The sequence below is a fragment of the Acanthopagrus latus genome, chromosome 4 (assembly GCF_904848185.1).
Source record: "Acanthopagrus latus isolate v.2019 chromosome 4, fAcaLat1.1, whole genome shotgun sequence".
Taxonomy (NCBI): domain Eukaryota; kingdom Metazoa; phylum Chordata; class Actinopteri; order Spariformes; family Sparidae; genus Acanthopagrus; species Acanthopagrus latus.
The window spans coordinates 34,085,487-34,210,319 of record NC_051042.1 but is presented as its reverse complement, the minus strand read 5'-3'; the positions used below and the strand labels follow the sequence as shown (position 1 = coordinate 34,210,319).

Sequence of the window (124,833 nt, the reverse complement as noted above, 5' to 3'; positions counted from 1 at the left end):
CCATCAGTCTGGTGTGTCAAGACCCAAAAGTACCGCACAAGTCCACTTTCCCAGCCACGGGAAGAAGTTCTTTAAATGAACGCCATAATCTTTCCTAAACCTACCCAAGTAGTTTTGGCGCTTTTATTTTGAAAGTTGCATGTTTGTAGTTGGTAGCTGGAGCGTGGATTGAGACTCTGTGACAGTTTGTTGTGATATCAGGTTGTTAATTAGAATCAGTAATGATCTGTCTGAGACTCGTACTGCTTCTCTTTGTGTTGTTTATGTGCACACTGACTTTAATGTGTGTTTGATGAAGCCGTCTCATTGACACACATCACAAAAGGTCCCTGTAATGTGTGAGTGCAGCCGTGTGCATTGTGTCTAACACAACAGGATCAATCCCACGTCGATCTCGATTGCTGTATTCGATACGATGGATTCAGGCACCGAACGCTCGCAGTATATCTTCATGCCTTCATCTTGTATCTGAGTTAAAGATATAAACATGGCCGTGTGGGAACAGAAGGTGTCGGATCACAGATGCAGATCTCTGCAGCCGTGATCGTCGACAGTTTACTGCAAGTGCTTATTGAATCTGTGCTGCAGGCAGCTCAGCCTGCAGGGAGACTTTTTCAAATCAAACAGTCAGATTTTGTTTTCCATCAACAGAAGGTGCAAGAAATAATCTGTCTGTCACATGTGACGGGACAGCGTGTGAGAATATTAGATTTCAGTGACAGCCACAGTGTTGATACCTGATGGACGCAGGTTAAACACGCCGACGAGCTGCGGAGATGTTATGAGACTTGGAAGTGCAGATGATTATTCTAACTTCACTTCCAGCTGCTTGAACACAGAGAATTCAGTTCTGCCTTCATTTCACGCTCAGAGACAAAGTCGGACAAAACTGTGAAACAGGACACAATGTGACCGGTGAAGGAGAAAGGAAGGCTTCTCAAAGGGCGGCCATATATGTAGCCTGACGTAGGTGTGTGTGTGTGTGTGTGTGTGTGTGTGTGTGTGTGACCTATATACTGCAGTTTATAGGCTCATTAAAGGGCTGCGCATGGACAAAAAATAGGGCAAAATGCTGAAGATGAGGATTGTTCTACTGCAGAACAGTTAATGTCACTATCATCATTATTACTGTTATTATCATTATTATTACTGGCAGCAAGTCAACTTACTCACGCTGGGTGTTTGAGGTTAATATCTTTTTTTTTCCAAGTCATTTTTTCCGAGTAGTTTGCGTCGATTGAATCCAGTTTCTACTACTTTATTTTCCGCCCTCGTCTGGCACAAAGATGTGCTTCAACAGATACGTTACATTTTTCATTTAACACTGTTGTTGCTGCCTCTGACCCTGAGAAACTAATCAATGCCACGACTCCCACTTTGATTACTGCAGCTCTTTCTGTTTTGGCATCACTCGTCTTCTCTGTGCAGAACTTTGTAACCAGGGTCCCGATGAAACTCCACAGTCTTCTGTCCGTCTCTGAACCCAGAGCCGATTGTTCTGTGACTCATACCGTCCCAAAACCTTTCCAAACCAAAAGTAATGTCTCAACTAATATTGGATGATTTTGCTGTAAAGTTTGGTACAAAAAGATATTTAATCACAGCCCATCAGAGATAAACATGATATCGGCCTGCTGTGAGCGTGCTTCTCTCTCAATAAGGCCTCAAAGAGCCGCAAATGTGGGTGTAGAGTTACTTTTTATTTTTGCTTTTCCTTTTCTTGTCCTCTCCATCTTTTTTTTTCTTGTCCTCTTTGCACTGTGAAGCACTTGGATCAATTCTGTTACTATAAATTAATATATACTGCATTCCTGCAGGTACATATACTGTTCATGCCAAAGATGATACAGTATATTTGTAATAAGCCAATGATGCCTGCGTGTGTATCAGTCATGATCTAAGAACATTAAACTAACACTTTGTGATCATTTTCTACTCAGACTTGTGCAGATTGAACTTTTTTTATCCACAAAACATTTCTGGAGCTTCACAGCAAAACAGATTTGTAGATTTCTCCTGACAGACCTGAAGAAGCTGAGGAGTAAAAATATAATGTAAAATAGCTCCGAACAGCTCGTCCAGTTCCAAGTCCTCAGCAGCCCCAAAGTGATTTGACAACAAGTATTAACATCCCTCGACAGAGTTGAGCAGCTGCGGTGACGACTCTGGCTCAAAAAAAAGGCAAATTAATGTCAATATGTTTGGGAGGACTCATCCTCTGAGACCGACAGGTGGCAGGTTAAAGAAAAAACATTAAATCAATGTGTAAAAATCTTGTGAATCAGATGTTAAGACCTTCACAGTCACCAGTTTCCTCACGTCATCGAAACATTCGGAAAGATGTTCCTTCCTTCCCTCTTTCACTTGTTACCAACCTGTAAAGGATATTTCTCATTATAACGGTCTGATGTAATATTTATTTAATAGATCATAAACACAGTTTTACACCGTAACAGATATCTGTAAATAAATAGTGCTGTTAACTGTCAATATACACACAATAATACATTTACACATCCACAGAAGTCTGTCCATCTTTCCCATTAATTCCAAACACATTTCTGTTTTTAGAAACAGATTTTTATTAGCAGCAGTGAAGACGAGTCGCAGCAGAGACGAACAACAAGAACGACAATAACGGAAAAAACATTTAACTACTAATACAGCAGGGAGCTAATTCTGAAATATGCTTCTGCAGAAGTAGTTTCATTACAACTGACACACCCACACACACACCCACACACACACACACACCACAACACACACACACACACACACAGTAAAATGGACGAGGATGTCTGCAGGAGATATGTCTTGTGTTTGTCCTCTCCATACAGCAGTAAGCCTGTGTAAGAATGATTGACAGATGGGCGTATTAGCCCGCGCCCGCTGCTGGAGTGTGATAATCCGACAGGGAGGATGTATTGAACAAACACACACTTTCATACTTACACACACACAAGCATACAATGTCTCACATGCCACGTGACACATTCACACATTCACACACACATTAACCACTTTCACACTCCTCTGTTCCCCAGTTCTTTCTGCAGGATTACAGTTTAGACAGTTTCTATATTTTTCCTTAAAGCTGGAGTCGGTTCTGGAACTGCACCTGAACACGAGCGGATCCCTGCAGGAGCCTCGAGAAATTGACTTTCAAAATCCTTCCAAAAAAAGAAAATAAAAATCCAGAGCTGCTGACACGCAGCGGGATCTGCTGCAGGAGAACAGACATCTACCTGTCAGCCGGTGAAAAGCCATGCAGGGCAGGAGGACGCCATGTTTATGCATCAGGGTTTATTTTTACACTTGCTCAGTGTGAGGTGGTGGTTAAAGGCGGCGAACCCCCAATTTGAGTCTTTTCATTTGATCCCTGTAATCTTTATTAAAACGTCTGCTGTAATAACTCTCCGACGGCTTCATGTGCTTCAACTCCAAACTAGTTTTCACAAACTGTTTGTTTCTCTGTCACGTCCTCAAGTCCATTATAATCTCATTACGCCCAAAACTCTTTACTTTACAAACAAGACTGTTGTTGATCTTTAATCTAACCCAATTATTCTTTAAAATATCACAAGTGACGGGTGATGTCAGGAACAACACAGTTTAATTCCTCTGATGTGACCAGTTTGCAGCAACATGTTTGTTGGCTCGGCGGTCTTTATCTTTAAACTGTCACGCCGTAGGTTTGATTGCACGACCCGCCCTTCCCTTCTTCTGATTGGTAGTGTTTCCTATGCTTGAGCCCAAAGTGAAGCTCTGGTTCTGTCTGTTGGTCCTTCGGTTCTGATGCAGCGTGAAATTAGCGTTTAGTTTCCCCAGTAAACACACCGACCTCCTCGTCCTTTAATTTGAGACATTTCAATCCGTTTCTGTATCTTCAGAGTTTTAAATCTCAATAAGTTGCAGTAAAAAGATTTTTTTTCTTTGCGTCTTGTTTTTCTTTTGGTCTCCTGTAATGTAGTACTATTAAAACGTGTGCAGACGCTCATTGTTCTGTCTGAAGGTGACTGTTAATGGCCGTTATTATTGCACCCCGGTCAGACTCTGTGTGACTCAGCTGTGGTGGACGTGTCACCTCTGCCTGCAGGACGCCATCTCTCTGCAGGAAAGCGTTTGGCGGCGGGTGGGCGGTTGGCATTTATGTCCACGTACATCCACAGAGTCGCCCTCTCCATCTCTTCTTCTCTTGTTTGACTCGCTAATAGTTAAAATGTGTTGGCTCATTTTCCCTCCACCTGCTGAACTCTGAAGCTTTGACTGGTTTTGGCAGAAGCTGCTGTAGCTGAGGTCTGTCCAAGTGTTTCTAACTATACGTGGCACCAGTCTGCAGCTCTGTCAGCGTGTAACACATTCCACTGGCAGAGAGTAGAACTGGAAATACAAAAAAAAAAATCCATATATAACCTTTATTTAATCAGGTAACATATTTTAATCACAGCATTTGCTTTTTATGAAAGGATGATGAATGAAGATTTATTTAACAAAATTCAGAGAATCAGATCTTCACTTAATAGGAACATTTGTCAGGCAAAAAACATGGATATGGAGATCTTCTAAGTTTTGGATGATATCTTTAGATAATTTGAAGATGTCACCTTGATTTTGAAAAATAACATAAACTCAGTGAAGAGGTCCAGAATCGTCTCTCTCCCACAGAAAGAACAAGTTTTTATGTCTTTAAATATGAATAAGTGACGGCCTCACGTTCATTTATTCATCACTATTAAATGTTCTCTCTCCTCAAACGAGCTCCTCCCGTGTCTTATATCCACACACTCTGAAATCTGTGCTATATTTGGCTGATTGTGCCAGCAGTGTCCTCAGGAAGGAGGACAAATTGACTCGCACAATCTCAACATCCTGTCAGCGACGATGAGGAACTTAATTCACACCGATGCTGATTTATTTATTCCACACGATGTGCCACATTCTTGTGTTTTGTTTTGTTTTTTTCACATCTTAAGCTGCTGCAACAAGTCTTGTATACAAAGTGTTCTTGTCCTCATGAAAAGGTAAATTTATTCTGAGAACAGGAGCTGGGAATTAGCACAGAGCCCTGAGGGGAGCGCTCGTTCTGTGGGTGACAATCAGCTAAACTGCTCATTAGTATTGATTGGTGTTATAATTAGATTTGACTATATGATGTAGGTGTGAGCTGCATTTACTGATAAACATGGTTCAGTAGCAACAGAAAATTACCTGTTATCTGTGTGTGTGTGTGTGTGTGTGTGTGTGTCTTCACAGACAGGTGCCTCATGTATCATGACCACATTATAATCACTGATTGCTCTACAGAACAATCGCAGGTACCAAATGTTGGTCTGCGTTGTGTATTTTTAGACAAAGATTCAGAACACAGAAGGTCCAAAGTTCTCCAGAAAACACCGTCCACCTAATTCTGTTTGGCCAAAAGTATGTGGACATGCTGTGCACAGAACCCGGTCCATAACGAATTTGTATTCCTTTGTTTTCCTGTATTGACGACACCTCCATCGACTCACCAAAATAACTGTGAGCTAAGTGCTTTTCTACAAACCACAGATTAAAACATTAAAACTGAACGTATCATTATGTTGCAGCTTTATTTTCTATAGGATTAATTTTCTATTTCTCTCTTGTCACAATGCTGTGCTTGTGCCCTGGTCAGGTTTTGGCACAAACAACACTTTGGGATCAGAAAACATCATGCTTTTGTTTTAAACACCTGCTTGTGTCGTCACAAAAATGTCTGAAAATGTTCCCAGCTGTCCTTAAAAAATATCCCGCGGTGTGACTTGAACTGCAGTCAGCTGTTGAGCCTTGTTGGCTGTAATAACACCACCTCCCTCCCCTCCACCTCCCAATGTGAAAACTGGTTCATGAGCATATTCTGGAGTGTGAACGTGATACGACACGTTCGGTACAGATGTCAAACTTGGATGGATCTGTGGTTTACAGAAACGTCACATGCAAACATGATATCCTGGTGACCGGGCTGCAGCAGAGAACAATCTGCTGCTCAACCTCAGCAGAACCAAGTGGCTGATGGTTGATTTTAGGAAAAAGGAGGCAACACAAACCCCAGTCTGCATCAGTGCAGCAGGTGAACACATCTGGGTTCCTGGAAATCAGCGTCAAAGACAACCTGTCTCCACACATCCTGATACCACCCTGATACAAAAAGAGCACAGAAATGGATCTACTTCTCTCTGAAACCTCAGAAGGTTCAATTCTGGATTCTTTGTTTTTGTGTGCGGCCCAAGACAGGGAGGCTCTGAACCAGCCAGAACATCACTGGTACCGTCTACAGAGACAACAGCACCCAGCCACAGTGTGTTCACCCTGCTGCCTCCTGACAACAGATACAGAAGTTTCTGCTGTCGTAGCACCAGGCGACAGAGCAGCTTCACGTTCCAGGCTACAATCTTTTATTACATAGCGACAATTCAATTCATCTTGAATCTTGAATCTGACTCCTTTGAGAATCAGTTGACTGAAATATCGACCTGTGGGGAAAACCTTGGACTATCGAATAAGAGAAATACGTCTTTTTTTCCTCCATATTTCATAGTTCAGCTTGTTTGTTTGAAGTCTCAGCACTCGGCGCCCGTGAAGGAAATCTGCTCTCATCACTACATTACTGCATACTTTATGACAGCATATGCTTTGCACGAGCCATCTGGTGCGTTTCTCCACAGTGGGGGTCAGCTCCTGGTGAATTTGTATCAGTGTGTCACCGTGTTTGAGGCGGCGGTGGGAAGAAAGCGAGCGGGGAAATAGAGACGCCGAGTGCTAACAAGCCTTCATTAGGCAGGACGGCGTGTAACCAGATGGCTTCACACCGCGGCAGCACACGGCATTACAGTGGAAGCAGAGCAAGTACAGAGAGAAGGAGTCACATTCACGTACGTTACATCATACAACAGGCAGGTGTGCAGGTTGTGGAGCTGTAATGATGTATGGACCCCCCCCCCCCCCCCCCCCCCACGAGTTGCTTAGCAACAACACAGATTTGTTTCTTGGAGAAGCTGCTCACCCGTCCACCATCGCTGAAATCCCGTTTTTACCCCCCTCATCCTCTGTTCCCAACAACTGGCTGACATCAAAGCTTGGAGGGTTAATTTGAGATGATGTCATGAAAGTGATGTAGAGAATAAAATATCCACCAGCTTCAGAGGAAACTGTGGTTCATTATCAGAGCAGCTGAAGATCTTCACGTCGACCAAACCTAAAGAAATATTAATCGTCTAAACTAAGATAAGAAATGCAGTTACTGGTTAATCTCACACTTCATAGTTAAAAACATGATATAAACTGCATCATCACATTATAATACTCAACACGTGTTACGCTGGCAGTCAAACACGACCTGACCAGCGTGTCTGAAACTGTCGGATTTTAGCTCAACTTGGACTCTTAATGTGTTTAATTTCACTTTAAAATGTAGCTGATCATCTTCCTCTCACAGCTGAGCTCCTCAAACTCTCAATCACATTATCTTTGATTAGATGATAATGATTCTGATTCTGCAATATCAGAGTGAATTATAATATATAAAATAAGGTCTAAATGTCGTTTAAAAGAGTGAAGCGTGAAGCTCTCACAGCAAACAGAAAACTGAAATCTTCCTCCTGAAGATGTCAGTTTGTCCTGTTAAAGAATTTTCTGAATCATTTTGAATTTAATATTTCATATGTATCAGCTAAACACAATGAGAAATCATCCTGGAGAATAATGTGTTATAATAATTTGTGACTTCAGGTATGATTATTCGTTCGTCTCTGCACCTTTTTGATTGATCCGTATGTTCGTGTCTTTAAACACACGTGGTTGAAAGGTTGAATAATTAAATCTGTTGTATAATATCGACAGATTTTCCTCTTACATGAACTTCATGTAACTTTGAGCTTCATGAAACCGGTTTTGATCTTTTACACAGATCCGTTTTTATCTCGCTGTCGTCAAGCGAACGCACTGACGTACTTTCCATTTTTACATTTGGTGTAATGGAATTTATATTTACACTTGGTTTACATCACATCTCCATCTCTGTAGTGTGTGTGTGTGTGTGTGTGTGTGTGTGTGTGTGTCTTGGGGTTTCCAGTCTGCACAGTCAGTTGTTATTTTGCTCTGTTCTGTTCATGTTTAATTCATCTGATATGTGCAAATGAATCGACTGTAAACACCTGAGGCTGCGGCTGTAAATGAGAATCACACTCAGTTGTGTGATTTTATCTTTTAATCTTGTCAAATATGACAAAGTCTGATGTCAGTCTGTAGAAGGAGAAGCTTTAAATTGTATTAAAACAGTTCAAGATGTTTTTTTAGTTCTTCCCCATTGCATTTTTTAAGAAATTAGTTTGATTTTGTCTCCAGAATACTTTTTTTTAGACAAACAGCCTCATTCAAACCTCTGTGGGATATTTAATAAAAAGGCCGTCATGTTCTTCTTCTTTTCTTCTTTTGTACATCTTGTTTTCAGTCGCATGATTTTTTACCATATTTCAAGTATTTATAATTCTACATGTACTAAATCCAAAGTCCACCTGGAGCCTCCAGATGAGCTCACCTGGTGAAGATTCTCCAGGCGTCAGTTTTGAAGTTATTTGTGTGAACGTGTTGATTCTTTACCTATGGATCATTTTTATAGTGTCAATTTTATCGAGCAAATATCACACAGAACCATCAAGATGTGAGATGTGCACGTCAACATCGATTAAAGTAAAAAACCCTGACGAGTGTCTCAGGGAGGCGTCGCTGCTTCTTCTGAAGTCTGTAAACTCGTTCGTGCTACACAAACATGCAGCTGTCGTCTGTCAATGTAGAGGCTTGAACCCAGGATGCTGTGGTGGAGACGGGTCTCTGTAAAGATGTGGAGACATCAGACACTGATTCTTCTTTCTCTGAGTCCCTCTGAGGCCAGGCGTCATCCAGGAGAAGCCTAAAGTTCAAACTTTACATAGGAAGCCTCTCTCTCTTTCAGGAACGCCCCGACCACATTCACACCTGCTGCCTCAGTCTGATCCGTCTCCAGGGAGCGATGGAGGCTCACGGCCTCTCAGTGGAGGTGATGAGGGACAGTGCTGCTCTTTAACTCGCCTCACCCAGACTTATCCTGCAGGTCTGGGAATTAATTGGGTGACCTTCCAGTCACAAGCTTGCTTCTCTGACCTTTACGACACCACTGGCCAGTTTGCAAGTTGAGCAGTGTTTGGGTGCATTTCTGCAGAGTTTCCTCTCCAGAGTTTGTTCTACAAGTTTTATTCTACCTCCTCACAGGTGACAGCGACAGTCAGAGACGGCAGGTTGTCAGGTTGGACGTACGTTCAGTTCTTGTGAATGTAATATCTCAGGAACAAAGGGGATTTCACAAACATCCACTTGGACTCGAGAATGAACATAATGTTCTTCAGAAACACTCGTCGGGCCATTATTGAACACCTTCACTCAGGAACAGAAGGGAGATTGTGGTTTCACATTTGATCGGATCCTGGATCAGTGGCGCTGCTGCTGTCGAGATCTTCAGTGCTGCTGGACTGAACTTCACGCTGACAGACACACAGCAGCAGCACAGGCTGATGGTTCTGGCTGATCTTTATCTTCAGATGATTGTTCGTGCACCAGGTGACGAAGCTCTCCATCAGTCCTCTGTCTCTGAGTGGAGACAGGATGTCAGCGATGACTTGGATTCACCAACAGCTACTCATAAGACTCTGTACAAGTCTTCACTGCATGTTCTATGAGTCGGGACAGACGTTCCACTTCAGCTGTGACTCACTGCGCATCTCTTCTGCCTGCTGCTCTGTAAACAGTCTGTAGGTGAGCGGAAACCACACCTTCTGCTCCACCTTTCTTCTCCATCCACATCTGCTCCTGCTGGGATCACAGTGATACTCCACAGTAACTCCACCGTGCAGTTGTGCAGCGCGGTCTCCTCCTGGGAGAGAGAGAGAGGGAGAGGGGGGAGGTGTGTGAGGGGCGGGCTGAAGGAAGCCGTGTGTGTGTGTGTGTGTGTGTGTGTGTGTGTGTGTGTGTGTGTGTGTGTGTCAGCGGAGGGGCTCGCGCTGGCTCCGGGAGGCGGTGGTAGTGGAAGGCGTGTGCGGGATCATGTGCGCTGCGCGCGGCGCGGCTCGTCTTCGCTGAGTCGCTGTCCGCGGTGCTGAGAGGCTGAAGAGTCCTGTGAGATGCACCAACTGTGACGGAGTAACACAGGAGCGAAAATGAAGTCGATCATCAATGCCTTAAAAAAGGAAGGTAAGCAGGCTGCTCCGTCTTTTCACACTTTAAAATCTGGCGCGTCGGTTTTTCGGACGTTTCGTGCGCGTAAAAGCTCCAAGCGTCAACTTCACATGAATGTGGAGCGATTCTGCCCAAGAAAAGTAGTCGGGCATCCTTTTCTGCGTGTTTAAAAGTGCTTAGCATCACTTGAGGTATTTTTACCGTCGCTATCAGGCTGTAGGTAGGTCGGCGCGTATTTAGGTTACAAGAATAATCTTTTTTTTTTTTTTTTGTTCGGACGAGAGAAAAAGGAGGCAGCACCAGTTTTTAGGTCACAGAGACAGAAGTGGGACTCCGAGGTGGAGAAAACACCCACAGACGTGACTATGTGCCGGTTCCCTCACCCAAACAGAACCGAAACAGCGCGTCCATCTGTCTGCGTGTGAACCATGTTGGCGGCTTGACGCGTTGACTGTTTTCTCAATGAAGACGGAGACCGGAGCGTCCAGCGCGGCGGGCTGCAGCCTGTATGCGGGGAGAGGTGCCACAAACCCGGATTCTGTTGGGATGAAGTGACGCTCAGCGTGTTTCATGCACTTTTACATCCGGAGCTATTTTAATTAGCGCTGCTTCCTCAACACTCATTAGCACGAGTAAGTGGGATGTTTGGGCTGAATACTGCTGTGTTGGTTTGCATTGGTTGTAACTGATTGTAGTGTGTGTGTGTGTGTGTGTGTGTGTGTGTGTGTGTGTGTGTGTGTGTGTGTGTGTTAAGGCTGCAGGTTTGATGGAAGCTGCAGCAGCCAGATAACATATTGATGATGCCACTGAAGCCTCCAGTGGTAGAAAGTAAAATCGAGTTTGTAAAGACAGTTTTGTTGCATGAAGGTTTGATGTCCATCTTTTTATCTTGGAGAAGAAACTCAGACTCTCTGGTGTTTCAGGCAGCAGAGATGTTGAATCATTTGATTCGTACCTGTAACACCTGCAGTGGAGAACTTGTGCTTCAGGCTCTCTGAGCTGCTGCTGTCAGATCTGATCTCTCCAGTGCTGCATGTTGGACTTTCTTGCAGCTTTTTGATGGCAGAAAGATTCAAACCAGCGACTGGAAGAGAAAAAAAACCTGAAGGTGACATTAACCGTGCGCGCTGATGAAAGAATGTAATGATTGTTAACTTCAGAGAAATGAGTGACCGACCTGCCAGATTCAATGACAGTGTCACTATAAAAATGTAAATGTGAATCCTCCCGTCGTTCCCTCTGTTCCTGTGTGAAAACACCATCTTATAGACTATAAATACTCTGTAGTGAGCCGTAAATTGAGGTTGCGGGAACTTATGAATCATCACCATTTTGCGTCACAGCTGACAGCGTAATTTCACATGACTGTAATTTACCCATCTGTCATGTCATAAGCACAGGCAGAGCCGTGCATTGTGGGATTTTTTTCTAACACGTAAGGAGCTCACAGTGGCCGATTTCTGCTCCACTGAAGAAATTCTAATGTGGACTGAATGCAGGAATATATTAAATGTTAGCAATCCAGGAAGTGCAATGAAATGTTTCAAACTGGGACTCAGGTCGCAGGAACACAAACTGTCTCAGCGGCTGGAAAATGTAGAATAAATGTGAAGTCGTCGACATGGTGTAAAGACACAAACACAAGCTTTTCTGACAACAACAGGGGCTTTAAATCTCTTTTTAATCTGAGTCCAAACACACTTCAGTCTGCAAACTTTGTGCTTCAAATTACACCCAGATATCAAAGTGCACTCGATGGATGGATTCATCTTCCTCCCTTCACTTAAACTGAAGAGAGCCATCTGATGGAAATGTCAAATATTACATCTTCTTACTAAATGTGACAGAAAGTTCTGCAGCCTGAACCAGAAAACAAGTCTGTGATGATCCGTTCTGTTGAATCAGACCAGCAGGATGTGTCAGAATCTTCTAACTGATCAATTCAAACTAAAATGTGAAAATCTAAATCACATCATGAGTGTGTTGTAATTTGCTGCCTCTGAGGTTAAAGGTCATATATGTAAGAAAATAGATTTTTGAGTCTCATTGCAAACTGACGCACACTCGCCCTCCATTGTGTTTTTATTAAGTCAGCAGCAGCATCTGAACACTGAAGGCTCCTCAGAGTTACTGAAGCAGCAGCAAATTAATGTTAGACATTTTTTCAAGAGTGTAACAAATTAACAAACAAAACATTAACACACATCCAACGACTTATCAGAAAATATTGATCATTGAAAAAACATTTAATTTCACAGCGTTGATGACAGATTACCCATGATTCCTTGTGTAATCGTGTGAGCACGCTAAGGTAACCTAACATCTAAATCCACATATCAGCCAGTTATCTGTATGATTCTGGAGCCCAAATGGATCATTTTCAGAACCTCCACCTCAACCCATCCGAGGCCAACATGGCTAACGTTAGCCGTGCTGAAACTGCTGCTGGCGTATTTAACCGTGGTGCTATCAGCTGGTCTGCACGTCACTGTAGGTCCAGTTCAATACGTAACAGAATTCATACAACACGGTTCGGACAGTTGGAAAGTCTCTGTTCTGTTCTGGGCTGATTGTTGTTCAGCGTCAGAAGAAGGAAATCAATCACGTTTGGTGTTTAAACGATCCAAATAATTGTCCTGATGACTCAGTCGCTCGCCGTAGTTTTCCTCCTGATGATCTGAAAAATGTTTGTTATTTACAGTTAGAATCTGAACAGCTGACTTCACATCGTTGTAAAACTATGATTGTGTGACAACCAGAAGAGAAAAGCTGTGATCTGACACTTCATCCGGCCTCAGCTCGGAGCTGCAGCTCAGCTGAAGTTAACCTGACTTTGATGAAGTTTCTCTCTCCTGCAGCGCTCCCTGCAGAGTTTGTCCTCCATTCACATCTCGGCCAAATTTAGAGATTTTTGCTCCGTTTTCTCGACGTATTACAGCTTCAATTAGCCAGCGAGGGGACGCCCTGGTGGCCTAGAGGTTAAGGCGCCAACCGCATCATCCTCAGTTCACGTCTTTAGTAACTCCTCTACCAATCTCTCCTGTCAAATGTCTCAGGACAAAATAGCAAGGCAGCCTCCCAGTATCCTTATTTTGCAGCCAGGAGCTCGTGTGTGTCGCAGTGTGTGCTCCTCTCTGGCTTCAGGGACTCGTTTGTGGGGTCTTTGAAGGTTTCCAGTAATAATATTTAATTTCCCAACCATAGAAAATAGGCAATTTTAGATTTAAGTTGTTTTTTCTGGTTTGGACAACCTCTAGAGAAATGAAGGATAACTGCTTCTTCTTTCTCCCACAGGCTGGTTTGAGTGTGAACTGACCTGCAGACTGAAGTCAACTGAATGTCTGTGAGAAGTTGTCTGATAAATGAAAATCACGGTTCTTATCACCTGATTTTAGCCCAAATTTGACCTCATACAAACACGTCACAGTGACACAGACTGGACTGCAGAAAGACAAACAGCATTTGATCTCTGTGTATTAGCATAATGTCGACATCATCATTTATCTCAGCTGAGTGCCTCCTGACTCGCTGACCTCTGACACGCGCTCCGCGTTTCAAGAGCATTTAATTATATAGATCCCACTGATTGCTTTTCCAACTCTTGCATAAGACGCTCGGCTTGTTTTGACTCCCTGCCGCTCTTTCACTTGATAATTAATTTGTGTGAGCGATTATCTGCAGGAGATTCAGAGGAAGGAAGCGAGCGGGTCGATGCATCAGCCCGAGTTTGAAAACTCGTCCTGCCAGCTTGGAGGGCCTCACGCACCTCAGGGACTCACGCAGATAGCCTGGTCGCTCCTAAATGTGCTAGCTCATTAGATGTTAGCACCTCTTCTCTTCATCAACACGTCGGCTGTAGACACACACACACAGAAAGGTCTGAGATATAGTCTGGGAATGTGATAATGACTCAGTGAATCCCCTTTCAGATGTTCAGGGCGAACAGCAGGAAGCTGCACCACAGCTAGCGGGCGACCGTGATTAGCACGGTACCATTGTACTAATCAGCTCACAATCAAGAGATGCTTATTGGAACGGGCCCTGGTTCTGTTCTGCTCTCAGTGCACTGTTGTAATTGCGAGGAGGAGAGTCGGCGATGGCTGTTGTAGGCTCGTCATCTCACAGTGTAATGGAGAATCGTATCCGTGGGGAAATCAAGGCCAACCTCCATTACTGGTTCAGTCCGACGGTGCAGTGCCGGCAGCGAGGGCCCGAGGAGCTCAGCTCGGCTCCTGTAATCCTGATAATCATGCTAATGATGGTCAGAGAGAGAGCAGTGTGGAGCCACGGCCAATCAGCAACCTCAGTTCAATATTCGCGTGTGTGTGTGTGTGATAGTTGTATCCTTCCTTTATTGATTTTCGCTGTCCTGTGTTGGACTGAGACTCAGTCAGAGCGAGAGAGAGATTCGATTTTGATGGATTGAGAAAGAAATGACAGGACATGTGCAATAACACCAGTGAACGAGTGGATGGATGGATGGATGGGTGTGTGTGTGTGTGTGTGTGTGTGTGTGTGTGTGTGTGTGTGTGTGTGTGTGTGTGTGTGTGTGTGTGTGTGTGTGTGTGTGTGTGTGTGGTGTGTGTGTGCAGTCTTCTGGTGAGTCTGACGTCACCGAGAGAAAAAAATAGCACATGAGAAGGAAGAGTTGAGCTATTTATAGGTGGTCTGATCTCCTCCCCTGTGGTTTACAAATGCTGATATGAGCTTTGTTTCCACTTTGTTTCCACTCAGCACATGAAGGGTTAACTGCAGGCCCATGTTACATTTCTCCGGTGTCGGTTTGATTTTAATTCATTGTTGAATTTCACCAAACGGATGTATTGTGTGTGATGTGATGTGCGGCTGTGTGGACAGTACAGGCAGGGACGGTATGTTTTTGCCGGCTGACCTGCGATTAAAAAGTCTGTTGGATTTTTGATTTGCATCATCAGCACGAGCCTTCAGTCATCACAAAATCCACAGCAGTTTTAACAGCGACCTTGAAGTCTTGGCAGGGTCAGAGGTTCTGCTCGTCTTTTCAGCCGGATCTCTGCAGGAATACTTCCAGGATGTTTTTACACGTACCGTGTGTTCGTGTCGGTCCACGCTGGGATTTGAAGATCAATAACAGAGTCTGAAAAATGGATTCCCTTCAACAGGTTTGAAACAGATGCTGTGTTCGCTCCACTTGTTTGGATCAGAGCGCTGCTGCAGATGTATGAAGGACGTCTCGGGCTCAAGAGACGCAGCTGTACAGCAACACTCTGAGTGATTTCTGATGTTCCTGATCGCTTTGATTTCTTCTCGCTTCAGCACTCAAGACTCAACACTTACTGTTTTAATGGTTTGGCAGCAGCCGTCTAGCGGGCAGCACCACACTGCAGTTACAGCAGCGGTGCTGTACGGATCAGAACGACTGGTTCTCCATCCCGTGAGCGCAGCTGCTCCACGGTTACACCTTTCCTCTCCGGGCCCGGTCAATGACAAATAGTGTGGCTGAGGTTAGAAACAAATCATTCCAGGACTTTGATCCAAGGTCAGTGTGACATTTTCTCTAATAGTGGCTCAGAGTTCAGGGGAGTTAGCAGCTCTTCATCATCACTGAAGGGCCGCCTCGCACACAGGGGAGCTCTGTGCTGCTGCTTCAGGGAGAGAGGAGGGAAGGAAGTGTCTCCCACTGACAGACTGCGGACGGCTCGCTGGTTCTGGTACCAAGATAGTATTTGTAGATGTTTGTAGAATCTGAATAGCTGTAGAAAGACAGTTTGTTTCTGATATAGTGTCTGATGACTGAAGGTCCGACTGTTAACGCCTCAGACGACCGCGATGAACGAGAACAGAGAGTCCGAAGAGAGACAGATATGATATCTCAGTGTTCAGTGAGAAACCTCTGCATCAAACAGACATTTTAATCTGTTGGACTTTCAGGCAGGTGCGTCTGTAGTGTTGCAGTGTTGAGGAAGGTGCTCAGTTCGGACCTCGCAGGATGTTTGCACCTTTTTTTTTCTGTATACTGAATCTTTCTCAATATGCTGGTGCATATCATTCATTTTTAGTTTAAAAGTAAAAGTATGGTTTCTGTGGACTTTGCGAGTGATGGTGTTGTAGCTGGACTTTCTTCTGGGCTCTGACTGGACTTCTGTTTGTCACCGTGCTTGCCAGTCCGGGCCCGCGACCATAAACTCCTCAGACTTTAGCACATTTAAAGTTGATTTTGTAATGCAATGTTGCCATGTTTAGTCTGGAAGCCTCTCTGTCAAATTTTCAGAAACTGTCCCTTCAAACATTTAAAGTTAGCACTTTAGTTAAATGTAAGTATCAGAACGAAGAAACACGCGAATGTTCTCTTGCTGGAACAACTGAACACTCTCTCTCTCCTCCTGGTTCCTCCTCAGTGCCTTTCCGCGAGGCTCCAGCCTACTCCAAACGCCGCCGCGGTCAGTCTTCTGGCAACGGCAGTGGAAACGACCAGTCCCTCTCCTCGCTATCAGCGCCAAGGGTCCTCCTGCGCTCCAACAGCGACAACAACCTAACGGTCAGTCAGTACCAGCAGCACGGTTCTCCCGGCAACTGGGCTCCTCATCCGCAGCAGCACCAACACGCCCAGGCCCACCTGCACAGGGCCCCCCAGCAGGGTCACCCGCAGCCTGGCTCCTCAGCATTACACCGCAGCCTGTCACCCCAGCTGCTCCAGCAGATGCCCAGCGGCAGCCCCAATGGCAACGTGGTGGTCCGGACCATGGGGAGGGGGGCGAGGAGCCGGTCTCCCTCCCTCAGCCGGCTGGGGGAGAGGCCCGTCGGTCTCAGCGCCAGCCCTGGTGAGTCTCTGCAACACTCTTGTGAGGTGAGTAGTGTGTGTGTGTGTGTGTGTGTGTGTGTGTGTGAGCTTTGTTCCTGCAGGTCAGAGGTGTTCTTGTGACTCAGCTCTTTACCGTCAGTAGTCTGTACTGTCAGTACTGTCATGTTTCAGCAGAACGAAGCTTTGAGTCGTCACATGTAAGATGCTGTCATCATTACTTGTATACTTGTGCACGTCAAGAGTGAAACTAAACAAGAACTACCAAGAAGTTTTCCTTCAGATTTTGGCATGTTTGGCAGATTTGGGGTTTAGGGTTATGCCTCCACACTGGAAACATTTCTTATGTTATCGTGTTTTCCGTCCCTTTCTCGTGCGGATGTGTCTCCGCGCGCCGACTAGATTCTGGTGGTCAAAGATCCCTGTGACCCTCGCTCGTGATTATGGCACACATGTCTAACACAAACAAATGTCTGAAGGAGTAAAATGATGAAGGAACATTAAAAGTCAAAGATCGAGTTAAACGTCGTAATGTTCTGCAGTAGAGATCTTTGTAGACTCACAGGACACAAACAACGAAGCTTAAGTGGAGTCAGATCAGTTTTGTGTCCTGAGTGTCTTCAGAGGAACATTCTGTTCTGTCGCTCTCCTGAACAAGGTACTTGTATGTGTCGACCCGCTTCACTTCAGTTTATTATCCCAGATGGAAACTTGATTTGCAGTCGGGTACAGGATGACAAACACGCAAGAGCATAAACAAACAGCACAACCATGAATACACACACAGTAAGACGACAACACAGCCTCTGTAACACTGTCCTTACATGTGCAGATTAAACTGTGTTATTGCAAAGGGAGCGAAGGAGTATTTTACTCCTGCTGCACTTGAGCCGGGATGTAAATCTGCGACCTGAGGGACGAGTTTCAGATACTAAATGAAGTGGAGGGTTTGTGCAGTCTGACATGGATCTGGACTTGTGGAGAAGCTGCTGGTTGGTCTCAGGTCACCTTCACTATACAGCTCAGCCTTCATAGAAACATGAGACCAGATTCAGTTCCATGACTCGTGAAACAAAGGCATCATTTCACCTCAGAACTGACATTAAAGTCCTGTTCTGGATGACAAACAGAGCAGCGTGGAGCTCGACCACCTTCAGGTGATTGTTGTAGCACCGTGTGATGGAGCTGTCTATCGTCTGAACTCTGCTGTAACAACAAAACTTCTGTGCTCCAACAAAATACTCTTAATTAATTTGATTATATCCCTAAAACTCCTCATTACATATATTATGAGTCTAGACAGATGGACGTAGACATGCAGCTTGACTGGTTGACACGTGTCTTGACTTGAGGAATACGGACCGAGATGTAGTAATTCTGCTTCGTCCTGGTTTTGAGCGACCCGTCTTTGAAGATATTGCTAAAAGCTCTGACCTTTTTCAGAAATCTGATTACCATCCTGCTGCATGCACACAGACTCACAGTAACCAGGTTACTGCAGCTTTCTCCTCATTCCAAACTCAACCTGATGACTCTGATGAACCTGATTGTTTTAAAGGAAAATGCAGAATTTTAGAATCCTCATATATAAAGACTAGAACAGGTTCATTTGCACACGACTCCGAAGTGTGTTGAGGTTAAGGAAGAGATCGGTTGTTGAAGTTGAAGTCCAGTGTTGACTCATCCATCCACCCTGACCACCTCTCTATGGGAACTCAGCTGCTCCTACGTCACCTGAATTCCTCCTTTGCTCCCATCATTGTATCTACACCACTAGAGGTCCACGTCCGATCAAGAAATATGAATGTAGGTCATGAAAAGCATCTCGCACAGATGACAGCCTGCATCTTGGTTGGAGGCAAAAAAATCCAGATAAGTCAAGATCCTGGACACATAAAACCTGAGAGTCTCTGTGTGATGGAGAAAATGTTTTTTTGTGATTTTGGGTGAACTTACCCTTTTAAACACGGCCTTCCTGCTTGGTTCAGAGCTCTCAGTGTGTCTCTGAACGAACAGTGCAGTATACATGTACTGTACGTACCGTATACATCCTGTCCCACCATCCCCCATCCGAGATGATGTATGACGGGTTCCTCTGGGAAACGTGCCATCAAACGGACTCTGGCTTCCTACAGTAGCTACGGCAACCGTTGCTATGGGCTGCATACAGACACTTTGCAAATGCATCCAAGTTTTGTACGTATGTATGTATGTATGTATGTATGTATGTATGTATGTGCACTACGTACTCCTGCTGTACGTGCACCTGTGTGTGTACGCGTGTGTTCATTCAGAGATGACGCTGTGTGTGTGTGTGTGTGTGTGTGTTGTGTGTGTGTGTGTGTGAGAGAGAGAGAGAGAGAGAGAGCGCGAGCGAGCGAGCATGTGATCTGGTAGAGGATTAAAGCGTGACTGCCGTTTATCTTTAAGCGATGTAACTGTCAATCCCGATTAAGACACATGCTCTCTGGCCTCTTCCTCCTCCACCACCTCCTCTTTCCTCCTCCTCCTCCTACACCACCACCTCCTCCTCCTCCTCCTCCTGCTTGGCAGATGGACACATTTGGAACTCTCTGCTGCACCAACACTACCCACACTCTGTGGCTCTGCCTCTGTCCAACACTGAGGAGAGGAAGAGAGTGGAGAGGAGAGGAGCTGTAAAGACGAAGCAGCAGAGTTGAGACAGGAGAGAAAGGAGGAGGAGGAGGTGAAGGGGGATGAGGAGGAGGCAGATTGAGGGGTTGAGAGTGAGGGTGGAGAGGACGGAGGGAGGACAAGTGGAGGAGGAGATGAAAGAAGGGCCAGAGAATCAGGGGAGGACAGCTGGAGTTGCTTCGCAGTAACATGAACGTCACAATCATGTCTCGACATACTTCAGTGTTAAACTCGGGGGAGCTTGTAGAGAGAAAGTCAGTTTGATCATCGACAGCAGGGATGTTTCTGCGAGCTGACAGCAGCTAGAGAGAAACGTGCCTCTGCTTTCACCCCAGTTCCATCTGAGGAGCTTCAGTGTCGTCACATCAGTGGGGTCTACATGTGAAACTGTCGACCCCAGCTTTGTGTCAGTATCTCTGATTTAACGACCAGCGGAGTCGTACGTCACATGCACGTCTGTGTTGAATGTCAGATATGGTCGCCACGATCACGGATGCTGGCGGTCTGACTGACTGAGCCAGTTTTGGTCGACATGCTGAAAATGTCTCCTGTTGTCCTTAAAAATATGCAACTCCAACTCTTGTCACCCATCAGCCTTGTGGTTAATAAGCATATAATGTAAAAGTGATGTGCCACGTTTGGTACAAATATGAACCTCGGATGTTACTGTGGTTTGCAGAAACGTTAACTGCTTACATTAACGCCTGGTGACTCCTGTGAGAGGTCAGGTGACTCCTCTTTGGCCAATAGGAAAGAAGAACTGAAGACTGCAAAATTCAAAGATGAATAATAATGTCGGTCTGTAACCTAATCACCATTTTGTCTCTCGTCGGGGACGTTCGTAGCTCTGCTCAGCCCCTCGTGGCTCAGTCACAGAAACCAGCTAATTAATGACTTCTAATCAAAGATCAAAGTTGATTTTTTTATACTTACTTTTTTAAATTCAAATTACATTCATGTTTTAAAGGCTATATTTCTCATTGTCAACAAATTCCTTAAAAATGGAATAAATCCACCTCCTCTGAGCCACAGACGAATGATGTTCGCCTTCATTACCATGAACACACTCTAGTTTATTCTGAGACCACAAATACTCACTAGAGCACCAAATGTAGATTAATCCGCCGCTGAAAATAGTCCCCAACAAACGCACTGTTTCCTAGATCCTCATGACTGACTGAAATGTCATACCAGAGAGTTAGCATCCTGTCACCATGGAAAACACTGGTTCCTGTTAAGTGACAGGACGTATCGTGTTTCACGCCCTTAATTTGTGCAAGGTATCGTGATATGGAACCAATCAGTCATTTGCTGTGTCTCAGTTCAGGTCTGCGTCCGTCAGAGGAGCATTTGAAGGCCAATTACGTCACAACACCGCATGAAGTCTGTCCCAGTCTGAAGGCTCCTCCAGATGCTGCTTCTGCTCCATGTTTTTGGAGGCTACAATCCTTCGTGGCTTCACATATCCCAAGATTCTTTGCGCGCCCGAAAAAGAAGAAAGAAAGAGGGAAAATGGCGACATCGTGTGGCGTAGAATGTCACTGGTCATCTGGTGATGCAACCAGGAAATGCTCCAAAGGCTAGACCGTCCCATTTAACAACGGCTGACGATGTTAACGAGGTCTCTGAAGGACTCGCCGTCGAAGACCACAAAGACCGAGTCCTTCAGAGGACGCAGACCCTGAAGTGGGATACTTTAATTGTTCTGCAGCCATACACAATCAGTATCTACCTCAGAATAAACAGAAACATGCTCTTGTTAACATTTATTTTTTAGTAAGCTGACGACACACGTTGGCAGACTTGACCTCGCTGTAAAACAGCTGAAACGTCTCTAACGGTCTGATAAGTGTGAACTGCAGCTCTTCCCGGCGTTCCCACCCAGCTGCCCCTTAAAGCCCCTAATGCCGGAGCTTTCCCTCTTCGCTCCAGCTTCCACTCCTCCTCTTCCTCTCCAACCAATAATCCCATCCCCCCCCTCCGTCATCCAGCCTCCGCCCACACACACACAACAGCGTCTCCGTGGCTTCCCCTTGCTCCCACTTGACATGACATTTGTTGGAATGCAACACACACACACACACACACACACACACACACACACACGTGAGCCCACACTCACACACACAGCGATACACACAAACAAGCGCACGGTGACAGCTGTCAGTCAGCCCCGGGGTGTCATGGCAACAGCTTCCCAGTGAGATGTGGTGAGAAATGAGATGTGTCCAGTGTCAGGACACACAGCTCTGCAGATGATTGAAGACTGGCAGTAATTTGACTTTTCACAGCGAGAAATCTGTTGACGAACACTCGACACTGAAACACTGTCGTCGTGAGTTCGAACAGATGAGACGCTCACAGAGAACGACTCTTCACGAGGTCCAGGCGGGCGATCCCGGAGGTCGGAGGTTTCCATATGATTCATAAATATTTTACTGTTAATATTTACAGCTGAGATCTGGCATCATCATCATATCTCTGTAGGTCTGAAGCATCACAGGCGTCTCATATTACAAACAAAATAGGATTACATCACAGAGAAGATTTCCTCTGTGTGTTTGACCCGATTATAAAATTCCCCTGATTGATTTCACTCATAAAGTCATAAAGCAATAAACCCACAACCAAGACAAAGACACCAGTTCAGCAGAGTCTGTGGCACGGACGAATAAAAGGACATTAAATTACATACAAATCAATAGAACTTTAAATTACATGTGACACAGTCTGTGACTTAATGTGTGTAATCAAATGTAATTTTCTATTTCATTGTATTATATTAGTTTTATAAAAGTTTTTCTATCATGTTGAACGGAAACTTGTGAAGAAACATAACGCGTTTTTCAAATAGTAAACATAAAAAATAACAGATTTTCAATCAGTTATCCTGTACACACTCACTCGACATGATCCAAACTTTACATTACATGTGACACTAGACTTGTTGCATGTAATTAAAATAATTAAAGTCTGTTTTAGGCAGATTGAAACAAGACTGTGAGGATGTTTGACGTGTTGGCATTCGGGTGAATAAGGTGATTATATGCCAGTTTTGACTCCACAGCTTTTTAAAGCAGACCTGTAAAACTTTTTTGTTTTATATCAGTTCTCCGTGCAGGCGGAGCTCCTGTTTCCCACAGAAAACACTGGCCTTCAAACGCCTCGTCAGTAGTCCCGCCTTTAATCCCGTCACTTCTTGACATCACAGTACGTCACCATCATTCACGCCTGTAGGTGGAAGTGAAGCTAACTGGAAGCTGAAAACACGACAGAGCCAAGCGGTGACACTTTGAGCGGTGCTGGCTCAGGCGCGTGTTAGCTGACCAATCAGAGCAGACTGTTTATTGTGGAGGGGGAGGGGCTTAAAGAGGCAGTGCATCAGATAGAGCTGCTGTGTGAGTAAATCAGTTTTATGAGCACTAAAGCATCAAAACTATTCCAGCACTAACACAAAATAGAAATGATAAACCTGAACATGAGCAGAATACGTTATTATCTTTATACGTGGCTGAGATCCAGTCCCAGTGTGAGCCAGACCAGCTCCAGATGTGGTCTAGACTTGTGAACCACCATGTGTTGTTCCTTAATGAGATGTCCACATGCATGTTAGCAGCTCACCTGTGTGTGCACCTGTGACACAAACTGCACAATATAAAGAATGGAAATGTTGATATCGGGCAATATTTGTGTCTGCACTGAGATGTTCTCTCTCTCTCTCTGTCTCTCTCTCTCTCTGTCTCTCTCTCTCTCTCTGTCTCTCTCTCTCTCTCTGTCTCTCTCTCTCTCTCTCTGTCTCTCTCTCTCTCTCTCTGTCTCTGTCTCTGTCTCTCTCTCTCTCTCTGTCTCTCTCTCTGTCTCTCTGTCTCTCTCTCTCTCTCTCTGTCTCTCTCTCTGTCTCTCTCTCTCTCTCTCTGTCTCTCTCTCTCCCTCTGTCTCTCTCTCTCTCTCTCTCTCTGTCTCTGTCTCTGTCTCTCTCTCTCTCTGTCTCTCTCTCTCTCTCTCTCTCTCTCTCTCTCTCTCTGTCTCTCTCTCTCTGTCTCTGTCTCTCTCTCTCTCTCTCTCTGTCTCTCTCTCTCTGTCTCTCTCTCTCTGTCTCTCTCTGTCTCTCTCTCTCTCTCTCTCTGTCTCTCTCTCTCTGTCTCTCTCTCTCTGTCTCTCTCTCTCTCTCTCTCTCTCTCTCTAGTCTAGGGTGATCAAACAGTAAAAGCACAAATTATGCACAGCTGGTATTAATCAACACTGTCTAATTAGCACCTCAAAGCCACCTGGGTAATTGCCAAAGGGAAAAAAAAAAGCATGAGGGAAAATATGGCTGACGGTTTCTTCTTCTTCTGCGTCTCAGCCGGCACCAGCTGATCCTGTAGGCCGGATTCAGTTTCATCTGAATGTGAAGTGGCTTCGTGGGAAATGTTTCTCCCACATCATTATACCCACGAGTACAGATTTAGATCCAGTCCCACAGCAGCCGGGGATGATGACTTGTTTCTGTATGTGACAAGAACACTTGGTGAGAATTCCTTTTATTTAACATTTTCACAATAAAAGCACATTTTCTAAGACAGAAGTTACAGTTGTTGGACCGATGTAAAGGATTTAAGTGCTGTCAGGTGTGAGGTGATTCTATCACTACCTGAGTGAAGAAGTAGTGAGACGAGCTTCTGTTAAGTCTTTCCACCTGTTCTACACATAAAGCTCAGTCTCCTGGTCACGTTGAGCACACCTGCAGAGACAGGTGTGTGACGAGGCTGTTGTTACAATCCTGCAGCAGAGTGTTCATCCAAGTGGGAATATCGGAGAGATCCATGCAGCTCGACAGAACAGCTGCACAATTAGTTTTTAATGTTTTAAAGTTTTTTTTTTTACTTCATGTAGTGTTTGTTTTTGTGAAACGTGGAGATTTTATCTGTTATTTTCACTTTGAGAGTGATGGTCAGGAGCGACTCATCCTGTCTTTTTGCTGTGAAGTTCGCCCGTTTGCAGTGACTCAGAAATTCAAATTTCAAATCAGGTTGCATTGTGGGAATTGTAGGCTATAGTGTGTAAATATTATCCTGACAGATACTATGGACTGAATGTCCAGATACTTTTATCTCTGCTGCTTCATTTTTGATTATTCATTTAATAATCTGCCTCCCAACATGTAAGGGCAGTAATTCACTGAGTTCAACTTGAATAAAAAATTTTTTTTATTTTGGTAACACTTTATAATAAGAGTACAGGTCATTTACATAAGTGATGATCAACTAATACATGAATTAATGCAGGATGTAGCGTCAACTCATCATCAAGTTACTGTAACTTTAATTATGTAGCTGGATTTGTATGCAAAGGTTTGCATCTTACGATCAGTTTGATATTTCTATGAGGAGAGAGACTGACCAAATAATAATTAAATTAAAGGTGTAAGTTAATATAAGAAGTAACTGTGAATTAATGTTCCCTAACTGATGATCAAGTGTTGATAATCACATAAAGTCAAAGTAACGTCATCATGTGTTCACGGTTTGCACCAGGAATTCATGATACCTCCTGAATTAATGAATGAATTAAATCCTCTTGAGTCATTTAAACTCTTAGAATAATTACTAAACATTTAGAAATGAGAAAAGTTTCTGTTATCAGCCTTTTGTAATATAATGTACTTCAGCTCAGTGCAGCAGCCTGTGAGGCATCAGGAGCAGAGCAGCTGCATGACGGTTATATAATGTGCACATCTGTAAAAAATAGGTTTGGTTTGTGCCTGTTTGGGTTCCTGTTGTTAGACAGCCGTCTTAATGAGACTCTGGTGTCTTTCACAGTGCTTCATAATGTGCTGATTGAATTACTGTAAATCTATAATGTGCAGCAGCAGTTTGATGAGGCTGATATCGTCCACAGCGTCTGAGTTACTGAGTCTCACCTCGTACGTGTCTTTCTGTAAAAGATGCAGATGTCAGGTATTAAATATACATAATGACAGTCACAACGTGGTCACTGTGATGCACTCACAGGTAAAGAGGTGTTTGTAATTGTCTTGTGTAACGCAGGTCGTCAGCCGTCAGGCCCAGCAGCCTCCAGAGCTTTTTAAATTGCCGCGTTCGAGTCCTGCAGCGTTTCGTCTCTCAGCGGTCCACTGAGTGTTTCTCGCTGCTCGGAGTGCACAGTTGCAGTTTTGTCCACGGCTTCCCCTTTGGAAAATGTGCGAGCAGCCTCACTAGGTATTGAATGGGGTTAGCTCTCCAAAGGCCCGTGAAGGTTTGAGGAGGAGCGCAGTCTACAGGACAAGGTGACCCACTTACTTGAAAAAACCATTTCCTGCCTCTCTCTCGATCTCTCGCTCTCACACTCCATTTTCCTTCTTTCTCTATAATCTCCCAGTTTTTCCTTGGCTGTGGTTTTATCTCTGACTTGTCTGTCTCTCTGCATTATAAATCAGTGTGTGCAGGAACGTGGTGGGGAACTTTTAGAGTTTGTATAATTTAAGGTGGTTTTAAAGAGAGATTCTCCGCCGGCCTGGTCTCAGATTCTGTCCCTGTGGTTTCACCTCGTGTATCTGACATGAAGATTTCAAGAAGTTAAGAAACGTTTCACGTGTTTGCAGCCGTTCAGCCTCATCAATTAACAATTCAAACACATTTTATTTATATTTGGATATTTTATTTAACAGCTAGAAGGTTTTTAATAAAAAACAAACTCTGCCGATTTCATCATGTTCTTAAATTTTTGGTTTAAATAAATGAATAAATGAATAAAAGCTGTATTCTTCTGATCCTCTATGACATTTGTGTTTCCAGTCTAAACGTCTGTCTGTTGCTATGTGAGTTGGCCACTAGGTGGCGCTACGTTATCACGTGAGGTTCATCAACCAGCAGCACTGTGGTGACATCTCAGCTCTGTGGAGGACTGAGGGAGTGTTGGGGATCTGTTTCACATCGATCCTCTTTTAGAAACGCATTTCTAATTTCTAATTTTGATATCTGACAGTTTGAAACACTGAGCCGGGTCCTGCGCAGCTCCCTGTGTGGTCTGCAGAGCGTCTTGTCTTTTACCCAGAAGCCACTGCAGCTCTGTGGGTCAGAGACCGCCCATATTCTGCCCCACTTACTACTGAAGACACGTGTCTGCTGGCCTCTGAATATCTCCGCCGCATAATTGGTTTTCGTGTGTGCGCACATGTGTGTATCCATATGCATGAGTACAGTGAAGCTGTGTGTGTGTGTGTGTGTGTGTGTGTGTGTGTGTGCGTGTGTGTGTGTGACGTGTCGTTAATGCTCATTGGTTGAAGCTGATAATGATGCTTTATTTATGATTTACACTGTTAAAGGTTATTCTGAACCTTTTGAATCAGTGTCGACCTTTAAAGATTTCTGATCCGCCTGACGAGGTCACACATATTGTTTTGTGTTCCACTTGTTCTTCGCAGCATCAAACTGGCAGGATTCCAGTTCATTAGTACGATGCTAATTTTATGAGTGTGCCATTTTATTATTATACTTTTGCATGAACAGTTTTCTTGCTAGATTTCTTTCTGTTCGTGTCTCACACATGACTGACAGATTGCTCACAAACACTTCGAGCTAAACTGTCTAAAAAGACCAGATCTTTGTTATTATGTATTTTGCTGAGCTGTGAAATAACATTATACAAGATATTTCCAGCTGTTTGAAAGAGAGAGAGATCTGTACTGTACTGGAGGTAACGGTGCGTTTCACTTGGTCTCATGTTGCCATCAGGGGAAAACATCTGATGATTCGTCAGTGACGAAGAGAAGTTAGACAACATTATTTATTATTTATTATTTAACAGTGATTTAAATCCTCGTCTGCTTGTTTTAAATGTTTCCTTGTTTCCTCAGATTCATTTTATTAGAACATTATGGACCAGGAATAAGTCTGAGTCATGTCAGATAGATTTGGAGCAGCAGTGAAGGTTGTTTAATGAAGTCAACAACTCCCATGATCCCACACTGCTGTACGACATCATCAGTCTTTGACAGTCTGCATTAATTACTCTACTAACTGTCCCTTTAATCAGGTGTTGTCGTAGTCACTGAATGTAAGTGAGTGCTGACCAGTGTCTCGTGTCCCCTCTGTCAGTCCCAGCAGTCACGGCGAGGCGGTCGGTCCCAGGAGGAAGCTGTACAGCGCCGTCCCCGGCAGACATTTTGTGGTGGTTCGTCCTTACACGGCTCAGGCGGAGGGAGAGATCAGCCTCTACAAGGGCGACAGGGTCAAAGGTGAGACTGAGGATCACCTCAGTGTGTTTTGGTTTTTTCCACAGTCCCAACCTTGACCTCCAGCAGAGCCGGTGTTGTGCGACCCTGCAGAGCTGGAAGAAGTCCTCACACCTCTCACTGAAGTTTACAGCAGGAATGTAAATGTACTTGGTTAATTTCCGACCCGATGAATAGAACTGGATGATGAAAAATACCAAACACCGAAATCAAAAAGCAGATAAAAGAGAAACTGAAAATCAAACAGCAAATTATCGTCTCTGATGAAAGTGAGGCCCTGCAGGGTCTGAATCCAGATGCTGAGATTATTTTTAACGCCCAACAAGAATGATTTTGTTAATAATTCCTGAGCCGTATGTATTTTTATGTCGCTCGTCTGATACAAACCTGTCACATCGTCTGAAGGAGACGAACCGAGGTGCTGAACACTGGAGGGAGATCAGACCGTCACACAAAGTGTTGAACTCATTCTTTTTAATTAGAGGACGTTTTCAACACATGCTGATCAAACATCCTTAAAAAACCTGAAGCTCTCAAAAATAAAGAGCAAAGGTCGAGTTTCAGAAACAGAAACAGCATCATCATGTTAAATACTTTTCATTCCAGACTGATAATTAACTTTATTGTACCTTCTGTACTTTAACCCTAACCCACCACATACTTCACATGTAATCTGAAGTATTATTCATATATATTAACTAAATATTCACTTCAGTCTGACTTTATTTCAACACAGTTTTTCTAAGCAGATCTTTTTTCTCCATCAAACTGAGCTGAAGGTTAAAAAACAAAAGCTCTTGAATTAAAGATCGTTCTCCAAACATCTGATTTGGCTTCAAACTAAACAAACTGATTTGAGATTTTCTCTTGAAGAACATTTCAACAACCTCTCACAACTGTGAACGCGTCGAGCTCCGTGCTGAATATCAGCAGATTCTTGCATCACAGTTGTGTTCAGAAGCCTCATTATATCCTCCACCTGCGGTTCTGCTGGTGGTGCCGTGGGCCTCGGGTCTGATTTATTGTAGGAGTGTTTGTATAAGCAGAGACCTTTAACTTACTGTTTCACTCTCTATTTAAAGAAGCCATTTAAATGTTTAAAATGATCTCTGGGGAGGCATTGTTCTCCTCTTCTCTTGTGCTCTGAAGCTGATGTCGTTTTTCACTTTGCTCTCCTCTCTCTTCCCCTCGGACCAGTTCTGAGCATCGGAGAGGGGGGCTTCTGGGAGGGCAGCGCCCGCGGCCAGGTGGGCTGGTTTCCAGCCGACTGCGTGGAGGAGATCCCGGCCAAGACCTCCGACGAGAGGAGCTGTAAGTCTAATCACTCGGGGTTGTGTGGCGGTTGGAGGTGGGACACTGACTTATGTAGGACGCGCTGTATACTGCCACCCAGTTAGAGAGAGAGAGAGAGACAGAGAGAGAGACAGAGAGAGAGAGAGAGAGAGAGAGAGACAGAGAGAGAGACAGAGAGAGAGAGAGAGACAGAGACACAGAGAGAGAGACAGAGAGAGACAGAGACAGAGAGAGAGAGAGAGAGAGAGACAGAGAGAGACAGAGAGAGAGAGAGAGACAGAGAGAGACAGAGAGAGAGAGAGAGAGAGAGAGAGAGAGAGAGAGAGAGAGAGAGGTAGAGAGAGAGAGAGAGACAGAGAGAGACAGAGAGAGAGAGAGAGAGAGAGAGAGAGACAGGTAGAGAGAGAGAGAGAGACAGAGAGAGACAGAGAGAGACAGAGAGAGAGAGACAGAGAGAGAGAGAGAGAGAGAGAGAGAGAGAGAGAGAGAGAGAGACAGAGAGAGACAGAGAGACAGAGAGAGACAGAGAGAGAGAGAGAGAGGACGGGGAACAGAAGCTGAATGCTGGAGCTTCCTGAGGCAGCGTGATGGCACGTGGCTCTTTTCTCTGCAGTACATGAGCTGCGTGAGTCTCTGCTCTGTCTGCTCGTCTCTCTCTGTCTCCCCGGGCTGTGGTGCACAATGCTAAGCGCTACATTGCCCTGCTAACTCAGCTGTGCTCTGATGTCCTCTGGGTGCAGGCTAATGAACATATCACGCCATGCTCCATCCCCCATAAACATCACATTTTTCCTTGTCCTTGGAATCTCTCCTGCTGTTGTGAGCGTGCTGTCAGTGTGTCGGGTCGAGGCAGCAGGTTCTGGAAGAGGCCCGTCTCTCTGCTGTCCGTCCTGCTCTCTTCCTCCTTCCACGATCTCTCTCATCCTCTGGTATTCTGCTCCCTGACAGTGTTTAATTATTGACATTATCACAAAGCACAGTGTCGCTGGAGTCGACTCCCCACACCCACCCGCTCTCTGAGTCCTCCCTGCTCTGTGGAGTATGTCAGCAGTGATGACGGCAGATGGGGAGCAACTTGTTCCTCTCCCCTCCATCGCTGTTCGCCTTCTTCTGGGTGGCTTATTTTAAAGCCTAACCCAAGGCCATTGGCACGGGGGAGCTCCGCTCACACTGTGCCACTTCCAAATTGCCCTCAGGTCTGCCTGCAAAGAAAGCCTGTCAGAAAATGGGAGCACAGTATGGTGGCTTGTGAAAGACCCATTCAAAGGCGACCTCGGCCAAAGCCACGGGCCGTGTGTGTGTGTGTGTGTGTGTGTGTGTGTGTGTGTGTGTGTGCATGCTGCAATTAGCCAGGCGGTGAATGGCCTGCGTGAAACCAACAGTTGTGGCTGATTGGAGGAATGAACGGGTAACCGAGAGAATAGATTTTTAGCCAGAATGATTCCCAACAGACAGGTGGATGTAGAGAGAAAGTCAGAGTACAGCTGTGATACACTCATCCATCATCCGGCTGCCTGAACATCTGGATTCATCTTTAAAGGAAAGGAAAGGGTTGACATTTTGGAAATAAGCTCATTTCCTGTCTTACTGAGTGTTACATTAGACAAGTCTGTGCGTTAAAGAAGAGGTTCACCAGAAATGTAAACTCAGTCCTTCTCCCCAGCTCCTGATGATATAACGTCAGGTGAAGTTCTGGAGCTTCACAGTAAAACAGAGTTGCAGCGTTCTGCTGAACAACTGAAGCAGCTGAGACTTGATTTAAAACAGAGAGACAACCACAGAAACATAAAATGGCTTCACACAGCTCATCTCTAGAAGCCCCGAGATCCCAAACTGATTCAAAAATATGTCATTTAAACTCTTTTCAAAGCTCAAATCTTCGCTGCAGCTGATAAACTCGACCCGCTGCGTCTCTCCGGTCTGTCCTCCCTCTCGCTCCTCAAAATACAGCATCAGATGTTCAGAGTATCTGAGTCTCAGAAAGAAAAACTGAATGAGCCAAAAGTCTGAGAAGGTTTGACTGTTCTGTCCTTCGTCCATCATTATTCACCTTTCCTCGACGTTTACAGGTGTGTGGCTTCATAGAAGGAAGCTGTGGTGTGTTTGAATGGATGTTAATGTTTAAAGGGGCATTATGTAGTTTTTGAAGAAGAAAGTCAAACACAGATTTTTGATTTTTACAACATTAATTACCTTTTCCATCAGTGAATAAACAAGCTGTTCTCAGAGGACAATAAGGCCCCAGAGAAGGTGGCAGGGTCCGCCACATGTAAACAAAGTCAAACAGTAGGAAGTTGTGTCGTCCTTTAAAGTCAGTGTGTTTATTCAGTTCATTCAGTCATGAAAACAGAATTCAACAGAATTTCAGTCTTTAAAGCTTCTGATAGTGAATGTTTTGATTTAATCGTGGCTTCATCAGATCGTATAAACAGTCGGTATCTGATCCGATCGACAGAAGAGTGGAAGGCAACAAATCTTCAAGGAATCAAATCATCAAAGATAAATCAATTCCGCTTTCTTACCTCTGATGTGATTTATTAAAAAGTCGACCAGGTGACGCAGCTCTCTGGAGAAAGACTGACTTATTAAATCAATGCAGAGATGAAAAAAAACTAAATGTGTGTGAAAATTAATATTTTTTATTGACGAGCCGTAAAATACAGAAATACACACACACACACACACACACACACACACACACACACACACACACACACACGCTGATTTAACTTAAACACCTTCAGCTTCTGATCCCTGTGATTCAGTAGATGTGCTGCAGGAGGATTAAGTCCCGCTTAGACGCGCTTTGTTTGGGTTGAAGTTCGGACCCTGACAGCTGCTCAGTGAGTGACGCCGGACGTCACTGAGCTCTCAGCAGAGTGTTTGTGACCCATTTAAACGTTCTGGAGTCCACAGAGTCCACAGAGCAAGTGTCAGCTGTGCATCTGGTTTTCAAACATCACACCGTAAATGCTGATTCGGTGCAGGTCCGTACTGCACACACCACCCAGGATCTGTGTGTGTGTGTGTGTGTGTGTGTGTGTGTGTCAACATGTTGAGACTGGGAGTTCAGATAATTGATGCTCTTCACACACTGGGGACAGAAACGATCACAGTAACAAACGTCTGTATCTGTTCTTTAATTAGTGTTGTTTACATCACCAGCCTGCGGCGCCTCACATCAGCTGGTGCAGAGATGTGGTGTGTGTGTGTCTCTATTGTTAATTAGCAATATCTTAATTTAGAAGTGTATATGCTTCATACAGAGGATGATTGTCTTCTTATCATGCTCATGTGACCTTCACAGCTGCAGCAGCAGGAGTGTTGTAGGTGTTTGTTCTGTGTTTCGGCAGGATCAGCAGACACCAGCTGTCCTCCGGGCGGCTAATTATTGTAGTAACGGGAATCTGCTGCTGATCTGACGGGGCTGTAAAAGATGATAGAGAGCCGACCGGGACGTTTTAATGTGACTTCCACTGATGAACGACGGCTTTAAGATGATCCTCGTTTTAAAAAGTCTCACAGTGGTTCATGTGAACGTGGGTGTTTGGGTCAGTTCAGGTCGAACTGGTTGTTAAAATATTTCACTTTTTATTTTTGCACACTAGTTTTGTGGGAAGAAACATTTTAGATTGTCATCTTAGATCCTAGTTATTTATCTGTTAAAGGCTGCAGGACTGTGAAGTGATGCCGACTAGACTTTTCTACTTGTTCTAATACTTTATATCTTTACCTACTTGTTCATACTCTTTCTCATTTTGTTAATATTTTGTACCAGCAGTCATCCCTGCAACATCGTCATAATATCCATTTTGAGTTATTTCTTCATCAGTATTGTGACATTTAATTTTGTTGCCCAGTTGTAACATTTATGAAGTTTTTCTGAGGAGATTTCAGAATAAATCGATAATATCGTGACATCACCCTGTGACTGTGAGACAGAGTCAAGTCAGGAAAATGTGTTTCAGCAGTTTCTCCGTCTTCTTACAGCTGATAGTTATATTATTAGTTTAGCTTTTAGATATTTGTGTGTTTATGTATTTGCAGGAATTATGACCTGATGGTGGTGCTAAGTGTAAAGTCTGAGGATCAACAAAGTCATAACAATTTGAAATTTTAAATGTTAAAGAAATCCGTCCAGATGTTTCAGTGTTGAACTGGCAGACTGACGGACCAACTCTGCTTTTATTAACACCAAACAACTAATATACTAATACAAACATCCAAATGAACTGAAAACACAAGAGAAAACCTGCTGTGACAGAAATATACAGCCGTCAGTACGACAGCAAAGCAAATAATGTCAGCAGAAAACAGTTCCGGTGATTCGGCTGTGCGACACGTCACGCTGGAGGTGATGATGTGGTTTCAGAGCGAGGTCGGTGTGTGACGTCACATTTAACAAATACACATCGCAGTACGAGGCGAGGAGGGACACACACACGCACACGCACGCACACGCACACACACACACACACACACACACGGTTAACGTACAAACATCTGACACACCAACAACACAAATACAGACGAGCTAACGTGTGTGTGTTCTCACACACACCGTGTGAGCAGCATCTCTATTGATCTGTGGCCATAGAAACCAGCTGGTTGCAGTCAGTTGCTATGGAGTGTGACTACAGTATGTTGTGGATATTCTCTCTCTCTCTCTCTCTGCTTCCATACTCTGATTTTTTTTCCTACACATATAAACTCTGTTTTCTCCCCCGCCTCCTCCTTTTCTGTAAAAACAACAAAAACAAAGCTGGAACCCATTTTTCATCTCTTGTCGGTCGATCATCGTCCTCCCTCCTCCAAGCTGACACTGTGGACGTACAATCGGGAGGAGGGGGGAGAAAAGAAATGTTCCTGCGAGGATGACAAGATCTAAGCCGGATCAGAGGAGATGGAGTTTCTGTGAAAGTGTGACAGCTGGTGTGAGAGAGTATGTGAAGGAAGGGAGGAAGAGGGAGAGAAGGGGGGAGGAGGTGGAGCTGAATGGACGGGATGACGGGAGGCAGCTTCACTCTGCAGGTCATGTGTGGGTTTAAAATACAGCTTTTTTTTATATGTAAACCTTTATTTATCCTTTATTTCATCTGTGAGCTGTTTCTGCACAGACTCTGTGGATGTAATTGAAGGCAGGCAGATGAAGGAGGATGGAGGTCAGAGGAGAGCTGAGTGTGAAGCGTCTCATTCACCAGACGAATTCACAGTGTTTAAACAGTCTCAGCAGTTGGAGGTTAAACAGTCAAAACCTCTTATTTCCCTATTAATTAGTCAGTATTGGCATCGTCTGGACCTGTTTAAAAGCTCCTGATTGATTTATAATAACTAGTGTTCAGTAAGAAGCTTTAACAGACGCAGTGTTAGCAGGTCGTGCTTCCTGATTCTGTCTTATTGAGGTTCATCAACGATCGTTGATCTCAAATTATCTGTATGTTTATATCATTTATTATGGATTTTTAACCTCCCTAAACCTTTTCCTTTTGAAGAGGAAGCTTGTTAAGTTGCATCCAGGACTCAAGATGAGGAACGTGATTATATGATTATATTTATATTAATACAGTTTAATCTAAGCTGGTGAAACAACCTGTGAGTCTGAGTTTTGAAACCAAAGCTCTGCAGGTTCAACGACCAGGTCTTCTGTGTTCTGGTGACATTTAAAGAATGAAAATAACATTATAAGTAAAATGCTGCAGCATTTTCTCATCCAATAGGTTTAATCTTACTTTTTAATCATCAGAAAACACGGCAGAATAATTCACCCTTTCCTGTAAACTTACTAAACCAGACAGTCCGTGCACGTCGCTGTCCCTCGATGGGCGCCGACAGAAAAAAAATCAATCCGACAGAATTTACAGCCTGTTTTCTTTAAAAGTTCCTCTGAAGTTTATTGAAATATGAAAAAAGAGACTACACACTGCAGAGCGTCAGAAACATGTCGTGATTACTAAAAAAGTTATTGGGGGAAATGTGACCTGAGGAGGAAACAAGGAGAGAACAAGTTCTGTCTGTCAGAGGGAAGAAACACCAACACGATACAGATACTGGCAGCGTTCTGTAGGTTTCAGAATGTTTCAGGAAACTGTTGTTTGAATCACCTGAATCACTTCAGTGATGAACTGATCACCTGGATCTCCACTCGCTCCCTGTGGACCCAGATACAAGCAGTGACAGATGGTCAGAAGTGGCCGGCTGGCTGCGCGTCTTATTACTTTCTACATTCACATTGATTTACAGTAAATTAAAAGCACCCCATCACCTGCAGAGCTGGAGTTTGTATTCAAACATGACAGGTCTGTAATATTTAGACCAGATGCTGGTGGAGGTTTTGTTTCTATCATCTGTGTCCCTGTGGATGATGAAACACACATTTAGCCTGTGCTGCTGAGCTCAGGCATCGATCTTTGAATATGAGAATCAATCGTGGAACAGAAACGTTTAGGATGGGACGCGTCGATGTTTCCTCCCTCCTCAGGAGCAGAGACGAGAGGGGAGGTGAATATCACACTAACATTAGTCAGATATCCAGAAATACATCTGTAAAGATGCTCGTGTTGCTGTGAGTCTGCTGGAATGTGTAAACAGGGAATCGTTCACTAAGACAACAACTTTAATATGTTAGATTTTAATTACAGCTTTTTCTTCCTCTAGTGGCCAAAAAGTCAGTTAATGCAGCTTTAAACTCAGTTAATTTTCAAGGATCAACAGGATTACTGTATAATAATACAGCCGACCGGGATGTAAATCCTTAAATCTGCAGCTGTGGGTCCGACGTCGCCCCGTGGCTGGATGTTAAAGGGTAACTCCAACAGTCTCACACATTAAAGTGGTGCAGGAGGACACAGACGGGCTGCTGTCGTCCGCTACCCCCAGTGATGTCACTCAGTGGACACGTTGCATTGTGGGTAGTGTAGGCGACAGGTTTCATCACCTTTTTTTATTCCACACCCTCATCTGCTTCTTTTGACTTATTATAATTGTTTTGGTCGCCACAAACTCTGGACATTGGTCACTACTGGGATGTAAATGTGGATCTGTTTGTTCTGTGTTTTGTCAGATTCCCGGGCGGATCGTGCCGACAGACGGAAGCTCTTCAGACATTACACTGTGGGCTCCTACGACAGCTTCGATGCTTCCAGGTGAGACGTCACACCTCAGCCCTGTTTCCACCAAGCGACCCGGTTCAGTTCACTTTGTTCATTACACGTCTGAGCAAAAGAAGCAAAACAACCGGCCGATTATTTGTCACTTCCCTGTTGATGCACCGAGCGCATTGATTCGTCACTCTGGTGCAAGAAGAAGAATAAAGAACAAATCCTGGTGCGAACCTGTTGGTTCTTTGATAGCGATAACAATGTTCTTCATCATTCATGTGGTTCTGATGACGACCCAGTCTTGTTCAGGAGGCGAGCTGTGTGGAGCTGTGAGGAACACGGAGGTTATTTCAGAGTGTTTGTCAGCGATCGGCTGCCGATCGTCCGGGCAGCACAGAGAGCTCGGGAGTGATTTTCAGCAGGATTAAGAACCAGGACAGTCCAGAGTGTTGCTGATAGAAAAAGCTGGAGAGGGTTCACATCGTGTTAGATTTCATGTCAGGTTACCAACGTGGATGACAAGACCGATAAATACTCCGCCTGCGCTGTGAGAATAAGATCTGTGGTGGAAGCACAGAGCAGAATCTGGGTTCACAGTTCTGACGTGTAACAAACTGAACTGAACCGAACTGACTGGTAGAAACGGGGCTATATGTGTGTTTATGTGTATATATATTGTTTACTAGCAGAAGTCATGTTACCAAAAATATAAGATAATGATTATTAAAGCATTGATTGATGTCAGATTTAGTTTCAGGAGGCTGTTTTGTCTTTTTGTAATGTTTTGGCTGCAGTGAAATCGACGTATATACGAATATACAAACTAATCTGCCGTTCGTCTTCGCGTGGAGCTGGAGACTAAATGGAAGCGTCTCCTCGGGTCTCGGGGGGGAAAAAAATGGAAAAACAGTAAAAAGGATTTAAATGCGGTCGTGTCCCGTCTAATGTTACCTGACGTCGAATCCCAAAGTCTCCACCATGTTCTGCTCTTAAGTTATTCTGCTCCACTCGTCTCTTCCCTTCTGTCACATCCACTTCAATACAAGCTCCATTAGAAACGAAGATGGATGTATTCTCCTGTGTGTGTGTGTGTGTGTGTGTGTGTGTGTGTGTGTGTGTGTGTGTGTGTGTGTGTGTGAGAGAATGAGTGTATTCTCCATCGTGAACAAATCCTATTAAGAAAGAATCGATCACGCAGGTGAGCCGGTCGTCCTTGTGGGAGCATGAATATGAATGAGGTTCTGTCGGATCACACCGGGTCGGCGGACCAACATCATCATTCGTGCAGCGGTTCTAAACCCCGGCATCGAAGTTCTGACCTTCCTCCGTCTGTCCAGGGCGGAGAGAGAGAGAGAGAGATGGAGCTGCGGAGGATGAAGTGCAGGCAGATTTACTCCAACTTGTAAAAACTGCTTAAATAAGAAATGAGCGTTCTGACAACTGAATGAACGTTTAACGATGATTTCACGGCTGTAGCTGATATTTAATCATTTCCATTGATTCATCTCTTTTTAGATTATAAATGAATGTATGAAGGTTGTGAATCACATGTTCTGACAGCTCTGGGTTCGTCCCTCTGACCTCTGAGCTTTAATAAGAAGAGTCAGATTCAGAGACGGAACACAAACACAAAACCTTGATTCATTTCCACGTCCAAGAAGTGACAAAACATGAAATAAAGTGAAACTTGAGTTCAGGTTTGAAGCTCTGGAGTTTGTTCCTTATTTTCCCACCACACACTTGTGATTAAATATACTTCAGAGGTTGATAATGTTCCTTTTGATTCTGCTGTATTGATCAGACAGCTGGTTTCATCATTATTTGTCACATTCAGTCTTTATTACTGTGATGCATTGTTAAAGATTAAAGATTGAACAGCCAAACTGTATAAAAAGCATTTTAAACTCATGTAGTTGCAGCACTGAAATATTAACAAAGACTCCATCAGTGTAACGGTTCATAGTTTATCTTTGATACTTAAGGAAGATTTTACTGATTCAGTGTATTTTAACCTCATAGTATATTTTACTTTATAATGATAAATCATCAGAAGTCTGCGCTGACTTGTCGTCACCTGGATGTGGAAATAAATCAATGTTTTCTTTGCGTCGTGCTCCTTTAAGACGTGTGTCCGCGTCCGTCCTCCTTCATGGTTCAAGCCTCACATGTCGGTGCTCCATCAGATCTGATGGACGACTCCAACAACATGCTGATTGAATCTCAGACTGCCGGTTTGGCCTCTGCATGATTTAAATCATTTCTTTAGGAGCAAAAATATCAAACGTGCTGATTCTACCGAGCTGTACGAGAAAGATTCACCGTGACGAGTGGACACGACGTCTCGGCAGGTAGTCAGACATCACGTGTGGTGAGGAGGACATGATGGACGGGATGTTGTGACTCTGCTGGATCTCCTCGGCAGTGAACATCCAGTATGTGGGTCAAGGTGAACCATCTCTCACCCAGCGCAGGTTGGCTGGATGTGGATTGTGGCTCAGGCTATAAAGACCCATGTGACACTGAAGATCCAGGGGGAATCTCAGCTGGAAATGAAACCTGGACCTGGATTTAGACTCGAACATGTAGATCCTGAGCTCTCTGCTGGAGCTCACTGTCTCATAACTCATAGTTTTCAGATATGAAAATGTAACCGTGTGTTTCCTTTGGAAAGCGGACTTTTCCGAGGCACTCACATTAAGCCTTTCCTCCGCTCGTTAAAGATTCATAATTGTTTTTTAAACTGGCGGAGGGCGCCGTTAAATGTTGCATGAGGCAGGAAGTCCCCTGGTCTGTGTGGCGACGGGCAGGAAGAAGGTGCCAAACAGCCGCCTGAGCTCCACTCACAGACTGAAAGGGAAGATGAACTGACGAACGCTCGTTCTGACTCGACCTGGCAGGAAATAAAATGACTTGAGAGCGAGACTCGACATCGACTTCGGAGGTTAAAGACTCGTGTCGACTCGAGACGTGATGACTCGCCTGTGTTCATTTCATGATTTATTTCTGTGGATGGTCATCAGACAACGAGCAGGAACAAGAAATCCTCACACATATGTGGCTTAAGAGCCTGAATCTGTTCAGAGCTGAGACTCTGTTTCTGAGAGCAGACGGACAGACGGACTGTAACTGAGTCTGATGATGTGACGTCTGACTGTCAGTATCTCACTGCTGTAAAGTGATGTGGAGGGAATATTTAGTCATTACAACTCAAATGCAATTCATTGTCATATTTAAATAGACGATAACAATATTATCAGATGTGCACTATTACTGTGTCTTTTCTCTTTATAAAGATCAAATACTGCAGGTAAAGAACAGAAAAGTCAGTTTCACACGATGTGACAACCGTCACCGCACACATACGTCAACACGTCCTTCATGTTGGTCTGGATGTTAAACGCTGCCACCACTAGAGGGCGCCGCTCAGAGCCAAAACTGTCTCGGACATGAACTAGAACGTTGAATTATTGAGATAAACGATATCTATCAGTAGTGTTTTACACGATCATACGTCATAATTCTTCCTTCTAGTCAGATGATTTAAAACGTCCATACAGGAAGCAGAATAGTGTGTTTCCCTCTTTAACACAAACAATGTGCACAGAGTAAAGGTTATGACGGTGATGGTACTTATTACCATAATGGATGGAGAGTGTAGCTGTAACGCCTCGCTGACAGTTCATTGTGTGTCTACATAATGAAGTCGGTGCTGTGCTGCACCTCCAGGCTCAGAGGAGATGCACAGTCATCCTGACAACTCGGAAAACTGCTTATATTAGTTATTTTACTTTATTTATCTATGAATCATGAAAACTCACCAATCCAAGAGGATGAATATCAGTCAGAGCACGACAGGGTCCCAAGATGTTTGGAGACCGTCACATGAGAACAGTTTGTCATCAGCAGAAAAAAGATCTCATCAGTTTTCTTCTTGAAACACATTTAACGCTGTTAAAAGAAATACAGCAGGTTTGTTTGTACTGGCAGCGATGTGTTGCTGTCAAACTGTTTGTTGCTGACTCTTTGACGCTGCGTGTCCTGATGACGGTGTCAGACTAAAAGTTGTAGCACTGAGAGTTTCCACGACATCGTTTCTTCCCCATTCGTCCTCAAATCTGACTTGTGGACAGACGATCCCTCCCTGCTGGGTGAGATGCAGAGGGAGGAGAGCCAGATGTGGATTTCGGTACGTGATGCATCGGCTCTCTGCCGCCGTCTGAAATAAGGTGCTGACAAAGCTGGAGTCACATGATTGCATGCGGAGGAATGAGAGCGTTCTGCAGAGCGTCCAGAGGTTAGCTGCCCTCGTCCACACGACTGACAGATTACCCTGCATCATTTTCTCCACCGGCCATCAGTCAAGCGGTGTAAGAGCTCGTCGACGGTCTAACCACCCTTGAGCCAGACCTCCAAACTCCAATCAAAAGTTGCCCAGCAGGAGATGAATGTCTGACAAACAATCAGTTGTTGCGTTGCATACCGAGCCTCTCCTCCAGACTATAAATACACCGCGGCCTCCCACGGCGGAGCCCAGATTGAGGCAGCGTGCTCCCTGGAGTACGCTTGCACTTTATCCCGTCAGCCTGTCGTACATCCTGTCCCACATCCTGCACGCTGCATCCACTTTGTTCTGATGCAGCAGCACCGCCGTCCCCCCCAACACATCACCTGTTGCACACGATGACACCTCAGATAAACTGTCAGGGCCATCTCTGCAGCCGGCTGACCTATTGGAGCTGCCGCCATGTCAGATTTGGATGATCGAGGTGTGTGTGTGTGTGTGTGTGTGTGTGTGTGTGTGTGTGTGTGTGTGTGTGTGGAGGAATGCTGGGAGATAACCTTCAGTGTGTCAGCAGTGCAGGCCTCCTTCCTCTCTAGACAGATTGCGTTGCTAAGGGAACTGTTGCTAGGATGGCAGTCGCACCTCTCTCCGTCTTTCTCTCTCTCTCATCCCACGTGTCTATTCAGTGTAAACCTTTGCGCCCAATATAAGCCGAGCGATGCCGAACTCCTCCGGCTCGGAGGAGAGGACTTGGCCTTTTAAGTTGCACCTCTCCTCGGCTCAGATGACTCTGATCAGTCGCACCGGGCCGGGCCGGGCCGGGCCGTGATCACTGCAGGAAACGAGAGGCGGAACGTACCATTACATTCGTGTTCCACAAAACGGAGACCGACGGAGGGGGGAGAAAAAAACTGGGTTAACATACATACAGGATTGTGAGCTGAGAGGAAGATGTCAGATGAGACGGTTTGATGCTGAGTCAAACTTGGAGAGTAATCCTTCTCCTGTAGCTGCATCAGCATATGGAGGATTCCTCACATACACAACTGAAGCAACAACAGTGTGACGACCACAGCTGCTGCTACTGTTACTCAAAGACAGGAAATGAGATTCATGTGCATTTTCTAATTTTGAAGCCACGGTTGCCGACTGCAGCGCGGCCGCTTCTGTTGTTTAATGAGGATGAATCACGGAGGATTAACCTGCGAGCACCTGAATTCATTTCTGAAATAACTGATCTAAGTTATCAGATGTTACCAGATATTTGTTCTCAGAGTGAATCTGGATCACACAGCCTCATTTTCATCATGTGTCAGCTGCTTTTCAGGTCCCTGAAGCAAATCTGATCCTACAAATCTGTCTTTAGTTGGCCTGTTAGAAAAGACAACGATTAGTGATGTAACACAGGATTTTTTTTTGGGATTATTTTCAAGTTAAGTTGATAATCGTTCAGTCCGGGGCTGCCAAAAGCGAGGCGAGCAGGCCAGCTTTGGCCTGGCATGAGATTTGTTTGGCCCGACTGCTGTGTCTGGAGACAAAAGTGTCAAATTAACAAAAGGAATTTGAATAGAAGTCGCTGATGAAGTTTCTCTGTCAGTAAATAACATCCCTGGATTCCCTGAGATCCTGGGATCACTGTGCATCCTACTAACACTGTTCTTGGCCGGTGGCCTTCAAATCAATGCAGAGGTTTGTGCAGGAGTTAATCTATTTGACCTGAACCACTAAAAAAAGAGATAAAGCTAATGGTGTACGTGTTGCCTTCGACCCATTTGGCCCTTGTGCCACAAGTTATTGTTCAGTTTGGCCCTCAGACCAAAACAATCTTGGGCCCTCCTGGTTTATTCTATAAAATATCCAAAATTAAACGCTCATCCAAACTTCCGACAGCTCAAAGTGACGTCTTTAAACTGTGGTGTTGGTGTACATGAGATTAGTCCCAACACCACTTTCTGAAGGGGAATAACTGGACAGTTGTTTGATACGTTCGGTCAGATACTTAGAGACGGTTTCTACGTGAAGATCAGAGTCATCGAGAGAAACTGACTCTTACACAAAAAACGTCAGGTCGCGTGTCAGGTGGACAGTAAAACTCTGAGGAGTGACGCCTCTCGAGACGTTTCTTTCACCCCGGCACAGTGCACGCTGGGGTGTAATGCTCAGTTAGTGACCATCGGTTGTACCCTTCTCTGCATGATGCATTGTGGGAAACTATGGAGAGAATAATACTTTTCACAGTGCATTCAGACAGCACTGCAAGATGCCACTGACTCTGGACCTCGGTCATGACTCCGTCTCGGTTTAGGTGTTCTTGACAACAACTCTGTCCAATCGCTTCTTTTGTTTGAGCAACAGTTCAGTTCCCAGAGCAGCAAATCCTCATGTTGATGAAACTGGAACCAACAAGTGTCTGACATGTGTGTTAGAGGAAAGATTGACTGACTGTTGCAGCTGTAGTTACAGTGAGTCATTCCTGTCACCTTCTCTAACTGCTCTAACCAGCACATCCTTCCTGATCTGTGTCTTATGTGTGACACAGGTGAAAGTTTAAATAAAGCTGTTTTTAAATAAGTTAAATCCATCCAAATAAAAAGATGTGAGAGGATCCAGGTGACAGCAGCCCTCAAACCTGCACCATCAATCAGTCAACTGATCCGTGGATGAGTTCGGTGGACTGGACCATATGACACACACACACACACACACACACACACACACACCCTCCCCACCAGCCTGCACATTGCGGAGCCGCGCGCACAGACCTCCATCCACACCGACTCTCTGCTGCTCCCTCCGTCGCGCGCTCCCTCCCTGCCTCCACCCCCCCACCAACCCGGCGAGCCTCAGCCTTCCTCCCCGCCTCATCATGAGCCATTAGCCGCTAACACCACCAGCCCGATGTCGCTTCTCCTCGACGGCGCAGCACTCCCACCCCGCCGGCCGGAGCCTCCGCAGCAGCAGCGGCGGGGGTAACCGCGCTGAGGGGAGCGCAGAGGAAGGAGCGGGAGGCGCCTCTCCCGTCGTCTCCCTCCGCTTTTATTTTTTTTATTCTGGGTCGTCTCTATCTGGAGATGCTGTCGCCGGGCTGTCGGGGCCGCTGTCATACCGTTTGATAGAGATAGAGGCCGGCGAGAGGAGGAGGAGGAGGAGGAGGAGGGGGAGGCGGCAGCGGCGGTGGTGGTGGTGGGGTGGGGTCGGGGTTGCCCTGCCCTGCCCTGGCCGGACTAGCTCTCCTCCAGCAGCATGAACCTCCACTCGGGCAGGGCGTCCGTGGCCATGCTGCGGATGATGGGCTGTGCTAACGGGCGCTCTGCTCGGCATCTCCTCCACAGTGACTGCGTGGTGGACGAGAAGACGGTGGTGCTCCAGAAGAAGGAGAATGAGGGATTCGGCTTCGTCCTCAGAGGGGCCAAAGGTAGGAACCATTCCTGACTTTATGTGCTTTTAGTCATTTATCTCCACCTCCGTCCCCACCATCACCTCCATCTGTCTGCTGCTGGCACTTCACCACCAACATCCACCGTCTGCACACTTTTACAGAATGTACTGAAGTGCATTTCTGTTCAGTTTGTCTCATCTGAGATCATCCCCACTCCTCCTCCTCCTCCTCCTCCTACAGACACATGCAAATAACTTCTGCAATTAAAAATACATTGAACACAACTTTATTGCCACCTCCAGTGCAGCCTCCTGCACACACACACACACACACACACACACGCTCTCTGCAGGGTGTGATGGCATGTGCAGCTGATTGTGAAAAAAAACAAACTTGCAGCTCATTTTTCGTGTGTGCACGAGGTTTCTGCAGCTTTCAGAGCTCAAACAAACATCTGTAACGTGACATCATTTGCTTATGGAGGAAAGACATTAAAGAAATCCTCTTTCCTCTCCACCATCATCTTCATCCACCTCTCCACCTCTCCACCACCACTGTTGAGTTGTTGTGATCCGAGCGGCTGATCCAGGCAGTTTGATATTGTACCAGGCCGTGAGATTGGCTCTAAAAATAGCCAGTTTGAGCTGCTGCGTCGGTTTCTATGACGATTCTCGCCATGTCATAATCCACGTTGCATTCCACAACTGTGCGGTGCCGCTGGATTGGTCTACGCCATGGTTACTGTCGAGAGGTAAATTTAGTGTATTCGTGCTCTCTTTTTTTTTTTTTATTAAGACGTAGAGAGAGAGAGACTGAGAGAGAGAGAGACTGAGGAGGGAGGTAGAGACGGAGACAGGGACTGACATGGAGGGGAGAGAGGGAGGAAAAAGAGGGATTTGGCTTGAAAAACAAGAGGAATGTTCTCGTCATTCTGACACACTCTGCTATCACCCTGGGGAACTGACCCAGCCGAGCTTATCCTGCACGGGGGTGAACACACACACACACACACACACACACACACACACACACACACACACACACACACTGCCGCTCGAGCTGTCACATAAGCTCACATCCTCTTTTGCTCCCTGCGTTTTTCCGTGCTCTCCATCCATCCCTCGCTCCCTCCCTGCATCAGACACCTAAAGAAACACAGTCATCACAATCATGTAAATACCCTCGTACGCACTCGTGGACTGTGTCTTCCAGTAGGAGGATGAGTTATAGGAAGTGTCACTTGTCACCACTGGTTTCTCCCAGCCGCAATATTTTTTTTAACCTCCCCGAGAGCGATGGAGGGAGGGAGGGAGGGAGGGATGTGTGGGGGGAGGACAGAGTGATACTACAGTGCAGGCTGGGTGGTTAAGAAATTAAAGGGAGGCAGCGTTTGCATGTTTGCACTGAAACGTTGTGTTTACGCCGAACATAACCATCTCTGTTTGTGACGGTCTCTCTGACTTCCATCACCTCTCTGCTGCTCTCTTCTCCAACATTCATGCCGGGTTTCTGCTCCAGCTCTGAGCGCTGAGCTGTCAGGGATGGAGAGTCGGATGGCATTGACGTGTTTGTCTTCATTATGTAATCTTTCATCAGATAAATCATCATTTTGCTAAATTCAGACCGTATTGTCCGCTGCTTTGCGTTGAGACTAAATGAAACGCAGATGCATTTGAGAAATTTGGCTGAAGAGAGACGGGAGAATGTAGAAAAACTTCCGACCGTCTCACTTCAGTGATGGTCTGACTCGTGGTGATCTCCATCAGCAGATTATCTTAACGTTAGAGGATCTATTCATTCCCTGTGATGAGGGACGATTAATCTAATCTGACGTTAATGTTGTTTCCAAAAACAAAGTTCTGAAAATTGAGAACTGATAGCAGCCCTTATGAATAATCTGTACGTTCCCTCGTGCTCGTCCTTAAAGCACTTTCCTTCCTCAGATATCCTGAAGAGACAAAATGTTAAAATATGAGCAGATTCTGAAATATCTTCAAAATCCTGTGAAGGCAAATGTTTCCTGCTGACTCCGCAGTATTCCTCTGAACAAAGGTACAAACACCTTGACAGAGATCAGAACCGTATTTGTTTCCTGTCGGCGACTTTCTACATTTAAAACCAGCTAAACGTAGCTTAGCCCAACGACAGGAAGCCGTAGTGAACAATTAGCCTCCATCAAAAGTCAAATAACAGCAAAGGTCACATGGACTCACAGTATCGTTTTTACCTTGTGATACTTTAAAAAAGTCACTTTTTGTTCAGCTGTGACAGCTAGCTAACCTGCTATCCTCTCACGACTGACGGCATGCTAATCGCCTCCAGCTGGTGGGAATAAATCCAACGTGTGAGCAAATGCTGCGTTCAGGAGCAAATAAATCAAGTAAATCTGAGCGTTCAGTCATTTATCATAGCAGCTGGTTGTCATCATCTAATCTGTGATTGAACCTCGGATGGATTTAGAGAGTCACGCTATATGAAATTAGCTATTGAGTAGCGTCACGTTAACAAGTGACAACAAGGCACGAACATCTTTTATTATCTCAGTGGAATTTAATCAGTGATGTTAGATTTTATTTAGATTTTAGTGCCGGTGTTGGTTCATAAACGGGAGATAGTGTAGCTGTCAGATAACGATCACAGTCTGCACGATATAACCAAACCCTGAAACCACTTCTACTGTTATATATGCTAATGATATGACAGGTGAATATGCTGGTGTCAGCACAGTCCAGCCGTGTCTAGTTTAAACTGGTAATAACGGCTGTTTTCACCATAGAGTCGACTCGTTACAGAAGGAAAATGCATTAATGATATTATTGAAGCATAAGTCCAAATGTCAGTCATTTTCTATCCAGCTCCAGCTCGATGGAAAGCCGGATGATACTTCGTACACTGCAAAACATTTCTTGCGCAAAACAGAGTCGCAGCGTTCTCCTGAACACCTGAAGCAGCTGGAGACGTGTTTCAAAAAGCCCTGAGATCCCAAATTGATTTGAAAAGACGTAATTTACACCCTCAGACGATGCGTGTGCTGAGCCTTTTATCACAGCAGCTACAGCGAAGATTTGAGTTTGCAAATAACGTCTTTTTTAAATGGGTTTGAGATGTGGAGACTTCGATGACACCAGACATCAGTGGTGTTGGTGCGATGCAGTTTTCAGTTCTGTTTTGAAAGTTTATTTAAAACAGGGACAGTGTTCGGCTCCAGGAATGTTTTGTGGACTGACTTTTCATTTTTGGGTGAAATGTTACTTTAATTGCATCTAGTTGTGAGTGAAAAGCAGCCATCAACAACGGTTTGACTCTTTATCTGTTTCATTGTCAAACCTTCTCTGACGTTCTCTTATCTTTTGTCTGCATTGTTGGTGTTTTGGTTGACTGTTCGTCTCTGTAATCGTCTCCGTCCTCTTCTGTCCTCTCTCCTCGCCGTGCAGCGGACACGCCCATCGAGGAGTTTACTCCCACACCTGCCTTCCCCGCCCTGCAGTACCTGGAGTCGGTGGACGAGGGGGGCGTGGCGTGGCAGGCGGGGCTCAGGACGGGGGACTTCCTGATCGAGGTAAGAGCTGCTTCGTTCTCAGGCTGGTTGTTGTTGTGTGATATCAGAACCTGGTCCAGCGTGGTCGGGAACACGATGAGTCCTCAGAATACTTCTTGTGCTTTTTTAACTGGTAAATGTTGTTGGCTTTGGTTTCTGGCTTCAGTCGCTGCTGTTGGACTGTACTGCTGGTTGCATTTTGGACAGCGAGGATGCTGAGATAATTCTGCCGCTCGGGCGTTCAGGATGTAGAAGTAAAAGGCACAGAAGCTCAAACCTGATGCCTCGGGAGATTTTAGTTTCCGATGAGTATTTGTGTTGCTTGTGTGCATCGATAAGCAAAGTGTGAGCTGTTGGGTGGATCCTCTTCAGGCTGATGTGTTCAGCTGTATGTGAATTAATTCGACTCAGGTGCATTTTAATCAGGTTTGGCAGAAAAGATTTTGTTGGAGGTTCACCAGCTTTGCTCTCAGAGGATTCTGTTCTGTTGGGTGAAAGTAGGTGATGTAGTAAATGTTCCTACAGTGACACATGTGTGAGACAGTCTCCATGTTTGTGTCTCTCCTGGGAAGTTGTTCCCTCGTGTTGCCTCACGTAGAGATAGAAACAATATCTTCATTCCATCCAGACAGACGGATTAAACATGTTATTATTGGTTTTAATATTTTCCTGTTGAACGGATTATTGAAGGTTCACAGTGACCCTCTCCACCAATCTGAGTCCGGTTCTGACTGAGCTGTTAACATGAGGCATTTGTTAGTCCGATTGTGCGGCTGCAGTTGTTGTCATGTGATGAACGGAGTCCTGAGTGAGTCCGGAGGCCCGTGTGCTGATCCGGAGGCCGCGGCGGCGCGCCAGAATATTTTGGCTCTCGCTGTTCGTTGAGCAGCCAGTGACTCTCTGAGTTATACCTTCTTCACTGTGTGTCACTGAGATATCTGCTGCTTTGATATAACTGCTGAATTAGATTTGTGTTTCAATGAAGTACACGCAGTTTTATTAAATTAAAAAGAAGAATCCTGTTCATTTATTTGTCCACAGTGTGACGACAGGAGCGGTTTTCTCTCCACGTGAAGGAAACAGTCCCGTTGTTTCCACTTTGATTTAGTCTTTATTTTAAGTTGGTAAAATTGAGGCTCTTTCCTCAGTTTGTCTCAGAGAAGCTTGTAATCGAAGGTCATGAGAACTTTTTGTCATTCTCTTCTCACTCATCAACAAATCCAGCTGTTGTAACATAACGAACGTGGCTGATTGTCACGGCTGCAGATCTAGAACATGGGGAAGATTGATGGAGTTACACCACTGACTGTCTGTTGTCCTGTGGGGATGTTGGCCCGGTAACACCCGCCCACAGAACCATGTGTCACAGTGTGTCAGACTGGACCTCTCCCTCCATTCATCTCTGTGAGGAGCGGCGTGACACGGATCTGCTTCTGGTCCTGAGTTGAACCTCCATCTTTCACTTCACGCAGAGTGTAATCGTTACGGCTGGTAGAGCACCAGATAACGGACGAAATGAAGTCCGCTGAGAAGCCGGCAGAGGCTGAACCGCAGCTCCTGATCTGACCAATGATAAGCCGACGACATCATCTTTCCTCGACTAGCATGCCGCTGCTAGCTACGTTAGCTTTCAGTCGGGTTCTTCTCCTTCTCCTCACCGGTGCCGGCTGATCATTGGCCGGATCAGTGACTGGCCTCAGTTTTGTCCCTCATGCTGCACTGTAGCTGTTGGACAAATATAATACGGATTGTATGACTTCCTCTGCAATATGTTAGCGATACACATTTGCCAAATATTAATATTTGTATTTGAAACATGTATGAGCTCTTCCAGTGTATCGCAGAGTCACTGGATTAACCTCCAATTCAAGAAATATTGTTTTCCTGCGTTCTTTTATGACCAATGAATGAAAAGCAGCAGAGAAGCTGCGTGACTGTGACAGAGTCAAATATTTGGTATCTCAGTTTGTGTCAAGCTGTTGTTGTTCCACAGTCAGTCACAACCTCAGTAACTGAAATGTACAAAGATTATTTTCACTGTCTGTTAGTCGATGAGTTGTTTGGTCCAGATAAAGTCAGAAAACAGAGCAAAACGTCCACAGACATATTTTGGTTGTGGAGGAAATAACCAGGAAATATTCACATTTCAGAGACAGATTTTTGACACGTGGTCAGATTTTGATTCTGAAGATAACAACTCAAACGGATTAATGGATTATAAAGATAGCTGTTGATTAATTTAACTTTCCAGTGTCAGTTTATCTTTCGTGGTCATCTTTGTTTTCAGATCTGTTCATTTTCTCTCTCTGATCTCTGATGTTTGTTCGACACTTGATGTATTTTAGCAGAAATCTAATCCTCCACTCTTAAAGATTTCCTGCGTTTAACAAGGTTTTCTATGAAGCCGGCACAAACGAGAATTACAGTGTTGTGTAACATTTGATCTCCTGGGTTTATTTTCCAAATGCCTTGATATTAAATACTCTTTTTTCATCCAAATAACTGAAAATCATCTGTAGTGCTGCTCAGCTTCTCTCTGAAATGCTTCACCATCTTTATCATCGCTCGGGTGAAATGTCATGTGCTGAGTACGATTGTCGGGATTTCAGTCACTGTTGTTCCTCCTGCTTATTACAAATCATCGCAGCAGCTGAGAGACGAAAACAGTCAGAGAGGAAAAAGCACATTGTCTATTTTGAGCTGCACTTTTTCTTTTTCCTCTTCTCATACGACTCCATAACGACTGTGTGTCTGTGAGCGGCGCTGCACTGGGGACGGGTTTATTTTGTGTTTCTGTTAAATGGAGCATCAAATGAGGAGAGCAAACTGTATCTGCCTCCCTCCCTCCCTCCTCATCGCTCATTTGTTTTATCTCAGTGTTCTGTTGACCCCTTTAATCATCTCGTCAGACTTCCTCCGACTGAAGTCAAAACTGCAGAAGCATCAGAGAACGACCATGTTTACTAAATGCATCTCTGGGATTGAGGATGTTTGGCGCCTCCACAGCTGCACAGCCTCTAGCTGCTGGAGCTGCCGTCCACAGCTCATGTTCTCTAATGAGTGTGAGCAGAGTATCACGCTGATTACAATCACTGTGGTTTTGCAGTTGGAGCTCAGACTGCAGCTTAAGTCTAAATATTTGTCGAGACATCCAATCAGGACAGTCGCCTCAGAGGATCGTTTCTGTGGCGCCGCCTGAGTGCGACCGTCCTCGAGGTGCAGCTCAGCTCCCCGACAATAAAACAGAGTCTGTTTAAGGTGATGAGCCGCTCGCTCGCTCTGCTTCCTTTACGTGTCAGTCCTCGCCGCCTCCATCACATCCCCGTCCTCCTCGCGCCTGAGCTCCTCCCGTTACCAGGAAGAGATTTATGGATGTGATGGAGGACGGAGGAATTTACACGGCACACACGTTTCTGAAGCGGTGCCAGTGAGCTCGCTGCACACCTGTCTCACCTGTCTGTCCTGTCTCACCTGTCTCACCTGTCTCACCTGTCTGTCCTGTCTCACTTTTCTCACCTGTCTGTCCTGTCTCACTTGTCTCACCTGTCTCACTTGTCTCACCTGTCTGTCCTGTCTCACTTGTCTCACCTGTCTCACTTGTCTCACCTGTCTCACCTGTCTCACCTGTCTCACTTGTCTCACCTGTCTCACTTGTCTCACCTCTCTCACCTGTCTCACCTGTCACCGGGCTCCTAATGGATTGTTCTGTCCTCATCTAGAGCTGTGATGTGATGTGTGATTGTAATGGCTGCCGTGTTCTGTCTGTAAATAAGCAGAAATATTGAAAAATGTGTTGGAGGAGTGTGAAGTTGAAGAGTTATCCAAAGACAGATCAAATTTAACCACCATCTGATGTTTTTCCTGATTTCTGATATTTTTGCGGCGGACTTGTTTTCAGTTGTGCTGGTCGGTTGGTAGTTTTAAGGTCGTGGTGATGACGCGGCGACAGTCTCACCTGATGACCTGCAGGATTCAGCTGCTGAGCAGATTTTCAATGAGGAGATGTTTGTGTCATATTTCTGTGACAGTTGATCTCTTTATCTCCATCAGTCCATCACACGTGTGCACTACATGTCTGGATAATGGATGCTCATATACAGTATCACCACTCTGACCTCCTCTTACATCCTCTCCTTCAGATGCATTTGGTTAAGTAGAACATCCTCTCAGATGATGAAGATGACTCAGAGGCAAAAAGAACCGAAGGAAGCCTGAACTATCACAAAATGTTTGTTTGTCGTAGTGAAGGAACTGATGTGAGGTAGCAGTGTGGACCTGTACCTGGCTAATGTGTGTGTGTGTGTGTGTGTGTGTGTGTGTGTGTTTTAAACATCTGTTTTTGTATCTGCAAGACTGCACATGTTTCCCTCCTACTGTACATTAGCAGAACATATCCATTTGCATGCATGATTTAGGGCCTGGCTGAGCATCAATCTTTCAGTGCCTCTTACAGCTTGGCATCAGGATGCATGCACACACTTTTCTGCACTCACACACGAGCACTCAAATCATTTGCCTAAATGTGTTTAAGTGGGTGCTTGTCGTAGTCCCCATCAATAACCGCCATGCTTCAGCGGCCCGGGCTTCATATCAACACAGCTCGTTGACTTTGAGTAAGTGAGACGAGTCAACGAGGGGAGGCTGCGACGTGCGACGAAGGAGGAGGAGGACTCGTTACTGAGATCCTCATCACCTGTCTGCTGCACTCCAGAGGCTGAAAGTCAGAAATCAGAAGATCGGAGGTGATTCTGACGACGCAGGCTCGTTCCTCTGCTCTCAGTGTAGCTCAGCGTCCTCCTGGTCAGTGCGTGCTGCAGCGCAGGAGGCGGCCGGTCATCATAATTACATGGTGTCCTTTGGGATCGTCTCATCACTGCTGATTAAGCCGGAGGCCGAGTTCATCGCAGGACACTGTGGCTCATTTTCTCTGCTGCACGTTACCCCAACGTGTTTGTGCAAGAGGGCAAAGCCTTCGTGTTGCGTTCAGTGTTCAGGAAATTAGAGATCAACAGTCACCGCTCACAAATCCGTCCTCAGTCTTGAGGTGCATCTGTGTTCTTTCTGTCTCTAATTAAACCTGACGATACGTTAATGTGTTTGTCTAGAGCTGCTTATTTCCACTGATTCTGGATTTGATTAATTTCAGCTACAATACCAATTTTTCTGGAATATGAAAGAGAACAAGTAGAAGGAAGCATCCTGCGCCGTGCGTGTTCACAAGAAGAATTAGATTAAATGGTTAATGAGATTTGTTGTTAACATCTGCCGCTGGAGGAATGATTTGAATCTTGTGGTGATTTTAGCTTCTACATCTGAATAACACTGTAGTTTTATATTTATTGTATTGTATTATTGTGGTGGAGATTTAATCACAAAGAGGAAAATCCTCCCACATCTGACACTTGGGTGTTAGCTGCCGACCCTGACGTGCGTCCACAGGAAGGCAAACGGTAAAAGAGAAAAAGATCTGATGAGTTGATATTGAATCACTTTTCTCTCGCAGTTTTAAAACCTTCTGCGTTCAGTCTGAGCCGATGATGAAGACGGAGCAGAAAACGAGAGAGGAAGATTGTTGACGAGGCTGAAGTCTTCGTCAGTTTTGTGGATGTTTGTTCGTCTGCTGTGATTACATCTGATGAGTGTGTGCAGCTGTTTCTCTGAGTGCAGACGACAAGAGCCATTGTTGTTTTCAAGAAGTTAAAGAAGAAAGTTGAAAACACATTTTGTGAATAAGAAAAAGAGAAATTCTGAAGTAAAGCTGCAGACAGATGTGAGTCAGTCAGCTCACAGCTGAGAGTGTTTTCACAGTTTTTATAAAAAGGCTGAATGACCTCCAGAGAAAAGTTCGATCCATCACACCGCATGAGATCATGTTTCCCCCGAATCTTTGTCTTTGTCTGTGAATGTGACAAAAAGCGTTTTAGACTTCGACCACAATAATAAACCTGTGAGGTTCACGACGGGCCGCTGCGCTGATGGATCAGAACCTGACTGAGACCAGAACGTCGAGGAGCACCGCTGATGTTAACGTTTGATTCTGGATGTTTCTACTCTGTCACATCAAATCTGCATCCAGCATCAAAGCTGCTCATTGAATCAATTCAGTCTCAACTCAAGTGGAAGATACTGAAAAATTCAAAAACTCAGTTGAGATCAGTTCTTCTTGTTGGCAGAATACATGGAGACGTACTGAGTGGTGGCCTGAACGTGCACTGAATATTTCATCAAAATAAGTGATGTGGTGCATATTTTAATCACAAACCACAGATATGATGAAACTTTGTGATTCTTTAGGTTCAGTTTTCAGTTTCATGTTGTGACAGTGTTGTGCTTGTAGCCTGGTAAGTTAGAAAAAAGTGTTGTTTTGGCTTAAAAAAATCTGATTTAGTTGCCACAAACAAACAAACAAACAAACAAACAAATCATCTAACGTCTCCTGAAAAGCATCAAGTGGCGCCGACATGTTATATTGTGACTGAGCTGTCAGAAACCTGAACTGATTCAGTCAGAAGTCGATCAGCAGACGTGATGTGAATGAAAGTCAAACTGTGAGACTCTGACGTGATGCCATCAGCTGTCTGGTTTCAGTGGAGAGGATTCGCTGAACTACAAAACTACACATTCGGCTTCGTCCATCATGTGTGTCGATGCCTCCGTCTGACTCCATCATTGACCATTCTGTGAACCCTGCAGAGGGACGTACGTACAATAACGGCTCTCCCAAAGTTAAAAATACGCTCCTATCCTCGCATGTCCTCCCGACTCAGTGTTGTTGATGTGTGACGCTCATCTGTGAACCGAAGCGGCGACGATGAGTGTGAAGACGTCGGCGCACTCAGGAGGTCCGTGAGGTCCACGACGCCATGAAGGCTGTAAAGAAGAGCGCTCGTCAAACGGCTGCTCTCATTGGACCGCGTGAGACACAATTATGTAGTAACTGTATTGCTAACAGTACATGATGTGTATAAAAAGTTAACATCCTGTGTGTGTGTGTGTGTGTGTGTGTGTGTGTGTGTGTGTGTGTGTGTGTGTGTGTGTGTGTGTGTGCGCGTGTGTGTAGGTAGATGGAGTAAAGCACTCAGTTTCTTATATAACACACAACTTTGGCCAAGAGAAGGATGTGTGACCAGTGTAACATGCAAATGCATCTGCCTCCCTGTGCCCTCAGGTGTGTGTGTGTGTGTGTGCGTGCGTGTGTGTGTGTGTGTGTCTGTGTGTGTGTGTGTGTGTGTGTGCTCTTGTCCTGCTGTCAGATCTCTGCCTCTCTGCATCCCTCTGAGGGCTGCAACACAGCACACAACTGTCAGCTGTGCAGTGAACTAGCACAGGCAGTCCTCTGCTCACCATTTCTTTCTCCAAAAGCTCTTAAAGAAAAAGGAGGCGGGTGGAGGAGGGTGGAGGAGGGTGGAGGAGGGTGGAGGAGGGGTTGTCTCTTATTGCCGTGCAGCAGGACTCCTTGACTCTGTCTCTAAAAGAAAAGCATCCCGGCCGCCGTGTGCAGGCTTTGACTCCTGGAATAAACAGATTGTGTGTCCATGTCGAGGCGGAGGAAAACATTATGAGCACAGGATGTGAAACAGAAACAGATTAACGTCTTCGACAGTTTTTAACAATGTTTTTGTCAACTTTTTGTTCAGAATGATGCTCAAGTTTAAGAAGAATATGAACTGTCGAGCTGCGACTGATCGCTTTTAATCGTTTAGTTGTGTTTGTTTTGTCTACAACCCAAATATATTCAGTTTAGAAACCAGAGAATATTCACATGAAAGAAGCTGGAATCAGATCATTTCAATTGTATTTTCCTAAAAATGCTCAAATTGATGAATAACTCTTCAAAATAGTTGACCATTCATTTCATAGCTGACAGCTTCTCAGTTAATCTCTGCAGTGCTGCTAAAATGCCATGAAACACGATGCCAACTTTGTATAACTCAACCCAGAATCAAACACCAGTCGATCAGTAATATCTGCAACACTTTCTGTGTCCTCGTCTGCGTTCAGAGCGTTGAGTTGAAGTTGTCGAGCTGACTTTTATCCTCTAATGTCTGACTTCTGTATTTTAAAGATTTATTGTCATACAAATCTAACTAACAAACCTTCACTGTGGTGCCTGAAGTGATCCGTGTGACGGTGAACGACATGACGTGCTGCACTCAGAAGTGATCTTCCTCGTAGTTTTAGCCAAAATGTGCAAAATGCATTATTTCAAATGTCACCGTGTGTCTCGTTCCTCTGCGTGTCTGTCGTCCTGAAGGCAGAACGCTTCAACATGCAGTTAAATATAGAAGAGAAAAGCTGCAGTCGGAGTTCGGGGACACGAGCAGACTGTCGAGCGTCTGGCTTCACTCTGGGTCTGTTGTCGTCTGACCTCTTTTTCAGATCTGGATTCAGGTTACATCATCTGTTTCTGTGTGGACAGACTGATCTCACTTTAAATACCAGTGTAAAACAAAATCCTGCTACCTTTGTTTCTAACACTCGCCGTCCTCCTGATGGATTACAGGCATTATTGCTCTTGACCCACTTCTGGTCGACTGGGTCGCCCGTCGGCTGGTGGCAGCGTGGCTGACCGGAGGGTGAGAGGCCAACTGTGGCCGCTTGTTGGCTTATTAAACAAAGATCCTGGTTCCCCTTCGGGATTTTCACCTTCACAACTAACATTTTACTTCTGCTACATGAACACATGTTTAAAAATGTGATCCATGTAAGTCACTGCGTACTGCAGTGTGTCGCTAATTGTAATTTCATAATTGTTCGTAGATGTTTTTCAAAATACACATTTTCAGTTTTGTCAGTATGAACTTGCTCTGCGTGGTCAGATTGGTCAGATTCTCCACAGTTCAGTCGTTCAGCTCATTTATCTGAAACCAGAACAACTGAAGAACAGTTCAGTCGGATTTTCTGGCGTAGTAATAGAAACACAGGGTGACTGATCGCCTTCGTCTTTATTTGTGTCCTTTCTTCAATGATTTCTGTTCCTTTAGTCTGTAAGAGTCGACAGGTTTTTCATCAAATAACTCACAGCAGTGAATATTGTCCTGTGAGGTCCATCGCTCACTGTCGGCCAGACCAAGCCGGACTTGTTCTGACAGGAGACATATCGTCAGTCTTTCTTTATGTTGCTGCCGACAACATCAACGTGTCTCCACCTGTTTCTGCTCTCCAGCGCTCCCAGTTTCTCTTCTCTTTGCTGCCGCCGTCTAACGAGCTGTTATTGGCTGTAAAACAATCAGTCACCCACGACTGTCACCAATCATTTTGCCTTTCCATCAGTGTGTCGGTTGCCTGGGAGCTGAGCTATTTCAATGCAGTCGGACAGAAGTTGTTTTCTAAATGAACAGAAGAAAAATGACGATAAACGATAATTTCTGAATGAAAGTGAAAGTTTTAACAGCCAGGAGACACGCGGCTGAGGCTGCAGGGAGACAATATCACCTGCTTTTATTTTATAATGCAGAGTCACCATCCTGCACTTATTTTGGTGTGAGTAACTTATTACTTTTAAGTGACAATAACTAGTGATGTGTAATGTGTTACAGTGTGGTAACACTGCTGTCTGAGAGGTGCAACATAACAAGATGTCGTTCCCTCCGTGATCCGTGGAAAACTGCACATTTATTACAAACTGTGTCTAAAGGGAGACGACCTGTAATATTCTATATTTCTGTTGTTGTATGTAAACCGCATGAAAAGATGAAAACTAACAATGGAGCGCTGTGTGTGTGTGTGTGTGTGTGTGTGTGTGTGTGTGTGTGTGTGTGTGTGTGTGTCGTATTATTACACACTGCTCCATTGTTGTCCAGAAGCTATCAGACCACATCAGTGAGCCTCACTGCTGCACTGTGACCCCATCTGTCATTACCATCAACACACACGCACACACACACACGCACACACACACACGCACACACACACGCACACACACACACACACGCACACACGCACACACAAACACACCATCCTGCTGCCATGAAAGCACCAAAAACACAAAATGCAAAAAAGTCCCGACAAATTCTCTATTTACTCCTGCGTCAGTGTTGTTTGCTCTGCAGCCTCCAGCTGTTTTTGGAAAGCAGCTGGATCTGAAATGAATTATTCAGCCTCTGGATCCGACTCTGCTCCAGTCGCTCCCAGCCAGTCCACCAAACACACACACACACACAGAGGACGGTCAGATAATGAGGTAATAGTGTTTAGAAGAGCGCAGTAACATGACCTGTGATGACTTCATTAACTACAACCGTACGTCGGCTCAGACTGTCGTGTCCACGTCTGACTCGAGGTCGTGCGGAGGTCATTCTGCAGATGGTGAATCGTCTCGGTCGTCATCGTCTCCACGTTTTGAGCCGCTCGAAGTTTCCCCCGTCATCCTGAGTCCTTCAGAAGTTGGCCTGCAGCTATTACATTTCCTGTTTTCAGAGTTTCAGTGAAAACCCACCAGAGGAAGTGTCTCTGTAAACTTAATATAATGCTTTGGGAGAGATAAAGTCAACTGAAAACCACACAGAGGAAAGATAATAGAGGAGAAAGTGTTCAGAGCGTCCCTCCAGCACAGAGCGGCTCAGACAGACGGCCTGCGTGTCCTTGTTTGTGTCGCTGTGTTGACATGTTGGTGTGTCGACGCTGCATTTGCATCTGTACATTTGTGTTTATTGCTTTCTGTGACCAGGTGTGTGAGTCTGACGGGTCACCTGCAGGACGTGTTCCCCTCGCTGGACAGTTTAATGTCCAGTTTGCTTCTGCAGCGTTTGACCTGTTCCATTCACATCGGCCCACTGACTGCAGCACACAGGGATCGTCTCCTCTTTATATACAATAAGATGATTATTTTCATGATTGATTATCTGCAGATAATTTACACAATTAATTGATGAATCATTCTCAGTTTCTCAGAGTCTGCTGGTTGAACAAAAGCTTATATTGTTCAACCAGCAGACCAAAACCCAAAGACTTCTAACAATTAACGGATTACTAAACTTTAAGTTATTCATTTTCTCGTGATTGATTGATCTGCTAATCATTGCAGCTGTAAACAAAATCGAGATGATGTGATCACATGCTCATAACTGATTGATCCAGTCAGCTGACGTCTTCTCAGCCTCTGTGATTTGAGATTTTTCTGTGTATCAGCGACTGAATGTGTCAGTTTCCAGTTTTAAAGCTGCAGTATTCAGCATGTTTGAATGAACTGTGGGTAAAACTCACAGAGATGATGTTCAGTCTCACCAGCTTCACCTCCATCAGCAGTGCTCATCAGAGAAGCTGCAAATTCTTTGAATTCTTTACCAACTTTTCTGCAAATCATCATACAGATGTGGTGTTTGTGAATTCTGCACGACTTTGCAATTTTGTCCAGAGTTTGGAAACGGCAGCATCGCACCGTCCTGCAGGAGCTGCTCCGCCAGCTGCTCAGCACCAAACAACACACTCAGTTTGCCGCTCGCTGCGAAACTAAAGAAACAGATGATTTTCTCTGGAGTTGATGGAGAGCGAGCTGAGTGGAGGGTAAATATTGTACTTACGTTCATCAAGTGGCCAGAATCAGCACTCCAGATGAATGCTAATGTCGCTGTGTGACTGCTGCATGTGTAAATTATAAGTGTTTGTTCACACGTTCACCGCATCAGCAGGGAAAATAACATCGACATTAACAAATCTGTAATGTATAATTTCTGAAGTGTAGGAAAAATAAAATCATCTTATCTTCCAGGATGTATTTTAGTGACATGTGACACGTCAGCTCGGTCAGGTTCAGGTGTGTCTGATACTGACTATTGATTTTGGTTGTTTGGACCCCCGGGGAGGTTTTTCTGCTGAGAGGTCACATTCACCAGCTTCATCTCAGCTACCTGACCCAGTCCAGGCGAGTGGACGAGCAGCGCTGATGTTCTTTAAAGTAAAATCACTGTTTTTATCAGAGCAGTCTGGTGGACTTGAAGAGAGCGCAGCTTCGTCTGTGCACGAAGCGATCGAGTAATTTTGTGTCCTTGTTCATTAAATACAGCGTGAGGACAGTCAGCAGGTCATGACGTCTGTTTCCTACCACCTGATTTGTTGATGGCTGAAAATCAATGTTGCTCTGAAAAAAAGTCACTTACGATATTCTGTGTGGAGGTGCTCGTGACATAAACAACAAAAATTGACGTGCGAATGAATCACACAAATTAAAACACCTCCAGCGTGTGAAGAATGAAGCAAGCCCTCCGTCGTCATCAGCTCCCCTTTACTCACTCTAACACTTTAACACTGATCAGTACCTCTCTGTGGCCTCTTTCACACAGCCCTGCAGGAATCTGTTGTTCTGCTGGCAGCTGAAGAAGCAACACAGCCAAATCTACATCTGTGTTAAAGTGTGAGACGGCGTGCCAGGAGCCGCCAGACGCCGACACCGAAATGTTACATGTCTTCCTGAACGTGCGTCTGGAATCACGCGCTGCAGTGGCTTCACGCCGCCGTTTAGTTTGGTTAAGCTGGTGAAATGACGGCTTCTCTTTTACAGCCATGTTTGGGGATCTCAGTGTAAGAGAAGGTCAGGAAGCTCTCTCACATACAGCTGTGTGCACACAGACCCCACAAGTCACCGCGCATACGCAGAGACACGCGGTGAAATCACATGACGCGCCGTCTTAAAATAACACGGAGAGGAAGCGTCGTTTCCTATAAATGATTTATTTTTAGGTACAGCGCACAAAGAGCAGCATGCCTGAGCCCACGGAGCTCAGGGAGCTGCTTCTTATTTTTAAAACAACCACATTGCAGCCCGCTGTGAAAATATGGCATGAGACTAAAACCTTTAAGATGGCTGCAGCAGCGGAGAGGAGGAGGAGGAGGAGGAGGAGGAGGAGGAGGAGGAGGAGGAGGAGGAGGAAGAAATGGGGCTGAGATGTTGACGAAGCGCTCCATTGACAAAAGACGAGCTCCCTCTCAAATTAAGTCCCCCTTTTAATGTTGAATGGTACGATCCCCCACCACCACCTCCACCAACACTGATAACATTCTCAGCACCACTCCCACCTCCAGCGGTATCACACGGCAACTGTCGCTTAGCAACCAGGAACATGTTGTGGCTCACTGTGTACACAGTGATAACGCAGCTTTTAAGAGTAAAGCAGAGACTCGGGAGATGGAGAGACTGAAGGACGGAGGACGTGAGGACAGAGAGGAGACGAGTCTGAAGTCTCTGAGTTGATACGTTGACCCTGATTGTTCTGATGCGAGTTAATGTGTTTTGATGAGCTGCTCGGCCTGATGATCAAACAGTCACTGATGTTTTGTTCCTTGCTTGATTTTTTGGAGTGGTGCTATTTAGATAAAGAGCTTGTTGCTGTTATTATTATTATTAGTAGTAGTTGTAGTAGTATTAGTATTATTATTATTATTATTATTATTATTATTATTATAGCGTTCTGCTTTGTTTTGCTCTAAACAAACGCGTGTGTGCTGCTCTGCTGTCTGACTCAGGATGACAACACCTTGTTAATCCCATCAACTCATTTGTTGATGAACACGACACCTGATGGATTTTGAACTGCTAATCAAATCAAACAGATGTGAGTGCAAGTTCAGAGTTCTGGACCAGGTCAGTCAGGTCAGAGCCGGACCCACGTGGGGAACTGGACCAGCAGAGTCTGTCCAAATCAAAGCCGCTCACGTTTTGACCGAGCGTTCCTGCCACCGTCCACCAGATGGTTTTTCCAGCTTGGGTTGAAAAAAAGAACAAAAAACATTTAATTTGAGGAGCTGCTGAAGATGCATTGTAGTTATTCATACAGTATCACTTCCACCACTTGGCTCTCCCGTGTGTGTGTGTGTGTGTGTGTGTGTGTGTGTGTGTGTGTGTGTGTGTGTGTGTGTGTGTGTGTGAGCTCAGGGTGTGATGCAGACGTGGGTTTGTGCCTGTCGACTGTCTGGATGTGTGCCAGTAGGGCAGAGCGGTAGTTAACGCCACCAACCATCCATTAGTGTCCTCCTCTGTGCTGCGTGAGAGGCTTATCTTCTTTCTGTGTGGCCATTGGCTGACGGCTCGGTCACGTGACTCCTCTGTGGCGACCTGAGAGAGACGACGCCTCTCAGTCAGACTGGGTGGAGCTGATGTGCAGGTTTGAAGCAGGCCAGCACCGAAGAAACTGCATCCAGAGTTTGTGTTTGTTTGTGTGTGTTTGTGTTTGTTTGTTTGTTTGTGTGTGTGTGTGTGTGTGTGTGCGTGTGTGTGTGTGTGTAGAGAGAGTGTGTGCGTGCTCTAACGTGCTCTCATCGTCCGTTTGATATTCAGCCACATGATTCATCAGAGTCAAGACTCCTCTAAGTAGGACTCTGACTCATCAGAATCAAACCCTCGTCTCCGTCCCTGCTGCCTCCCTCCTCGTCCTGTTTCAGTCCTTCACTTTATTCCTCTTTATGTTTCCCTGTGTGTCTCTCTCTCACACACACACACACACACACACACACACACACTCTGTGTGTTTCTGTATTTAATGAGCCTTCTTTGATGTACTCCGGCTTCCTACGAGGAGAAAACACACACACAGGACTCAGAGAGCTCTCGCCCTCCCGTCCTCGATGCAGATCAGCTCCACGTTTCAGATGCTGATGAACGCTGCTGCTTTCATGTGTGGGTGAAGGTTTACAGCCGTATACAGCCACCTGTGTGTGTGTGTGTGTGTGTGTGTGTGTGTATAGTTTCATCACTTCTTTTCTTTTTTTGTTTTGGAAGTATGTTATTTATATATTTCTAATTTAACTTGTTGTTAATTTCTTGGCGAGTCCGACGTCATCAGATGGTTCAACCTGAGCTCAGGTTCAAACTGGAGGATTATGTTGAGACTGTATTTAACCAGACGGGACCACAGGATTTTAGAAATACTGACGTCCAAGTGAACCATCCCCAGAAGAATGTGACCAGAAACCATCAGAAGTCTGAATTCTTTCATGATCTGGATTTAATTTAAGCTTTTATTGATGTTTCCTTACTTGTGTCTGTCCTGCAAACAACATGATAATGTTGATAATAATTGATAATTGAGACGAAGACAGTGGAGGATTTTCTCAACCCATAAATAAACACCAATCAGGCTTTTATTTGATTATTTGATTATTTATTGGTATAAAACAGCTCAAGCCATCCTGTGAAACGTACTTCAGTGTCGAATCCAAACAGTGGAGATGACCTCAGTGTTGTGATTCAGTGATCTGATCCACGTGTTCAGACTGATACTGACCTTCTTAAACAGATTTGGTTTCAGTATTTAAGGTCCATAATGAAATACAGCTTCTTCAACAATGTCTTCATGAAGCTCCGTGTTTCTGGGATCCTTGTGGTGCCTGATCATGTGACCTGGAAGATTTCATTTCCTGGAGAAAATCCTGTCAGATATTATGAGTTTATCACATTTAAATGAAATACAGTAAACCAAAGTCCAAGTTTTACTCAACAATCAGCATCTTCCTCCTGCAAAACTCACGTTGTGATGTGAAGGAATTATTTCCACCAGACGTTACGGCCGGAGGGATTTGATAGATATCCTCAGGTGATTGGACAACAGTCCGTCTTGGTGTCATGTAAGTGTTCATAGAAACGCCCGACTGAGTTCCAGGCAGGATACAGAACAGGTTTCAGATCGTTATCTGTGGATAATGTTGAAATGTGTCTTGACTCGTCTGTGGACACTAAACTTTACTCACATATTTAAAATAGACTCATGACTTGTTAAAGTTGTGTTTAAAGGTAAGATTCATGAATTAAATGAGTGAATGAATGAACTTCCTCTGAGTGGAGCTGTGTGACCTCTCTACATCTGTTTTCTGCTGACTCATAGTAAAGAGTGGCAGCATTAGTCATTTGTACAAATGCCAAAAACAACCTGTGTTCACGGTGATGTGTGGAGAGCGAGGGGACGGCGAGGACTCGGTGGTGTTCCTCCACCACACAGATCTGGTTGGATGATGGAGATCAGGAGCCTCCGTCTGCTGCAGCTTCTCCTCCACATGCTTCTGTATCCGGCCTGAGGTGGAGGATGGAGGATGGAGGATGGAAGACGGAGGCGACGTCCTCCATGTTTCTGACCTTCACCTCGTCGTCCTGTTTCTCTCACCTGAACCATTTTCTCTCTCTCTCTCTGTTCATTTGCATTTCATCTCTGACATTTGCTTTTGTGCACATTCAGCTGTTCGAGCTGGTCTGACATTCATCTTTCTTTTGATGCTTTTGGTTTAAATTTAAATTTTCCACTTTGAAACTACCAGAAGGTTGTTTTTTCTCCAGCAGACTACAACACCTACAACACCTTTTTAATATTTAAGCCAAAATTAAACCCTAACCCCAAAAATGTGGGACGATTTGTAAATCATAAACAAAACAGAATGTGATCATTTGTTAATCCCTTTTGATATAAACTCGATGAAAAACAGCACAAAAACAACACATTGAATGTTTGAATTCATTGAATGTGAATTTGATACAGAAGATGCTCCAAAAACACCTGTGTGGAAATAATAAAAAAATAAAAAACAAAAGATAGAAATTAAGTTTGTATCAGTGTTCAGTTTCTAAGTCTGTACAGAGTGAACCCTCTTCCCAAGCAAATCAATAAAGGATCTCTGGTTCAGCTCTTTCTCCAGGAGTGAACCCTCCTCTCAGAGGAATCAATAAAGGATCTCTGGTACCGCTCAGTGACTGTGGGGCAGCTGCAGGCTAATGCTAAGCTAGTCGTGTCTTCTTTGATTCAGATGATTGAATTTAAAAGCTCATTTTGACATCACGACATCGTGAGTGTGACGGGGCGTCTTTGATCGGCTCAGAAAACTTTTTAGGATCAGAGTTTTACATGAATGAAGATTTTAACGGCTTCTGAGAACAATTAACTTGTTGTTGTTGTTGTCATCCAGTGTCTCTCCTGCAGTAAAGAAGCAGCACAGCGGGTTCTGATCTGAATCACAGATTTGACGCTCTTTTATTTACTTGTACTTTCATTGCCTCCTCTTTCCCAGCACCGCCTGATGCTCAGCCCGACAGCAGCAGCAGCAGCAGCGTATCCATGATGTATTCAGTGAGGTACTGCAGGTGTAAACAAAGATTTATGTTAAATACTGGTGTCTGTGTTTACAGTGGTGCAGAGAGATGAGCTCAGCGTGGGCTTGTTAACCCCTCCCTGCTCTGACGGGCTGGATTAGCGGCGCCTGTGTGGGTCAGATTATAATTGATTAATAAGATTAGCGACTGTCACGGAGCGAGGAATATTTGCCTGAGATGAGACTGAGCGATCAGATGGATTCTGGGCTGCCTGTGTTCTGCTAAATGGGCCGACTGATGCTTAATGTTGTGGAACTATTATAATGGTTATGATAATGATAATGGCTTTTGAATACGCTCCTTCTGCCTGATCTGACAGACGGATGGCTTTTACATGCAAACTGTACCGACTTTGTCTTCTGCGTTTTCCATCTTTAAGTGCATGTGTTTGAGTGTGTGTGTGTGTGTGTGTGTGTGTGTGTGTGTGTGTGTGTGCTATTGATTAAACAGTTAATGATCAGGCGTAGAGCTGCTGCGTCTCTCAGTGTTCGGGCTGTTTGTGGCCTTCAGGCTTCATCTCTTGACGACTCGCTCGTTCTCTCGCTCACTCACTCAATAAATCACACTCGTGTAACCCGTGAGTGTCGGCGTTCGATTGGCTGCGTTCACACCAGTGTCAACGACCGCAGAAGTTAATCAATACCACTAATCGACTGCATGTAAGTGATAGCTGACGTGCTGATTTGCGGAAAACCTCGTCTGACCTGTTACAGGCACACGGCAGAGCTGTTAATGGTTAGAATGATTGATTGGCTGTATTTATGAAGCACTTTACTACCTTAATGGACAAAGAACTTCTCAATTGTCTCTCATTCACCCATTCTGACACACAATCACACCTTTGAGTCACTGTCCTGCCCCCAGGAGACACTCAGGACCCCCAGGAGACACTCAGGACCCCCAGGAGACACTCAGGACCCCCAGGAGACACTCAGGACCCCCAGGAGACACTCAGGACCCCCAGGAGACACTCAGGACACCCAGGAGACACTCAGGACCCCCAGGAGACACTCAGGACCCCCAGGAGACACTCAGGACCCTCAGGAGACACTCAGGACCCCCAGGAGACACTCAGGACACCCGTGTTCACAGTGTTCTCAGTGAGGATGTTGGTGATCTCATGATCCACAGGAGACAAAAACGCGGCTCCAGTGTTGAACAATGTGCCGATAATTTGGGGGAAAGTGGTCTCGCCTGTCGTTCTGTGCTAAGTTAGCAGCTCTGTACTAACTTGCTTGTGGTGATGCTAGCTTGGCTTGGGAAACCTGTTCAGCTCTCAGGACTTCTGACTGAATCTCTTGAGTTTCTCTCGTCCTGTTTGTTCTTTAAACATCTTGCTGTGTTTCACTGGTTCATGTGTTCACTGTCAGCTGGTTCATGTTTAGTTACTGCTGCTGAAACACAACGTTTCCTGTGATGCTGCTTCATAATAAAAGCTTTAAAATGACTAAAAAATTGGGGGATTTTATTGTGAAGAAGCTGAGGGAGTTTTGTTTCCAGGGGTCCTGACCGTGAGTTGCTCAGAGCTCGGGCTCTGGGCAGTCTTTGAGTTCAGTTCAGAGTCCATTTTTAAATCCACAACGAACAAATGAATCCGCGGATCCCGTCAGAAATAATCTTTAGCTGCAGCCCGAGTGAGCGAGTTTTATAGTTCACTTCAGTTTTCTAAGTGTTAACTGTGAAATGAAAATCCAATTTTTATACTTAAAAATAAAATAGGTCAAAATGTTTCATTTTAAGTGTGGGAAAATAAATTGGATGGAATGGATTCAGTTTCTTATTCTGACAGCTGTGAAGTGAGTAAAGAGTCGTGGAGAGAATCATTCCACAAACTTTCAGATGTGAACTCGACCCCTGAAGAGAAAATGTGTTCCCAGTTTCTTGTCAGCGTGTCAGACTCGTCCTTCATCCTCTCCAGAACCGGTCTTACACCAAATCCAAGCTGGCTTTCCACTCTGAGGCTGGCAGAAGAAAATATTCATGAGTGTGTGTGCGGTCACATGAGTGCGTGTGTGTGTGTGTGTGTGTGTGTGTGTGTGTGTGTGTGCCCTTCACGCACAGTTACATAATAGGGTGGACAGAGATAGCGCATTACATAAGGCCACCCCTATATGTGGACCAGTGCACTGGTCCGTGTTCTGGATGGTATCAGAGAACCTCGGTGTGTGATGGAGCCCGATGGAGGGAACACGAGGTCACAGTGAATCAGCTGTTGGGGCATTTCTCTCTAATTATCAAAATGTCCGCCCTCGTGACGGCCGCTCGGCGTCTGTTAGATTAAAACTACGACAGAGAAAATAAAGTCTCTCTCTGCGTGTCGGCCGTCGCTCCATCGTCCTCCACATTTTCCTCCTCCTGCCATCCATCATCCGTCCCCGTCGCTCCGGGCCGGTGTCTCTCTTTTCATCCCTCCATCTGACCCCTCCTCCGCTGTTTGTCTGGAAGAAGAGAGGAGGGGCGGAGGAGATGAGAGCAGCGCTGCAGCACAGTCCATATTAAATTAGACGAACGGTAATGAGATTAAACCCTCCTCCATGTGGGCACGCATGTACGTGTTGAAAGATGAAGTCTAAAGTGTGTGTGTGTGTGTGTGTGTGTTTAAAATCTGATATGAACATGGGGGTGTGCAGCGTGTTGGGTATCAGCTATATTCAGATGTTAATATACAAGCTGGCCGCTAGTGTCTCACACACACACACACATGTGCGTCACCTTGTATTAGAACCGGATCGTGGCTGGATTATTTTTTCTTTCTTGAGCCACAACGCGCTCTGATTGTCTCTGACGGCCGGCTGTGAGGTCGGCGTCCGCGGCTTCCTCTCCTGCTGCCAAACATGAATGCTGCAATTATGAAGATTGGCAGCAGGACGGGGAGAAAGAGCGAACACCCAACCAACCAGCAGCGTATTTGCATATCCATGGGCAGGTCGAAAATTGCATCTTCCAGGTTTTTTTTTTTTCCTTGAAGTCTTCTTAGTGCAGCAAGACATTTACCTGCAGCGTCAATCAAAGGAAAATTTAAAATGGTAAAGTTACAAATTTTCACCACGACGGACAAAAACCCTGCGTCCCAGCATCCTCTGCTCGCATCGTCCAGGACTGAAAAACCCAAAGACTTTTCATTTACAGCCATACACGAGAAGGAAAAGCAGCAAATGTTTGACTTTTTTGACTGAAATGTGACTTTTCATCTGATTATTCAGCTGATGGTTGCAGCTCTGGTGCCACTAAAAGGTTCAGTTTATTACCAGTTAACCACCAGAGAAGACTGAAAACACACTGAACAAAGATAAAGATACGTTTGGTCGATTGCATTTTATTTTGCATTTGAATTGACCTTCCGATAGTTTCTGTATTGTGGCTAACTTGAATGGGGACGAGATAATTTAACCGTGCAGCTTCTGTATGATACAACGTTGTTCATCCCTTTGCTCAAACATTCAGTCAGTATTAGCACACACTGTGTAATTGGGACACTTTTCATCATACTGAAGCACACCGTCAGTCCCTCCCTCTTCCTGTGGTCAGTCGAGTTGTTGCTGCATCATTTGTCAGTCACTTTGATGAGCTGTCTGTCTGGAAATAGCATCAGGCCCAGCGTGAAGCCACCGCAGGCTTCAGCTGAGAGTCGGCAACCGCTGCAAGTCTTTGAATGTCTTGTCTGCTGCTGGTTTTTTCATGCTGTTTACCACCGTGAAGGTTCTGGACCGTCGCTTTGCATTTGGATGTGAGAGATGGTTCTGTTTCCGTCTCGTGTAAACAAACATCGACAGTGAATCTCATGCTCTCAAAATCACAGTCAGACTAAGAGGATCGACCAGTTTTGCCTCTCGACTCGCTGACGCCAATCATGTGGTTAAGTTATAACGCAGACCACGAACATCTGTTCCAAATCCTGCCATTAATGACTGTACTGATGTGTGTCCACGGCAGGTAAACCAGGAGAATGTGGTGAAGGTGGGCCACAGACAGGTGGTCAACATGATCCGCCAGGGAGGCAACCGGCTCCTCATCAAGGTGGTGACGGTGAGCCGGAATCTGGACCCCGAGGACACGGCACGCAAAAAAGGTACAACACCCTCAAATTATACTGTTCGCATTTCTACACATAATAATACAACATCATCCATGGATTAGAAAATAAAATAATATCGAGCAGCGGAACACAGCTGGTGTGAGAAACCTCCTGCTGCACCGCTCTGCTAACAGTTGTACCTCCTGTATTAAAATGCCAAAGACTGCAGTGGAGCAGCGTGCTGACTGATGACATGTTATGTAATAAGATCCCTCAGAGGCAGACAGAAACCTGACTTCCTCCATGTTCACAATGCAAACAAAAATAACAGCAGCAGAAGTTCACATGCTCCGCTGCTGGATGTCAGAAGTCGGCTGAGTCTCTGGGAGGAAATGAGGCAGAATAATTACAGCTTGTTAGATGTCAGATTATCAGAACTTCGCTTAACGGTTCAGAACCTCAAAGTTTCACTTCAGCACGAAGAGCCAAAGGACGTTTACAAGATGTCAGAAAACTGTGAAAAATGTCTGTCAGTGTTTCCTGAAGCCCAAAGACGTCGTCCTCAAAAATATTCAGTTACTGTCGCAGCCGAGGAAACAAAGCAGGGAATACTCCCATCTAACAAGCCGGGATCAAAAATGTTGACTTTACTTTCTTCTAAAAAAGTAAATCAAATAATGAATCAATAATAAAATAGTTGATTTAGTTAATAGTTGACAGTTAAGTGATTACTCGTTGCAGCTGGAGGCCACAGAGGTGATGGGACACGTATGATGGGACACACGTGGCCTGAAGTGGTTGTTTCATAAAATATAATTCAACTGTTTCCGATCGGAGCGACTCAAGTTAACTCATCAAGTTATGTGTTATAGTTTTTCATTGTTTTGCCATATATGTCACAGAAAGCTGAGGTATCAAACAGTTTTCAGCCCTGATAATAATCCATGAGCACCGTCTATGAGACTTCGCAGCTGAATAACAGAAGCTAACTGGTCTGTTTGGTCCGTCTGTGTCCTTCAGCTCCTCCTCCACCGAAGCGAGCTCCCACCACAGCCCTGTCCATGCGCTCCAAGTCCATGACCTCTGAGCTGGAGGAACTCGGTAAGGTCTTCCTGCCGTTTGACTCTTCACTCATCATGTCTTCAGGAACTCTCTGTCTAACGACTCCTCTCTCTCTTGTTCCCCTTTCTCACTCTCATTGATTGTTTAATCTCTCTGTAGTGGATAAAGGTAAGCAGTTAACGCTGCGTAACCTTCTGCCATCATATCGCTCTACTGCAACCTCCATCGGCTCGCAGCGGCTGAATGAGGCGCTTGTTCAGGCTGATGCAGTTTCAGTTTCCATCGTTTGATCATTTTGCTTTCATTTGACTCTTAAGAAAATATTTTCTTTGTTTTGTTTGGTTTTTGCTTCTCCTCCCTCCTCATCTCCTGTCCTCTCTGCCATTATGCATGAAGGACTCTTGCTTCTAAAGACCCACGCATCCATGAGCTGTCGCTGTGGCTACCAGGCGCAAATGAGTCAAAAATATGACAGTAGTATGACAGCATCCTCTCTGGTTCTGTTGCTTTTTCTGTGTGTGTGGTGAGGAGCACATCGGAGGACCCTCTGTGTGCTGCGCTATCAGCTGTAGCGTCCTGATACCTTGAGACAGACGAGACAGTCAGCGTTTTCTGAGACACGCGGGCAGAAAGAGAAGCCACGTCGATGCTGAACAGAGGTGGAAGGACAGGAGGTGTGAAGGCAGCATGGAGGGGAGGACGTATGTGACGGAGAAGGAGAAAGTAGTAAATGGAGCAGCGGGGCTTCCCCTCCGGACGCTGTCCAACACCCCGACACATCTGACGTCATCAGTTCAGTCAGCAGCTGTCGGCCGACACGGCGATCGCTCTCGTCAGATCCACTGTGTGCTCCTCTATCAGGATGTTATTTATTATGTTGAAGTCGTATCCCTGAGAGTTCAGTGCTGCTTGATTTGGCAACGCTCGCGGTTGCCGTGGTAACAGCAAGTGCAGTTTAATACTACAGCCAACACGCGCTCCTCGAGCAGCGACAGTCCAACAGAATCAAACCGGTCCGTCTGTTTACAGTGCAGCCAAACACTCGCTCACACAGTCAGGCAGTAATAATTACAGCTTTGATGGGACTTCAGTGGAGGAAGTTCACCACACGGCAGCAGGACGCAGCAGAGAGAGGTGGAGGTGTGCAGCCTCTCCGCCGCTGCTCCATCACAGAAATGACATCTATCATGTAGAAGCAGTCGGAGTGTTTCTGTGACTGTTCCACAACAAAAGCACCACACGTTTAAAACAGCTGAATGTATTGAATGTGACGCAGCAGAAGTGTAAAGACAGTGGAGGCAGGATTAAATGCATGTTTTACTTTGCTGTGAATCTGTCATGCTGTTGGCAGAGTGAAGCTCTGATCACACAGAGACCTCCACCGCTTCAAAACGCCTCAGAGAAGCGTGGTTTAGGTGTGTGATGCTCCCGTGGAGCGCAGCTGCATGCACAACTGGCCGTTATATACAATTCATTATCAAAGCGGTGTGACTGCATGTCAATAGTTAAAATATTTCACATGAAAAACATGTTGTGCAGCAGAAGAGAGGATGTCGAGCAGAGCGCCAACAAACACCGGATGGTTTTCAGGGAATCGTCTCGGTGTGATCGTAGGTCTGCGATCTGAATGTAACGCAGGAATGCTGAACTCTGCTGCTGCTAACAATAAGTACACATAGACACATTTTTATTAACATCTTTATGAAGCCTTAATGAACTGGATCTTAAACGTTTCCATTCTGTAGCGGTGGTAACAGCCTGACGATGTGAAATAATCTTGTAGCTGTTAAAGTCTCACGTTAAGTACTCAGGTGGAGTGACACTGAATTAGTTGCAGCCGGTGTTCGACACGGTTATTATTTTATCAGATTGCTTAGTTTAAGCTGTCAGCTTTATAAATGTACTTTATATACTGAGATAATTACTGAATGTAATCTGGGAGTACTGAGTGACACGTCTTTGGTTTTGGCGAGCTGACTCATCTCTTTTCTAAGACTCTGAAACAAATATTGATCAAATAATTTGTCAAAAAGTGAAGCAAATAACTGGTAATTGGTTTGTTTAATTGTAAACTGAAGACATTTGTGTTCAAGCCTCTAATAATTAATCGATCAGTTGTCAGCTGCTGATTTTTTTTTAAGGGAAATTCTTGTTGAATGTGAATATGTTCTGTTTTTTTTTCTCCTCTCTGACAGTAAACTGAAAATCTTTGTGTTGTGGACAAAACGAGACATTTTAGGACGAAACACTTCTTGACATTTTCTGTCCCAAACAGCTGATTAATGAGCCAAAAAAATAATTGACGTATTAGTTTAAAAACAACCGTCAGCTGCAGTGTTAATTGTTTTTTGGGACTTTTGTTGCGGCGATGACCAATTAAAAGATGTCATCTTGAGCTGTGAGAACTTATTGTTCATTTCAAGCTGAATTTTGTGACAATATAGATAAAATGATTAATAAAAACATCATTAGTTTTAGCCTGATTGGTGCGCGCCTTGTTCTGGATAGCAGCTTGTGATTCAGAGTGTACGCTTCTGGATCAATCAGTCGTAAGTGCAGCTCTGCGCCGTGTGTCGGAGGTGTGCAGCGAGCGAGCAGGTGATGAAAGGTGAATGAATAAATAAATGACAGCGGAGGGAGTCCACTTAGATTGCAGAAAATTGCTGACAGAGAGATTCCTGCGGTCAGCATGTTCTTTATTGAGCTGCTTATTTGACACATTTGCGTTTCATTCTTTACTTCACTGCATTTATAGTAGTGATAGTACGGCTTTGTAGCGTGCGTGCATTATGGGATGCACCAAACGTATGCACCAGCTGCAGGAGGACAAATGTACATAGATTAAAAACGTACACAAGTAGATGTGTGTTGATCCTGGGAGGAGGACTGAGTCTGTGTTTGTGCTTTAAAGACTCAGAAATCTTTTTGTGTCGCCCCTTTAAGCAACTCTAAGGAAAAAGAAAGGTGGTAAGTTCCTGTAGGCATGTTTCACTCTGATCCAATGACTGATGTCTGTCACGTATCTTCCCCTCCCACTAACACTGTTGTACATGTTGACAGTTTGTTTTAATACTTCTACAAGGATTTGATTTTGATATTTGACTTTCAGTGCGACTGAATGGTGTGGCCCGTAGCGTGGTTTTTGCATGATTTGTACATTTTTTTTACTGCAGATGTTTTGAACTTCATTGTGTTCTGAATGTTGTTGGTGCATGGTTTAATGTCGTAGTGATGTAGAATAGAAAGATGTCTGAACTCCTCTGTCCCTTCTTCACAACCACAGAGTATTTCTTCTTTCTTTTGACTCGATATCGCACCGTGTGGATGCTGAGTAGTCACGTTTGATTAAAGCTGTAGTTCGCCTCAGAGTGCTTCCTAAACTCAGGAGGTGCAGGAGCAGGAGCGACCCCACATATTTACTCCTCCTGGAGCTTCATGCAGAGGAACATAGCAGCAGATCTTTAATGAGGAATGACAGAATGTTTCACTCGTGTGTCTCTCTGTCTGTGTTTGTGCGTATGTAAAAAAAAAAAAAAAAAAAACTTGTGAAATGACAACAAAACGCTGTACGTCAATGTTTGTTCTCTTTCCCTGAACTGTGAAGGTTTGTCATGTCTCTTCTTCACGTGTGCCTCTTTTGTTTCCTCCTCTGTTGCAGGCTTGTGTGTGTGTCTAACTGTGTTTACGTATGTGTTTGTGTGTGTGTGTCTGTGTGTGTTTGTGTGTGTTTGTGTGAGGAGGGGGAGGTTTATTCCAGGAAATGTTTCACTCACAGATAGGTTTCCAGGGCAACCGTGTTGCATGTTGTCTGATTAGCTGTAACTGCAATCCAACCGGGAGAGCGGAGAGAGAGAGGAAATGTGCACTTTTTCTGTTCTGTGTTTTTGTGTTTTAGCTCTAACCGTAGTGAAGGTCATTGATGTTCCTTTCCTCCCCCTTTCCTCCCCTCCCCTCCTCTCCCCTTTCCCCCACTCCTCTCCTCTGTGTGTAGATGCGCAGAAGAAGAGGATTGTTTTCCAAGTCACTCTAAGTAATCACTCCCCCTAATGCATGGAAGCTTTCTACATCCAAGACAGAGCTAGGGGACGCAGGGAGGTGATAGAGCGAGGAGGCCAGATCAGGGCTAGCATGTAGCTTCTGTTAGCATAAACCCTTAGTTTAGGTGGACTCTTATCTGATGGCATCATCACACGCCAGAGGGAAGTTCAGTTCTGCCAAATTTGCCGTTGACACCTTTCCCACGTAGCTGGCTCATGAAAGAAAATCAGACTGAGAAAGATAACGGCAAACTTGACAGACTTCACATTCATTGCTCATTTTACATTCAATGAGGCAGCGACCCTGAGAGTTGGATGATGCTGCTGAGTCGGCTGTTTGGAAAGAGCTTGCACGGCTTACGAGGCTGGACGCACCCCGATGCATTTCATCAAAGTCCTCCTGTGCCCCCCGCTCCACAAAATTTTCTTTCAGTGTTTTTTGTTTCAGTTTCATCCGCAACTCAGTGTGGACACACAGGAAAGGGTCACTGTGAATGATTAGCTTGCGTTTGGCCCATAAAAAAACCCTTGAAGGCTTTGCAAATCATGTCCTGCCCTCATCGTTTCTGTTGCTCATCACCGCTTGTTTTATTTTTGCAGACAAAGTTGAGGAGATGACACACGCCCAGAAGACCTCACCTGTTGATATGAAGATCGCTACAATCAAACCACGCCCATCCAGTCGCTGTTTGGTGACGCAAGCTGACATGAATGTAAGTAAAGAAAACTAACTGAACATTTGATTATTCGTTACAGGGAATATAAATTACACTGTGGTGTTACTTTGTGATTCTGAAGCTGTTGAGCTCTTGTTTGGGGTTTTAGTGGATTATATTATGTAAGATATGGCATGAATTTAAGTCTAAACATTCCAAACATAAAATGACATCCTGCACTTTATTGCTCAAGAGCTGATATTCTGATACCCAGGTAGTTTCAGTTAGAAAATGTATGCAAAACACAACTTTGCCACATTTTAAAATTTCCACACACCTTCTAAAGTCAAGTTTCACTCCTTTATTGAACTAAAACGAGCTTAATCGCCCTGTTATTGCATCGTTAAACACTTCAAACTGGAAACAAACTAAATAAAACTTACTAAAACAGTCTTGGTTTGTTTTCTCACCCGCTGCTGATGTCTGCCATGTCCTCTCGTACCCAGAGTCATAGTCCTGGTCAGAGCCACTGTAAATCACCTCTGTACTGTACCCCCTGTCTTCAGACTGACCTCTGTGGCTGGTGTGTTCAGTCCCAGTCTGCTGTAAACTTCCTTTACTTGGACGCAGTTTAGCCTAGTTGCCCACATTGACTTGCTTTGTGATCCAGGCAGACTTCCATCAGGAAATAGGGCCATTAGCTCCCCAGCTAGTTGCATCCAAAAATAGCTAGCAAAGATCAGCAGTTAGGATTTTGGAGCATAAATTCTGGCCATATTTTACAAATCAAAACTTTGAAATGTCTTTTGATAAGAATGCTTTTGGTTATTTGCTGCCTCCACAGATTGAACTCCCTCAATACAATACAAAACAGTTTTGCTTTTTAATGATAGATATCTGAAACCAAAGGCTGTTAGGGAGCCAATGATATGTGTGTGTCTGCGTGTGTCATTAACAACATTCTGGTTTGCAGTCCTTGTATCATGACCGCCAGGGAGTTGCAGTGGTGCCACCCACTGTGCCAGGGGCCTTCCTGGGAATACCTGAGAAGGGGACGATGAAAAAGCAAAAGTCCATAGGTATGCTGTGTATACAGTGTGTGTGTGTGTGTTGGAGGGCATGGTGTGTGTCAGCTTGAGTTGTGAACTCCAGCACCTGGTGCTTTTAGCTTGTCATAATATTTAATTAATGCTCTGAGGACTTGCTCTGTGTGCTCAATATTAAAGCTAATTATAGATAAATTAGAATGATCCAGTCAGCAAAGTGTGCTTTCAGGCGATAATATTGGAGGTCATTAAGCATATGCTGAGACCTCATTCTCACTGCTGAACTAGAGGGACGTCATGCAGGCTAATGTTACTCAAAACTTTTTTGATTTGCAGTGCCATCATCATTATGACAAAAATGCCTTTTTTTATTTTGCTTGAACTGCCATGAAAGCACTTTGAGCATGTTCTTGTTTGATGACACTTTGGGGAAAGGTGACACGTGGGAAATGCTATCATCTGTAAAGTATATGATGTCACTCATTCACCTGAGCAAGATGCTTCCTCCCCCAACTTCAACATTTAAAGAACTGTGTAACTGTACATAGGAAAGCAGGTAAACAAGCGTCTTCTGAAACATGCACATGAACAGCCATCTATATACCCAGAAGGCTGCTTTAAATCTGAACGTACTGTTTCAAAACATATGTAAATTTGTGCAGGTCATGTTGCTCTTTAAACTGAAATAAATTTACATGACACCTTTTTGATTTATACAGCTCCATGGCTATTTGGAACACACCTCAATTCATCATTCGGCCTTTAGTCTAAATGTTTATTTTTGTCCTTATTTCCGTTTTCAACACTTCAGTTGGAGGGTAATTGGTCAAATTAACTCACCAGGAAATTCCCACTTGGTGCTGCAACATCTTATAGTCGGCCACTTTTCTTTCTGGCCTCCACCGATTTCAGGAACCCCCTGCCTGGATAAATAAAGGTTAAGAAACAGCTCACATCAATGAATGAGACATTTCCTGTGGAAAGAGGAGGCCATGCTGGAAATAAAAAATAGGGATGTCTCCCTCAGGTCCTCACATAATTTTTCTTTCTGCTCCACTTCTCCCAGATGCATCGCAGGATGAGAAACAGGGATATCTCACACCTCCCCTACTCAAGTTCGCCCGCAGCCTCTCTATGCCTGACACCTCAGAGGACATTCCTCCTCCCCCAGCCATTTCACCCCCATCGCCACCTGCCTACAACTCAGCTGCTGGACCTACACCCAAGAGCTATGGCACCACACGACCCAGCTTCACCCAGAACTCACCCAATGCGGTGACAACCATTAGCCGAACCACAGACGCCAGTACGTTAAGGCGTGGCTATTTCCGGCAGAGCTCAGAGCATTTTGAAAGCACACGCACCCGAGGGCGCACACCAGTGCCAGAGAACCCTTACTCTGAGGTGGGCAATAAGACACTGTATGTGCCAGCGAAACCAGCACGTAGGAAGGGAATGCTAGTAAAGCAGTCCAATGTTGAGGACAGTCCTGAGAAAACATGTCGTGTGCCAGCAAGCCCCTCAGGCCCGGTTTCCATGCCTACCACGCCTGTAGAACGAACGTGCTCCTCCATCCCCATCCCCACTATCATCGTTAAGGAGCCCTCCACCAGCAGCAGTGGCAAGAGCAGCCAGGGTAGCAGTATGGAGATCGAGCCCACCACCCCTGAACACCCACCCCTTACGCCCACTGTAGGTGGAAGCGGAGGTTTGCGTCCTGAAGACCCTATGTCTCTGGGCAACCCGTTTGCAGCAGCTATTGCCGGGGCAGTCCGGGACCGGGAGAAGAGGTTAGAGGCAAAAAAACACTCAATTGCCTTCCAGTCAATAGACATGGGGGATGATGAATTTAGTAGTCCCACCCCGACCCCTCGCCTTCGCCAGTCAAAGTCCATCGATGAAGGCATGTTCAGTAGCGACGAGCGGCTTAGAAGGATACTGGCGCCTTCAGCGGCACAACTCGGGCCCCCTGTTGGGGGCGGCAGTGGCAACATGACTGATTTCAACACTCCTGAGCCCACAGTGGTGCGGGAGCCTCTTAACACCAGAACAGGCCAGTGTCCCAACCTGGACAGTCCTGTAAGTCTCCCATCCACTCCTCCTAAGAGCCACTACAGGGCCAATGGGACCTACCTCCATCCTGTCACCGGCAAGCCCTTGGACCCTAACTCTCCACTCGCTCTGGCCCTGGCAGCTCGTGACCGGGCAATGAAGGAGCAACAGAACCATCCTCAGAATCAGCCACAAAATCCTCCTCAGGTTCAGCAATCCGCCAAGCATGAAGCCCAGTCCCTTCCAATTCAGCCAAGCCACAAACCAGACCTCAACCAACCGCTGTTTATTGACACCAAACTACGCTCTGGGATCGAGACAAGTTTTGCTGCAATCTCCACTGCAACCATGGGGCGGCCCGGCCGAGGTGGCCTGCGGAGACAGATGACAGAGCAGAAATATGAGTCTGATGGGGCACGGGAAGAACGGCAGCATCAGGCAGTTGAGGAGAGGAAGAGTGCCCCAGCGGATGTGGCAGACACATCACAGCCAAAGTCAGCCGGGCTGTTGATGGTCCACACCACAGACGCCAGCAACAAGGTTAACAACCAGGAGGAGGGGCAGGACAGCAACAGGCCATCAGAACTGAAGGACCCAAACCAACCTGATCCTCTCAAAGCTTCATCTCTGTCTGTCAACCCCCAGCCGCCTTCGTTGCGGAGGAGGAGCATTCCCTTAGGCGAGTCCTTGGATGAACCGGTCAAACTACCCTTTCGCATCCCCCCACCCCCTCTGGCCTCTGTTGATATCGACGAGGACTTTGACTTCACAGAGCCTCTCCCACCACCACTGGAGTTTGCCAACAGTATTGATATTCCTGATGATCAGGCTAGTGCCATTGCAGAGATGCTTCACCAACAGAGACGGAATGGGGGACCTCCTCTACCCCCGTACCATGCTCACGCTCCGCCACCTGTCACTGATCAACTCAAACGGGTCACAAACAACATGCCACCATCATACCCTCCTCCCCCACCTGACCCGGAGTCCGGGGTAGGTGACTCGGGCATTGAAGAGGTAGACAGCCGCAGTAGCGGGGATCCTCAGCACATGGAGACCACCAGCACCGTTTCCAGCATCTCCACGCTGTCGTCAGAGGGAGGCTTTTGCGACAGCACTCTGGAGAGCCTCTATGCCACTGCAGATGGGCATGCCTTCCTGGTGGATCGGCCTCCTGTGCCACCCAAACCCAAGGGCAAGTCAGTCATCAACAGAACATCGCTTTATCATGATGCTCTCATTGAAGAGCCCCCGGAGTCCTATGGGTCACCACCTCAGGCCCCTCCCCCTCCCCCCTCATCCTCCGAACCTCCTAGGACTCCTACGCAAAGAACATCCAAACTGTGGGGCGATCAGCCCCCTGAGCTGCGCAGCCCTCCATCTACACCAGACTCCAAGAACACCGTCATCACCGAACTGAGCTCCATTCTGCAGCAAATGAACCGTGACAGGCCAGCAAAGCCAGGAGAAAGCCTCGACTCCCCCACCGGGACCAGGGGAGCCTTCGGAACAAGGTAGGTCATCATGACTCAGGATTTACAAATTCTTGGTTCTCAGTTTTTGTTATTTTGGTGTGTGTGCTCCATGCCTCATATTCATAGTGTTAGTACAGCATTGGTTCAGCCACAACACCGTAAAACATTTTCTCTCTTACTCTCTTACTTTTCAAGGTTTTTTGGTATAAATGACAAAGTAAGCTGTTGACAGTTTTGTGTGGACAGTTGGGTGTGCTCTGGTGGTTTATTGGGTCTTGTTGGCTACTGGTTTTGCACTCTCTAGTTCTTACAACTAGCTGGTGGTTTTGAGTTGTGTGAGGCTGCAGGGCTTTGTTTCTATGTCTTGTGAAGGTTTATCTGAATTGCAAGAAATGCCATAAACCTATGATATTCATTTAGTAAATTATGGTCCCATTTAGAGTAAAACAGACAATAAAGTATGGTACACTTTAGCATGTCGGTCATCAACGCTGCTTCGCAATCCTTAGGGGTTCCTCACAGAAACTGCAGGGTGGCCACCTGATTATTGGATTATTCTTTCAAAACAAAAAGTTTAGTTTACACTGAATTGGAGAGGCTATCTATGATTGATATTAGCAAGCTCACATAGCGTTTTGATAAATAACAGCACATATCAGTAACAGCGAAATGTTTTCTAGCAGACAATTTTGCTTGTTGCACGCAGATGCTATAAGATGCCAAAGAGCATGACTAAGAAATTATGTTTTTTAATGACCCGGGATGAGATTGTGTGACATATTATTGAAAGATTCTAGCCAGTTAGCTACACGTCATTGTTTAATATGCAATATGATTTTATACAGTATACATAGTAGAGGGTCCATGCTCTGTGTGTTGAAGACTCCTGCTTCAGGGCGAGTTAACCTCATGATTGACAAGTCCTCTAGTTCTCAGTCAGATCCAATCAGGATATCTTGTCCAGCTTCACCGTCTCATCCTAATATGGTCACTTCAGAAATTAAACTTGAGGCTTTGAACCAGTAGTCCACTTTTGAGGGTTTACTCTTGATTGAAGTGTGGTAGCAGTTTGTAGGTCTTGTAACTGTGTTATGGAGTCATGATCCACTGATTACCTGCTCCAAGTTCTTAACCTGAAGATCTGATGAAAAACACTGTGGGGAGCTGAATCCTCAGTTTATAATGTAGCACATGTGCAGACATCATTTATAATTCAGCTCATCCTCTCACTTTGTTATCCATTTGACATTTATTCACACTGTATTCTGTCACATTCCTCAACCAAATGTTTACTTGGATGGAGGCACAAAGCACCGTCCGAGATTGAGAGCAGTCCCTTTAGGCGATAGATACGAACACGAATGCTGTTTACAAGATTGATTCCTTGCTTTGCCATGTTTGATTCTGTCCGGGGCACGTAGAAGTCAAATTTGCAGTAACTGGGACAACGTTTTGGTGGACCCTGCACCTGAGCCAGCTCATCTCATGGTTTTTTAAACTCACATCTCCCCTGTATGAGAGGGAAATAAAAAGCATGATAAATAATTCACTGCTCACATGCATTTTGTATGAATGGTCCCATCGCTCATCAGAGAGGTGTAGAGAGCAGAGGGAGAGTGTTGATTCCTTTGGCTTCCTACTGTTACATCAACACAGTGACGTCGAGATGTGGTGATTACAACAGTGAGACGGCCGGCAGCTGCTCAGGTCCGACCTCGTGTACCCTCCTTCACGCTTCACGTCGCATGCTGTCATGTTATCCTCATTTTCCTCCTCTGCAGTTCAAAGTCGTGTCTGTTGACCTTTACACCTTGTACTCATTTCATTTTCAGCTCACGCCTCTCCATCTTCATCTCCATTCTCTTCAGCCTTCTGTAGTTCCTTCACTTCCTCTTTCTTCATGTCCTCTGTGTCTCCCATCTTCACAGGTACGTTCCACCGGCTGCCACCACGTCACACCACAACCCTCTGTCCACTCTTGTGTGTTTGAAATGCTGTGAATCCCCCTGCCATGCCACATGCTTATTTTTGGGAAATTAAAGGATAAGTTCATCAGTAACTGAACTGTCATTATCTCCTTCCCCCCCACATTGGCGGGAAGTCTTACAACTGAAGTTTCATCATCCACAAAATGATGAAGTTGAAGTTTGAACTTTCATCATCCACAAAACATTTCTGGAGCCAAACCAACAACTGAAATAGTTCAAATGTGTTTAAAAAAAAGTAGAGCCTGAACGATGCTCGATTTCTGGGGCTGATACATCTGTATGTTTATTGTAAAGAAGTAATAAATATATATCAATATATTGGATGATATTTTTTTGCAGTGCTCCTTCAAATTTGGTCATGAGACACTTGTGACACATTTCTAACAGCAAGAATCTTTTTTCTGCATTATAATCTCTAAAAGAGAGTTTTCATTTCGGCTCATGTTGGGCAACATTTACGATATACCGATAAGACCGTTCTGTCACAGGCCAATGTCAGCCGGACTAATCATCAGTCGAGCCCTTTAAAAACAGAAAATGTCTCTGTACAGCTCGTCCAGTGTAATCCAACTCTCCACAAGCCCTGAGATCCTACATTGATTTTAAAAAGACATTATTTACACCATTTTTAAAGCCAGATTCTTCACTGTAGATGCTACGCTAAAAGTGCTAGCTTTTACCCCATCTGAAGTGGTTGCAAGAGCATGACAGCATGTCGAGGGTGTAAATAACGTCTGTTCAGATCAGTTTGGGATCTCAGGGCTTCTGGAGACTTACAGTACGCTGGACGAGCTGTGTGGAGCCATTTTATGTTCGTTTTGTTTGTTTTGTGTTGTTTGGTTGGTTTGTCAGCAGGATTACACAAAAACTACTGAATGTATTCACGTGAAACTTGGATCGAGGATCCTGGAGCCGGAGCGAGAACAGTAGAGGCCCGTTGGGCCTTACTAGAGGTGCCACATATCAACGTCAGCAAATTCAGTTGTTTAGCAGAATGCTACAAAACTGTTTTACTGTGAAGCTCCAGAAATGTTTTGTGAACACTTCAATCAGCATGGAGGGAGGAGAAGATGACTGAGTTTACATTTTTGGGTGAACTGTTCCTTAACTGTTCCCTCAATGCCTCTTCTGTCATGTAGATTTGATTTACATCACTTTGCAGCAAGATGGATATAGGTTCAGTATTGAAGATAACCCGATATATGACACCAAGTATATTTAAATGCCACCATATGTTAAGTCAGACATTTTGGCAAAGAATTAAAGTGAAATAAAGAAACATATTACACACAGTGCCTAATGATTGAGCTCAATTAACAACTTCATCAGCATAGCACGGTGTTTAGACTCAGTGATTGCAGCGGCACGTCTTTGCCCGTAAAGCAAAGAGTCATCTGGTCGTTTCCTTCTGCTGTTTGTGGTTTTATGACGTTAAGGTATCAGGTGCACGAAGCTGGCAGCTTCTCAAAGTAAACTGTTTATCCCCCCCAAGCCACAGCGGTCTCCTGCGCCGGGAGGATTGTTTGGCTCGCTGAATTTCTGGAAATCAGACGTTTTTATGTACTTTGTGTTGCAGTTTTAAAGTCATGTGACTCATGTCAGATATATTGGAAATTTGAGCTGCAAATTGGGAAAACTCTTTTACGTCAGCTTTCCTGATGAAAATTACAAGAGAGATGTGTTGGATTATTTTCAATGTTCCAGTTTTTCCCTCTTGGGCTTTTGAATTGCGTAAGAACGGGAGTTGAATTCACAGAGCAGAAACAAAAAGCAAACATTGTTCACACAATATCAGACATTTAAAACTGAAGGTCACACGTGTGCTCTGTATGAAAATGTGTCCAATCCTTCAAAAAAGGAAAAACAGAATGATTTACATGAGAAATAAGTAAAAATTAAGCAGGAAATACTTTAAATTTAAACACTTTACATGTGCAGCTGTCCCAGCTTGGATCAGAACTACAGCAGGGATGGACATTAACAATCTCATTAACAGGAGAAAAGCCTCTCTGTCCTCAAGAGTTAAAGTCGTTAGATGGAGTCAGACTGATCAGTGATTCATCAGTCGGTTACCTGAAGTTGCAGTAATGGGTGGTGTTGTAATTTCCCTGTGACAAAGCTTCACCCACAGACTTCAGTTCCAGTTTGTTGCGATTTGTGGTCTGAGCTGGTGCTTTTGTGAGGTGCTGGAATCTCAAACTTGGTTTAATATTTCAATATTTCTGCCCACATTAAAGACAAAACTCATCACAGTTGTCCCCAGCTGCTGAATATACCATCACATGCAGCTGAGACTCATCTAAAGCAAATGTAATTTACAGCTCTGCGGTTGCTGTTTGCTGTATTTTGAATCATATGCTTAAAGAAACAGGTCTCTTGGCTTCACTGTGTGTGTGTGTGTGTGTAGTTTGAAACAGTGTTGACTGGTCTGATGAGCTCAGTTCACTTCAGTAAACGGTTCATAACGGGATCAAACAACCAGATGTTGCCGTGCGCTGATGTAACTGCAGCGTTCGCCCCTCGTTCCTAAAGCGACACCGAACGTCCCGCTGAAATCTCTCAGTCTCTTGTAATCTGGTCTGTTCGATTGTCGCTCCGAGGAGTTTGTGTGTGTTCCTCTTGTCGGATGAAGTTTAAGCCCTTCTCACTCGTGTGCCGCTGGGGTCTGTGATTATCTGCCTCCGTGCTCAGACGGGGTTTTTGAGTTGTAGCCGTGTGGAGAGGGCTGCCAGGCGCGGCGGCGGGAGATGAGGTCGTAGGCAGCGAGAGGGCACCTCATCATGTGAAGAGGCCCGCGGAGGGTGAAGGTGGTCCTGCTTCTGAGGCCGTCAAACAGATGGCAACAGAGATGCACAGAAGATGGCCTAGATTCACACATGCTCCCTCTCCTCCTCTCTCTCCCTCCATCCTCTGCTCTCCTCCTCTCCCTCCCTCTCTTCCTTCCTCAGTATGGTAGAACAAGCCTCATCACCAGCGCGAACATCACATTTTTCTTCTTTGGACATTTGTATTTTTATATTTTTTTCTCTGTTCTTCTTCTTCTTCTTCTTTTTTTTTTATCCCTGTCTCTTAGCCTCCCAGATTAAATGTGCGTTGGTTGTGCCTGTGGACGAATGGGTTGCCTAGCAACCAGCTGATGAGAGCAGCCTTGAGGCCTGCAGTGATGTCAGTCTGAGTCGGGGGAGGGGTGTGTGTGTGTTCGTACGTGTGTGTGTGTGTGTGTTTCTGAGATGGAGCGAGAGGATGGCGGGCCTAACCCTCAGCAGAGTTCAACATCATCTCACGCAGGTCACGTGCCGCGCTGCTTTAGTAGGCCACCGTTATGTAACTCAGCACAGCCGAGTCAGTCCGAATGAGTGTGTGTGTGCGTGTGTGTGCGTGCATTCAAGCTTCTATAAATAAAGGCAGCATGTGCATGCATGCCAATGAAACGACCCTGTATGCGTGAGCTGGTGTGTGCTAGAAAGAAGCAGGGAGTCATGCGATGTGTGGGCGTGTCGAAGGCGAGGTCTCCCACCGCTGATATCAATAGCTCTGCATCACTTTCCTTCAGCCCTGCTCAGCTGATGGGAGGGCGAGCGCCGCTCCTGCTGAAGTGAAGGAGGCCGGCGAGCGACACGTGCTAGCGTTACTTATGTGTCGTGCATTTGTGGAAAATTTGCAGAAAGCGGCTGCTGGTTTGAGACTGTAACTCCATCCTGAACAGTTTAAAGCTCTGTGGTGACACTTACTTACTGTGATGACCTTGAATTATTGGGGTTATTGATTAATGGTCAAGCTCAGTAATATATCGATACTACATCATGATCATGATTTGAGACTATTCTGTATATCATATGCAAGAACACACCTGATTTGGATCAGGTGTGTTCTTGTTTGGCCCTTTACTGGATCAGTTTGACACCACTGCTGTATCTGCTCTGAGATTTTGGATATATTATGAAATAAGTCTTTAAAGGCTGTATCTCAGTAAAGCGAGCTGAACTAACAGACTGTTCTACTTGTTTGAATACTGCTCTGCACCTGCTACCTTTGTCATTATATCCACATTACTGATGATTATTGATCAGAAATCTGACTCAGATAAAGCTGCTGTAAGCGTCTCTCTGCATGTTCACGAGCAGGAAGGACCATTTATGTTGTTCTCTGTCCTGATTGGATAAAGTGGGCAGGGATAACAGAAAATGCATGTTCTCTTTTAATGCAGGAGGAGGGGAGACGTGTGTTAGTGATAAAACACTCTGTAACAGCGATTAATGTTGGAGTACTGCACAATGTGGATATGGATTTCTGAAAACTGTTAAAAAGGCCCATGTGAGTCCAACAGTCCAGATCCAAAACATCTTCCATTATGTAAACAGACAACAGCAGTAACTCCTAATGTCTGAGACTCTGGATCCAACAAATGACCACATCACACAGGAATTTATTTAAATAATGAATTTTACTCGGAATCTTGTCTAAACAATGAAACGTGAGTTATTGTTACAGATTGTTGCCCAGATCTGGCCCACATGCAGCACGGAGTGATGGCGCTCCAGTTCGCTCCTGTTTGCCAGAACTGAGCCACAAGCAGGCCGAGAGCCAAATAAACCAGAACTGGCCCAGATCTGGGCCGCACTTTATTTCTATTTTAGTGGTCTGGATCCGGCCAGTTCTGGTTTATTCGGTTCGCTCTTGGCTGACACCTGACACCAAGTCTGCTCGGATCTGGCAAACAGCAGTGAGTCGCCCCGGTGCCATCGCTCCCCGCGGTGTGTGGGCCGCATCAACGCGTCTTATACAATTTTGATTAAACCTCCTCAGCCTGCAGTTAAAAATTCTTACAAGCAACATTTTAATTTTTCATCTCTAAGTGACTCGAGGGTTGACAGTGTGAGGCGAGGCCGCATCACGTGGAAAACCTCTGAAACTTCTTCATGTGTTGCTATGAAACGTTGGACAGACTTTAATCCAGAAGACGACGTCTGCTGACTTTAGTGATGCTCTGATTTTTCATGTGCAGCTGACAACAGAAGTCAAAGTTAATAATTTTCTAAAGCTGCAGCGATTAGTTGATTCATCAAAAAGAAAATTTAGAGTAAATAAATGAGTTTTGGGGTTTTGGAGTCATGAATCTGGGACATGATGTTGAGGACTGTTCACGATTTCTTTAACCATTTTTGGACTAAACACTGAATCAATTACACTTGAAGTGAATCGTTAGTAGCAGCTCAACGAGTTTCCATTAAAGTATCTCTACATCGAACACATATGACGGCACATTTGGTTCAGACTCTTTTGTCTCCTGCAGGATGATGACATTTCCAATCATTTGTTTAATGAGCGAACGCCTGCAAAACTAACTACTCTTCATCAGCTCTGTGTTTGATGCTACTTAGTGAATATTAGCATGCAAATAAACTCCACTCAAGTGGTGACCCTGGTTAGAGAAAATAACCGCCTGTCCTCAGCATGTTAGCGTGCCGTGTTTCTGTTTGTGATGAACAGAAATGATGAAACCTTCTGTGCACTTTAAAGGAGCAACACGTCACTGAGTGAATGATGGCTGTTTGTGTGTGCTGTGTAAAGTGGCGTCAGAGCGATTAAACACTGTGTTTGCAATCGACATTAAATATATAAGTCCAACTGATGCGGACGGCTGAGAGAAACTCACCGCGCAGCTCGTCCTCTTTTTATCATACGTGACTCCTGCAAGAAATGGTAATAAGGTCAGAAGCTAAACGAGGCACTGTGCTAATTAGTCTAATAGGCAATTACACACTTTTCACATCAATTTGAGTTCTGTAACAAAATGTGTTTAATAGAGGATGAAATACCAGAATGCTAATTAGACAAGTGCTTGACAGATCTCAGGTTAAGTATTTTTAAGCGTCTGTGCTGTTGTTTGGAATCAGAGTCGGAGCGTTTGTTGTCAGGTTTGATGAAGATGAAAATGAAAATGTGACGGAGGAGCACGAGACCAGAAGTGAAGACGGCAGGACGGCTGATGAGCGTCGCTTTGTTTGATTTCATCTCATTGTTTGTGTGTCATGTCGTCCATCACGCGTCATCCATCAACACGACTTCCCGTGGAGAAGCTGGTGTTGAACAGTGAAGACTGTAAGTTTTTTCGGGCTTGTTGAAGGCAGCACTTTAACAATGGCCCACTTCCATGTTAGCAGAGCTGACCCGCTTCAGTCCCCTTCACTTCCCCTCGGGCTGTTCCATATGTTACAAGGAGGAAAGAGCCAGATCGAGGCTACGAGGAACCTCGCAAGCCGAGTTCTGCCCTCGTCTGTATCAGCTCGATTTTTGAGTTGACAATTCAGTTTATTAAAACAAAATCCTCGGGGGAAGTTGAAGGAAGCTGTGATCATTCTGCATGGATTGGTGTGTGTGTGTGTGTGTGTGTGTTATCTTTGTGTGTCACTGCATCATCACATCCCTCCATCTTGAGAGCAGCAGGTAACATGAGGGTGACTCTCTCTGATGTGTCTCCTGTGTTTTTGCCTGCCGTGCTGGACTTGCTGGGGCTTCTTCTTGTCTTAAAGGAAAAGTTCACCTAACAATGTTTTAAAAATCCAGATTTCATCTCCTCCCTCCACGCTGATGTATAGTTAGATGAAGTGTCGTAGTCCACAGAAAAGTTCTGGAGCTTCACAGTAAAACAGAGTTGCAGCATTTTGCTAAACAACTGAAGCAGCTGCAGACTTGATTTAAAACATAAAAACAGACGATTTTGTCTTTAATAAAAGGATGTAAATAGCTTCTTTTAAAATCTATTTGGGATCTCTGAGCTTCTGGACACTCAGATTATTCTGGATGAGCTTTTATCAAACATCTTAAAACCAGTTTCCAGCTACTTCAGCTGTTTATGTACAGAAGCCTTGACTTGAGAACTGATGTGAGAAAAGAGTTGAACTACAAAACTTCACCTGACTTTCCTTCAGCATGGAGGGAGGAGCTGATGACTGGAATTACATTTTGGGTGTATCTGTCCTTTAATAAGTGGTTCAGGCTCCGCCCTCCTGTTTAAACGCATCTTAACACACTTCATTAGTTTTTATAAATCAGCTTTTCTATAAATGTCAACAAATCAAAACAAGAAAATAATTTCATGTGTTTAACTGATCATCATCTTTAATCTTTGTCTTAAAACAGGCTCCTGTATGAAGTTTATATAGTGGAGTGTTTCCTGTTTCCTTCATAATTAATCCATTGATAATTATAGTTAAAAAAAAAAAAAAGAAATGAATTGAGAGGAACAGAAGTGAGGAGTTCACGGTGACAGCTGACAGAATAGTAAATATGAACACTAACAGTGAGGTTACTGTAACAGAACCGTCTGGATGGAGATTAGAACCAAACGGCTCTGACCTGATTTAACATCAACATGTTTCATCAGCTGCTGCAGGTTCAGCAGAACTGTTTGTCTGTGCTGCCTCCTACTGTTCACTGTGCAGCATTACATCAGAGATCCTTCAGCAGTGACAGTCTAATGAACATTAAGAGACAATAAATGTTTGCAATTGATTTTTTTTTTTTTTGCAAAACCACTGATATGTTGCACCTTCATGTTTCCTTAGATTCAAACTTCAATTTAATCTGCACTGTAATTGGTCCGTTTAGTTTGAGGCCCACCAACCACTTGGTTAGGAAACATCATATTTTGACTTGAAATCCGTGTTTTGGCAGGAACACTGCTGGAAACGTCCCGACTTCCTGTAAAAAATATCAGTTTTTTGACCAGACAAACAGCCGACATGTTTCAAGGTCTTGTCAAAAACACGCAGATTTGTTGCCACAGAAGACAGAAAAATTCTCTCAAGGTTTACTCAGAAATATCGAGTCGTGTCACACTTACAAAGGTTGAAACACAGTCTCAAACTCTGTCAGCCTTGTGACGTGTAGCTCCACCTCCATCCTCAGCTCCTCCACTTCCTTACGATCATCTTTGCTGGAACTTCATTTTGATAATAAATTGACCACTGGTGATTGTGTGTGTCTCGCTCTGACTGACCTGTCGTCTCCTCTGTTCCCTCAGGCCTCCCACTGAAGACTCAGGAATGCGTAACAACGCTGCCGGCGCTGCTGCCCTCACCTCCACTCCTCCCAGCAGCCTTCCATCCCAGACGCATCCTTGCAGCCCGCCTGACTCCGCCTCCTCCCTCACCCCCTGCTCCTCACTGCCGCCCTCCGTGTCGCCCACCCTTACCGACGTCTTCGGTCTGCCCACGCCGCCCATGGGCAGCGGCGGCGGGTACAGCCTGAGCTCCTCCTGCGGCGGCAGCGGGAGTTCGCGCTCTCCATCGCCGCTCACGCTGATGCAGGCGGTGGCGGCCTCGGGCAAGCCGTTCGCCTCCAAACCCATGGAGCTGTGGAGCAAGCACGACGTGGCGGACTGGCTGGAAAGCCTCAACCTGGGGGAGCACAGAGACGCTTTCCTGGACAATGAGATCGAGGGAGCTCACCTGCCCTCACTGCAAAAAGAGGACCTGATAGACCTGGGCGTGACGAGGGTGGGCCACCGCATGAACATCGAGAGGGCCCTCAAGCTGCTGCAGGACAGATAAGCCCCGAGGAGACGGGGAGGAGACGCGTGGAGTCCGGCCGAGGAGAGGGAGGTGTTACCGATCACTTTTACCAATCTCTTCATCAGACATAATCTCAAGTCGTGGAACTGGGTAGAAGTTTTGTCCAAGCTGATGCTGCCTCTTGCTGTTTTTGTCCTCTCTCATCCTCTGTCGCCCTCATCTCAGTGCTCCGGTCTTGTCCGCCCTCTTCCTCCTTCCCACCGCTCTGAGCATCAGGCGATCATGGGATGTTGGCGGAACTGCAGGGGGAGAGAGAGAAGAGAATAGCTGCTAAGTCACATGAAGGAGAGAGAGAGAGAAGAGGAGGCCAGTACGAAGGACTGACCAGAAAACAAAAACTCTGGAATAGCGTGGACTCAAACACTGGAAAAATACTTGTCTGGAAGTTTATTTCACATAAAGACTCGTGCTCACCCAACTGCTTTGGAATACTGAAGACTTTTTCCATACACCCGGTGTGGGTGCATGAAGAACCAGCTGAGCTGGTCGTTGCTCCTTTTCTATCTTTGCTAGAGTTTGTTCAGAGAATAATATTTCTTCACTAGAGTCCTACCGGAGTTATATTTCTGGGTGCATCTAAGGTTGTAGAGAAAAATTTGAGATAGACTCCATTTTTTTTGCTTTTCACCTGTTTGTGTCAAAAATAAGAACATTAGCTGACATGTTTAAACGAATACTGAACCATATCTCATGTCCATGCACACACACACACACACACACACACACACACACACACACACACACACACACACACACTTTATGCAGAGTGCCACACACTGACAAACAAGAGCACACACTGTCTTCACACATCCTAAGCATGTAACACACCGATACTGCGATGGCCTTCTTCTCCTGAGAGAGAGCAAAGTGTGGACAGAGGTGGTCACCAGAGGAGGCGCTCCGCTGTACCAGGGGCCCCGCGGCCCCTCGTCAGTCTGCACCCAGCCGGTGTCCACCTCATCATACGAAGACAACGGAGGCGAGGACACGAGGTACAAGACGGACAGACAAACGTTGGACCAGGAATATTCTCACCTTGAAGTGGTTTGGGCTTGTCTGTCTGATAAGGGCGTCCTCTTGGTTTTTCCTTCAAGTGTTGTGTGTGTGTGTGTGTGAATGTGTGTGTGCGTGTTGATGGTTGACCCGAGTTATCACTAAGGCCAGTTTAGCTCTTTCCTCAGACCCGCTCTTTAGGCCACAGTAGGTAAACTAGAGCTGTTCTTCGCTTTTGTACTTTCCTTCCCCTCACGACGTCAGATCTCCTTCCCCTCACCATCAGCAGGTCAACACTCAGCGTTCATGTGGCCCCACAGCAGCGCTAACATATCCAACACCCTGTGTGCACGTGGTAGAAGAAGAGGTTTAATAGAGAGAGAGCGTTACCAGGTTTAAAGGAATAGTCTCACATTTTTGGGGATTAAACGTATTGCTGCGCGTCAGAACACTGATAGCACTCTGATGTCTGTGCAGGAAATATGAATCTGGAGACGATTAGCTTCGCAGTAAGACTGGAGGCAGGAAAAGTGCTAACAAAAGCTCAAAGTTCAATATGTCATATCTCACCTGATGATCAGTGTGCTGTGGAGGTATCTGTCAGTCAGTCCGCTGCTTCAGTCCAGACAGAAATATATCTACAGCCACTGAACTGCTCCTCAGAATCCCGTCAGGATAACCTTCAAAAAGATCCATTTTTATCCATTCCGGTAACCTTTAGAAAGTCTAGAGGAGCGACACGATTACATCAATTTATTTAGCGAAGGGCTGAAAGTGTCAGAGTACGTCTCTGTCCCCCGAACAACAGTGATGTCGGTGATTTTGTATCTGGAAGTTGAACTTTCTTGGCTTCGTGCATCACAGAGCAGCTTTAATCTGAATGAACGGGGCCTTCACACGGACACTGTGTCCAGTTTCCTCTTCAGTGCATCCACACTTTTCCCTGCTTCAGTCTTAATGCTAAGCTAAGCTAAGCTAAGCTAATCATCTCCAGGCTTCAGCTCCACATTCACATGACAGTGGTATCGATCTTCTCAACAAACTGAACGAGAAAATTAATATGCGTTTCCTAAAATGTCGACCCATTTAAAGCTGTCACCTGATGGTATTTTATTGATTTTGAATCCAGTGTTGGATCCTTTGGAATCCCTTTTTTAGCTGTCAACAATTGTAAACAATAAATGTTATAAGTAACCTGATATTTAAGATCCAAAACTCAAGTTTCACCAGAGAAATTAATAACGTTTTCTATTTATCCAACGACTGCCTGAACATTTTGTACATTGTTCTTTGTTAATAGAAAAAGAGCAAGAAGATTAAGACTCAGTGAGATTTGCTAGCATCAAGCTAACTCGAGCTCAAGTCCAACCAAACGGTGATCTGAAACTGCACAAATCTGTGATCTGGAGTCAAAATGAAACCAACTACTGTTTCAGACCAAAAGAGCCTTCAGTGGTTTTCTTTAAGAAAGAAGCTGGAGACGCAACGCTGCGTTAACGAAGCTGTTGCAGACCGACTGGCCGCCCGGCAGAGTCCGGTCGTTTGAGAAGATAAAAACAGATCTTGTCCTATAATTGTACATATCAGCAGGTTAATACTTTGTAAAGCGACTTCAGCCAGATGACGTGAATTCTCGGCGAAGCGTTTGCTTTTTGGAGCAGATGGAGAATCCGAGGCTTCGGGGTTTTATGTAGAATTACGTGTTCACGTAAGTCCTCACGCCTCGTCCTGCCCTCTAACCACTGTGCAAAAAAACCAAGCAGAGAATAACCTGACAGAGCCGGCAGATGTTCGTCAGCGTGAGCCCTGTGTGAGATTAGAAAAGGGAAAGAAAACGATGATCCGGTGCAGATGACTCGACAAAGAGCTTCTCCCCTATTCTGATCCGGTCTCACTGCAGCTCCGGCTGAAGAGACGTGATTTAAACTTTGTTAGAAGGGTCCAATTTAAAATTAATCAGCATTTATAAAGCTGGACATTTGTATGTGTTTGCTAGCAATGATACAGGCTGGTCAGAAGTAGAAGTACAGTATGTGTTGAAATGTGTGTATATAAGAGTGTTTAACAGGATAAAAATGTCTATTTGATTCTATGTATAGCTCTATTAAAAGGTTTAGAGTAAAAAAGAAAAAAAGAAATTCTATGAAGGTTGATTTATAGTTGCCAGAGCTGACCTGAGGACCAGCGCAGTGGTCTCATTCACACCATCATCCTGCAGAGGATGCCTTAAATAGCTCCCCGCCTCCTCCACCTGCACCGTCGCTCTGTAGAGAAGAAGAGCTCGTGTTTTTATCCTGAAGTAGATTCCTTCAGAGCACACCTCACGTGTGGTTGGATATGTGCTCGACTAACCCAACGTCTGGAGAACATATATATACATATATATATCGTTTTAGAGCAACTTCACCCTCGTTTGGTTTCATATCACACTCCGCAGCTTCCTGCAGGTGCAGCTTTCGAGGAGACAGTGAAACATACACAAGCTCTGTGTTCTGTGAACATTACGCCGTACGGAGGCCGGCACGGGACGATGCTGCTATAACGCTGTTCCTGTTTGAACATGTAACTTATTTTAAAAACAAACAGCGACGTGTCGGAGGGGAAAAGCACAGTATTTTTAAAGATTTGTATAGAGTTCTATGAAATTTTATAGAGGTTCAACACTGACGCGTGGATTGCCAAAAAGCAGAAATACTATATAGATAAAAACGTGGATATTATTAGACTTATGGGTTATGTAAGAAGCAATATTTATTCTGAATGAATCTCCTTGGTTGTGTTTTATTTTACCATTTTAAGTTACATATCATGACGCAATCACTTGTCAGTGTTTTTAATAAAGTGTTGCCGACCCGATCGCCAGAATAAATGTTGGCAATGTACGTTTCTGCAAACCTCGGATACGTTGAGACGCTGTATCACCTGTCTGACAACACGTCCGGACTTCTCTGAACATACCTGAGTTCTGTCACTGCTAACAACTTCCCATCAGAAACATCAGCTGTCTGTAGCCACCTACCATGCAGGAGTTGTGCTTTGGTCTTGTTAAACCACCAGGTTTTGTTCCAACTTCTCATCAGAACTGGGAAATTTTTTGTCCTGGAGATTTCCTGATGTTTTGCTAAAAAAAAAAAACATTGAGTTTTTTCTGCACGAAATAGTGCTGGAAATGTTCCTACATAGTTTGTTGCCACAGACATGCTTAGGGTTTGTTCTGACTTCTCAATAAAAATATTTTTTTCTATCATCAGAGACTTCAGGACTTCCCATTACAAATGACAAGTGTTATCGCCTGACAAAAACACACCTGGACACACCTACAGGTCTCATTAAATACACTCACGAATACTTTGAAATTAAAACTGGCCACAAACAGGGCTGGTCACATCCGTTCTCATCAAAAAGAATTTATTGGTGTTACGACTACAAATGCTGGAACGCCGTCTGAGACTCGTGTTCACAGGCTGGACGGCCGTCACATGACACCACACATTTTGGTTGCGTACACATGAAACGTGTCAGCGGTTTGCAGAATGTTCTCCGCCAACGTATCATCCCGGCGACTGGGCTGCGTGTTGCCTAAAGTAGATACACTCTCTTCTGCAGTAGAATTAAGATTTCTTTTGGCCAATCAAGTGACCACAAACCCAGGTATCTTCTGACGACCACCATCTGCCTGACTCTCATCTCCTGAAATCCCCGAGTCCAGAGTGTGTGTATAAAAAAAGAGCAAAAACTGTAAATTTAAAAGAAAAAAAAACAAAAACAAAAAAAAAGTATATATCCGCAGGCCATCTTGGTAGGAAACTATATGAAACCTATATATATGTATACATACATGAATCCACCACAAAGATTAGCGGTGGCTGCTGCGTCCTCTGTGGATCAGCAGGTCACTGAGCAGTTTTCTCTGTGGAAACGTAGAGCTGAGTAGATGTAGTAGGAATCTTTAATGAGCATCACCAGGCCGTGTTTCGGACAGGCACGGCTCACTGACCCACTTCCACTCCCCGTCAAAAACACTGCTCCCACCTTTATCATCGTCCAACATTTGGGTAACTGTTTCTTTCTTTTTTTTTTCTTCTTTCTTTCTTTCTTTCTTGATTAATTAATTTATTTTTTCTCATGAATAGATTTTATTCTTTGATTAAGTCTTCATAGAGGCTAAGATGTTTTTTCGGTAATTTGTGCTGAGACTTGTGTTCATGTTTTCTATGTTGCTGTAATTTTGTGCTACTGAATCATCATAGAGTCAACTAATTACTGAAATGAAAAGAGAGAGAATTTTCCTGTAACTGCACTCTTCCTTCCCCCCCCGCCCCTCAAATCCTCAAGACTTCTTGTATGGCAACCAAAATTCACTGTAAGAAATAAATATAATATTGCACTAGTGTTGTTTCCCTCTCAGTCTTTACAGTCGCCGGGCCTGTTGGAGCTGGATCAGCGCCGCTCTTCACACCTGAAGTCACAAACTCTGGTCGTTTGGTTTGTGTTGACCAAAATAAGAATTAAATCTTTACGTCCAAACACTTTTAAAACTGAGAAAATCTCATTAAATCAAGTAAGCAAATCGGTCAAGAGGCAAACAGGAGAATCTGAGTGAGAGGATTGTTGGTACTGATCCATTTGGATTTCAGAAGATTTTCACTGTGACAATCTTTTATTGTTAATACTTTTACAGGTTCGCATGTTTCATGGTAAGTAACATGTTTAAGATGTCTCTGAAATGACACAGTGATGACCCCAACATGAAATAATAATATTCTACTATTTTCCAAAAAGTACTTAATTTAGCCTCCAGCTTTAACTTTGACAGTTGTAAAATCCTAATAATGAATAATTAGTTCTGAGATGAAAATAACACCATTAAAATCTGCTACGTTTGTTATTCAGAACACTCACAGTTCTCACGTCTAGTTGTTTACTTTACTTAGTAATGATACTGAAAACTTTGTACTTTAGTTTATTTCAGAATAATAATTTCTTAATGCAGATATTTATTGTACAGTTAGTTAAACACTTGATTACTCCATGACACTTGTGGTCTGTCTGTGAGAGACAGCGAGGGAGGCACATCAGACTGACCCGCATTTATACTCATTAACTACAAAATACTTATTAAAAACAAAGATGGGAACGTTCATATTTGAGAGGAGTTTCTGCCTTGTAGAATGAAAGAATGTGAGTTTGCTCCTGCTCATATTAAAAACACCACAACTCTTCTTGCCAAAGTGTTAAATTTTGAGCGACAGGAGATTCTGAATGCATCGATGTGGATCACCTCTCCTCTGTCACTGGTGCTCTGTGGATGGATGGATCACCTGCTGCAGAGCCTTCCTGTCCCGGGCCGAGCACCAACCAGACAACATGTCAGTCCACAGAGCTCCATGACAGAAAGTCAGGATTCAGTTCAGGAAACCGTCGTCCAGCTGGTCCTCAGCAGCCTGTTCCTCTGCCCACACTTTCAGCTCCTGGCTGCGTCCTGGAGAATCCATCAGTGACCATCAGCACTCTGCAGGTCTATCAGCCATGTTTGATCCCCTGGTAAAGTCCAGGTGAAAGATCACACTTTCCCTTCAGGCTCCTGTGGAGGCTCGTCTCCATTGTTTGGCTCGTCTTGTTCGTCTCTGTGATTCGTCCTTTCAACCGTCCGTCACCTGCAAGATGAGAAAGAAGAGCAGTGGTAGTTTCATGTGTCTTGTGCTGGTTTTGTGTCTATTTGTGGAGGTTTTTGTGTATTTGTGGAGGTTTTTGTGTATTTGTGGAGGTTTTTGTGTGTTTGTGGAAGTTTTTTGTGTATTTGTGGAGATTTTGTGTGTATTTGTGGAGGTTTTTGTGTATTTGTGGAGGTTTTTGTGTATTTGTGGAAGTTTGTAGTGAATTTGAGGAGGTTTGTAGAGACTTTGTGTGTCATTGTGGAGATTTTGTGTATATTTATGGAAGTTTTTTGTGAATTTGTGAAGTTTTTGTGTGTATTTATGTTTATTTTGTGATTTTTTTTTTTTTTTTGTCTTTTTGGGAGATTTTGAGTGCATTTGTGGAAGTCTTGTGTGTTTTTGTGGATGTTTTGTCTTTATTTGTGGAGGTTTTGAGTGTACCTGTAAAAAGCATTTAACGTGTACACACTGAGAGCCACAACATTAGAACCACTGACAGGTGAAATAAATAACATGGATGATTTTGTTCCAATGCCATGTTCGGCTGTGAAACCATGAGTCCTAGTATTCATGTGGACGTCTCTTTGACAAACACCAGTCACCCAAACACAGCTGCAGACCAAGTACACCCCGTCATGGCAGCAGCACTCCTTGGTGGCAGTGCCCCCCCCCCCTCAGGAACGACCCGAGGAACGTGGGAAAGAGCTCAAGGTGTCAACATGACCTCCAGATTCCCCAGATCTCAATCCAACTGAGCTTCCACTGGATGCAGCCTGAGCCAAGAACGATCCATGGGGGCCCCAACATGGATGGGAGTTGGTTCTGACGCATCCCATAGATGCTCAACTGGACTGGGTTCTGGAGAATGAGGAGGCCAGTTTGACACCTTGGGTTCTTTGCCATGAGGGGGTGCAGTTGGTCTGAACAGTGTTTGGGTGGATGGTGTTTGTCAAAGAGAATCCACAGAAATGACAGAAGTCAAAGTTTCCCAGCAGAACATTTGATTGTAACAAGATGATCAATGCTCACTTCACTTGTCAGCTGTTTTAATGTTGTGTCTGAACAGTGCAGATATACATGTTAAATACTTTTCATATTTTGCACAAACTGAGTTTTTAACTGCATTATTCATACTTTCATTGGACTTTGTCTAACAGGTTTACTAACAGGTTTAGTTACAAGTTACTTTGCAGATTCATATAATCAACATTAAATATTCGCTGATCAGACATGATGTATTATTATAGATTAAGCTACACAGCATTAAAAGCAGAAAGTTGAGACCTTAGAGAGGAAATGTGAGACAAGCCAGTGTGCTGCATTATGGAGGAAAATTATTAATTGATTAAGTGCGTGATGTCAGTACACTCAAAAAGCAAATCTGTAGACAGACAGCTGATTTTTGAATCTCATTCTCAGGTCATCAAATAACGCACTCTGTGGGCTATTAACAGGACTCGAGAGTCGAGTTGTTAACAGTGAGAGGACTTGTATTTTCATATACATTTAATTTCAAGTTATATTTTTATATATAATTTTTGTGTTTATCCAGTAGCTGTAAAAACTCATTGAATCCTGTGGGTTTTGAGGTCGGGCCTAAATCTGCTCTGGCTGGTCGGTTTACACAAACCAGGTTTGTCGAGCAGACCAGTAACAACTGGACTGCTGTTACAGAACTTTGTGCCAAGAACTCTACGATGGTGAACTTCTCGTCATAGCTCACTGCACTCAACATTGTTTAGCTGACAGTGTTTACGCTTCATACCACAATGTTTCTCCAGCAAAACAACTTCCAAGGCTTCATAAAGTTTATCAAGCACTTTCTGGACACACAATTGCGCTCTCAAGTGGAGATGTACCTGAACTGAAAACAAACCTTCAATACACTCAGAAGGACGCAGACAAACTAACAACCATTTAAGCTGTTTGTTGCTATCAGTTCGCAAGACAACAACTTCCAAGGCTTCATAAAGTTTATCAAGCACTTTCTGGACACACAGTTGCGTGCTTGAGTGGAGATGTACCTGAACTGAAAACAAACCTTCAATACACTCAGAAGGACACAGACAAACTAACAACCGCTCAAGCTGTTTGTAGCTATCAGTTCTCTGCATTTCCAACATGACCACAACAACTGCTTCCAAACAAAAAACGCCACCACAGCACACTCGGTTCCTTATTAGTGGCCTGCCGGGCAGTGAGGCCGAGGGCCCTGTAACAGCTTTGTAATGATCTCTGCATGGTGTTATCACACAGGAAGCTGTTGCACACAGTTGCAAAGAAAATGAATTCCTGCAATTTTTTTTAAAAATTTGTTTTATCACCGAGGTTCAACATTATCTTCAAGCAAAGGCATCGCGTCCATACACACTGAACTCGCGAGGGAAATCGTCATGGACAGTTGAGGGCAGAGATCCAAGCCGCTTTAGTGGCGTCAGGCTAGCTTCTACCGTGGCCCTGAGCATGTCCCTAGCCAGGCCGAGGCCCAAGCTAAACACGCACACTTTGTGCACGCTTCTACCAACCATAGGTGTCTGAACATGAGGGACCTGTAAGTTGGCGGGATCGCACGAGGGCTCGTAAGATACGCTATTACCAATACCAGCAACTGATCAAAGGCCTGACTACTGCCATTCATGGAAAACACTGCTTACAGCTCCGATGGACAGCACTCGGGCATTTGCCATTGAAGATAGCTGAAGTCCGGTCAAATTAGCCTGTAACTTACAATATTAACACCAGGTTTGTCTGGCAGACCACTAACAACTGGATTACTGAACTTTTATCACTATAAAGCTCTATACCACGAGGCCTCCAAAACAACATGTCTCCACTCAGTTCTGCTGCTGCTGAGCTCTCAACTGGCTGCACTTCTACCCTGAATAACAATGCCAACGTTAACACCAGGCTCTGCTTAACATAGTTTATACACTGAGGAGGACGTAGACAAACAAACAACCGCTCAAGAGAAACTTTACACAGGCCACCAGAAATTAACATGTCTCCAGTCATTCTGCTGGTGTTGGTAGCTCAGTTTGCTGCACCTCTACCATGAATGAAACAACAAGAACCGCAAAACACACCAAAAACTTAACAACCGCACAGTTGCACGTCAGAAACTGGATATGATCCTTATTAGTGGCCTGCTGGGCGAATCGGGCGAGGCTAATGTTAATGTTGAATCTATATAAATGAAGCTGTCCATTTAAAATGTTTAAGTCCCAGCTCAAAACCCACAGGGTTCAAAGGAAGTAGAAGTATTTTTTACAGGTTTTCTTTAACTGAGAGGAAATATAAACAAGTCTGGTTACACTGCCTAAATGCATTTGTTTGATCTAACTCATAAAGTATTTAACATGTGAACACACTGAGAGCCACAACATTAGAACCACTGACAGGTGAAATAAATAACATGGATGATTTTGTTCCAACGCCATGTTCGGCTGTGAAGCCATGAGTCCTAGCATTCATGTGGATGTCTCTTTGACAAACACCAGTCACCCAAACACAGCTGCAGACCAAGTACACTCCGTCATGGCAGCAGCACTCCTTGGTGGCAGTGCCCCCCCAGCAGGACAACGCACCTGCAACACTGCAAAAACTGCTCAGGAACGACTCGAGGAACGTGGAAAAGAGCTCAAGGTGTCAACCTGGCCTCCAGATTCCCCAGATCTCAATCCAACTGAGCTTCCACTGGATGCAGTCTGAGCCAAGAACAATCCATGGGGGCCCCAACATGGATGGGAGTTGGTTCTGACGCATCCCATAGATGCTCAACTGGACTGGGATCTGGAGAATGAGGAGGCCAGTTTGACACCTTGGGTTCTACGTCAGGTTCCTCAGAACCATTCCTGGGAAGTTTCTACGGTGCTACATGTGCATTCACCTGCTGGGAGGCCACTGCCATCAAGGAGTGCCATTGTCATGAGGGGGTGTAGTTGGTCTGAACAGTGTTTGGGTGGATGGTGTTTGTCAAAGAGGCTCCACAGAAATGACAGAAGTCAAAGTTTCCCAGCAGAACATTTGATTGTAACAAGATGATCAATGCTCATTTCACTTGTCAGTTGTTTTAATGTTGTGTCTGAACAGTGCAGATATACATGTTAAATACAATATAATCATATTATTTATATTAATTATATTGTATATAAATGAGTCAAATAAAGTAGAGTATTAATGAACAGCAACTGACAAATCTCACACTTCCTGCCTTTAATTTTTGCACCTTGGCACTGACCTTGTTGGACCAGGTGTGTCTCCTCTCCAGGCTGATCATCATACAGGTCAGAGCTGTTTCACCTGAAGCTGAAGACAAGTCCCACTGTTCACCTGGAGAGAGAAGGAAGGACTTGAGTATAACACGATGATGTATGCATATATGTGTGTGTGTGTGTGTGTGTGTGTGTGTGTGTGCGTGTGTGTGTATATCAGAAAAAAAGAAGATGTAATCAGATTAAAGACACATCTGGCAAAAAGGGGATTTCTCACAGGATTATCATTTTATAATAAAGAATGATATAGCCATCTGAAACCATGTGCATGACATCACTTCAGGAGTCTCACAGCCTGAGGACAGAAGCTACGTCAGCGGTTCCTTCTGGTTCTGTTAGTCTTTTCAGTATTGTTTGAGCTCTGAGCAGACACCTCACCTCTCCTCTGTCACTGGTGCTCTGTGGATGGATGGATCACCTGCTGCAGAGCCTTCCTGTCCCGGGCCGAGCACCAACCAGACAACATGTCAGTCCACAGAACTCCATGACAGAAAGTCAGGATTCAGTTCAGGAAACCGTCGTCCAGCTGGTCCTCAGCAGCCTGTTCCTCTGCCCACACTTTCAGCTCCTGGCTGCTCTCGTTCTGGAGAATCCATCAGTGACCATCAGCACTCTGCAGGTCTATCAGCCATGTTTGATCCCCTGGTAAAGTCCAGGTGAAAGATCACACTTTCCCTTCAGGCTCCTGTGGAGGCTCGTCTCCATTGTTTGGCTCGTCTTGTTCGTCTCTGTGATTCGTCCTTTCAACCGTCCGTCACCTGCAAGATGAGAAAGAAGAGCAGTGGTAGTTTCATGTGTCTTGTGCAGGTTTTGTGTCTATTTGTGGATTTATGGACATTTTGTGTATTTGTGGAGGTTTTTAGTAAATTTGTGTAAGTTTTTTGTGTATTTGTGGAAATTTTTAGTGAATTTGTGGAGGTTTGTAGAGATTTTGAGTGTCATTGTGCAGGTTTTGAGTCTCTTTGTGGAGGTTTTCTGTGTATTAGTGAAGGTTTTATGTATTTGTGATGATTATTGTGTATTTGTGGAAGTTTTGTGTGTATTTGTGGAAGTTTTTAATGAAATTGTTAAGTTTTGTGGAGATTTGTATGTATTTATGGTTATTTTGTGTGTCAATATTAAGATTTTTAGTCTTTTTTGGGAGATTTTCAGTGTATTTGTGGAAGTCTTGTGTGTTTTTGTGGATGTTTTGTCTTTATTTGTGGAGGTTTTGAGTGTACCTGTAAAAAGCATTTATCATGTGAACACACTGAGAGCCACAACATTAGAACCACTGACAGGTGAAATAAATAACATGGATGATTTTGTTCCAATGCCATGTTCGGCTGTGAAGCCATGAGTCCTAGCATTCATGTGGACGTCTCTTTGACAAACACCAGTCACCCAAACACAGCTGCAGACCAAGTACACCCCGTCATGGCAGCAGCACTCCTTGGTGGCAGTGCCCCCCCAGCAGCACAACGCACCTGCAACACTGCAAAAACTGCTCAGAAACAACCCGAGGAACGTGGAAAAGAGCTCCAGGTGTCAACCTGGCCTCCAGATTCCCCAGATCTCAATCCAACTGAGCTTCCACTGGATGCAGTCTGAGCCAAGAACAATCCATGGGGGCCCCAACATGGATGGGAGTTGGTTCTGACGCATCCCATAGATGCTCAACTGGACTGGGATCTGGAGAATGAGGAGGCCAGTTTGACACCTTGGGTTCTACGTCAGGTTCCTCAGAACCATTCCTGGGAAGTTTCTACGGTGCTACATGTGCATTCACCTGCTGGGAGGCCACTGCCATCAAGGAGTGCCATTGTCATGAGGGGGTGTAGTTGGTCTGAACAGTGTTTGGGTGGCTGGTGTTTGTCAAAGAGGATCCACAGAAATGACAGAAGTCAAAGTTTCCCAGCAGAACATTTGATTGTAACAAGATGATCAATGCTCATTTCACTTGTCAGTTGTTTTAATGTTGTGTCTGAACAGTGCAGATATACATGTTAAATACAATATAATCATATTATTTATATTAATTATATTGTATATAAATGAGTCAAATAAAGTAGAGTATTAATGAGCAGCAACTGACAAATCTCACACTTCCTGCCTTTAACTTTTGCACCTGTTTTAGCACTGACCTGGTTGGACCAGGTGTGTCTCCTCTCCAGGCTGATCATCATACAGGTCAGAGCTGTTTCACCTGAAGCTGAAGACAAGTCCCACTGTTCACCTGGAGAGAGAAGGAAGGACTTGAGTATAACATGATGATGTATGCAAGTGTGTGTGTGTGTGTGTGTGTGTGTGTGTATCAGAAAAAAAGAAGATGTAATCAGATTAAAGACACATCTGGCAAAAAGGGGATTTCTCACAGGATTATCATTTTATAATAAAGAATGATATAGCCATCTGAAACCATGTGCATGACATCACTTCAGGAGTCTCACATCACTCCAAAATCTACTGTAATCTCATTTAATAAATGTGTTTTTTAAAGGTAGTAAGTAATCTTTTGACACACAGGGAGTCAGTGCAGTGATATTAATATCACATTAAAACAGAAGTGATACAAACACACTGAATACTTTGTGTGCAGCTACAATGAGGCTTCATATTGTGTGTATAAACTACTTTAGCTGCTCAGAATGACCTTCTAGATGCTGACATACTAACATACTGAGACATTATTACACACAACACATGGAGCCTGTTAGCTAACTGTGCTGTACTCTGATATTCGGCTGTAACGATGCTAATACTAACAAGCTAACATTACACAGCACGAGAATGGCGTCATGCTAACACTCTCCAACAGACACACGTTAGCTAACATGCAAACCTGTCTGTAAAAACACGACGATTAAATGACTCAGACGCTTTGTGTGTCCTCACCCGTTAATAAAGGCAGCTGAGCCGCTGCTAACATGTTTCCAAAACCATGCAGTGCATCTGCAACAACTTTAAAGTCAGCTAGCTAACATAACCACTCACCTAAAACTGACCAGTAAATGTTAGCTAATCAGCTTTCATGCCGTTCAAAATAGTAAATACATTGAACAACTTCATGCCGAATTTACCAAAACTAGCGACTTGTTTTGAGATAGCGACCTAAATTTAACTAGCTGTACATCATTCATGTAATAATCACGGCAGAGATAAAATGACCAAATTCACAATGGAGGTTTGGTGCATGGATGTAATAGAGGATTATGTTCCAGCCGAATTTACCTCGACACTTAACAGTTAAATGAATCGACTCCAGCTTCATGTTCAGAGTTATTTCAGAAACATTTAAGGTAAAAACAAACCTCACCGACATGAGAGCGAGGCTGGCTCCATTTTAACCCGCACATATGTAGAACTGACTGGGCTTATCCAAGGAAGGTAGTTACTATGTGGAGCTCGCTGATATATGAAGGAACGTCACCTGGGCTTAGTTACTGAGATCTGTAGGTAATAACTGATCTGTGCACCTCCCACACAGACATGAATACACCTGTACTGAGCAGGTAACTGGACACACAAAGCAGATTCATACAGAACAGTTTACTCACCACGTTCGTGTCCTCAGAGAAGAGCAGCAGGGACCAGAATGACGATCAGTCAGTGGTTATTATAGACACTTAAAGTTTTGGAGGGAAATCCTAACTTCGCGCGGGAAACGAGTGAGACCGCCCCTTTTGGTGCGCGCACCTCCTGCATTCGTCAGAAAACCTGTGGGCGGGACTTCTTTGGCCTGGTTTATGTGGATTAAACCAGAGAGGCAGCTGCTCAGTGTTGTTTAGCTCAGCAGGCGTCCTGGGAACAGAGTTGCTTCATCTCCCGGGTTTAGAGTCCAGGCTGGAGGTTGTTTGCTGCATCCTGTTTCCTGTATTCTCTCATTCCATAGAACCAACTGAGATTGTTAATAGGAGTGAAAGAGGCTTTTTTCTTTTTAATAACACTATAATGACTAAATACTACTTAATACTAACGGAATGTAATCAAGTCACTTTAATATTGTTATCAGGTGAATTCAGGTAATCTGGACACCGCAGCTCAAGCTTTATTTATTTCTCTTCTGTACTTTTACCATAAAATTAATGAAATTAATTGTGAAAGGTGACCTCATGGTGGTGATGTCACAGAAAGGGGCGGGGCACTTGTACATATTATGTATATATAAGAATCTATTTCTTACTGTTTTATTATATGGTTCATTTTGTATTATTATTATTATTTCATGTTAAATTGAACTGTCCTCAGGCTGCTGTGACACACAGATATCTCTGTTTGCAGGACCAATAAAGGAGTTCTGATTCTGATTCTGAGTCACTCACGGTCCATTGGAATCACATGAGGAGGTCAGTGATGTAATATTCTGATCAGTCATAAATAAGAAAATGTTTCTAATATTTTATCACATTATGTTTGTGTTGGGACGTCTCATCGTTCTGACATGACAACCAAACTGCACTAACAAAGGAAAGCGCATAGACCCTGATGTCCAGTAGGTGGCGCCTGTTTGACACAGTCCCCCCAGGTTTGACACAGTCCCCCCAGGTTTGACAACCCCCACCTCCCATTGTCTGAGCTCGCACCTGAATGCATCTCAGGCCTGCGGTGACCAGGTGAACAGAGACATGTAAATAGGTGAATAAAGACATTTAAAAAGATGTACAGCAGATAAAAAGTTTTTACATGTGATTAAAAAACATTTTGGCCCGTAACATAACATGTTGTCAGCTTCTTCAAGACTTTACTCAAGTATCTAAAGTAATTTTCTGGCAGTAACTAAAAGCGTACAGAAGTATCCAAAGTACAAGAAAGTACATTTTACATATATTTACATGTATTCACTGTATGTTATGTATTGACAGGTAATCACCCTGACTGATAATCAGATCGCATATTGATCAGTGTTTGTATTTTGTATTTAAAATCTGATTTCCATTAAGAGTACAAGCGCCTCAAGTTTGTACTTGAGTAAAATACTTAGTTACATTCTGTTACAGTGTGTTTGAAGTACTTTTGGCTTCAGTTCACAGTGTGTCCAGCAGAGGGCAGCGACAGGTTCACTTCAACTGTTCCAACTTTTAAGAGTGGTCTTAGACCAGACTGCCGTTTCCTTTATGGGAACATCCAGTTGGGTCCGGCAGAGTCTTTAATGGACACAAACTTTCTTCTATATTAAGCCACCATGTGTGTCACCCTGAATCCAGGCTATCAGCAAAAAAAAGGTTTTTTAACTTCATCCTCGTCTTGTGGAAGTCTGTGAAGTAACTCATGTTCATCCTCCTTACACTGCAGGTTGAGATGTGACATTAAATACAATCTTCTATCAGTTTAGCATCAAAATTAAATGAACTTATAACAACTATCTATAGCTGTTTCGTACAGTATTTAATTCTTAACTGTAGTGGAGTAAAAGTTGATCAATTCTCAAACAGAACTTGTAGTAAATGTTCTCCCATCCCACCACCCTCACTTTGTAGGAGAATTTAAATTAGCATCGTCTGTCAGGCAAGTTTAAATGTTTAACCTTTAGTTGTGGCGCCCCCACCTGGCCAGGTATGTTAATGTCCCTGTCACACTCCAGTTTAATCATTCAAAGTTTTTATATTCCAAATTTTCAAAAACAAAGTTCCAACAGCACAGAACCAGACAGAAAAATTAAACAAGAATAATATTAAAACGGGTAAAATATTGAAGTAAGTTTAGTATCAAAAATAAAAGTATTGACATGACATGGAGAGTAAATACATGAAATGTCTTCTGTTCCACGCTCAGATGTTCACTTGTTTTTCCTTTTAAGAGAAATAATAATTTCATTGACACTGCGCAGAAAAGAATCGACAGATAAAAACAAATAAAGAGTCCAGGAAAACTATTAAATTATGAAAGATCCTGGGATAAAAAAAAGGAATATTCAAATTAAAATGATAAAAAGTTTTAAGAATATAAAAAATATTTAAAAGTTGCAAATTATGTCACCGGTCTGATTCCTAATGTTAATAAATGAAGCTCAGTTTGATAAGCAGTGTAATTTCTTGGTGAGAAAAGTTTAGCTCAATGTTTTTATAGATGTTGAAGGTTCATCTGTAATTCAAGAAATCACGGCTTGACAAAAACATCCACAATTCTGCTGACGATCAGCTGGAGGAACATAAAACAAGACGTCAGCTCATCGTTCATAGTTTATTTATTGAAACTAAAAAAAAAGAACAAGCAGGTAATGATGTGACTCAAGCCAACAGAGGTACAGATAAAAATAATGCATTTGAAAAGGTCACTTTTTTATTATAAAACCCCAAAGATGGATTTAATGAAAGCCCTCACACACACACACACACACACACACACACTCTCTCTCTCTCAAACACACACTGTTTAAGCTACACTACTGCGATCCACAGACGAGCTGCCGTCTGGTAGAAATAATTAATTAGTGTTTGGAGAATTCACCACAGCGTCTTCCCTCAACAGCAGCCTGCTGTCCGTCTCTGCAGGCCGAGAAATCAAACCCATTTATAAAGGTCACTCACTCGTTTGGTCGTGATGAGGATGTTCGCTCAACATTTTATGACACAAAAAAAAAAACTCTCCGAGCATTCACGGCAGAAAGACACAAATACACATCCACAGAAATCCACAGCGACGGGGGACAAAAATATGTTTTCAAATCTCTTATTTGTCAAAGCGTCATAAATCAGATCTCTCTGTACATGATCCTAACATGATTAAAATAATACTATGAGCTGTAGTGCTTTTGTTTAGCTTGCAATTTGCCACAGTGGAGATAAAGTCTTTGATATTATGGCCCCGTTATTCTGCGAACAATTTAAACATCAGTAAAGGAGCAAACCTGATTATTGATCATTTATCAAATCAACCTTAAGACCGATGCGAGCACTCAGGAAAAGAATTCGCACGACGATTTAAAGTCTAATGGACGTTCAGTTTCCCACTGAGAATCGAGGGGAATTTAAACTTGACGGACCAGGAAGCAAAAAGAGGTTCATCAGCTTTTTGGTCCAGACTCGCTGCACTGAAAGTATTTATCTATCCATCAATATACATTATAATCCAAAGTTTAAACTCCCCTGCTGACATTAAGGTTGAGCTACGTCGCAGTGAGCACCCTGAGACCAGCGCACAAGACTTGTTTGAGACACTAGTTCAGCTCGTTGCTGTCATTACTCTGGTCTTTGGTGAGAATTAAAGAAGCAGCGATACCTGATCAACACCATGTGAGCTCTAATATTGTTTCTGTAAAAACTAAAAGCTTCAAAATGTAACACAGGAGTCAGCTGAGGCCTGAACAGCCACGTTGCACTCTGCAGCTTCAACTAATACAAAGAAATATGTCTGCCTGTTTTTAAAGGAGCTTTATGTAAGAACTCTAGTTTAAAACATGCCGAAAATGATCAACAGAATATGGAGAAATAACTTGAAGCTTCATGCCTTGTGCTGCAGAGATAGCTACAGAAGTTAGCATGCTAACCAGCTAGCTTTGGTCCATCCTGTCTCATGACGGCGTCTTTTACCCACCTGTGTTCTGCAGCAAAGACGAAGTGTGGAAAGTAAACAGAGGCTGATGCAGCGATAGCTTAAAGGGGGCTGATAATATCATTACTTATGGTGTTAATATTTGAGTTAGATGGAAGAAAGTCCAGTTAGTTTGGAGTCTGAATTTAGCAGGTGGCACATTCTTACATATAGCACCTTTAAGCCCAGACAATGAGTTCTGTTTCTTCTCTTGGTATTGAATCACTCTTCTACAACTCATCCTGTTCTCTGCTGCACACAGGGAAACAAACTTGGACTCTGTAGCAACGGGATGGAAGAAAGGAGCAACAGAAGGCGAGCTGGGAGACCTGAGGACGTCTCGCAGTGTCAAAGCAGATGAGGTGAACAGAGAAAAGACCAAAGAGTGGAAAGGAAAGAAGAGAAGAAGATTCATCTCCTCCCTCGTTTTTTTTTTTCTTTTTTTTTGCACAAGGACGGGGACACAGGTCGTCTCAGCGCGGCGTCATCATTGTCGAACCTCCACGTAGTTGGCTGGGAAAAGGCCGTAGGCGCCTCTGCACACGCCTCGCCACCAGCCCTCGTCGATCATCTCGATGTTGGTGATGATGTCATCGGGGTCGAAGGATATCTCGTCGTCGCCGGCTGAAACGTGAGAAGACAAAGAGGTGACGAAGGAGCGTGAGGTGTTTATAGAGCTGAAGGGATTTCTCCAGTTCATGTCATGGATTTTCTTGGGGGGAAAAAAGGACCCTGAAGCTGAACTTCAGAAATTCATAACCTGAAAAAGTATTTGAACTTTTACATACAAAGATGTTATATTCCTCCTTCATTTGTTTAACAGTTTTAAATTTGTACTCTTCGTTGGCTGTGATGTTACATTCAGTAGATTTTTGTTCTGTGTTGATTTTAAGGTTTTCTAATAGTTGGTCATGTGGTGAACGAGAGGAAGGGAGCGAGCGCTTCAGCCTCACCTGCTTGGTAGTCATACAGAGCCACCGCCGTCACCCCGAGGTCCTCGCCGTAATCGTACTGCTGCCCGTCTGCAAGAGAACGACTGCCAGTAAAGACTCGACAGACTGACTGTCAGGTTGGTGCGAAGTCATTGATCTCACAGGATCGTTTCTATGAGATATAATTTCAATCTTTTCTTCAATTTTGGGTGCCGGTGTTCTGTGTGTTTCCCCGGTACATTAAGCCAAATCTAATGCAGTCTAATACAACAGTCCTGCAGGAAGTCATCCATGTAGTTATAATGTTCAGTTACTGTTGAAGCATCATTCATGTTGCAGCTCATCTTCAGGATTTATTCCAGGACTGTTGTCTCACTCTGCGTTACTTTCACTAGTTGTACCAAATAAACTGAGTGTAAATTTAAATAAACATTTTTTGTTTAACTGTATTCCTGAAATCTGTCCTGTGAGCTTTTCTGTAAACTTTGAAGAGAAATCTCTGATGATGTCAGCAGGTGTACAGCTGGAATGATTAACTGATCAATCTACTCCATAATTAACCCTGACGAGTTAATTCATCAATCGGAAATCAATTAATCGGTCACACATGAAAGCAGGGCATCACCTCCTGCTGTGGTCTCTGCGGGGGTCTGGTACAGGTCCTGGTCCTGGTCCTGGTCCTCCTGCTGAGCGTACTGGGTCTGTGGCTCCGGCTCGTACAGCGGCTCTCCGTTCTCCTCGGCAGCGTCGTGCGACACGTCCTCTGCGTTCTGACGAGACAAACACAATCTGTTTCAGGGACGTCGTCTGATGATCATCAACACAGACGGAACAGAATAAACTTTACATGTTAATCAGTTCACAGATTCACTTTATTACCAGCTTAGTTTAAACACCAATAAGTGAAGAACTGAGAACTGATGATGCATCAAGAGACTGAGGAGCAGGTAACATGTTGTATATTAACATATTGAAACAGGAGGACAGACTTTATATATTGTCCTTTATCTCATTATTTAGATGTAACGGTTATCAAAGACGGAGCTTTAATTTTATACTTACTGTGTTTTATAATATTTGGAATTACTGTAAAGTGCAGGGAGGAGAACTGTAGATAAATTAATCAGATTTCATTTTTATACTGTTGGTTTGTGAACTGGATCAGTGAACAGTGTTTGTCTGGTGTCACCTGCAGCGATCAGACAGGAAATAAAATGTTCATCCTGTCATCACGAGTCAGACGTTAACATTAACCCCCGACTAATGTTTCATTATTCTACTACAGGTTTTATGTTTCATCAAACTGCAATAATCATCCAATAATGTTGGCAGTTAACTTGTCATTTCACCTGTTTTCATTAATGCTTCTATGACAAGTCTTGGAGAATAAAATTCTTTGCACCTTTACCTGAAATCTATATTCTGTAGCTTTAAGCCAACAGCACAGATGTGTAGTAGAAGTGTTCTTGTGTTCTTGAGTCCAGTTCAGTCATTTTTAAGCATTTTCAAGCTTTTTCAGCACCTTACAGCTATGATAATGTACACACTATGTATATACGTACATACTTCAAATACTTATTCTACGTCATCACATTAAATCAAACGTTATTGCGCTACAAACAACAAAAATTATGTCTTGTGATGTTCTACAGAATGGTGACAAACAGAAAAATATGAAGAAAAAAAAACCTGGAACCTGGCTGAGCTGATCACTTTAACAAGCGATTTATTTGAGGAGTTTCAAAAACTGATAATCCAAAATTCAGCACTTGTGTGGGCCGTGCTGTGACACCCAGCACGACTCACCTGGAATGTCGCTGCCGCAGCTGGCTGGACTGCAGGAGTGGGACTGGGACTGGCAGCAGGGACGGGAGAGGGGGCCTTGGCCGTCTCTTCGATTTTACGGCGCGCCTCCTCTTGCTCCTGCTTCTCCTTGGCCTGTCGACGTGCTCGCTCCTCCTCGGCCCTCTTCCTGTCCTCCTCCTCCTTCTGCTTGGCGATGTTCTCGAAGCGAGCCTTGATGCTTCCTGTGCTGCTGCCGGCTGATGAGTGGAGAGTCAGAGGATAAAGAAATGAGTTCACACGTCACTTTAAACTCCGATGGAAACACAGCTGATGTTCACAAACTCACCAGCCTCCACAGGTTTGGTTTTCTGGTAAGAGGAGGTCGGCTTCTCCACCTCATCAAAGGTCCCGGCACTCTGTCGAGACCGGAGACAAAGATGTGACGAAGCTCTACACATCATTACACACATTCAAACACATGAAACACTCCTTACCTTATCCATGCGATCATTCTGGACTCCAAACTTCCCTCCAAATCCTTTAGAATAATCTGGTAAGAAACAGGAGAAAAGAACATTTTAGGTTTCTGTTTCACATGAATGACTCAACCACAGTCGGGATCATCAGAACCTGTTTCCAACAGCGTTGAACCTTCAAGCTTCTGTATCTGAAGCTTGAAGGTCCGCTGACGTTCAGATGAAGCGGACCGTGGCTGGTTTCAGGAACTGATAGACTGAACTGAGACGAGCTGCTGGGGGCTGATGAGCTCATGCAGACCTGTAGAGAGGAGGAACAAAATAAACTGAGTGCAGACAGAGACAGCAGGAGGACGGACAGGAGAGTCTGAACATAACAGAAGGCAGACGCATGGGGTGAAGCAGCCATCTTGGCTCAATCTCTGCTTGAAGATCAGCCACGTCTGTGAGCTCACAGCAGGAAGCCGCTGTGGCCGGACGACTTCATGCACAAAACAAATGCAGAAGCAAACAAACAGCTTCACGGCAGCTCCAAACAGCAGGGGAGGGGATCAGGGCCGAGGTGATGGACAGTCAAAGATAAATACTGCTCCATCAGTAACGTATTGGGCCACAGGAGGACCTCGACATGCCTGCAGCTACCTGCTGTGTGGCACAATGATTAACATCACCTGAACCAAAACAGAAGCTGTTTGCAGCAGGGAGCGATCTGCGCATTGTTACAAATAAATACATAATAAGAGCGAAAAAAAAAGGCCGGGAACAGAAAGTTACCACACCTGAGCAGCACAGAAGAACACAGAAACACTACAGACTGACTGTGACCCGTCAACAGGGATCATCGAGACTGAAGTTAACACAAGTCAAATAAAAACTGAGTTCTCTCCAATTCAAAAAGGAAAAAGAGACACTTCACCCAAATAACAGCAAACATTTTCCCAACTCACTCTGGTGACATTTTTATAATTTCTATTATTCTATTATTATTATTGTTACATTTATGTGTTGTTGTTTGCTCATTCTGTACTGTGTTGCTTTGTCATCAGCTTTACTAACAGCAACATCTCACTGCTGGTTCTGTGGAAACTCAAGATTTTATTCAACTCACAATCACTTTCATTTTTCAATCAACCTGTTGATTATTTGCTCAACTGCCAAGTCGAGGCCAGAAACCAGAAAATATTTCACAGTTAAGAAGCCGGGATCTAAAAATGTCTCAAACTGATTCATCGGTTATCAAAAATAGTTGGTCATTAATTTAAAAGAGAACCACTTATTGTTTAACTGTAGCAGCTCTGACCTGAAGTCTGTGTTTTCTTTAATCTGTCGTCTGAGAGGTTAATGAGGTCTCTAAAGTTAACATCAAAGTGTTATTATTACATATTAAAACAGCAAACAAACATCTAGGATGAAGAACAATGAACATTAAATGATTTATAAGCTGATGCAGGAGTTTTCTACCTGGTTAGTTACTGTAAACAAACATTATGATTGGTTCACAGCCTTGTGGTGTGTTTCCAATGTCGAGTATGAACTTTGATCCTCAGCTTTGAATTTTACAACATAAGTCATGGCTTGTTCTGATTGGTCGAGACATTTTTCTATCAAACAAAATCTCATCCACCTCCAGCGAGCGCGAGGCAGAAGTTTCAGCGAGATGCCACCAGAGGACAGGTGAGTGTCGTCAGCTGGGTGAATGAGCTCGTCTACAGTGTTCACAGTAACTGGTTGGTGCTGCAGAGGTGGAGGGTGTCTGACAGGGAGCAGGTCCTTCACTTAAAAAGGAAAACAGCCATTGCTGAGGATGAGGATGAGGAGGAGGAGGAAGGAGGGAGTGAAGGACGGAGTGTCAGGATTGTGGAGGAGGGGGACTGGGATGGGAGGTGGGGTAGGTGGTTGTGTTCTGGAGTATCTGTGCCTTTCTGGGACTCGTGCTTGGCCAGGCTCTCCTTGTGCTCATAGCCCAGGGCACACTGGTCCTGCTTCTCCACCTCTACCCCATACCGCCCTCCAAACCCACGCTTATAGTCTGCAACACAACACAAACACACACACACACACGCATATGTGTGGACAGATAAACACAAACACACACACACACACATAAAAAGACAAACATATAGAGACAATGACACACTGGGCAGGTTCAGTGACATGAAGGAGACGCGTCGTGGTTCTTTGCTCTACTTCACATGATGTTGAATTTTTGGGCTCTTCCTCAACATGATCGAACACAGAGCTTCTTCACGGCCTCTCTGTACCGGCTCTCTTCATCTGGCTCATTTCTTTACCCACATCCTCTTTTGACATTTGCTGACAGTTAGTGACCGGATGCTTTGCTGTGTTTGTCGTCCTAATCCCCATAATCTGACAAACCCTGAGCCCTTGTGGACTAAACCGTGTAAAAATGGTACAAAAAGTAACTGGACAGCAGTTTGTGACATTTCACTTTCCATTTGTGAGTTTAGGACTTTTCATTTTACATTTTAAAACATACAAAAAACAGAAAAACACTTTGGTCAATCACTTTGGTAATCGAGTATTTAATTGATAATTCTGGCAAGTAAGTGATAAAGTAGTTTTCATTAAATCACTTTTGCTCTAAGTGCAATAGTAACATCCAGATGATAAAGTAAGACAGACTTTTTAAATCAACAAACAACTGGATTCCTTTTTTATCTTAAATTGTAAAATCTGTCACTGCAGCGGTTCAGCAGGAGAGACGTGATCGTGATCATCAGCATCAGAGCTCATCATCATTACTGTAATTCATTTGTTTAACACCGCGAGTGCGTTGTGCAACAGAAATGCTCATCGGTGCTACACGGCGTGCTGTAACAGTAACCTGGAATCCTTTCAGCTCTGATAGAAACTGTGATTTATGGGAAATTCCTTCAGATAAACGACCTGCGGCTCATTTCTTCTCTCTCAAAACTGAATCAAAATGTATTTTTTCCTCGTCGCGTCACTTCTCTGAAAGCACACTGTGTTCAGTCACTGCACAAACTGACCTTTGCTGTCTGATAACGAGCTACAGGAAGTTAGAAAGTTGCAGAGCTCACTGTTCGACCTTCAGAGAGGCTTTCCTCAGCTTTAAGAATGATTTTAACAGGATAAAAGGCTTTTCTGTTTTAGATTTCAGATGCTGGTGAGACAGCAGTGTAACTTTATTATACCACCAGCATTATTTACGCTGAATGACAGCAGCTCCAGCAGACATGCAAATCTAAATCTGAGCTGTGGTTTCACTTCCTCAATCTGAACCGTTTCTCACCCACAGTTTGAGGAAGTCATCAACCTCTGAACAACCACATCCAAAGCCACAATCAGACCACATCAGAGCTGAAGCGCGGGGCCGAGGAGGAAGACGGGTTTTACAGCGAACACACACTGTTTGCTAAACTCAAAGCAGACAACTTATAAATGCTGAAGTTTGGTGGAAATTCCCCCCAAGTGGAGGGTTTGATGTGCTTCTTAAACGAGACAAATATCCAGTTTTTATTCATCTTCACCCATAAATTATAATACTTTTCTGACTTAATCCAATTTATTTACAACAGAGAAGACAAAGACTATTTCATCAAGTGGAGTATAGAACCAGACGAGCCTCAGCTGGTGGCGATTACTCTTTAACTGCAGTGGATTTTCCCCTGAACACTCAAACAATCAGATCTGACATCACCAGCCTGGAGGTTTGACTTTCTGTCCCTGTAACTGTAGATTTTTGCCTCGTCACTAAGAACCACAGAAATCAGAACCAGTACCTTTCTGGGACTCGTGGAGCTGCAGTTTCTCCTGGTGGTCCCATCCCAGCGCCGATTTATCCTGCCTGTCCGTCTGCACACCGAACTTCCCCCCGAAGCCTTTCACGTAGTCTGCAGACAAACAGAACACACAGAAGGATCAGACGTCAACACCTGAACATGTTTCTGGATCCTGATTTCATTGATAGTATCATCTCTATTGTTGTACCTCATCAGTGACATACTGACAATAACAATGTAGTAAATGTTTCTGGTAATTCTATTGTGAGACTGCTGACAGATAAAATAATATGGTTGAATCTTTGCAGCTCAGTTAGATCTGATTCTGATTCTGATGCGATGATTCATTGATTTTTATCTTGAAACATGTTTGTCTGTTACATTTCACTGTATTGAGCCTACAACTATGTCCTACAAAACTGTTACAGAGATTCATCTATATTATCAACTGAAAAATGGAGCCAATAATATGAAGACAAGTTGCTTCATTGACCAACAAGCACAGCATCTACAGAATGTGGCGGTATGCACCTTTAAAGAGAAGACCGTGAAGGAGGATGATGTGATTGTAATGTGTGATACTTGTTCCACAAGGATTCAGAGAGGGACAAAGTTTTGATACAAACCTTATTAGATCTGTGAAATGTTCAATCATCCATCTGTGCTCACTGCTATATTACTTTACACTGAGCATGAACCACAAGTTAGAAACGTCTTTTTAATAAATTGTTTATTATCTTATCAGTAATGACCACGAGAAACAGTTAATCACTGTTTATTGTAGCATCTGAAACAAATCCTCACCACTTCTTAGCAGCTGTGTTCCTTATGAACAGGTCGCGTTATCACTGGTGCATTAAAAAGTCTGGTTCTGTTATCAGAGCATGTGACCCGGTTATCATACATTACACATGCAAACGCAGCCCGGTGCATTGTGGGAACTGCTGAGGTCACCAGCGCCTTCGACGGCGGCCCGTATTTACAAGCTGCAGTTGGCCAACAGGCAGTAAAAGTCAGTCAGACAAGAAGCTACAGGTGAGGCAGCTCTGCTGTGCTGCAACAGAGTCCAGACGAGTCAGGACACACATGAAGGTGTGACTCAGTTCCTCCGGACACAGAAACGCTCCGATAACACATCAGCAGAGCGTTCAGAGATCAGAACTAACCACACCTAAATACAGACTAAAGCCAGGTGTCAGAACATGTCACACATTTAACTGACATTTTCAGTGGGAGTGAATGTTTATTTCCAGCCACTGCTGCTGGAGACTCTCCAGTCGAACCTGCAACAGCCGGAAACAAAGTAGAAACCTGACGGAAAGATGACTCCTCTGTCTGTTCTGTGTACTGAAGTGATGGACGACACATCAGGTCTGTGTGGAGTGAACACAACGTCTAATCTGCTGCTAATTTTGTCTCTTCAAATCATCTCGTAGTTATTTCAGTAAAACATTCGCTACGTAAAATCTCATTTCTCAATCTGTACATTAAGACTTTTCTGAAAAAGGTTTAAGAAAACCTGCAGTGAGCATTCAAACTTTTTTGTGATTGCTATCAAACTTTTCTAATGTCAAACTTACAAAAAATACATTGATGGAAACAGCGTGTATGTTCAATACACATCATCACTATGATGGAATATTAGATATCACAGCACATATAACACATTATACAGTGTGATGTGATGTGATGTGATGTGAAGACACCAACCTTTCTGTGACTCGTGCCTCTCAGTTTTGCCCTGGTACTCGAAGCCCACAGCGCTCTTGTCCACCTTGTCGGTCTCGACACCAAACTTGCCTCCGAAGCCCTTGGCATAATCTGCCGATGGCCGAAGCAGAGGAGGGAGAGGAAAACACAAAGTTAAGTCAGGAAGAGGTGGAACGGAGATAACCCATGACCCATCAGTCGGTCACCACCAAATACTTTTCTCCCCATGCAACGAATTCGACTTAATATAGATATAATATTCTGTATATTCATTGAGTCAATATAGTTTAACTAAAAAGGCTTAAAAGTTATATGTTTCTTCTGTCAACCTACATTTTACACAAGACATAAACTAAGAAATCATTATAATCCCTCTGAAGTTGAATATCTGCATTCTTAAGGAGAAAAAAAAAGAGACTAAGTGAACTGGAAGAAAACTGATGCCTTCACAACAAAAGGGCATGTTTAAAGGGAAAAAGAAAACTCTCCCCAGAGAACCAGCTGGTTCAGGCTGAAGCCACAGACGAGCAACTCTGAGCCAATCACCTGAAACCTGAGAGGAGGAGGAAGCAGGAACATGAAAGCAGAGTGTTTCAGAGAGGAAATGGCCTCCTACGTCTTGTAAGACTTCAGAGACATTAACGTCCTCTGAGGCAGACGAAGTGTGTGTGTGTCATATCTTACACACAATGTATAAAAAAGTTTTATTTAACACTGAGACAAACAAACATCACGGTCACACACGCAACTGAGGGTTTAAAAAACAAAAAAACAAAGCTGCGTTCGCAACCTTACACAAGCAGGCTGAGGAATGAAGGAAGAGGAAGAAATGCAAAATAACATGATCTGTCAGGACCTGCACTCAGCTGTGTGTGTGTGTGTGTGTGTGTCTCCATTATCCACACTTCTCCATACCCTCCGGGTGGGTTAATGGGATTTCTGCATGTCAGGAGATCTAAACAAACCTTTCTGGGACTCGTGTTTCTCGGTTTTGCCCTGGTAATCGAAGCCCACTGCGCTCTGGTCGACACGATCTGCCTGCACGCCGTAACGCCCCCCAAACCCAGTGGCGTAGTCTACACAGCAAAGCAAGGGGGGGCAAGGGTCAAAGGTCAGGGTGAGGAAGCGATCACAAAGCAGCCCAATTCCAAAAAACCCCATAATATTTATCAAATGTCAGCTGTCATCTTCATCACAAACCTCTGTTATGCTATTCTTAAATCCTGTTCACCCCAAAAACAATAATACATTTATTTATACACTGGGATCATTTTGTTGACGTGGGGATCTCAGACGTAGAGATCCTCACGTCCTCTCCTATATCATGGGGCTAGAAGGCATGTGATGGACTATCATTTGATTCCATCCAGCTCAAATATACTGGAGAGAAAGCAAACCAGTCCCAGGCCCATAACTCCAAAACACACCAGAAGGATCTAGATGAATGCATTTTTCATTTCTGGGATGAACGGTCCCTTTAAAGAGACATACTTTGACTTAGAAAGACAAATATCTGATGTTCCTTAGCGACACTACTGAGGAACCATTGGAATTGGGCAAATGTGCAGCACTCCTGTGCAGGAAACTGTGGAGGGGATGAAGCAACACAAAGGTGATGACAGTATGAGATCGCAGCTTCAAATACCAAAAGCCAAGAAGCCAAAGTGGACTCGCTGTTCACACTGTGCACAGTGCAGAGTGTAAGTGTTATGAGTAGTTATGTTTCAGCTGTATTCCATCTCATCAGATATATATCAGACTGTTGAATTTTAGCTTTAATCTGTTTATTTCTTCATGTAGAAAGCACAGCTCCATTTACATCCTCACTGAGAGGCAGAAGGGAAACAATCCAACCCTGCTGATGATTATTTACAGCTCAACATGAAAACTTTCACCTTTTTATCAGTTTAAATGCATTAAAGTATTAAAAAGTAAAACATCTGACGACCATAACACTAACAAACTGCACTGTTAAGTATGGTATGGCAGAAAAGCAAATACAAAACAGCAGCTTCAGTAGCCAACAACATGAACACAGCTTCCAGCCGTGGCGTGTCTGTGCAGTGACATCCTGGCAGAGCTGAGATCAGCCAGCCTCTGATCAGACAACAGCAGCACACATGGTGCAGCTGGCCACCAGCCAGATGTTCATCAAACTGTTTGTGATCTAAAATGTGTCTCCTGCAGGCGATTTAGAAAGCTAATCAAAACCCAACAGGTTAATAAAATTTATTTCTAATGTGTCAGCTGAATGAGGAGGTTAGCTCCATGTCCTGGATTACTGCCGACGTATATTCATTCAGAGAAGTCTGACAAACATTATACAGGTGATCTCTGAAGCAAACGCGCAAGAAATCAAGTTTGTGACGTCACCTTTCTGCGAAGCGTGTTTCTCCGTCTTCCCAGCATACTCGAAGCCAACAGCTGACTGGATGAGAGAGGAAGAGTCAGCACAATCATCATAACACACTGCAATGATTAGGAACAGCTTCTGGAACAGTCTCAGTCCAGCTGCGTGTTGCTTCTTTAACATTTAATGCATCAACAGAAGACGTGTTTGAAATCAGTGATACATGTTGTTGTTACTGTGAGTTGTGGACAGGACAGGAAGTACCTGGTCAACACGGTCAGCCTGCACTCCAAACTTCCCTCCAAAGCCCTTGGAGGTATCCGTCTGGGAGCAGTGCTTGGACAACTTGCTCTGATAGTCGTGACCCACAGCAGACTGTCAGCAAACACACAGAAAAAACACACAACTTCAGGACACAAAAAAGAGCAGCGAGGGAGCATCTGAGGAGGGGAAGGGTCAAGAAAAGAGCAACGCAGCTGGAAACACGGCCAGCGGTTGGTAGTGGCGACCCCTGACTCATCACAGTGTGGTGTAAACACTGCCCGGTCATCACATTCACACTGCAGCGACCACACAGCCCAGAGAGAGAAAGGTGTGGATGGATGGAGCTGCTTGCCAGGAAAGATTATCGAGTGTGAAACGGTCACAACTGACTCAGCCTGTTCTCACATACACACACATGCACATGCACACACACACACACACAGAAACATTAGAGAACCCGCTGCAAAGGCTCAACGGACTTGCGGGTGATTTAGGTTTGTGAAAATGTTGGTTTCACAGATTTTTTAAAGAGAGCCCGCTTTGAAAAAATGAAAATCTACAACTGGGAGATGTTTTAGAATTACAGACCGGATCTAACAAGCTGGTTTATATTTAGAAACAGCTGCAGGAAAAGACCACAGCGACAGCAGAACTGGTTTCACACCTTAAAGAAAACAGCAGGATGAGATTTAATCTGTCCGTCTATGTATCAGCTATAGAGAACTCACTGTACCATAGTACAACTGTTTTCAGAATGAAGTGAACAGAAGGAACATTACATTAGACTCAAGGGCGCGGTGATGAACTGCTGCACACGTTATTGATCCAGAGATCAGTAACAGTTTTACAACCTAATACAACCTCATCTGGGAGAAATATCGGCGTCATTACACGACACTGAGGCTGCTGATGGTGTTGGATGAGGACAACAGAAAGTGATGAAATGCTTCATTATGAAACTCTGGCTTGTTAACAAACCAGTTTGTTGAGAACAGACATTTTGCTGCTTTCAGGTCTCACTTTCTAAAAACACACAAACTTGTATTAGATCAACAGACAGTTCACAGTGACTGCTGTGTACAGACACATCTTTAATTACCTCAGGCTGACGGGATCCTTCGTCAAATGTGGAATGAATAAATGATTTGGGATGTTCCCGTTTCAGGGGTGCAATTATGGGCCGGTTGTTTTCTTGCCAGGTAGACCAAGAAATCTTCATTAAAATCAAATAACTGAATGTTTTAAGTCATTCAGGATCAACAGGCTAATAAACAAGTGCCGTCGCTGCCCTTCAAGCTCACAACATGAACACATCTCCACCCTCGTGGAGTCACACAGTCAGCGTGAGGGTCAAAGGTGACGATATGTCAAAAAACTGGATTGACTGCTGGTATAAAATATTTATTCTGACCTGCTTGAGATAATTTTAGGTTTTTTTAAATGTAAAAAAAATGTTATCTGAAATGAATGTTGTCAATCACTTTAACATGTAGATATTCATTCTGGATCACTGTGAAAACTGTGAAAAAAATCTGCTAATAATTAATAAAATTTCCCTCGGCATGAATAAAGTATCTATCCATCCATCTAACTATCACCTTATTTTACATGACATATATGCGTTTTTGGAAACAAACTGTATCCGGCTATCTCACCACTTACTCAGTGACAAAAGAATTAAGGAACTGCAGCCTCACAAACTGACAGCAGAGATGTTACGAGCTGTTGTAATGCAACAGATCAACATCGGTGAAAGTCATCTCATCTGCTGATCGGCTGATGTCAGTCAACAATGACAATAAAGGTTGATACTGACATTCACCAACAGACCAGCGCGTCCTCAGTTATGACGCACAAAAACAAGTTTGTGTCGAGATACAAATCCACGTGTCTTACCTTGTCCATGCGGTCTTGCTGAACTCCAAATTTTCCTCCGTATCCATGCGAGGCTTTGGGCATGGTCTCCAGCTCCTTCTGCTTCAGGCTGGTGTGCTCCGTCGACACCGTCTCACGCAGACGGTGGATGCTGTGCGGAAGGAGGAGAGAGTCAGGTCCCACATTTTACATTTTAGCACTTTCTACGTTGACATTAATACCAGAGGAAAAAAATGATTTGCTCTCTCACTCTATGTGCTCCTGATGTCCTGAGCCCGACACCGTCTTGGCCCCCCAGCGCTGCTCCTTCTCCGATACGTCATTCTAGAAAAAACATGGCATTGAGGAGAATGAAGGATGGAGCTGAACTTTAGGAGTGCAGTGAGGAGAACTACAAGGGAAACAGACGAGTGAAACGTACCTCAAAGTCCGGGTCAGTCTCCCAGTCGTCACCCTCGTCATTTACAGCCACATTGACTGACTGTCCTGCTGCTGCCTTCCACATGTTTAGAGCAACTCACACTGAAACACAAAGAACATCGACTTCAGACAAACAGAATTCAAACAGGCAGAGAGATCAGATTCAATTCTTCAGGATGAATTCAGATCTCTTCAGTGGACTGTAAGTTTTAATGTTTACTGCAGTTTGTGTCCCAAAATAACAGCAATAATCACATGTAGACAATCCATTACTGGTTACAGTAACCACCAACTGAAGAGACATGAAGGCATGTGGCTAGAGCTGCAACTAGTGATTATTTTCATTGTTGGTCAATTCTTTTCCAGTTGTTCACTGCCACAGAGGAGGAAAGAAACCAGAAAATATTCAGATTAAAGAAGCCAGAATCATTTTGACTATTTCTCTTAAAAAAAACAAAACAAAACAAAACAAAAAAGACTCAAACCAATAACTACTTATGAAAATACTAAAGATTCGACCAAGAGAAGATGAACTGCTCGAGACTTGATCCAAATGACTGGAGTCACAAATCCTGCACCAACCTGTGGAGCCCAACAGATCCTGGATCTGTGAGGCTGAAGCCAACATCAGGAGGTAAAAGACTTCAACATCAATACACAACAATCCTTCAAATGTGGCTCAACTTAAGGGTCTAAAAAGGATTCAGTGCAGTGGAACAGTAACTTCACTGGGTTTAATGATCATAATTCAAACCCACATCTTTATCTGCATTTTAATCTCTAATACAAACAAAATAAAGTTTCCATCTTGGTGAACTTCTGAGGATTTACAGGCCGATGCAAATGGACCTGTGGCGGTCCAGTGTTCTGGTCCGGCTCTGAGTCAGAGACGCTGCACAGCTACATGATGTTTACGGTCCTGCTGGTTCTGGCTGATCTCCAGTCATCTGCCATCTGACTGGAACAAAAGCCTCCTGTACTAATCTTAATTCCTGACTCAGCACTGTGTGGTCAGTCCCCATCTGTGTTGAATCAGAGGGGGCAGGAGACGTGGCTCCATTCGCCCCAGGAGGAGGACCAGGAGGAAGACCAGGAGGGAAACCAGGAGGAAGACCAGGAGGGAAACCAGGAGGAGGACCAGGAGGGAGACCAGGAGGAAGACCAGGAGGGAAACCAGGAGGGAAACCAGGAGGAAGACCAGGAGGGAAACCAGGAGGGAAACCAGGAGGAAGACCAGGAGGGAGACCAGGAGGAAGACCAGGAGGGAAACCAGGAGGGAAACCAGGAGGAAGACCAGGAGGGAGACCAGGAGGAAGACCAGGAGGGAAACCAGGAGGGAAACCAGGAGGCGTCCTCAGACCAGGAAGCAGTCTGACAAGTCCCAAGCCTGTGTGTTACATGACTGAGGTGTCTCCTACAACACAACCACACCCTTCTGCTGCTCACATCCAAACTCTCTTTAGACTTTAAGTCTTTCGGAGGAGGAAAGCTTCAGTTATTCGGTGTTAATGAGTCTGATCCACTGGATCCACAGGATCCACAGGGAGCAGCGAGGAGAAGCCGAGTTACCCCGATGCGTTAACGTGATTTCCGTGAAGTTAGCTCGCCTGCCGTCGCCCCAGCTAACGTTAATGTCGGTTAGTTCGCTTCAATCAAAGTGGGTCAGGTCAAAGAATTAAAGACGATCATATGCGAGGATGAAACGCAGTTAATTAGACGGTTAAACTGACACAATTATCCGCCTTTTCTCACCCGCAGACAGGCTCTGGAGACTGGACGAACACCTCGGAGATGGATCTGTGGACACGGCGGGATGTGAAGATGAACGACTGCGTTTATTTCAGCTCCAGAGACAGAATAGTGCCCGTCTGTGTGTGTGTGTGTGTGTGTGTGCGTGCCTGGCTCTGGCATTTCCTGTTCCAGTTTTCCAGTTAGCTAGCATGCTAAAGCTAACATGCCTGCCGGACTGATTAACTGACTCAGCGCGCGCTCCGCGACACAGGTAGACATTTTCCCGACATCCCGCTCCGAGGTGTTCACACTCACCGTCCGACCACGAACACAGCTCCGACCCGCAGCCTCGACTCCGATTCTACGATCCCCCTGGTGGATGTTGAGCCCGTTCACACCTCCGGCTCTGATGGAGAAGCGGTTCTCTGGGCGCTGCTGGATCTCTCTCTCTCTCCGCGGCTCCTCTTCCGGCTCTCCCAGAATCCCGTCCTCCGCCAGCGCTGACGTCACGGGTGGGCGGGGTTTGTAAACAATAATAATTTAATTTAATGTAATTTAATTTAATTTAATGAAAGAAATATGTCTTTAAATTATCAGATAATAATAGAAATTATTTGATCAACATAGAAGTTATGGTCTCATTTTTGGGGGGGTAAAAATTAACTATGACATAACTAAACATCTAAATTGTGGGAAAAAAACATTGAGATTGAAATATTAATTATGAATTAATTTATGAATAATTATGGGTTAAAAAAATAGAAATTATGAAACAAAAAGTCATAATGACATTTAAAAAAACATATTTGGAGAAAAAGTCATACATATGAGACAAAGTCACAAAAAGATCAAAAAGTCATAATGAGATAAACAAAAAAAATCTAAGATAAAGTGATAAATATGCGACATAATGTCAAAGATTGATAAAATAAAATAAATTAAAATTAAAATTCAGTTATGAAATAGTCAAATTATGAGATAAATTATGTATCATAATGATTATTATTTGTCATAAATACATTGATGCATTTTTTAAATAAAGGCTAAATTTTGATTTGGGCCTCCATATTTATTTATCTATTATAAATACATTAAAATGATCCCATAACAACAAAAACAACCAAATAAAGCCTCGTTCTCAAAGGGGTTTTATCCATGAATCTAAATTTATGGTTTTACCTCAGTTATGACAGAATATAAAAACATACAGACTAATACTTTTAGCAAATATTAAAAAAAGCTTCAGCATAATTACATTTGTATTAATCTTGGTAGGACGACTGAGGCTGTTCGTGTGTTTACAAGATGTCGGAACCTTTTAACAACTTGAGGGGGAAAAGAAAAGCTGTTTAAGTCTGATCCACTGTTTGATTGATTTATGTCACCACTGTTCAATATGCTGATCATTAGTTCTCTAAAAGAATAAGATTTGACTTTCAGTGCATCCAGTCGATATTTGACTGTAATCATTTCTGCATGAAACTGCAGATTTCTCTTCTCAATTGTTCTTATTGTTTTACTTCAAATCCGCACTGCCAACATCACATCACCGTACAGAGGAAACACTGATGACCACGTCTACGATGACGTCAGATAAATAACCTCATGGTCGTACCGGCGTGTTAAAAGTACCAATATTACTGATTCTTATCTTGAG

At 44.3% G+C, this 124,833-nt stretch overlaps 4 protein-coding genes and 2 long non-coding RNA genes across 15 annotated transcripts in view; 4 read left to right on the top strand and 2 right to left on the bottom strand.

Moving 5' to 3' along the window:
• The window catches only part of LOC119018080 (SH3 and multiple ankyrin repeat domains protein 3-like), a 44,265-nt gene extending 35,183 nt beyond the window's left edge, over positions 1-9,082 (top strand). The window contains exon 10 of the mRNA XM_037095436.1: positions 8,972-9,082. Coding sequence (XP_036951331.1) covers positions 8,972-9,082 — 111 coding nt within the window. The remainder of the gene's footprint in view (positions 1-8,971) is intronic.
• A 1,014-nt stretch (positions 9,083-10,096) lies between these two features.
• On the top strand, positions 10,097-17,446 carry LOC119018079 (SH3 and multiple ankyrin repeat domains protein 2-like). Its single transcript, XM_037095435.1, has 3 exons — positions 10,097-10,242; positions 16,605-17,053; positions 17,408-17,446. Exons 1-3 carry the CDS (start codon positions 10,209-10,211, stop codon positions 17,444-17,446), a joined length of 522 nt encoding a protein of 173 aa, XP_036951330.1. The 5' UTR covers positions 10,097-10,208.
• An 11,687-nt stretch (positions 17,447-29,133) lies between these two features.
• Positions 29,134-38,179, top strand: LOC119017823. The gene is made up of 3 exons (XR_005074572.1): positions 29,134-29,186; positions 36,229-36,310; positions 37,464-38,179. It is a non-coding gene; the product is annotated as an uncharacterized LOC119017823 (long non-coding RNA).
• Positions 38,180-43,735: 5,556 nt separating this feature from the next.
• Positions 43,736-91,631, top strand: LOC119017818 (SH3 and multiple ankyrin repeat domains protein 2-like). Of its 6 annotated transcripts, XR_005074564.1 has the most exons (12): positions 43,736-43,962; positions 47,361-47,485; positions 68,466-68,601; positions 69,568-69,648; positions 69,769-69,777; positions 72,553-72,576; positions 73,601-73,639; positions 74,247-74,359; positions 75,276-75,381; positions 76,415-78,914; positions 80,708-80,803; positions 88,890-89,013. XR_005074564.1 is itself a non-coding variant. In XM_037094904.1 (11 exons), the coding sequence occupies exons 1-11, from the start codon at positions 43,791-43,793 to the stop codon at positions 89,416-89,418; spliced, it is 3,834 nt and encodes a 1,277-aa protein (XP_036950799.1). In that variant the 5' UTR covers positions 43,737-43,790; the 3' UTR covers positions 89,419-91,631. The 6 variants fall into 6 exon arrangements, 5 of the variants coding, with proteins under 5 accessions (XP_036950799.1, XP_036950800.1, XP_036950801.1 ...); XM_037094904.1 differs by lacking the exon at positions 80,708-80,803 and having other exon boundaries at positions 43,737-43,962; positions 88,890-91,631; XM_037094905.1 differs by lacking the exons at positions 73,601-73,639; positions 80,708-80,803 and having other exon boundaries at positions 43,737-43,962; positions 88,890-91,631.
• Positions 89,543-104,040, bottom strand: LOC119017819. Of its 3 annotated transcripts, none has more exons than XR_005074566.1 (6): positions 103,897-104,039; positions 102,484-102,575; positions 100,739-101,118; positions 100,327-100,418; positions 89,854-96,089; positions 89,543-89,678 (listed from the first exon to the last, which is right to left on the bottom strand). It is a non-coding gene; the product is annotated as an uncharacterized LOC119017819 (long non-coding RNA). The 3 variants fall into 3 exon arrangements; XR_005074567.1 differs by having other exon boundaries at positions 89,544-89,678; positions 90,475-96,089; XR_005074565.1 differs by lacking the exon at positions 89,543-89,678 and having other exon boundaries at positions 89,944-90,774; positions 91,003-96,089; positions 103,897-104,040.
• Positions 104,041-106,505: 2,465 nt separating this feature from the next.
• On the bottom strand, positions 106,506-123,640 carry LOC119018385 (src substrate protein p85-like). 3 transcript variants are annotated; one of them, XM_037096004.1, is made up of 16 exons: positions 123,492-123,640; positions 121,447-121,547; positions 121,276-121,349; positions 121,047-121,176; positions 119,151-119,261; positions 118,910-118,964; positions 117,502-117,612; positions 116,537-116,647; positions 114,827-114,937; positions 112,981-113,091; positions 111,081-111,136; positions 110,933-111,002; positions 110,608-110,843; positions 109,427-109,571; positions 108,823-108,891; positions 106,506-108,493 (listed from the first exon to the last, which is right to left on the bottom strand). In XM_037096004.1, exons 2-16 carry the CDS (start codon positions 121,528-121,530, stop codon positions 108,357-108,359), a joined length of 1,611 nt encoding a protein of 536 aa, XP_036951899.1. In that variant the 5' UTR covers positions 121,531-121,547; positions 123,492-123,640; the 3' UTR covers positions 106,506-108,356. The 3 variants fall into 3 exon arrangements, with proteins under 3 accessions (XP_036951899.1, XP_036951900.1, XP_036951901.1); XM_037096005.1 differs by lacking the exon at positions 123,492-123,640 and adding an exon at positions 123,198-123,331; XM_037096006.1 differs by lacking the exon at positions 112,981-113,091 and having other exon boundaries at positions 123,492-123,638.
• Between the last annotated feature and the right edge of the window lie 1,193 nt (positions 123,641-124,833).

What these genes read in the sequence shown, in the direction of transcription:
- LOC119018385 (XM_037096004.1), bottom strand. Translation starts at nt 121,530, where the DNA reads ATGTGGAAGGCAGCAGCAGGACAGTCAGTCAATGTGGCTGTAAATGAC. An exon ending in AGACTGACCCGGACTTTGAG is followed by an intron (nt 121,350 to 121,446) that starts GTACGTTTCACT and finishes TGTTTTTTCTAG; the next exon opens with AATGACGTATCGGAGAAGGA. An exon ending in TCTGTATGACTACCAAGCAG is followed by an intron (nt 108,494 to 108,822) that starts GTGAGGCTGAAG and finishes CTCACGTTTCAG; the next exon opens with CCGGCGACGACGAGATATCC.
- LOC119018079 (XM_037095435.1), top strand. Translation starts at nt 10,209, where the DNA reads ATGAAGTCGATCATCAATGCCTTAAAAAAGGAAG. An exon ending in CAATGCCTTAAAAAAGGAAG is followed by an intron (nt 10,243 to 16,604) that starts GTAAGCAGGCTG and finishes GTTCCTCCTCAG; the next exon opens with TGCCTTTCCGCGAGGCTCCA. An exon ending in CTCTGCAACACTCTTGTGAG is followed by an intron (nt 17,054 to 17,407) that starts GTGAGTAGTGTG and finishes CGCGCCGACTAG; the next exon opens with ATTCTGGTGGTCAAAGATCC.
- LOC119017818 (XM_037094904.1), top strand. Translation starts at nt 43,791, where the DNA reads ATGAACCTCCACTCGGGCAGGGCGTCCGTGGCCATGCTGCGGATGATG. An exon ending in GGACACGGCACGCAAAAAAG is followed by an intron (nt 68,602 to 69,567) that starts GTACAACACCCT and finishes TGTGTCCTTCAG; the next exon opens with CTCCTCCTCCACCGAAGCGA. An exon ending in TGTTTTCCAAGTCACTCTAA is followed by an intron (nt 73,640 to 74,246) that starts GTAATCACTCCC and finishes TTATTTTTGCAG; the next exon opens with ACAAAGTTGAGGAGATGACA.